We start from the raw sequence: 144,179 nt of genomic DNA, 5'->3' as shown, positions 1-144,179 counted from the left end.
GAAGCGAATATAAGCATTTGAAATGTGGATATGGAGAAGAAGAGAACGTATGAAGTGGACAGACAAGAGTAAGAATGAAGCTGTGTTGGGAAGAGTGCGTGAAGAAAGAATGATGCTGAAACTGATCAGGAAGAGGAAAAGGAATTGACTGGGTCACTGGCTGAGAAGAAACTGCCTACTGAAGGATGCACTAGAAGGAATGGTGAACGGGAGAAAAGTACCGAGTAGAAGAAGATATCAGATTATAGGAGACATGAAGATATATGGACTATATGAGGGAACAAAGAGGAAGGCATAAAATAGGAAATATTGGAGGAAGCTTGGTTTGCAGTGGGCAAAACACTAAATGAATGAATTAATGAAGTCTAAACAACAGCTTCTTGAGTACTTTCCGGGAGACAGTCAAAACAATACGACAGTTACAAATTAATACTAAATCCATTTTTAGACAGTTGCGTTTAAGTGGCTGAAGTTAAAAGAAAAAAATTAAATGTGTACGTACCTACTGATGAAATGTTGAAATAAGGCTTTGTCGCAGGGTGTGGACCAGTTTTTAATCAAATGTGTGCATGAACATATCGAGCCTGCAAAAGAAGCTCATAAATATTTGACAACATTAACTTTCAACCCCATAGTTAGGCCTATGCAAAATAAGATTCTCGTCTGTACCCGAGTTATTTACCATCGAAAGAAAGACAACCAATCTCATTGAACTTGAAAGTGATAACACGTATTTGTTTATCGAATAAAGAGTTCAGATTTGAGAACTACTTTCTGAACAGCAGGCAAGTTTGTCTGTAGTAATGTCACGAGAGGGCTGAAATTTATCTGGGAAATCTCAGACCTCGAGTGACATTTATTAGGACTATTTCGTGAATAAAGTAAAAATGTAAGCTATATATCCCTAAAATTCGATCACAAAATGTTAATAATTGAATATTTGCGAATACGTAACCAATTCAGACATTGTGAAGTTGAAATAAATGAATATCGATTACTGCAATAAAGAAATTCAATGTTATTATTCAGAAATGCCTATAGCGAAAAACGAAATACAGGTTTAACAATGTTAATTACATGTACTGCACTTTTCTCTTACTATTATAATATAAATACATTTTCATTATCTGCTGAAATCATAATTTAATTCAAAATCTTATAATATAATTACCCTTCAGTAACCTGATTAATACATTAATTAAATGAAGAATTGTTGAAAACGCAGTTATCAAATCTGAATGAAGGAATGTATTTTTTTCAGATAGGCTACAATGGACATGGAATTAGAAGATGCAAATGTAGATGTGGAAGTATAATTTCGCACTTTGTTTAGTACTTCATCGTTTCATTACACACTACACCGAGAACTAAGACATAATATGTGTGGGGACAGCTATACAGCAATGCTTATGTATTCAAAGCGAGACATGTTGCTTGCCACACAGTGAAGCCATCTCTGTATAGATAATTAAAACACGAATTTTATTACGCCATACGGAAGGCAGTTTGATTAAAGACTTTGACTATACAAGGTCTTTGGGTTTGATATGCGATGATGTTACATAAATTTGAACATCTGACTTTCTATTAATTGTTTAATTTCATTCAAAAAATACAAATTTTATAGGCTACAATTATAGATTCAGTTACCTGTGGGAGCAGGACCAAATATCAGCTGTGCCTTACTCAGTGCTACAGGAAAGCATTTTGTAATAGCTCGGCAAACGCATTCTCGATGTAGTGTGTAACGGAACTAAAGCTGCATCTACACAATTCAATATTCCAATCGCGTATGCGTGCAATCTGGGAAGAATATTGAAAGAATCGAGTTTAAAAGGCACGTTCAATTAAGATGCATGAAGATTTTATGTCTATATGGTGCGCCGTTTTGAACGTCGTCTTCCTTGCGTAAATATATCAATTAATATTAAATATCAATCTTGCTTTCATTGCTTTAAAGTTGAAAGAAAAGTTTAACCGTGTAGTTGCATCTTAATATATTCATGATCATCAATTTACGGGAAAACAGTTGGCGACTAAACAAAAGAACGACATTGCGATAAATTTATAGCGATAAATCTACGTGCAAAAATTATCGCAAAGTGTGACTGTGATTGGTTGGAATTCAAAATTTCATTACACTTCATTGGTCGAAAATGGAATGAAGTAATATAAACGAAATAGTGGCATTAATACATTTATTTTTTACTTCAGTGTGTAACTACTGAAGGTTTTTTTTTTTATTTTTATGTTAAATGTTGTTTATGTTTCTGAACACATAGTAAATGGTGCAGTAATAATGCGTTTATGTTTGGTAATGACTGCTCTACAGGATACGAGATGTTGATGATCCATGGTATCTTCTTGATGTCATAACAGGCAGTTTGGAGAGTTGACAATACGTAGTCAATGTAAATGCTCCGCTTGGGAATCGCGTCTCATCAGCAGTCTGAAAGTGGCCTTCGCAGATTTTCTTGGATTTTCTGGTATGAGTTTTCTATTATTCCTTATTATTTGTTGTTTTGTGCTTGTAAATATTGATAAAAATGAAAATGTATTCGTCTCTTTATGATAGATTTGAATGCATACTGAGTATCGCAAATTCTGCCATTGCCATAATGGTTGCTTTGGATTAGGAAATAACTGCTTTTTAAACGTTTCAGTTCTAAAGATAAGGTTTTGCAGAACATTCCGTATTGCTAAGATTTCACAATCAAACTTATTTGTTTCAGACCTTGCCGAACAGTAAAATAAGAACAAAGAACATGTTGCGCCAGTCCCTGAACCTGTTTCTATGTCTGTGGGCGATTCGTCTGTATAAATTGAAGCTACTCTTCTTGTGGGTAGTTTTGGCGAACGGTATTTAACGCTATAGTTCTGAGTACAATGAGATTTTCACCGTTTTTTTTTCTGTGTTCACGTTAAGCTGGAGGATATAGGGCAAGATCACTAGTCCTGCATCGGGCACTAGTTGAGGACCTGCCTGTACTCTCAGGGCCTGTACTACGATCGCCTGTTAAAGCTCCAGATTCGTATACTCCAGTTTAGCAATCTGGAAGTTAAATATTTTGTTCTGCACTACCAGCGGATTTTAACTGCAGGATTGTTATCCGGAAGATATAGTAACATTTTTATTATTTTGGCAATGAAGTTACTGAAAATGTAGTGAAATTTATTGCGTTGGTATACATTTCCCCGCGTATTTCATGTTTATGTTCCGTGTTTATATGGTACTATTTATTTTGAGGTGTTATTGTAAGCATTATTGTTATTATTTATTATAATACTGAAACTCCAGCCAAGAAAATAACAGAGTGAAGAACAGAAAATTACACATATTGTATGAAGAAACTTTACATGGAAGCAAAAGGTAAGATTGTAAAGGTTATGTTTCTTTTCGAATAGTAATAATTCCTACCATATGATAGTACACTCAGGGACAAAAAAAACCGGACACTTCTATATTTGCTTGTATTTTGTTGCCAATTATTTCAAAATGAAACAAAACCCATTTAAACAAAATAATGTTCCATTTAGCACCTTATACGACAACATTTGAAAAAATAAGTCTCTAATGAGAAAATTAAAAAAAAAATTACAAACGGCGTATAACTATGGCATCGTTTGGTCTGTTTTTTTTCATTTTATGGTGCCTTAAACATTAAAAACTCTTTTTAGTAACGGGTATTACCCCCTCTGGCTTGAATAACTGCATCCATACGTCTTGGCATGCTCTCTTGAGGAATAAGTTCCCATTCTTCGCCAAGTGCTCGCCTCAACTCTTGTAAAGATTCTGGTCTCGGTCGTCTATTCTTAACACACCGTCCCAGCATGTCCCACACTTGTTCAATTGGATTCATGTCTGGACTCCTTGCTGGCCATGGAAGAACATGGATTCCCACTTCTTGGAGATAATCTCCGACCGCATGGGCAATATGCGGCCGTGCATTATCATGCATTAAAACAAAATTATCGCCTACAAATTGGCCAAATGGCACAACATGATCAGCCAAACATTCATTTATATACCAATCAGCTGTTAGTCTTCCATTTTCAACAAAAACGAACTCTGTACGAGCATCCGTACACACTTCTGCCTAAACCATCACTCCACCACCTCCATACGGCACATTTTCGGAAATGCAACACTGTGAAAATCGTTCTCCCCTCCTTCTCCAAACTCTTTCACGTCTATCAGGTGAGCACAGATTGAAACGGGACTCATCGGTGAACAGAACACGGCTCCACTGTCCATTTCTCCAATCCCTGTGATCATTTGCAAAACGCAGTCGTTCAACTCGATGCATCCTGGAAGTCTGGGACCAGTTGCAGCTCTACTTGATATCAGTCCACTTGCTTTCAACCTCCTTCTAACTGTTTTGGCCGAAATTGGGCGTCCATGCATGTTAACAAATTGCTGGGCTACACTAGTAGCTGGCAGGTTGCTCTCCCTAAGAACTCTCAACACCATATACCTGTCTTCATTTGGATTTGTAGCTCTTGGACGACCCGAACCTGGTCTTCTGGTATATTCTAGGGTCTCTTTATACCGTTTTATGGCATCATGGGTTGTGCTTCTAGCCATATTCATATCATTTGCAATGTAACGTACACTGCGTTCATCATCGTAAAGGCCTACAGCTCGAGCCACATCTTCAGGTCGCATCTTGTTTTAAGACAAATGTTACAACCCCACTTAAACTCAGAAAATATAAAAATAAAGAAATAACGAATGATAACGATAATGAAGCACAAAATGATTGAGACAAAATTGTTATAGCTGAGACTCCGAAAGCAAAATTGGAATATTTGGTTGTAATGGCTTGTTTATAAAACAAAAAAACAATCAACAATGTATACACGTCTCCATAACAACAGATGGCTACCATAATATTGTATGAGAAGATAATGTTTTGCAAAATACCAGCAAATATTAAAGTGTCCGGTTTTTTTTTGTCCCTGAGTGTATTTTGGTTTTAATTAGTAGGCCTAAACAGGACGGGTGCGGGTTCCAGCAAAAGTGCGTTTTTCTCCATAATCATTGTTTTATTCATGTGTAACTGCACAAGAAGTGTAGGTGGCAATTATTTTTGTATTGTAATTAAAATTAAGTGTGTTTTCAGTTTGTTGTATAGCCTACATTATTAGTGAATAGGGTATATTTCGGTAATTTTTTAGAAATAGTGTACTTCACGGCTTCAAATCATGGGTCGAAGGCACAATAACTCGTTAAAGAAAAGAAAAGTTCACTGATACTGATAATAATGAATGATGTCTTTGACTTGGGATTTCTAACCAACATTAGTACAGCAAGGTACACTGTTCCTAGCAAATTACCAATATTTCAGTATGTTAGGCCTACGTATTTTACTGTTAATAAATGGGCGGATATTTTGTATTAGGCCTATAATACTATTCGATCACAGATAACATTATTTTCTAAAAGAACAGCATGAGGTGGAGAGACGTTTCCACTAAAATGCAATATCTGTTGCTGCTACCAGTTCCACTATAATCACTCACTGTAATGCACATTCAACACCTCGTAAAATAACACAGAAACAGCAGATATTTTTTTTCCAGAGTTTTTATGTACAGTATAGTCATGTACATTAAAAGCTTTTGCTTATTTATATATAGAAACTTAGATAAGGGAAAAAGAGAAATACAGTATATTTTCTAATGTTGTAGCTTGCATATGGAATTAACCTAGTTTTACTTCCTTTTTAGTAATATAGAATGAAGCATGGGAAGAATATAGTAACATCAGCACAAATACAAGGACTGAAAATAACTGAGAAGCAAATTTGAATTCTTGGAAAAGAACACAAAGAAAATTGCTGCTGCAGAGAGACAATGCAGGCTACAAACAATTGGAGCCCCTCCAACTGAAGCAAAATCAAATCCAAACTTAGCCAAGGTAAGTGATTTAATTCTCCTATCAATTGAGTGACTTCTCAGTGATTTTGATTCATATTCAATGCATAAGTTCACTTATATGTTAAGTTATACAGTTATTAAATAATAAGCAGAGGAAATTGTATAACACTAGTTTGAATTCTTTATTATTTATTTATTTATTCATTCACTCATTTATTTATTTACTTACTTTTGTTACAGCCGAAGTAGTAACTAAACCAAGTTCCACTGATACCAGTGCAGCTAATAACACGAATGAGGTTAGTGTGTAAGGAATTAAGAGTCAGAAGAAGAGATGATGAGCTTTAGAGATAAAAAAAATATTAGATTCTTCAAAATTGTTATACAAATTTAATTTAATGTCGGTATTACATTATAATACTATTATTTTTTTTATTTACAGTACCATTCAGGTTCACAGTGCAATTCTTTAGTTTTTGAAGTGAAACAGGACATCCCAACAATATCTCCAGGTAATTTGATTTATACTACAAAACATTCTTTCACATTCTACATATGATGCTTACTTTTCCAATCTGAAATAGCTATAACATGCAAACACATTTTCAGCCAACATGTTGAAAATAAAACTAACACACATACTATATGAAATCTGCAGCAAGCAGTAGATAAATTAGATGCAAAAAAAAATAAAAAATAAAAAATAAAATATAAATTGTACATAATGATGAAATGGTCACAAGAAATGGATGTCATAAAAACTAAACATCATTGTATTACAATATTATGTGGGATTTGAGTGGGAATTTGAAATTTATAACTGTAGGCCTAAAAATAGAAAGTACACTAAACTGAAGAATTTATTTTGAGATTTCTCTGTAATGGGTTTGTAATCAGATTAGGCCACATTACGTTAAGTTTTATTTCAATTTTACTGTGGGGATTCTCACTTTGAAACTTGTGAATGATTTCTTGTGTACAGAAAAACTGAAAAATATATTTTCATCAGATAAAACAGAAACTGACTACACTCTATTTACAATAGAACTATTTGCTTGGTTTTTTCTCTCTCTTTATTGCAGCTTCACTTTCTTATTGTTAAAAATGAGTTTGGATTAATAGCACATTAGAAAATACTGTTACAGCTGCTGACTTTGAAGTGTCCACACATTTATGATAAAACATCATCTTTCTCCACAATTAAATATCTTAAGAATTAATTCCACTCTTACAGAGTCAGCTGGTGCAGCAGATGAAGGTCTTCCACTGTACGGGTGTCTACACAGTGTAATGAAAGTAAGTTTTAAGTGAAATTACTGGTTTATTCAGTGTAGGTAGTGTAGGCTAAACCCAGAAAGGTCTGAATATAAGCACGTATCCCTCTCTTAAATATTTCAGCTGATAATGGGATAATAGCTGATCGAGTTACATCGAGTTTTGCTTAAAAAAAAAAAAGAAAGAAAAAGCAAGCATTAGCCACATTGAAAAATCTTTCTCATCTGTGAACTGTAAGTTTAATGTTGACTTAATTATACTTGAGATGTTAGAAATGCATGAACTTCAGTACTATTACAGTGATTTCTTTAAAAAATACATTAATTGAAAGTTGGATGCTAACATTATAACAAAGAATGATTTGAAATAAAAGTAAGTCATATCCTCATGTTTGGAAAGAGATGTGGTTTGGAATATCAAAAGTAACATTTGCAGTTTTTACATTACTTTTTCCTCCTCTTTAATGGGTGGTCCATCTACAAGGACATCTTCAATTAGTGGCAGAAAGTAAATGCTACAATAATCACCCATTCTTTATGAATAATCACCCATTCTTTATGTTTTAACAAAAAATATGTTTAATTTTGTTGACCAGATTTGTTTGACCTGGATGACTGGGAGATTACTTCTTCTCATCCTTCTAATGGAGTGATAATCTCTTGCAGCTGTTCTTGATCCCTGTGGTCTCTGGCCTCTGCTTTATCTGCTAGTCTTCAGGATTAGGTTCGAGTCAAGTGATAATTATAAGCTAATCTAAGGTTTCTGGTTGAGTTCGGGTCTGGTTCAGATCAGGCCGAGATGGGCTGGGCCTAAGAATTATGGCCCGTGCAGATCTCTAACAAATGGGGCTTATAGCTGAAGTTGGCTATGCCACAGTTTTCTAGGCCTATAATAAAATTATGTTCCAAGTTTTGTGTATTTGCATATGTATTTGTGTTGTGTTTAATTACAGTTACTATGTACTTTTATGTATTAGCCTGTATATTATTAATTTGTAAATATGACATGTACCATAACATATATAATGAGACAGTGGATGTAATAAACGATTATGCTTATTGTGTTTCCTGAAAAATGTTGTGTTACTATATTTTGTTTACACAAAATAAATAAATAAATTTTAAATTTAATTGCAGCTATAGCGCATCTCTATCGTTTTAAGTACACATTCAGAGTACCTGAATACAATTGAAGCGTCGGCTGGAACAACGTTGTAAGTTACAAAATTTTCATTCGGCGTGTTTCCATGTAATAATGTTGTATGTCATGTTACCTTGCTATACTCCTTGGCTTGCAACTGTCCATCAATGCAGTACGTGAAATTTGTCCACTCAAAAGTTTGCTATCCTCATAAGAACAATGTTGTATGCATACACATTTTTGCAGATCCTGTAAATTTTACCAAATGTAACTTATAACGTTGTTCCAGCTGACGCTTCAATTAATGTGCCTCTTGAAAAATGTTGTTTTACCATATTTTGCTTATGTAAAATAAATTTGAATTGCAGATGCTGTGCATTTTTATTGTTTTAAATAGCCTACACATACAGAGTACCTGGTCATAATTTTTTAAATTTATTTATCAAACCTTTGTGTTTGAATCATCTTAGCCTGTTAAGGATCACTGTGAGGGATCCAAGCAATAAAATATATTTAAAAAGTAACGATATGAATATGTTTGCATACATGAATCACTAGGCCTAGCGTGAATGAAAGAGCTCCCTTGCAAAACATAAATGCCAATTCCAAAACTTTCAGGAAATGAAGAAAAACTGTCACGTCTAAAATTCAATAAGCTGTTACAGTTTGTTAAATAATAATATATAGCAAGCATATCTTAAGTCTGATTAGTGAAATATGTTAGGCCTACTCCTACTGGTGAGCGATATATGCAAGGAAGGAGAAGGGAACTTGCCACCCTACCACATTATCTCCTGACAGTTGCCTCATGAGTGATGCCTTATTGGTATTCCAATCTATCTTCGGAGAGTTGACTAAACAACTAGCAGACACGAAATGAAACAGTTCTAGGAAAACTTTAATCAAGACCTATAATATGTACATAAAACCTGTATTAAAATACTATTCAGAAGTATTCGTAACAGCATCAAAAAGAGAGACAGAATCCCTTGAAAAAAAAAAAAAACAACAAGCCTTGCACTTAATTACTGGTGCAAATAAAACTACTCCCAATGAAGCATTAAAAGTCATCACTTCAATTAAACCAAGCAGCAAGTGCAGCACTAGCTCGATTGACAACAGTTCCTGCTGTAACTTCGTGGACTCCACAAAAATCTCCTAATGTTGTCAATGTTCTCCCAGTGGCACAGAATCTCAATACCATAGTAGTTGGTCCATTGGAGGTAAGGCATTATTTCTGGAAAAATGTACAAACAATGAGATTTGGTTACACCTTTACCGGTAAATCTTTACAATAGCGTTACCAAAAGAAAGCAAGGACTCCCTACAGGATAGCCTGGAAGAGAGAGGTTTGGATGTAGTATTGACTTTTTTTTTTTTAAGACAATTGTAAATAAATGCAAATCATACTAACCTAATCTGTCACTAACTCGATCTAACGAAAACTTGTCTTTTCCCTTTAATTAGTAAGGAAACACAGTAATGAAATGAATGTGCTGCCCTTCCCTGCCACCTACCCCTTCTATCTCGACAGAGCGATCCCGCCTACCCGTACCTCTCCACCGTTAGATATATTTTGTGTAACAATAGGGTCAGCGGTAGCCCAAACCCTTTAACCAGTATACGCCTCTGCTTTATGGTATTAATTAGAAGAATTAATTTAGTTTTGAAGAATTTACAAATATGCTGAAATAATGTATGACACCTCTTATACAGTAACTGTGTACTTTAATTTTAATTACTATGGTAAAACTAATAATACAAAATTATTACATTAAGTTATATTATAAACTTTTTCTTTTGTAATTTCCTTGGGCTACCGCCGGTAGCCCGCAAAATACGCCCCTGCCATAAAGTAATGAAATAATATAGCCTAGGCCTATATGTGATTTTATACTACCGGTATTGATGTTGATATTGGTAAATTAATCCAATTTCACAGTGTTGTCTTTTGTATTGTGGTTCATAACAATTATAACAGTATGTACGTGGAAATGTTTTTAAAATAATAAATTCTAGCTCATGTTTTTAAGTGGTCGTTTCAATGGGAGGTTATATTGGAAAGATGATCACAAATGGATAATTTACTGCAAGATACAAGAACTGAATATAAGTGAGTGTTCCGTTGAAAGTGAAAGTGAAAATTTCGTTTTACAAGAGTTAAGTAGGCGTAATATTTATTTTAGAAATTATTTGAAAGCTACAGAATATGAAGAATAGACCTGTAACCATAGAAATCAACTGCGAATGGTGAGTGGCCAGGTTTCATTAATAATTGAAAGGAAGTAAAAATTAATTTCTTCTTATCATCCTGTTTCCAATATTTAAATTTAAGCACCTTTCTCTTCCTTGTTATTTCGTGAGAGATTACTTCATACTATCACATAAGCTAAATTTTTTCTGTATAGATAATAAAAATTACATATATAAGTAGGCTACTTGAATACTGACGATACAAACTTCATACACATACCTCATCAGGTATATTCAAGAAGACATCTAATGTACTGTAACCAGCACATGATTAAAATACTGATCAGATGTCCAACAGTTTCTTACTGTACTATTCACTTCAAAAGTTTGGCACATAGTTAATAAAATCTTGATCAGGAAATCATTCATAAAAAAGTTAAATGTACACGTTTAAAACTTTCCTATAACATAGGGCATCCTCATTGTTACTTTTAAGTTTTAGGAATGTACGCTTATAACTGTATCACAATCTGAAATAATCATAATATTTATAACACGAGGGTCCTTGTAGATAGTCAGTTCCAGTGTTCTATATGTAATTAAGAAATGGCCCAGTTTATTGCACTTTCAGCACTTTTCTATTTAGGGGCTTCTGATTAAGTTTTCTAATCACTTCGTATTTACTGGAAATATCTTTGGCAATATTGCCAAGTAGTGGCTTCACAAGTTTTCCCAAAAGAAAGAGAGACATTTCCTCATCTTTACACGTGTCGCACTTCAGTTCTTGCGAAAATCTTGGCTTCAGAAAAGAATATTACAGCGTTTACTATTACTATGCTCAATAGATTAATCAGTAGGCCTATAGAAATGTTTTCACCACTGCAAGAAAAAATCGCGTAATAATTATACTTCTCAATTATTGTGACGTTCGTATTTTTTTTTAAAGAGAGGGAAAAGTTACGCCTTCTTGCAAATGCTTAATTATGAATTCAAGGAAATTAAAGATAATGCAGTACCTTAATTAGTTGCAATATCTTATTTAATAACAATATTAATAATATTAGGTGAAAAGGGTAGGCTATAGTGCGTACATGTAAGATGTCAAGTTAATTTATTTCCGGAAATGTTTGGTGTATGGACTGAAGTACAGAGCAGACAGTCCCTCAGTTTATATGTAATATGTTTTAATATCAAGAATGACAGCCTTTTATTGTAATATAATTGAGGAGTAGAAGTTTGCAAATTACGTCTATTGTCCATAAAATATTGTACGAAGCATTTAATAAGCAATGGTGAGTCCTTTAAATGTCTCAAATGTCAATGTCTTTTAAGTGTTCTGCTATGAATATATAGGGCAGAACAGCGCTCCGAGCGGCGGAATTGGCATTTCGAGGGAACCACTTCAGACTCGTTTTTCAAGCTCTATGCGCCAGCTTGTGTAATCTCGTAAGCAACGGTCGTAGTACAGGCCCTCAGTTTCTCAAGTTAGCAGCAGGCGTCTCTTGTACGTTTGGTAGCCATGGCAGCGCGGTTCCTTGGAAGTTTGGAATGAGAGAAGCCATACGTTATGACGTAGAAGTGTTTTTCCAATTACTAGCAGAAATTTGAAGAGAAAAATGAGATAAACAAATTTGAAAATCTGTAATTATTTATGTATATAATTCAGTGCCTCCAAATTTTCTCAAAAGATGGTCATAGGTACATACAGTATTTTGCAGAGAAAAATAAGGACTTCATTTGAAGCTTTCAGTTTTACCTTGGTGGTAAGTTTGTTATACCTTTCCAACGAGATACTTAGCAGACTAGGGTGCGCGCCAAATTTAAATGCACTTCTACTTTGTCAAATAAAGCTTGACCAAAAGAGTTTCTATATGTCAAATCTTTCATGGGCGATCTTAAGATTACAAGTCAATTTTTGGCGAAATTGAGATATGTACAGTTTTGTCATCATCAGCTCGATATCTATGTCTGGTAAAAAGAGTATAAGTCAAAACCTGCTGTAGAACGCCGCATTCTCTGATGCACATAACAGTATCTTCAAAATCATGTACGATGTTAAACAGTTTTTTTGCTCTCCTGTAAAATAAGGTTTTTTGACTTGTACTCTTATGTTCGCCCATCAAAGAAATGTAAACAGTAGTGAACAATGAACTGCACAGTTTAGTTACGTCACTCTAATTTTTATGTAAATTGGTTCAAACATGTACGTAATTTTGCTCTGTAAAAAGCAAAATGCGTTAATAATTTGAAGATGTACCAACATGTAAATAATATCCAGAATTTTGATCCTCAATTAGTTCCGGTAAATATTTGCGGATCACATTCCTTATCTCATCTGTGGAGTGTTATGTCATGCGCCTTACATTTATATGATCCTTGTGTTGTTCTGTATTAAAATATAAAAGAAAAATGTTTTTCGTTAACTGATCCTCAACTGGTGCGAAGTGTTTAGTTGTGGATCAAATGCTACTTTTTACTTTTTGAAGAAAAATATGTACTGAATTGAAATTGTTGTAAATGTAAACGACCTTGAAATATTGTAGAGAGGGCAATTAATAAGTTGTAGGTAAACTGGTTACTCTCTGTCATTTCCATCTCCGCAATTGGTCTGAATGCTTAGGTAGATCCAGAACTAGTATTCATACCCTAATTAATTTGATTTTTATCTGTTGGATTTTCTTTAAAAAAATAAATTTTCTATACTGGTAGGTAGACTGCGTATGTTTCAATTCCTTAACTTTTCCAGGAAACTTAACTGTGTGTCCAGATTTTTTGTGGGCACTTCTTTATATTTCCATACGTCTGTTGGTATTATCAATTCTGTTTCATTAGGCTATGTGTTACAGCTTGTTCTTCAAGTTCGAGTGCTATGCGGTAATTGAATGTTAATAGGCACATTTCATCTATAGGTGTGGATTTAACAGCACCTGTAATTAATCAAAGTGCTTGCTTGTGTACAAAATTTAATTTAGCTCAATTTTGGGAAGATGTTATTAGTGCTTCATCGTAGTATGTTAATGAATGTTCTATGAATATGTTATATGGCGTGTTTAGTGTTTGCCTGCAACTTCTCTACTGGAATCATCATCATCACCATAACAACACTTAGATCCATGAATATACTGAATCAGTGAGACGTTCTGATTACGCCGTGAGTATGACACAAGACCACCGCTTTCACACAACAAGAAATGGAGCACATTCATTTGTTATGAAAGAAAGATTTATTTACACTCTCCTACCGTGAAGGGAGCCAGAGCCCAGAGGAATTTTAGTGACGTGTAGCAATCTTATCCAGCGACCTGGCTGCGTGATACAAGACTTCTTGCCTTGAAGTAGCGGTACGAACTGAGCGCTAGTCCGAATCCTCATCTTTAAAATTCCTGTCACTGGATACAACTGAGCATTGTCTACATGTAATAGTAACAGTAATTTATTTTCCATTATAAGATTAAAATCTGTGGGCATTATATTTATACAAGTTTTCTAATACAATCAACAATATTTTTTACAGTTCAGTTGGCTATTTACAGAACATTACATTACACAATATTTCAGACAGTAAAGTTCATAGTGAGAGTATACAAAAATACACAGTAGTGGAAATGGTAGAATATGTATTTATTACAAATATTTAAGTAACATATCATTAATAGGAGCATTTCCTTAACAATGGCTTTACATTAAACTATTACATGAAACAATAAAATAAATAAAAGTTTATAATGGTTTTCCCTTAATTAACGTATTGAATTAAAAACACATGGAATAACTGTATTAAGGAAGTGAAAACTTGTTGCAAAGCAATAGTCTCTCAACAAGAAACTGTATTTTGTTTTCAGAGGAAATAAAAGAAGTAGTATTAATACGCTATTTATTATATTTTATAAAAATAGGAATAAACAAATATTGCCAAAGGAAATCTACCGGACCTCAATACCAGTAAACAACAATAATGTGTTGTAACAGGAATATCAATACTTTGTCATTAGTTTGTACATATTTTCTCAGCTTATAAAAGCAATAATTTATTTATTAGGTAGTGTCTTAGTGTTTTCCTAAAGGAAAATTTTTATTTTTGGTTACGAATGTTTGCTGGAATTTAAAATTTTGGAACACAGATAAAGAGGAGATGACTAAAAAATTAAGTAGAGTAGCGGTTGGTGACGTAGGAATATGCGCACAATTTTAAAGACTTTGCAATATTAGGAAACGGTAGAGTTTGATCTACTATTTCATACTGATCGGTTTACATCAACTAGATGAGCGGAGATATTCTTCCTTTCATGATAACTGGGTATGGTGCTTTTTCACAGCATCATCAGAATGTTTCAGAGTTTCAACATACGAATATTCGGCCAGAATCACGATGAACTTGGAGACCTAGATTGTGAGCGAATCCGGCTTCATAAGCAAACTATTATGACTGTTCGTAAACCAACTAATAACGGTTATTCGTAAGCTAACTATAACTGCTAGGGAATCATAGTACTGACAACATGATACTTTCGTATTAGTTGAATGCTCATTCACCCCTGCTGAGACATCTGAACGTGAGCTCAGCAGTCAGCCTCGATATTTTATGTTTGGTCACACTAAGGATTATTATCATTGCATTATTATTATTATTATTATTATTATTATTATTATTATTATTATTATTTTTATCATTATTATCATTATTATCATTATTATCATTATTATTATTATTATTATTATTATTATTGGGCTAAAGCAAACAAGATGCACTATCATCTTTGCTTTTTAACTTCGTTCTAGAATATGCCATTAGGAAAGTTCAGGATAACAGAGAGGGTTTGGAATTGAACGGGTTACATCAGCTTCTTGTATATGCGGATGACGTGAATATGTTAGGAGAAAATCCACAAACGATTAAGGAAAAAACGGAAATTCTGCTTGAAGTACGTAAAGCGATAGGTTTGGAAGTAAACCCCGAAATGACTAAGTAAATGTTCATTTGTCGTGACCAGAATATTGTACGAAATGGAAATATAAAAATTGGAAATTTATCCTTCGAAAATGTAGAAAAATTTCAATATCTTGGAGCAACAGCAACAATTGTAAATGATACTCGGGAGGAAATTAAACGCAGAATAAATATGGGAAATGCCTGTTATTATTCAATTGAGAAGCTTTTGTCATCTAGTCTGCTGTCAAAATATCTTAAAGTTAGAATTTATAAAAAAAAAAAGTTATATTACTGGTTGTTTTGTATGGTTGTGAAACTTGGACTCTCACTTTGAGAGAGTAACAGAGATTAAGGGCGTTTGAGAATAAGGTGCTTAGGAATATATTTGGGGCTAAGAGGGATGAAGTTACGGAGAAAGTTACGCAACGCAGAACTGCACGTATTGTATTCTTCACCTCACATAATTAGGAATATTAAATCCAAACATTTGAGAATGGGCAGGGCATGTCGCACATATGGACGAATCCAGACATGCATATAAAGTGTTAGTTGGGTAGGCGGAGGGAAAAAGACTTTTGGGGAGGCCAAGACATAGGTGGAAAGATAATATTAAAATGTATTTGAGGGATGTGGAATATGACGGTAGAGACTGGATTAATGTTGTACAAGATAGGTACCGATTACGGAATTGTATGATGCCGACAATAAACCTCAGGGTTCCTTAAAAGTCATAATTAAATAAGTATAATAATAATAATAATAATAATAATAATAATAATAATAATAGTAATAATAATATTTTTATTATTATTACTGTTATTAGTATTATTTTCATTATTATTTTCAATACTAATTATATAAGAGTAACTTACAGCTGATGCATTTTGCCAAGACACTCCCCCACTCTACTCTCCCCGCTGTGCACGAGATCGGATGAGTCTACTTACGAATTATAGGAGAATGGCTTATTTTTTGCCTTGAACTCTGTAGACGCACGCCCGACCTTCTCTTATACACCTACCCCCTTCACAGAAACGTTCTTCCCGTACTGCACATCGCGAGTGTCTTGACAAAATGCATGAGCTGTACCTCGTAGGAAAATAGCAATTCGTAAAATATAAAATTCCATACGATTATATCTTTCTAATAATATGTCTGTTGCATATAAATTGAGTTTCACTTCCAATAGCGAAAATAAATAGGCCTAGATTAAAATTAATATTTTAATAATGTAATATACAATACTACCAAGAGGTGATGTACAGGTTTGAGCACAAATTAATACAAATAAGGACATTTTAATATTTTTTTTCTCTGCAACTAATGACTCTTTCACCTTGCAATTTGGCCTGCTCACTATTCACTGCTTCTGCAATTATAGATTATTTTCAGATTTATTAAGAGTTATTATTGAATCAACGTACCTTCCCAATGTTAGCTTACATTTGAAAATAATAATTTTAATGACTGATAACACAAATGTTTATTTTTATTTTTTTATTTCTTTCGTATGTTGTGTATTTTGGCAACCCTTACTGAAGGGCAGCTATCCTTTTGGGGTTAATATATATTATGAGTAATTATCATTGACAAAAAATGGCCGTTTTTTTGTGCACTGATGTGCCGTTTTTATGATATTGTCCTCAAATATTAATATATCTGAGCCTGTATTTTGCTATTAATTTCTGAATGTCAAATGAACAATATGAACTACAATCTTCGAAACTTCTACAACAAAAGTATTTTTTTATTTCCCATGAGAAGATAAATTTTTAATGTTTTTAGGTAATATTTTAAAATAAACTATAAATATTACATCAATAATTAATTGTAGTTCATCTTGTTCACAAATATGACAGTTGCATGCAAAATGTTACTGTGGTATCTTAAAATCTTATAGATTTATCACAAAAATGTTTTTTAAGAATACAAGTTACGGGAAATGAGCGTTAAATGTACATGATGTGTGGAGTCTTAAATAAGCGCACAGTCACAGTCACATGTTTTGTATATATCGTAAAAATTCCTTCCCTGACTTAAAGATAAATATCCAAACTGTATATAAAAATAATAAATTGAAAAGTTACTCTTTTGGCTCTCAAACCTATATATTCCCCCTTAAATTTAAATTGAATGAATATAATATGACAAATATGACAATAATCAATTCTACATCCGGAATGAAATCCTAATAGAAATATTAGGTGAGGGGAAATAAAATAACAATAACTAGAGACACAATGTAATTAGTGTAAATTTCACAGGAATGGTATTGTGATAAAATAAGTATTTATTTATTTTCCAAAATATTTGGTATTTGTAGGTTCAGTATTTGGCTTAATGTTGCCATTATGATTTTATTGTTGAGTATCATTATTTGCGTCGATACGGACTTTGACGTGCAAATGGCCAAACTTTGAAACACATGTCAGATGATCTTCGAGAAATGTTTCACAATTCGCCACCGAGTGACACATTTATGATGCAAGTTGTTATCACGACCATAAAACACTCGCTTTGCTCTATAATTGCCCGTGGAATACATTTTCCTTGTCCATCGCATTCGCTAGAACATACTGTACACCACCCGATGTCTATGGACTATGTTAATAGTCTATATTTATGGAGAATCCACCGATATTAATTGCGAAATTATGTAAAAAGATATTGGAATTTTTATCAACCTTCGCAAACTCTGTTTGCTAACAGAGTATTTAAGGAACTACTTAATAGTTAAGAGATTTGTATAGCAATTAATGGAAAATATTTTGAGAACATGTTTTGTAAAAGTGACTGAATTTTTATTACAGATATATGTTTATATTACCAAAAGCAATGGTTCCCAAAGTATGGGTCGCGACACCGTGGAGTGTCATGTAAAGAGCTAAGTGCGGTTGCAAATATTTTGAGAACATGTTTTGTAAACGTGATTGAATTTTTATTACAAATATATGTTTACATTACCAAAAGCAATGGTTTCCAAAGTATAGGTCGCGACACCGTGGAGTGTCATGTAAAGAGCTAAGTGCGGTAGCAAGTTGATTGACAATCTAAATAAAAACGCCATGTTATCATAGTGTATTTCTTTTGTATTTAGAAACATAAAAACCGTCGATCATAGAAATAAAAATATATATTATATCAGTACTTGTAAAGTGAAAATAATTAATGCGATGAATTTGTCTGGTTCTCCTCCCCCTCCCAGAAAGTAGCTTCTTTCAAATCTCGACTCTGCACTCTATAGACCCACAGTCGTATCATTTTCATGTTGAAGGAGATTTCTCGCTTTTGTTTTGAGGATAATTATAGACAAGAAAGTTACGTCGCATAAACACGAGGTTAAAAATGTTAAGTTATGGGACAGTTTAAGAGTTACCTTTTGAAGCTCGAAGTATATTCGCATTCTTTTGATCTAAAGTATTCTAGCTTTACGAAAATAGTCTAGTTTCGCCATTCCATTAGTAGGTACATATTTCGATTAGTATTTATTTTTCAATATTGGTTTTGGAATTCCAACAGTTGAATGCATCTTTACTATTAAGTCTGTCATTTCTTCGGAAATTGATACTGCTGAAGTCACTTTGGAAAAATGTCAACGGTCTTGTTCGAAATCTTGTCGCCAATTTCATTTCGGTTTTAGCGAATTCTCCACGTAAATCTCTATTACTCCAGAAGATTTCGTTACCATACTGTTTAAAATCGAATTTGTCAGCTAAAGAAATTGTCAGGAAGATGACCGATGCCCTTATAAACGAATATCCTCCTAGATTTAAATATTTTGTAATATTACAAGGTACTCGTCCCACATATCTCAGAAAGTTGTTTTTCACACTTACTTTTTTGCACATTTAGAATGTTAAGTCCTCCATTGTGAAAGATCGACTAATAACATATTAATACTCACAGCTGAACCAATATCTTCAATATCATCAATACTCTTATTAACATACTCCTCCCGCAGACAAGATCCAACAGTTCCGATAGTAATAACTTTAATCATGGAATGTTTCGTTTGGAACTTGAACAAGAAAATTCGGTTATGTTTTCTCTCGAAAATACTTTCGATAGTTCAGGACGATTCTCCACTGTTTTCATTTAAGGGGTTAGGTACAGCTTACAGCAGTAAAATTTTCGAAATATTCAACATGTTTTCCTCTATTACTGTATCTTGTACAATGATGAAAATTAGTAGGCCTATGTATAAAATACTGTTCTGCTATATGAAAAAAATATTTTTATGCTTAAAAAAATTAAATACATTTTTTTTTTCAAAATTCAGATCATTCTGCAGTGATCAAGCGTTTCCTACTTAAATCAAAACTATCCAACATTCAGTGATTAATTTTTTTGTGTATGTTTATGCATGTCATATCTACAATATGATGTAAGATCACTTCTCTGTCTTTGATATATTGTCTGATAAAAATTTATCTATTTAAAAATGGTCAAATATCAGTATTTTCTTCTAACACAAATTAAAAAAAAATTATTATTTATAATCAATCTAGTTAAAAGAGCATGACATTTTAAACATGAGTTTCAGCAGTTAAATAAAAGAGAGAGAACATGAGAAAGTTTACAAGTTTATGAGTTCTAAGGGAAACGCTCCATCACTGCACAGTAAACTGCCACCATTTTCAATTTTTGGAAAAAATATATGAATATATATTTTTTATCCGTAAAAATATTTTTTTCATATAGCAGAAGGACAGTGTTTTAAACATACCAATTTTCATTATTGTACAGGTTACAGTAATGGAGGAAAAAAATGTTGAACATTGCCAGAAGTTTTACTGCTGTAAACTGTACCTAACTCCTTAACAAAAGGCACTAATTTGTTAAATCCAACAATATTAGTACCATTATTTAAATTAATCATGTTTCTTAACATTGAAAATTCTGTCTATAGATTTCCTCTAAACTTCCGTGTTCCATAGTACAAATATATATATATATATATATATATATATATATATATATATATATATATATATATATAGGTTCAATAATAAGACTTTATCAAACGTTATCTGAACTTGGAAATTAAATTACACAATATTAAAGCTAACATCTGGTTTAATCAACAATGTTTGAAAGAGAAATTAATACCTAATTACGCAAAAAAGAGATATGTCTTATGATTGAACCTATATATATATATATATATATATATATATATATATATATATATATATTTACTATATTACTAGATATATCTGAACATAAAAATGAACTGCAAAAAATTCCGTGTTCCACTTTAGAAAAGGAAGAACAACAAAAGGAACAGAACTTTTCTCAATTATTCTCTCTTTCTTTTTATTTAACCATTCCATAAATATATTATATACAGCTTCGTATTTTCTTTCCGATTTCATGTACTAATTTCAAACAGTTTTATCGTTTTAGTAAGTTCCGAAGAAGTTGAGGAGTTAGATGTTAGCCTAATATCGTGTGGGAAAATTTCAGAGATAATACCAAAAATGCAGCAGAGCTGAATATAGACTACTATGAAACTAACGAAAATAAACCATGCTTTGATGAAGAGAGCTGCATAGAAAGAAAGAAAACTGGCAAAATTGACATTCTTAGAGGATCCAGTCCAGGCGAAAAGAGATAATTATTTCAATGAAATACGGGAAGCAAGTCGTACACTTAGGAATACTAAAGGAGATTAACTGAAGAAAAAACTGAATGAGGTGGAAACAAATAGTAAGAATAAAATCATTAGAGATTTATATAAGGGCATAAAGGAATTTAAGAAAGAACATATGGCAAGGGAAAACGTGATCAAGGATGAGAACGGTGACTTGCTTGCAGATTCTCATTACATCCTGAGCAGATGGAAAAACTATTTTGAGAAACTACATAGGCCAAATAAAAATGATCGGGGGAAAATTCAAATACAAACAGCTGAGACATTTATACCCGAACTCACACTATCTGAAGTTGAAATTGCGATAGAAAAGCCGAAAAAAGTATAAATTTCTAGGTATCGAAAAAATTATAACACAATTAATACAAGAGGGTGGAAACGCATTATCTAGTGAAATTTATAAGCTCGTACTTGGTATTTGAGAAAAGAAAATTGTACTAAAACAATGGAAGAAGCCCCTAATTGTAGCGAACTTTAAGACATGGAAAAAGACTACCATAATAATTTTGGAGAAATATCATATTTATTGACGTCGTACAAAATGTTGTCCAATATTATTCTGAGAAGATTAACTGCATATGTAGATCAAATTGCTTATGAGATTTGGTACTTGGAACATAACTAGACCTTATAAAACAGGAGGGGTAACATTAGTATCAAAATAACTAGCTAGATATAGAATAGACTTCATGGGAGTACAAGAGGTTAGGTTAGATGGGAATGGCATATCACAAATAGTAGAACATTTGTTGTATTATGGGGAATGAAATAGTAATCACCAACTAGGAACAGGATTCTTTGCTGATAAAAGAATAAAATTAGCAGTAAGAAAGGTCGAATTTATATGACAGATTATCGTATTTAGTACTTAAAGGTAGATGGTGCGATATCGTAGTTGTAAATGCTCACTCCTCTACAGAAGAGAAAAACCACATAAAGGATAGCTATGAGGAATTGGAACACACTTTTGATCAATTATCTAGATATCAAATGAAAATTTTATTGGGGGATTTCAACGCTAAAATAGGACAGGAGGATAGTTTTAAATCAACTATTGGAAAAGAGAGCCTACACGCAACTAGTAATGACAATGGAGTTAGTATAGTCAACTTTGCTACATCAACAAATTTAATTGTCAAAAGTATAACATTCCCCACAAGAAATTGCCTAATTTGGAAACACAAAAATTCGAAATTTATCCTTCGAAGAGGTCGAAAAATTCAAATGTCTTGGAGCAGCAATAACAAATATAAATGACACTCGGGAGAAAATTGTTACTCTATTGTGTATCGGTATGTATTGGGCAGAATACCTTCGGTAATGACATTCATGTTCAGTCGAAATGTATACAAATAATTAGATCAATATCAATCTGAGAAACATGGTAGTTTACGCATTAAAATTAAAATTATAACAAATAATTAATTTTGAATATACATTTTGTTCAGTAGTTGACTATATAATTTTGCTCTTTATATCGTTTACCTCCTCTATGTATCAAAATATTGCTATAGTGTAACTTATTTGCCGCAAAAGGTAAACCAAACTACAAACTAACATTATTTATAACGATATAAACCCTCAGACACATAACCGAAACCCACTTAAAACTTTTGAGAAACTAACTTACAAGTCTATTATTTTGCATTGCAAATATGACTGTAATTTAAAATTTCAGTAAATAAATGCGTCCAAAAATCACTATTGTTCAAGAAATTGTACAAAACACGTTTTTTAATTACTATGAGAATCTCGAAAATATATTAAACCTCGCTTTGATCCGTTTATTTTAACTTTTACTCGATTCTGTTATATTACAGTTACTTACACTTATATCGTATTAATAACAATTACATATTGGAAAATGAAACTGTTTTCCAATATTTCTTTGTTTTCTGACGAAAGCTACAGACCTAAACTGCACCTATATCCCAGTTCGAAAATGGATCATACACCACTGAAAAATATCTCGTAAAGGGAAAATATTACATAATATGTTCCATGTAATATATTGTTTGTTTGTAAAATTATTTTCATTTGAAGTGAGTCATTCATGAACGTGTTAATTCCTAATCTGAAGTAATTCAATGTAGAAATTTAGGACACATAAATACACCGGCGGACCGGCAGGTAAACAGATGGACAGGTACAACAGTAACATGACAACAATCCAGTTTTTCGGCACCTATCCTGATAGAGCAATAAAAGGCATTGAAATTATATTGAATCACTTCTAATTCATAAAGCAAGCATCCATAATATCTTAAGTAACTTAACAAAGTACACTGGAAAAGTAGTTTCTCTGTTCTATGGACTTGTTTCCTTGTACTTATGAATCCACAACTTCATGTCAATAATTTGAGTTACAATAAGCTACAAGCAACTTTTCAAGATTAACACACAAACTTCTGTCACGTTTATTGAACAAAATCAGTTTATATGCTAAAAAAAAATCTCTCAAGGTATACTGATGTGACTGGAGCATACTTAAACATTGCCATCCTGGCTACATAATCGTTCCATTACTAGTGAAAGCAGGAAATTCTGCTACCCACTGACAATATAAAGAAACTTTCGATGTTTTCAATTTTGGCATTTTTCACCATACAACAGTACCCTCACAAAGACAATCCTACACTGACTGCGTACTTCGTGTTCTCAAGACAGTGCTGGAGTCAGAAGGACAAGGTCGATTCCGGAGTAAGCAAAACAACAATGCTGCATTGCAACATTGTGTCCCACATCTATGGCTACTATAAGAACGGCAATTTACTTAGTTTACAGCGCAGAAATAAATGCAGTATTGTTGAGTGAGTAATCATATAAAGAAAAAAGGCAAGAAAGTACATATAAAAGCAAAGAAAGGACAGAAAAAAGTACATATTAAAGCAAAAAAGGCGTTAACGGCAAAAAAGGCAAGATCAAACTTCATCCGAATGCTCCATTTCTCATGATTCGTGCACATTTACTAAAGGCCTTTAAATATTAACATTAAAAATAGCCATATTCCTAAATCTCCGTTGTCTAGGTATAACTTACTCATTTCAAGTGTAATCAAGAAACCGATTTTCACGCATCATCAGACTAAATTCTCGTATTCCAAGTAGACGGAAAGAGAGACAAGAAGTGATGAAGAATGTGTTACGAAATTGAAAGAGAAAGAAATGAAGGACACGTGAAGGAAGGAATGTAGAAAGGAACAAAAACAAAATGGAACTGTAAAGAAAAACAAAACAGCAGAAATGATGAAAGAAAAAAAGAAATAAGAGAAGGAACGACGAAGAGTTGTGAACTTTGGAATCCAAGAAATTTAATCTGAAAGTAATTTGGGTTATTTGTTCTACTCAGGAAGTTCGGTAGTCTGAATTGAGTTTCTGCAAATACTACTTATGTTGGATGAAGGTCAAACCTACTAGAAACTTTAATTAGGAGAACCGAGGTATATTCCGTGAGACATTCGGCCAAAAGAAGTTGCAACCAGTATTTCTTCATTTCTACAATTATCTTCTAATCTGTGTCAGTTGGTCTGCTCTCATTTGCTGAGGTAGAATCCTATTAAGAAGCCCTAAGCCTCTTTACCGCCGACGCGTCCCTACTCAGACACAGGATACATAATTGCACCTTTTGTTAAGAGGTATTTGCTCCACGATTTATATCTGCGAGCGCTAACCTCATCTTACCCTGAACAAATTAATACCACTTCTGTTCAGACCACACAGCCTCTTGTTCTCGAGCACAATCAGACACTAAAAGCAAACAAAACGCAAATGCTATATGTTCATATTTTGCTATCAGATTTATCTAGCGAGTGTTAAAAATAGTGAGTCAAGCCAGGACCTGATTTACAGTTTTAGAGGCCCAGAGCATAATTTTCTTCTTGAGGCCCCTTCTTTCGACACACAACAACTAAGCCTATTTTATCTTATTTAAACGTAACTAATAAGCTGAGAGAACGAAGTCACACTACCACCATCACCGCCACCTCCACTGCCAATGTCACTGCCACTGCCACCACTGTAATGCTAAAATAGGCCTATTTTGACTTTTTGTCTTCCTCAATTATAAGATGCAAGACTTTTTTCCCCATGAGATCAACTAATTCACGAACACTGAAGAAAGACAAATAACTAGCGTGACAACTACCAGGTTGGCATATTTAGAAATATGCTCTGGTAAGTATGAGTCAAATGAACTGATAATTTCGATAATACCTAAAAAGTTCCATTGTGACTGATTTTTAATTTTATTTTATCCAGGAAAAAAAAATTCTCGTTCTGTTATAACTTAATTACAGCCACAACACTTTTTAAAACAGTCCTCCAATATTTACATTCTTTATCATATTCTGCAACCATAGCACAATCAATACAATTATTTTTTCCTTATCTAGCAACAGCAGAGAAAACAGCCTGTGCATGAGAAAAATTAGTTAATTCTCTTTTAGTCCGATAATAGCATGATTCCAATCTGAAACGTCATTTTTACTTAGGCCTAAGTCTACACACAATTGGACGAAGTTACGCAATAATAGACCAATCGACAATTTGAAAAAAAATGAGATATTTGCACAAAGCTGTTGATGACAGACTAATTTAACTCAGAAAAAGTTAAGAATGCGAAATCTGAATTTTCCTGTTATTTATAAGCAAAAATTCGTTTATTGCATAAAATTCATTTATTTATTTTGCTTTGAAATATTAATTCAATGCTGGACTCTTTTTTTTTTAAATCGGTTAGTCTTTTTTGTATTATTTATGCTATTTTTTTGTAATAGTATGAATGTTATAATACTTATTGCATAAAATGTTTTACATATATATAACAAAAATTATTTCAATGGCCAATATCTCGAAACAAGTTTTTGGCGCTTGGTCTCTTATTGCGTAACTCCATCCAATTATTAGTGAAGGATTTCCAAGTGTAACAATAGGCTTACATGCTAGTCAACTTTATAAGTGAAACACATCAAGCTCTGCAATCAACTCATCACCCTAAACGTAACACAGTTAAATGATTTTTGACGCTATTTCTAACATAATAATACGCAATTACCTATTAATCCTCAATTATATATTCAGCTGGAAAAGTTATTATCTATTTCAATGATCATAAATCACTTGGAAAAAAGGTTTTTCTTGAATTTTGAGGTCCCCAGAATCTTGAAGCCCTGAGCAGAGGCACCTTAGTCTCTTGCCTATATAAGCCCTGAGTCAAATGTTGGCACTATTATCACTGATTACCATTATTTACTTAGCTCACTGTTTAATTCTCTGTTGTAGCAGTTATTCCCAAATTTTAAGTGTCTGCACAATCCTTTCACAATTTGAATAACACTGAAATATTACCCATCCTGTAGTACCTCGTAAAGAACTGTACTATTATGAAACATATTATTTTCAATAAACGCTTTGGAATTTGATATTGGTAAATTATAGTCTCATTATTTTAATATACACTTATGTGTGTACGAGTGCACGCAAGATGCCATGGGCATTATGCCTTCAAGCAGTCGCGTCTAACTTTGTAACATTAAGAATCGATCGCGAGGGGTATTGCTGACACCCCAAATATGAGTTCTTATGGGCAATTTTTTTAGCGAACAATTAAAATGCCGCTCTTTTTTATTTGTACAACTGTATGAAATACTTTAATATCTATCACAATGTTATTAATGTACAGTAATGGTAATATTTCAGTATTGGTATTGTATTGTAATGTTCACTCCTAATCATAATTTACTTCTTATCTTCCTTTCCAGAACACGCTCATAGTTTTTCTGTACGTACTGTCATTACTTACCATCCATTGTTGTTATTTGTTACACAAGTATGGTCAGTTTAGTCATTGTAACTATTTACAATAGGACAATTATTGTAACACTTCGTCACCTCACACCACTTAAACCAATTATTATCTGGAATATGCGAAATCCGATTTCAAAAATGTTTATGGTTATTGTTGCCTTACCAATTCAAAGAAAGGTACTGAAAGTTTCAGAAGTACAGACTTACTCAATATGTAGTTAACGGCTTAGTATATGTGTTGACAAGATTCTGCGCGACTACTTAAGGGTTAATTTGACACTCAATACCCGTTTAAGGTAGATTCTTAAAGATTCCTTTCGCAGTGTCAGTGCTAGAGGCTGATGCATTGTTATGAGAACATCGGATTAGAACTAACGCCCAGGAGCTCAATGCAGTTCCCCCTAAAATTTCATGTTTTTAACTCACATAAGCAGTCATCGAAATGCAATACTTAGGAATATAATAATAATAATAATAATAATAATAATAATAATAATAATAATAATAATAATAATAATAATAATAGCCTAATGTGTCCCTTGAAGGGCAAAGGCCTCCTGCTAGAGGGTAGCTCTGTTTCACTAACGCGGTGAGCTACTCCGCGTTAGGTTGTGTCTAGTGTTTCTTTGTCTGGTTGGAGTTGATTTCGCTGTTACTTTGATTAGTTTGATTTCACTAACACTTTGATTATATTGAATGCACTATCTCTGAGTCAACTTGGAATGTTGTTTGTGGCTGGCACTGTCTTCAATTGTAGTCGACTTCCAATTGTTCTCCATGTTCCCCTGCTTCTTGCTATTCTGGACCATTGCTGACTTGCTTGTGTTGTGTAGAAGTCTGCCCACCTCTTCCTTGGTCTGCCTCTGTGCCGGTCTCCTGTGCGCGGGTCCCACATGGTGGCTCTGTATGTCCATCTTTCGTCTTTCATCCGCGCGATGTGGCCTCCCCACTTCCACTTCAATTTGTTTGCTCTTTGTGTGACGTTTGTTGTTGATGCCATTTGGGACAGCGACTCATTGGAAATTCTGTCTCTCATAGTTATTCCCAATATATTTCGTTCCATTTTCCTTTGGCATATTTCTAGCGCATTCATCTGTCTGTTTGTTGTCGATCATGTTTGGCATCCATAAAGTAGTGTTGGGTAGACGCAGGTTTGTAGTGCTTCGAATTTGAGTCTTCTGTTGATTGTCTTGTCCAGGTGTATGAACTGGAGGGACCAGAAGGATTTCCAAGCTAAGGATATTCTTCTTCTTATTTCTTTTCCAGTCTTGTCTTTAAAATAAATTAGTTGGCCTAGGTATGTGTATTCCGTTGCATATGGTAGTGTTGTTCCGTCAATTGAGATGGGGATTTCTTGTCTGTTTGTCATCAGCTATGTTTTTGTCATGTTCATTGATAGAATTGCGGTTTTGCTTTTTTGTGTACAGAGTTGTTGGAGCATTGACTGTAGTTCTTCTGGTGTTTTTGCGAACAGGACTATGTCGTCCGCGAATCTTAGGTCTGTTAGGTGTCTTCCGTTTATGTTTATTCCCTGTTGCTTGTTCCAATTCATTTTTCTGAATACATTTTCCAAAACGCTCGTAAAGAGTTTGGGAGAGATTGGGTCACCTTGTCGTACTCCGCGTTCTAGACGAAATGATTGGCCTTCTATTTCTGTTCTTACCTTAGGAAAGTTTTGTCTATAAATATTGCTCAATAGACGCTTTGAATAATTCTCGTAATTCATGTAGTAGCACGAGTGGAGATCGTCATGGAAACGAAAAGAAAAGGAAAATTTAGAATTATTTTCACGTGACGAAATGCATCCAGGGATCCCCTATGAAGCCTTCAATGTCCACATCAATAAAGGGAGCTTCGAGAAAGCTACAATAATATTTCATTCAATAATGAATTATTATTAGGATATTGATTTGTTGAACAGGAAGTTCACGAAATAACTACGAAATTAACATTAATTTTCGTGTCTGAGAAATGGACCACAATAATTTAAGATCTCAGCAGATAAAACTCATCACATCATTAATTATGTCCGTAATCCGTGGCGCGACACCCAAGACATATCTGTCGGCTGCTGGACTCTCATACACATGCCACAGCACAGGTAGAAGAACACCCAAGCAGTATGTTTATGTAGGTATCGCGTGGTATAAACAATAATTCACCAGCCATTATTTTCACCCAACATAATTAGGAACATTAAATCTAGAGGTGTGAGATGGATAGGACATGTAGCACTTACGAGCGAATCCAGAAATGCATATAGATTGTTAGTTGGAAAATCTGAAGGAGAAAGACTTTTGGGCAGGGCGTGACGTAGATGGGAGGATAATATTAAAATGTATTCGAGAGAGGTGGGATATGATGCTAGGGACTGGATTAATCTTGCTCAGGATAGGGACCAATGGCGGGCTTATGTGAGGGCGGCAATGAACCTCCGGGTTCTCTAAAAGTCATTTGTTGTAAGTAAGTTTAGAAATCAGACTTAGCTATCTACTGTAGCTATGCAAATTCATCATGATACTGGGTAGATACCGATCCCATACACTGGCCAAAAAGTTACGAAAACTTTCCTTACGTCAAGAACTCCAACCAGCGTTCATTCCTTACTGATATGTTGCTACCTAGCCTCTTAGTCTGCTGGTAGCTGGTACAATGGATACCCTCATTTTTTCAAGCTACAGTATTATACCAGCGACCTAAATGCTTTTACTGCGCATGCATCCTGAGGGTCCGTACACACTACCCCACATGCTAAACGCCTACTGCTATTCATTGCGACGCGTATAATGGATTGATGAAGATTAATTTAAAATATTTACAATGTTTGGAATCAGGCTCATCCGGACCACCAAAACCTATATCTTATTGTGAAATTGTAAGATGTAGTGGGAGTCGAAATGGATTCCAGGTAATTAGTTCAAGCGGAAATTGAACCACACCCGATCGCAGCTCGGATCATTAGGCAAACACGTCTGCTATATGAGCTACATATGTGGCTGAAGATTTTCTAAAATATATCATAATGACATGTGGATTTATCTTTTCAGTAAATTGACAAAATATAAAACTTCGTCATATGGTAATGCAGAATTCCTGCACGGAAATATCATACGTACATCAGTACATCACAATAATATAAAACTTACAGCTATTTCAAGAAAGCAGAGAACGGACAGTGGAAAAGTTCCTTTTCTCAACTGTACTATGAGGAACTGGAATGCTCTACCTGCAAACTTACACAAGTCTTTATCAAACAAATGTTTTAAAATAGGCTTAAGGACTACAAAAATAGGCGGTAGTACAATATACCCGAAATTTCTAGGATTTATAGTAAAAGCGAGTAAGCAGGGCAAAATATTGAAAGTACAGTAAGTGATAGTATGTGTGCAGTGAATTATAGAGCCAACTCATTAAATTTTAGTAACCGAATAATCAGGGCAGTTAATGTGTAGTGATTAGAGAATGTATAGGAAATATTGAAAATGTTAGCAGTGGTCCATCGACATGCAATGGAAGCACACAAGACAGAAGATAAAAAGAAAAAGGCGGAGACAGAAAATTAAAAGGAAGACAGACTGACAGTGAAAGAGTACTTTTAACAGCTGTGTAATAAATTATTGTGAGAAAAAATTGTTTTGTGGACGTGGAAACAATAGCAGACATAGAATACTACCCTGTTCGAAATTTTCTAAAGGAAAGCTTTAAATTTTAACATGGTTCAAAATGCCCTGTCCAGATGTTGTGAAAGTTGGAAAAAAAAAGTTATTTGGATATCCTACCAATTATTCTAAAAGCGTTTCTTCACCTTTCCTTAGCCTTTGAAAGTATAAATAGCTGGATAATATTAATAGAATGATTGCAGGTATCGAGCCCTTTTACTTGACTGGAACAGCAAAAGCAGAATTTACAATACTTCGAAAGGAGCACACATATGAGAATACACTTTTAAAGATGAAGGTTGAGGAACCGGCCCATTTCTTAACATCCGGACATCCAGCTTATTTTTACGACTTCGTCAAATATACCAGTTGCATGAGCAACCACAAAGTACAGATCTTTACACATAGATGAAAAACATCAAAAGACGGTGTTATTGATCAGGTCGGATGCGATTTTGTTGTATATTGCAACGGCGAAGAAGTGTACACACAGAGGAATAAACTTTCATCTGAATGCTCCATTGTGCAAGCTGAACTATTAGCTATTAAGGAAGCACTGATATGGACTAAAATTCATAATTATAATTGCTGTATCTACATTTATTCTTAAACAACCCTCAAATTTACAGATAATAAGTATAACTTAAATCCTCTGACTGTGGAAATCAGAAGAAATTTAATACCTTGCGACAAAAACATTTGCTTCTCATGGGTGCGAGGACATAGTGGAACAGCAGGAAATGAAATAGCTGATGAACTGGCAAAAAGTGCTGCAGTTTCGAATTTCAAATTGAGCTATATAGTCTGTGCCCTTAATCATATGTGTAAAGGAAAATAAATGAGCACATAATGAATAGGTGACACAATCAGTGGCTATGCAGTACAAAGGGTTCAGTTACGAGAGAAATATTTTTCCTAGGGTCGACAACCGCTTGAATAGCAACAAAATTACAGTATACAAGATTCTATACTAACGCTATTTTTATCGGGTCATGGGAAATTTGGGTCTTATTTAGAACGATTTAAATTACATAAGGAAAATGGCTACTTACGCATCTGTGGGGAACAGCAAACTGTGGATCACCTTTTGTTTCATTGTCCAGTATTCGAAAACAAAAGATTTATTTCGGTCGGACATTTACATTTTTGTAATGTAATAATATGACAAACCATTATTCAATGTGTTCAGAAAACATGCTGTTATAAACAGTATTGCAATTTTAAATGTAATATATTTAAGAATTTGTAATTAATTCAAATTAATGTAGTAGATATGTACTAATTTCAAGTAGCAAGACTGGGTTACCCGCGTGAAATGAATTCTCCTTGTAATAATATAAACTAGGCCTATCAGTTTAGAACTAAAACCCTAATGTACTTTCGGGTGAAATAGGGTTCAAGGAAATGTATATTAAAATAAATAAATAAATAAATAAATAAATAAATAATATTACTAGAACATTATTTTCTTCTAAATTCAGTATTGCAATGTGGTAAAACTGAATGCAGCTTAAGTGAGTTCATAACTGTGTGTCTCATTGTCGACCTTAATGCAAATGATTATGCAACTTTCTGCGATCCATTATTAACTTCAAATTCATTCATTCATTCATTCATTCATTCATTCATAGTTTTCTGCCCAGGGGCAGGTTTTTCACTGCAAACCCATCATTCTCCAACCGTTCCAATTATCTGCCTTCCTCTTAATCTCCGCATATCATCCATTTACCTTAATGTCGTCTATCATCTGTTATCTTCTTCTGCTCGAACTCTTCTCCAGTTCACCATTTCTTTCAGTGCATCCTTCAGTAGGCAGTTTCTTCTCAGTCAGTAACCCAACGAATTACCTGTTATCTTCATGATCAATTTCATCACCATTCTTTATTCATCCACTCTTTCCAACACAGCTTCGTTTCTCATTCTGTTCGTCCATTTCACACGCTCCATTCTTGTTCATATCCACATTTAAAACGATTTTAGTCGCTTCTCTTCACTTCTAGTAATGTCCATGTTTCTGGCGCATAAACTTCCATACTTCACAAAAAGAACTTCACTAGTCTCTTCCTTAGTTCTTTTACAAGAAATCCGCAGATGATGCTATTTTTCCTATTAAAAGCATTCTTTGCCATTCCTATCCACTTTTGACTTTCTGTCAGCCTCTCATCATCTCATGCTACTGCTTACAGTAGGCCTACATCCCAAGAATTTGAAGCTTGCTGTAATGCCTCCCATGTAAGGGATTTAATATGGATTATTGTTGTCGTTAAAATGGTATAGGAATTACGCAGTTGCAATTTAACTTAACTTCAGTTCCTTTATTTTAAAACTAAAATTTCTCACATTTATTATTTTTTCTTACTTTCTAGTACATACAGTATACTCTTTCAGGGGCGAGCTAAAGTTTTTCTGTTTATATTATGTTTTATGTTACAATTATTAGCTATATAAATAAATAAAATAAATAAATAAATAGTCGACTTTCTTCCTCCATATAAAATTAATTACAGCTTTAAGATTTGTATAGATAGGCAAATAAATACCTGTATCGAGTATAATATTAGCGTTTAATCCCCTTCTACAGTATATGTGATCTGAAAGACAACATGCGATGGGCTTTGTTGATATGAAATTTAGTTTGAATTGTCACTGGAAGAGTTCCTTTGTATTGTTTATGAATAACAGCAATAAATAGAATAACAGAAAGCTTGCAATAGCTCGTTTTAAATGAACGTTGGTTTCTATTATTCATGTTGAAAGGAACTCTCAAAATCAGCTGAGCACATTAACTTTGATTGGCTAAATGAATACTCGAAATGGAGCCAACAGTATCCGAACTCTGTACTCTTGTCATATTTATCATTTAAACCATGGAAGTTCGAAAACATCAATTTTGAATAGCATGCATGGAATGGAGTAGTCTATTTATAACATTTATTTATGTATGTATGTTGTAACAGATGGTCACATTATTAAATACTACACGAGGTTTAATTGGAATATACAGCGCTGCGATAACCACGCATGTTCTTGTTAAAATTTTTTCTATTTAATATTGCCTAAATTTATTTAAACCATATTTAAATAACAGAACCCAGGTAACTAAAATTCATCATCAATTTTCATGCAAAAATACAGTACAAATAAATCCTATGAAACCTTCACGCCAATTACCACAATAATGCGACCTGTCACAAAGATCAGCATTCAGAGGAATAAGAATGCTACGCTTTTTTCTTTATAGATTGGCAGTAGCTAATTGATTATTACAAAGGGATTCAGACACTCGCGTAAATTTTTATGATTGGATGTTGTATTTATGACAGTACTGTTGATCCACCTCAATTAATAATGACGGACGAAGCTTGTTTCCACTAAAGAGGTTACGTCCACTATTAAATTGCAAAGCCCTGAGAGACTTAAAATCTTCATTTAATGACTGAAGTTACTTTTCACGATTAGAAAGTGGATGTGAAGTATGACATTACAGCCCCATTTTCTTTTATGATACAACGTTATGTGGGAGACATTCTGTGATTTTTTTCTTTTTGCTATGTTGACTTAAGATGAAAAACAATATGCTTAATTCCAGCAGGATAAATCCATTGTACATACAGCCGCTTTATCATTAGAAGAAGGCCTTGATGACCGCAAAATAATTCGAGGCCGTTCGCCAGCTCATTCCACGGATTTAAGTATTTGTGAATTTATCTGAGACAGAATTTAGAACGGAAATTGTACAATGTGAACACCGACAGACTCTTTAAAAGCTGGACAATGAAATCAGGTGAATGTTCAGTGAAGTTACAAATAGAGAATTCCAGAATGTGTTTCAGAACTTTCTACACCGATGTGATTCCTTCATCGAGAAAGGTCGACATTATTTTCAACATACCTACGGTATGAGAAAAGGTAAAACTAATATAACGTTTTCTTATTACCTCTTACCGATGCATTATTTGTACGAGACCGCCATTCAGCCTTTCTCTTTGTCTTCGCATACGATCCATGTACGAGTATCTTAATGTTGTCTATATCTGATATCTTCTTTTGCTCCGAACTTTTCTCCTGTTTACCATTCCTTCCAGTGCATCATTCAGTAGGCACTTCCTTCTCAATCCGTGACCCAGCCAATTCCTTTTTCTATTACTCAATATCATCTGCTCTTCTGCTATGAACGTCATATCATCAGCAAATCTTATGCACTTTATTCTTCCTCCCACTACCACCCATCTCATGTTCTGAATAGAGTATTTCATTGGATCCCCCAAAGTGGATGTAGAACTGGTAGGTGAAAAAGGATATCCTCGTACCCCTCTACCTCTTCTACATTCCTCTGATATATATTCTCCTATCCTGACTTTGATTCGTTAAAAAAAAAAAATGCAATGTCTTCTCAATCCATATCAATTTTCTTCAGGATTTCAATAAGTGTTTATTCAAACCTACTCTATCAAAGTATTTTTCAGGTCCACTAATACTACATGCACTTCTTTATTTTTCTCTAGGTATCTATCTCCGATTATTCACAACAGTAACCAAATTGCTTTTCTGTCCCTCTCTTTCCATCTTAGAATAAATAATGTATTTGCAGAAGAATGTTGGTCGTATGCAATATCAGGCTGATAGTCATGAACTCATTACATACCTTGGCATTATTTTTCCTCGGTATTGTCTGCGTGATATCTTCAGACTAATCACCCTTTTCATATATTTCGTTGCAAAATGATTAAATTTCCAAGTATTACACTATTTTAATAGAGTTTTCATCAATTCCTCAATTCCTGTTGCTTTCCCATTCTCAATATTTTTAAAGTCATTTCAAATTCTAGTCTTCGAATAGACGATTTTTTTTTTTCATCTTCTGAAACTGCCGCTGTATCTTCTATTGCTAAGTTATCTGGACGATTCCATATCTCATAAATCTTCCACATATGTTGTCCATCTGTTCAGTATTCCCTGTCTGTCTGTAATATCATTACCGATTTCGTCTTCTATCAACTACTTGAATTTCCAGTTCTTATATCACTTGTACTATCTTGCCATTACTTGTGTGAGAGACATTAAATCCAACTTTTTTCAATCCAAATTTATGAGTAAAATATGACACTGGATTTTTTAAGTACTTAGTAAAATTCATTTGCGAATGAAGTTTAATCGGTCTCATAAACTTATAAGCTCATCCGAATAAAAAAAATCTGCTTCAAGAGCTATATGATACAAGCCGTAAATTTCATAGTTTACCATGAAAATGCGCAAGTTCATAAAATTAAAACCTTTGGAAGATATAGAAGATTAAAATGTCATACCAAAATAAAACAAAATTCACTTGAACTATGTAAAAGGAGAAGAAAAATGGAGTCTGTTTGCAGGGAAGCAGCCTCAGCTTGGATCCTGTCGTCGCCTACGAAATCCTTTTTTTGGTTGCATTGATTTCGGGGTGAAAGGAGAATAATTATCACTTTTCAAAAAACACTAACTTACAGATGTAAAACCCTCGATAAAACTGTATTCATGTTAGCAATATATTGTTTGAAATGGCCAGCTAGAATTTCAAGAATTGACAGAATGAAGAATAGCAGGATTAGAGAAATAATTAAAGTAGAATAAACAGTATTAAATTATATAGATGTCGAAATGGGCAAAATAGCCACATGGTTTTAGAAAAATAACTTTACACAGATTGATAAAAAAGATAGAAAAATGACACGCTCAAAACTACTCTTCGGTATCAGACTTTGTGGAACGGTGCATTCCCGCGAGAATACAGAAATCGACATTTTGGAGATTGACAATAGACACATTCTCTGTATCTACTTTATACCTTAAGTTTAAAGGAAGAGAAGGAATAAATGAAGACAAAAGAAAGAAAGAAAGAAAGAAAGAAAGGAAGGAAGGAAGAGAAGAGGGAAAGAAAAGTGAGAGAAGGGAGAAAGGAAGGAAGAAAAAAAGAAAGAGAAAAGAAAAAGAGAAGGAAAGAAGAAACAAAGATAGGAAGATAAAAAGACAAGAAAGAAGTAAAGAAAGAAAAGGAAGAGAAGGAAAGAAAAGTGGCAGAAGAAAGAGAAAAAGAAAGAAAACGAAAGAAAGGAAGGAAGAAAAAGAAAGAAAAATGAAAGAAAGAGAAAGAAAGGGAAAGAGAAAGAAAGAAAGAAGGAAAGAAAGAAAGAAAGAAAGGAAGAATAAAAGAAAAGAGAAGAGGGAAAGAAATACGGGAGAAGAAAGGGAGAAAGAAAGAAGAAAGAAAAATAAAGAAAGAAAAAAGAAAGAAAAATGAAAGAGAAAGAAGGAAAAGAGAATGAAAGGAAGGAAGAAATAAATAAATAAAGGAAGAAAAAAGGAAGGAAGAGAAAGAAAGAAAGAGAAACAAGGAGGGAAAGAAAATAAGAAAAAAAGAAAAAGACAGAAAGAAAGAAAGAAACAAAAAACACAGAAAGAAACGGAAAATAAGAAAGAAATAAACAAAATGAAACAAAGAAATACGAAGAAAAAAAGAAAGTAAGAGAAATACAGAAAGAAAGGAAAAGAAATAAAGGAATACAAAAAAGAAAGGGAAAGAAAAAGGGAAGCAAAAGGAAAAAAAGAAAAAAGAAAAGAAGAAAAAGAAAGAAAGATTAAAAGAAAGAATAAGAAAGAAAGAGGAGGAAAGAAGAAGAAAGAATGAAAGAAAAATAAAAGAAATACAGAAAGAAAGATTGAAATAAAATAAGGAAATGAATGAGGAAGGAAGAAAAATACAGATAGAAAGAAAGAAAGAACGAAAGAAAGAAAGAAAGAAAGAGAGAGAGAAAGAAAGAATGAATGAATGAAACAGCAAGAAAGAAAGAAATAAAGATAGATAGATAGAAAAAGAAACAAAGAAAGAAAGAAATAAAGATAGATAGATAGAAAAAGAAACAAAGAAAGAAAGGAAGAAAGAAAGAAAAGGTAGGGAAGAGGGAAAAGAAAAGGAGTAGAAAGAAATGAAGAAAGAAAATGAAAATGAAAAGATGTTAGAGTTGAAAAAATGACAGAACGAAGGATGAATACAAAAGTGATATAAATACGAAGACATTTGATATCGCATAGAATAACTTTACCTGTTAAATAGATACATGTAAAAATTAAAAATTATACCAAGCAATTACATTTATTGTAATAATTTGTAACATATTCCTTACTTCCGAAAATCAGCGGGGTCATTCCATATCAAATCAACAAGGCGCTCAACCCGACCGACTCAGATTTCATTCAAAATTTGAGGGTTTGTTTTACCTGCAGCGCTAACTAAAACTGCCGAGTTTCATTTGTCCTGTGCTTTTCGTTTTCTGTCAGTGGCGTTTCAAACATGAAGAAAAATCATATTTTTGTAAGCACGCCGCTTCAATTAAAATTATATATCTCAACAACGTCTCGAGATAAATTTACAAAAATTAAGTGATACATTCTTAATATGTGAGAGTTTTTATTGCTTATATTGTTTTCTGCATATATTCAATTACTCTAAAAAAACATGGTGAAACAATTTTCATATATTCATATTTAAAAATGCGGGGGTTCTATTTTAGGCAAAAAAATATATAGTACGCCTCAATTAGTGATATAATGAACTGATAAGTTTCAACTTGGAATCATCATAGGTTACAAAGATAAAAATTGTTATGTCACTGCAAGCGTAAGCTAACCGTATAAGTCGCGATAATTATGTCCCACACATTCGTTGTATTTAATTATATTTGATCATATTCTTGAATGTCGCTATGTAATTTAACATGCAGTACATAATTCGAATTTTTTTAATTATTACCTCAAATAAATTGTCACATGGATTTAGTTAAACCTGAAGTTCTGTAAGAAATGCTTGCCTTTCATTTCTGAGATGAAATAGCCTGATCATCTTTCCAGACAGGATGCTCCGTTGTTTCAGCTGCATTTTGAAACTGCTTAGCAAGTAAAATACCCATCCTAAGCAGCAGGACTGTATGAAACTTGTGTTCCAGGCACTGGGGTGGATTTTGCAAATCAAAGAGCAAGCATTTTTTCCTCTTCAGTATAGCTTTTTTCAGTCACATAAACGGTATTAATGTTTAGGAGATGATCCCTTGTCCAGTCGTACAATTTCCTAGGTGTAATTATTTGTTTATCGGATGGTCTCTGCAAACTAGCACGAGCCGAAAACCTTTTAAGTGTCCCACCTACAACGTCGCATGCTCTTTTGCAATGCGATAGCTATGCAAAAAATGCAATTCTGCTGGAAATCCAAAATCTTCTTCCTGTAATGTGAGGTTCAGGAATTTTTTTTTCTATTTTTATACTGAGCAGAGAATCCATAAGAGAAATACATAATTTATGTGGTGAATTACAGTTGTTTGTTTTAATGACTCCATTAGATATTTTTGAAACAGATCTACAGTTGTAGTTTCATGTGTCGGGCAGTGTGAAATTATTACCAGATTTTTAATAGAGACTGTATCGGATGACGATTCGTTATAATAGCCTATATTACGAAAGCATGAATGGTTGTCTGCACATTAGACCTGTGGTATGACTGAATTTCATCTTGGATTTCGAAATAATAGTTTTCAGCGAAGTCGCATAACACAACAAGCTGGCATGGCTGCAGAAATGATATCATATAACGCAGAAACTTATTTTGTTCAGATGATATAAATGAGTAAGTCAGTAAATCACCAAGTTTCTCCAAGAGACAGTCGAAAAATTTGTCTTTAGGTTTCACTGTGGTCTGAAGCGTTGATCAGTCAGTCGTCATCCACTGCTTGTAGGTCACTGATTCAATGAAGTTTTATTCGAAACATTTCTCTAAACCCTCCCTTATTTTGAATGGTTCAGGACATTCTGTACATTTCCTGAACAAGCAATTTATATGAGGAGGATTGCACATCATAGTAGCCAAGAAATGTTGATAAGTTGGAAAGTATAAAGAAAAATTTTCTAGAAATCCACGTAGACCTGAAACTTTAATAAATTGCTTCCGGCATGAGTTTTACATTCTAATGAAGACACAAACACAGACAGTATAGTCCCACTAACTCCAGCTGGAATACAATTTCTTGGTCTAAGAGCTGAAAATTTGGAGAATATTACCTTCATTTCAGGGTTAGAATTTTTAAACGCTCCATATAATTAATTTCTGCTCATGTGATTTACTCCCTGATTCTTTAATCATAACAAATATTTCTTACCAGGCATCATTCTGCTAATCTCATCAGAACAACAGAATTCTTTAACTTTACCGGCAACAGCCGCGGGCAAGGGTTTTCCAGGTTTCGGATTTGGTGAACACAAAATTCTCTTTTCCTTTGCCAGAACTTTGGCTTTCCGAATTACGTATTCGGAAGCTGAAAGAAACTTTTTTTATATATATATTATTTACGCTTCAGATTTTAGGTAGTAGTGTTGAAATGGTGATTTTCTCACTTTTACCTGAATGTTGAAAATTTTCCTGTAACTGAGACAAAATTTCAGAATCAGGACTTTACCATTACATCGCACAAAAGTACCACATACAAAAACTAACGACACTGCACTTGAAATAGATCGCACGTTTTGTATAAATTGAAGACCGTATAAACTATAACTCATGACGGCCTGACAGATCGACGACGCAGATAATGAGACAAGTACGAACTCGCACGCATGCAGTGTTGGTGTAAGATGGGTTTAAGTGCTACAAACCAAGACATTGATATATTTTTTTACTCGTATTCCTGAAACGTTACCAAAATGAAACTTACACCAAGGGGAGAATGCTGTTACCTCTATAACATATATTTTTCGCGAAATAATTTGTGCCCCGCATTTTTAGATATTCAATGTTAAAATGTGATTCACGTGACCATTCAATAAAGAATTCGATATTTCGATACAAACCTATTTTTATTGAAAAGTATGATTCGTTAGCTTTAAAATAAGCCCAAGTTTAAGATTCTACCTCAATTAGAAGAGAAGTTATGAATTATTTTTGTTGACATAGTATGCAACATTTTTATATTTTTTCTCATATTGACAGAATTGCTGTATGGATATCGTGCATTATTGGGGGCTAAAATTTTACATAATTAATTAACTTAAGGTTCTTTACCAACCCACCAAATTTAATGAAAATTTGAGATGGTCGGGTTGAAAAGTCCACTTTTTTGTGTTGATTTGACATGGAATGGCGCAGCGTATATAACTGACACGAATGCTAAATGTAAAAGTCGTTTTAGGTCAGTATCGTGTTTTAAAAGGATATATGAAAAAGCATCCTAAGAATATCATATAGAGGAACTCTTCATTATGGGCTATGGCTCTCTCGTTTAGTGCGGAACTATTGGACTTGGGATAGTCCCACTGAAAAGGAGAAATGAATCTGCGTGTAATAATTTCTTCGAAAAATAAAATGCAATGAAATGCTTTTTATATATCTCTTCATATCATGCTAGAAAGATAAATTTAAAATACTTGAGTAATTATTTGGTTCAATTTAGGTTTTATAAACTTTCTGTTTTCAATTTCAAATAAGGAACTTCTAAAGCTATCTAACATTTTGTTACTGGAGTTCAGATTTTTACGTAATTATATATTTTTTTCTTTTCTACGTGTGTTAAAATTTATAATGTTGACTGAAACCATGATATTAAATTAAAAAAAAATTGTTTGACATATTTCGCATAATACTACATACTTTGAAGCCAATTTGATATTAAATATTCATGCTTAAATGTTTCATTTACATTAAGCGCTTTTAAAGTGGACTGCGAAATAATAAAATTATTTAAAATATGAGACTCGAAGAAGTTCATTTAATCGTAGAATCTAATATGAATAGCAAGTTCAGTCTACTATTAAACATTAGTTGCAGAGGGAATAGAATTATATTCGTACCGGGATGACTCCACTTTGACGTCATTTCGTTGCAAAATTAGTTTCATGGGTAACTGTGGACGATGCTTTTGTCAATGCTGGTAAAGAGGTGCCGTGCCAAGTTTTTTCATAAAAGGCGAACCGTATAGTCGGTGACATGCCTTAACATATTCACTTTATCCTCTTGTCTTGCCAAGAAACCAGTCTGGGCAGAATTGTAGGCCTAATCCTTGAAGCCACGAACTGAGGGTTACAAGTGTACAGAGCTGCAGCGTTTTATCCCGGACAGCATGTACATGTCTAATACTAATTATAATAATTACTTTAGTATGTCATTTGTCGTTTTATAGACATTCATGACGACCATTTAAACATAAAGCAGGCAATGCACATATATGTGAACAGAAATAGAAATAAAAATAACTAAACCACTACTACCTTATGGTAGCAATTCAACAAAAAATTCAACAATATAGGCCTACTTTTTGAGCTGCAATAGTTGTTGAGATCGATAGGAAAAAAAATGTTTGTATTATAAACTGCTACATAATTTGCATTAACGGTCAATGTTAACACTTCTTTATGATATATAGGGTATAAGTACCATTAATTTAATTGATGATTGTTCATGTCATAAGGAAGAAAAAATGTCCTCACAATTTTTTTCTACTTGCAATATTTAACTAATTCCACACAAAAAAAAATTGAATGTTTCCTGCACTTCATGAGTCAATTCTTACTAATTTTGGGTTGAGAAAAACGAATACGACAATGAAAAATTTTTCCTAGCTCTAGTTTCTGTGATACACAATCGGTGGAAGTATTTCAGTTTAACGGATTAAGAGAAAACGAGACATTTTAATTACATATGCCAACAACATTGAATGTGCATTTGAATTTTTTTTAACTGGCAGTTACATTCTAAGAGTTCTAAATTGATGGAAGAATACCTGGCAGATGGTTGGGTCTGAAGAGAATCATGTGGTGGCTTCACGAGATCGTCGTCTTTCAGCTTGCCTCTTGTGAGTTCCGGAGCAACCCTACACAAAGACCAGCAGTAATCCGCAAGCATTGTTTCATTCCAACGGCCCTGATATCTTTGTTCCATAACAGAAATATCCTGATGAAATCTTTCTCCCTGTTCATCACTGACAGCTCCAGAACTAGGAGGGAAAAAGTCTAGGTGGGAGTGGAGAAAATGGATTTCAAGGGACATGTTGCATCCGAGTTCTCGGTATTTTTGCAGGAGCATTGAGTGTAGTTTTCATCTCTTTTGTTGGCTAAAAATCCATTAATAATTCCCTTGTAGGCTTCCCAAGTTTCCTTTTCTTTCCCCTCCAGAACTTGGTCAAATGCAGGATCCTTTACAAGTTCTCGAATATGTGGCCCGACAAAAATACCTTCCTTAACTTTGGTATCACTTAATTTCGGAAATGTCTCTCTTACGTACTTAAAGGTCTGTCCTTGGTTCATACCTGCGACAAAATTTTTTCATCAAACCCAGCTTAATATGCAGGGGTGGAAGAAGAACATCTTTTGGGTCCACCAGAGGCACTGCAACGATATTTTTCTCGCTAGGGTTAAGACTTCTTGCAGGCGTGTCTTCTTGAATATAATGTGATTTCCTATCCTTGCTGTCTCACATACATAAAATGCAGCAATATTTTGTGTACCCCAGTTGCATTCCTAAGAGTAAAGCAATGACTTTTAGATCACCACAGATTTTCCACTTGTGTTCATTATATTTGATTGAGTCGAAGAGGGCTGTCACATTTGCATAAGTCTCCTTCATGTGAACTGCATGACCAACAGGAATAGAAGGAAGACTGTTGTCATTGTGAAGTAATACAGATTTCAAACTAAGCTTGGAGGAATATGAATAGCCTCCATTCAGTTGGATCATGGTTGAAATTCAAACATTTCGTCAAGCCATTAATGTCGCAGCAAACAATAAGATTGTTTTTCTTCTAAAATATGGAAAACAGATCCCTGTGACGTTGTCTGTACTGTGAGGCCCTGACATCAAGTTCGAGAAGATTCCATTGCTATAGTCTAGACCCTAGAATTCCTGCCTTCTCCTATGACAGGTCAATGAGATCACGCAATTCCGCTTGACTCAGTCTGTGCGGTTTATCATCTTTTTCCTCAAAATCAGGGTAATGGGATGTGGAAGGCTTATTGGGTTCTTCTTTTTGTTCCACACTGTTTTCATTTTCTACTTCAAACACACAGTTTTCGGGTGGAGTAGGAACTGGTAAACTATCTGAATGCGGAATATGTCGAATAGCAGACCGAAGAATTTTTTCCCTCGAAATTATTCAAATTAACTTTACAGGGAGTTATACCAGAAAGCTTGATTTGCAGCAGATCGAAGATTCGGGTTTTGAACTGTCATTTTCTTCATAGACAATCCTGCCTTTATAGGTGGAGTGAAGCAGAAATAGCAGTCATGGTTTCTAGGCTCCCGCCAAACCATAGGCACAGCAAAAGCCATAGATCGTTTCTTATTTTTCAGCCATTCTCGCAGTGTAACTGAACAAAAGTTGCAACATATATGTGGAGCCAGCCCATGACTTATCCTGGTCCCCTACCTTCATACCGAAATAATGCCGATAGGCAGTCTTCATAAGAGGCGTTTGATTGCGTTTCTGTGACGAAAATGTTATTTCACCACAAATGTAATAAAAATTATTCACTATATTTACACATTTCCGTGGCATTTTTACAAATTTTACACTTTAAAAGCACTTTCAAACCAGAAATTCTGCATTAATTACAGCAGAAACAATATGAACTTCACAATCACAGCAACAATATCTATGTTTATAACTTACAAACAGGTGAAGAATATTTCTGTTTTGTTATTTGACAGGTGTACCAACTCCCAAAACAAAATTTCCCCAAAATTTTCCCTAAACTGAAAATGTTGACTCTAAGAAATGAAATTCACTTATTATCCAAAGCAAGAGCTAATCTGTCATTTGTATGGTGATTTTTGAATTCAGCAGGTGGAAATACATAACAATTGGCTATTTTTGAGCCCGAAACGTTTTCATTGTTGGGCAATGATTATTGAAGTTTACAATATTATGCGTTTGGCAACGTTGCTGGATGGGGAGGAGAGAGTTTACAAGTACACAGTAGAGCTCAAGCGGATACAGACATACCGGTACAAAACAGATGCTCTGTTCTAATGCTGGGCGTACCAATTTTCAATCTAATTAATAGAACTTGAGAGTAAATTTCCAGTTTATTTAAAAATATTGGTATGTAGGTCCGTTTTTTTATTGTACGTCTAAAAATTAAACAATAATGATTTACTGCTCAAAATCACACGAACTTTTTTTTAAATGTTAACATTTTAATCTCTCCCGCGTCCATAAAGCACTGGTACAAAAGTGTGCCCATTAGGTAATCTTCATATCGGAAAACATTGACGGTACATCTTCTTGCCTCACTTGAATTACGACGTCTTTCTCCACAAATAAATTAATAACACATGATATTCCTAAACTGTGAATGACATTGCAAGTTGTTTATCGAATACCTGGTACTGAACTGTCATCCGCTAGGCAGTAGACCTGTGGACAGGGAGCTTGAACTCAGCTGATATAAAATGCGTGCGTCTGTGCAGAGTACTGCCTGCTCAACATGTTGCTACATCTCTCACAACAGAATATTAACAAATTTAAGCATTCAATTTTATTTAATTTCACGGAAACGTAATAGAATACACAAATATGTATTTAAACTAATATTAACTCTTTGCTAGATATACCTACAGATGTAGTTGTTTTCGTAATTTTGCTAACTATATAAGCAGTATAACGCGAATAAAATGAGAGAAGAAATATTTTTTTTTTCTGGGAAAACTATCAAGTTTTGATCCTATGTTTATGGACATTTTTTGATCCAGTAGACCGTTCCCGACGACTGTGAAAAGCACGACACTTATACCCCTTAGATACTTCTCACCTTTCAATCATGTTCGCAAATTATTCTAACACGTTGCACTGTCTCGAATATTTGTTTCCGCAGTTTTGTCATTCTACCAATAACAATTTCTTTCTTGTTGGTCAGGTCTCTTTGAGACGTAGAAACAAGATGTGAACCATCCTTTTCACCACAATGTTAACAAAATGTATTACCACTTAAATACGGCCGAAAGGAAAGAAAGAAATTATATCAGAAATCAGCAGTATATAGCATTCGTAAAATAACTGAGGAACTCAGAGCAACAACTGAGAAAATATATTAAAGTGGAAAGAAATAATTATTATCATGCAGCGTGGCCTTAAAAACACCATTTTATTAGCCGGTTGACTGTAAGGACTGTGAACCTAGTATTTTTCTTCTAATGAGTGCTATGCCGTAAACAAATTCTTTTCAGTGTCATGATGGGTATGATAGGATTAGGGAGGGACTGGGAGAGTATTTAAGACTTCTTAAGAAAAATATATTAAGACATGTTCCCGACTACACAATGAAATCAAAATTAGAAGAAGGATGAACAGCTGCGCTCTTTTAGAAAGCAGACCACGTTAAAGAAGATGTATCAAGATTCAGATCGAAATGCATTTTATAAAGGCATGTGTGAAGCCATGATCACAGAAAACACTCCATTGAACAAAATGCAGGTGTCAAAACGCCATTATTTCCTCTTTGGTCGTCAAGTGTTATGTACTAGGTATCCAAGGCACATTTTGGCTCTTCTTATACTCGGATCTACTGGATAAAACTGTCGACGTGCTTGTGTACTGTATGGACCAGGCATGCTCACAAGCAAACGGTAGGGGAAGTACCTGGTGCCACCAACCCCTCTTATACGTAGCAAAGCAACCGCTTACTACTTGAACGAGACGACATAGCTATCAGTGGCGTAACTTTGGCTATAGGTTTAACATGCACAATTTTCCTTTTAAGGAACATAAGTATAAATAACTTTTAGACAACAAATAATAGTTCTAATCTTTCAAACTCAAACAGATGGTAGATAACAAGGTAAGACTATACAACGAAAATGATTTTTTTTTATCTCTCGTAATGAACTGTTTGAAATTGTTTAAGTTAAATCTGTTTACAAAATAAATTAATCTTCCTGACACTCACTGGAACATAGACGCCATTTTTTCATATTTAAAAGTTCGTTGATAAGGAAAGACGGAGAAGACAAACAAAGTGACAATGTTTTCAATTTATTTTGTAGTTGGTTTTCAATATCGCCCTCCCCCCCATTTCTTCTGTTCTCCTTGTGTCAGTACATCGAGAGAGAGGGAAATGACAAATGACTTTACTTTTGGGGGGCAAATTTCTTTCGCTGCAACACGAGACACTTCTTTATAAACTCGTCCTCAGACAACGGTTTCATATGTTTGGCAATTAGCACCGATATACGATAACTAGCTCTGGCAATGTTTTCTATCGGTACTGTTTCAGAACAGATGTCAGCATTCTCAGATTTCAAATCTTCTAGCTTCGCTGTCCTCGCTTCTCCCATAGAAAATTATTATTATTATTATTATTATTATTATTATCGTATTATAAGTACATTTATAGCGATTATTATCACCACTAAGTTATCAGTGTTCGATTTACGATGTAACATTAACAATAGCAGTAGCAAAAAAAACAGTATTCCAGATTATACTAATTATCATAGTAAACTGATTAATTACAGTAATATTATCAAAGTTCAGAGATAATAAATTACTACGGATAATATGACTATACTTACCAGACAAAACGTAACTTCCATAATCACGATAATGCAGTCTAAAATGCCTTTTAATGTTGACACTGGAGAACGCCTTACATATTAGGCATCTGATCCCATACACTCCTTCCTGTACACAAAAATATTGCACCTCTCATTCATTATGGAAATTGTGCCGAGATCGACTTGCTACATGAATCCGGCACTGAATGTTTATAATGTTCTTCTACTGTTCGCTGCAAACAACTGCACTGGCTGCGCTGCGAATGGGTAGGAGAAAAGAAGGGGTGGTGTTTGTGACTCAATCGAGTCAACAGTGAGCATCCCTGCTTATACTATAGACCAGCGTTGTCAGACACAGCCTAAACGGAGCGGAGCGCTCCACTATAACTCGTTGCGAGCTCCGGTGCTTCCACAGACATAAGCAAGTTCACTCTCCGACTGGACGTCTCTAGCACCACAACCGGTTTCGGAGCTTACAACTCTGACATTACTGCTATTGACAACTGGGTGGTGAGTGAGTCAGTACAACGTCTCGAAGTCATATCGGAAATCTAGCAGGATTTCAGAATGCACAATTACTTAAAAAAAATACCGGTTTGTTAATGATGGACTCAAAGTGTTGTGATTGGAAACATAAACGAAAAAAAAAAATAGTTTCATTAAATATATTGATACAGAATCTTTTATTTTGAAAGCTGTAACTGTACTCAAAAAGTGTTTTATCTCCCCTTCCACACTTCACCTAGTTCACCAATGAACTTCAGCATGTTGCAGAAGAGGTTCGAAGCAAATTTTCACCAAAGAAATGATTTTGAAAGTGCCCTTGTGTGCATAGGCTTATCGGGAGCAACTGATACATGTGCCAGGTCCTCCGACTCAGCATTAACTCCATCGGACACTCGAGTAAAGGAAAATCAAAATGTATATGCTCATGCTGTGAACACTAATAATGCCGGTACACCGTTTGTATAACGTGTCTTTCAGAATCCAAAATTGCATGTGATGTGTCGTATATCGAAAGCATTACAAAGCTGGAAACTGTCGACACTCTCTCTCTCACATGGAGTCAATGGATAGGCCTATCGCGTGTGATGCGAAAAACAAACTCATTACTGTCCGTAAAATTGTAGATTAGCAAACCGAAACAGAATTAGAAGCAGATATTCAAAGAAACACGGGTAATGTCAAGTTATCTATTGTTAGTCGGATTTTCACCGGCGAAACATATTAACCTTCTAAAAATACTTTTGCTAACCTCGTTACCTGCTTAAGTATGCACCAATAACTTACTGCGATGTCGAGATGGAATTAGTTGTAGAAGTATCCACTTTAAAATCGTCGACGAAACATAGCCACACATATAATTAACAAAAAAATATACTTGACACTTTGCAATTTATAAATTTAATTCGTTACTTAACGACGCTGCATCAACTACTAAGTTGCTTCGCGTCGATGGAATTGGTGATATCGAAATGGTAATTGGCGAGATGAGGTCGAGGATTCGCCGTACAAAATTTGTTCAATATTCTTTTGAGAAGATTAACTCCATATGTTGGCCTACATGGAATTATTGGGGATAATATACGTGATTTTAGTAGTAATATATCGATTATTGGTCCGATTTTATGTATTCGACAGATATTGGAGAAAAATGAGAGCACAAACGCATAGTATATCAATTATTCATAGGTTTCTAAAAGGCGTATGATTCGGCTAAGAGTGAAATTTTATATAATATTCTTATTGAATATGGTATTCCCAAGAAACCAATTCGATTAATTAAACTGTATCTCAGTGAAACATAAAGCAGAGTCAGTATAGGCCAGTTTCTGTCTGATGTTTTTTCCAATTCACTGCAGGCTAAAGCAAGGAGATGCACTGTCACCTTTACTTTTTTTAACTTTCCTCTAGGATACGCCATTGGGAAAGTCCAAAATAGCAGAGAGTGTTTGGAAGAATGGGTTACATTAACTGCTTGTCTATGCGGATGACATGAATATGTTAAGAAAAAATCCACAAACCAATAATAATAATAATAATAATAATAATAATAATAATAACAATAACAACAATTACAATAATAATGCTTTATTTTTTTCTGGCAGAGTTAATGTCGTGACGCCTTCTCTTCCACTTAAGATTAATCCAGTCCCAATTAACATATCCCATCGCGCAGGGCATGCAGTACTCAACCAAACCTTTAGGGAAAACACGGGAATTTCACTTGAAGCAAGTAAGGAAATTGGTTTGGAAGTAAATCCTGAAAAGAAAAAATATATGATCATGACTCGTGACCAGAACATAGTACGAAATGGAAGTATAAAAATTGAAATTTTGTCCATTGAAAATGTGGAAAAATTCAGATACTTTGAAGCAATAGTAACAAATATAAATGGCACCCGAGAGGAAATTAAATGCAGAAAGAGTATGGGAAATGCCTGTTATTAGCCATATTCGGTTGAGAAGTTTATATCATCCAATTTGCTCTCAAACAAGCTGAAAGTTACAATTTATAAAACAGTTAAATTACCAGTTGTTAAGTATGGTTGTGAAACTTGGACTCTGACTTTGAGAGAGGAACAGAGGTTAAGGGTGTTTAATAATAAGGTGCTTAAGTAAATATTTTAGGCTAAGATGAAGTTACAGAAGAATGAAGAAAGTTACACAACGCAGTACTGCAAGCATTGTATTCTTCACCTAACATAATTAGGAACATTAAATCCAGACGTTTGAGTTGGGCAGGACATGTAGCACGTATGAACGAATCCGAAAATGCATATAGAGTGTTAGTTGGGAGGCCGGAGGGATAAAGATTTTTGGGGATGCCTATGCGTAGATGGTAGAATAATATTAAAATGGATTTGAGGGAGATGGGATATGATGGCAGCGACTGGATTAATCTTGTTCAGAATAGGAACTAATGCCATAGCGGGCTTATGTGAGGGTGGCAATGAACCTGCGGGTTTTCTAAAGCCATTTGTGTTTGTATATATTGGCGACGGTGTAAGAGTGTGGAAAGATAAATTAAGTGATTATGGAGGACAAAAATAATGTCTAAACTGAATGCTGGTAATAAAACAATTGTAACCAATGATAATTCGTTACAGAAAGCGACATACGAAATACAAATGGTGAGGGAAACGTGCAGTCTCAAACTATCAATATCGAAAACAAAAGTAATGGTTTTCAAAGGAACATATCCTGTAAGATAGTTATTAATAAGATAATAACAATACTACTGAACAGGTTCATAGCTTCACCTTTTGGGATGCAAAATAATCTCATCATGGGGAAATTGACATCAATGAAATAATCTCCAGATTTAACCAAATTAATGGTACACTTAGAAGAAATCTGTCAAGAACAGGAAGGAAAGAAACTGTAATGAAGCTATGTAAGTTGATGGAGGTGCGAACCTGCATGTGTGGAAGTGAAACGTCAACCATGACAAAAAGAAGTTTATCCAGATTGCAAGTTGCAGAAGTGAGATTACTGAGAACAACGGTAATGTATAGGTATGTACTGATGGATAGGAAGAGGAACGCATACATAAGGAAAGAACTTGGTGTTGATTGATAAGATAGAAGAATAGGCCTATATAAATTGTTGGATAAGACATGTGCAGAATATGAATGACGATCACATTTTGAAACAAATAATGAATTATAGAAGAGAATGGCGAAGTTTGGGCCGTCCAAGGAAACGTTGAAGAGACCAGGTATGTGAGGCGTAACAGGCGTAAACCTAAATACTTGAAGATAAGAAGAAGAAGAAGAAGAAGAAGAAGAACAACAACAACAACAAGAAGTGGAGGTATTTATTTCAAACAATCTTGTAATGTTGCATATTATGGTTAACTAAGTGTATATTTAGGATTAATGGCTTTCTCCTTTCTTTGGTTGATCTAGTTATTTTGCAATAATGGAATGTTTATTGGTTAGCAGATATAGGAATCAATACTGAAATGTCCATATTACGAAAATGTACACAATATGGTAACGTCCATTTATGTAAAATGTCCAAGTTCAAAAAATGTCCAGTTACATAAAATCCAAAATTAAAATGTCAAAACTGGTCATGGACCAGATCTGAAAAGGTACAATCCTTAATTGAATATGATCCAATGCCTAAAATGTTCACTAGGAAAGAAGTTGTGTAAAATATCCAGATTTACTAAAAATATATTACCAATGAATAGTGATTTAAAAAGTGTTACGGTAAATGTATTTAAATTAGTTCAGTTAATTTATTAAGAATTGTTATAACAAGGCACTGAAAAAATACATTGAGGTTCACCTTGATGATCATCATCTTCAGGTTGTGAATCAGAAAGCAATTTTAGGCGGAAAGAAATTGCTCTTATGTAGTGAGAAATATCATTCTCATCTCTGAATTACTGATACAGTATCTGGTTACAAGATTTCCCACTTGTTGATTGTGAAGGTATTTTTTGGTCTGTGGATGTTTAATACTTTCATGCCCACTTAATGATTGTGTCACCAATACTTCCGTTTCATTCTGCTGTTATTTTAAATGTTCTATAAATCGCCATATATTTACATGGTGAGATATAACTAATCTTTGAAACTGAGAGTGAAATCCCTCCATGACGCTGTTCGTTCGTTGGCAACCATTTAACACTAATTCATAAACATTCCACAGTTCAGGTGGGAACTTAGTGAGAACAGCCCTCCTGCTTCCTCTTGCTGGCCTGTATTAATGTATTTAGTATCTACATATAGGACGAACTCCATAATTTATTCTTCAAAATTATCATTGAGATTTACTACAAAGTACTAAGAATTTTCGAAGTCTCTCATTTCCATAACAAAAACATTGCTTTCGTGAGTTAATCACTTGTGTGTCACCTTGAAAACATTCCTGTCTAGAGTTTTTTTTCTCGTGGTATTGTTTTCATACGTTTGCTCCCTTTTTAAATACATATTTTTGTATAATGGTCCATTTTGCCTTTTGGACTTTTTGTATACTTTGGACTTTTTTGTCTACTAGACATTTAAATTTGGACATTTATACTTTTGGATTTTTTGTTTATGGACTAAATATCATGGACGAATATGTATCTGGACTTTCCTGTATAGACCTTTTATATATTTGGATCTTTTCGTTTGGACCTCGTCTCTGGGAATGTGTTTATTGGGTGTTAAACTTACAAATATAATATTTTTTTTTTTATTATATGAATCTCTTATATAGCTAAAATTTCCTGGGGTGCGCTGGAAATAACTTTATAAGATTTACTACTACTTACATGTATACTTTTCTATATCTAGAGTGTATTACTCTAGCAATAAATTATTATTATTATTATTATTATTATTATTATTATTATTATTATTATTATTATTATTATTATGGACGGTGCCTGACTACAAAATTCGCAGGCTCAAGATGGTTATCTGAATAGTTTTTTTTTTCTGGGCTTTATTCCTAAATTCCATTAAATGCTGTATAAATCACGGCGTTTTGTCCTCGTCTCATTTCGTAGGCATTATTATCATCAGACATGAAAAGCAACGATAACCTACCGTGTCTAACATCAATTTTCCTAATACGGTCTGGTAGCTGTCGTATCGCCAATAAGATCATTAAGGTCAGCTACATAAAGAAGAAGAATGTCTATATAATGTAAGACAGTGCTAATTATTTGCATTGTGAATTTAAAGAAGGCATATTACAACAAATTTTGACCATTAATAACAAAGATAAGAAAAGAAAACATAAAGATTATTAACATGATTTCCGTCAGTAGATTATCTATTTAAGAAAGCTTTATTAAACTTTACAGCATATGTGGACGAACGTTTTTGCTAGAGAATAAGCAATTATACCTTATCTCTTAACATATATAATATCTTCATATCTGATCAAATAAAATTAATTTCTATTACACAATGATACCACTTTGCAAGATGCCCCTCAAGTCAGAACATTCACAACAACTGTGATGGTTTTTCTTTTTGTCTTTCAGTAAGGGATATTCAGCAATATCAGCAACATCATAAAACTACTATGTAACATTTTTAAAGGTTTTAATATATTCAAAACTTGATTTTAATTGTTCATATGAGACATATTTTCTTTAACACTGATCAAAATAATGTATATATAGGCCTATTAGTAAATTTTCACTACGAATGTAACTTGAAAGTATAAGCATACAAAAAACAAATATTTTAAAATATTTTAGCTTTTGATTATATAATTGTATGTTTCTACATTTAATGCTTTTAGACATAAATGTTATATAATGTACTTTTTAACTCATCTTCCCAATTATGGTTAAATTCTCATACAAATTATGCTCACTGTATAAGTGCAAATATTCGTGTTATACAGGGTGTTTCCGGATTGGTATTACTAACATTCAGGCATGATGGAGAAGGGCACATGTATCAATTTGAGGTAAGGAAACCTGGTCCGGAAGTGACTTACAAGCAAGCATTCTGATGCGGGCAGATAGAAAGGTTTTTTTTCCTTCCACCATGTTAATATTGTCAAAAGAATTGCTTATACAAATTTTGGCCACTCGACCGTAATTACGAGGCTGTCCAGAAAGAGATTTGCTCTGGGGACGTTTACAGAAAAAACACAATTGCTTGGAAAGAGTTATTGAAACAGATACAGCAATTATTGCGCTATTTGTCAACATATCCGCCACTGAAATTGAGACATTTGTCATAACATGGGATCAATTTTTGTATCTCTGTGTTGTAGAAGTCAATGCTTGGGATCGAAACCAGCATTTGACAGTCGTCTACATCTCTTTGTCGATCCCATGTTGTGACAAATGTCTCAATTTCGGTGCGAAATATTGTTGAAAAATAGCTCAATAATATTGCTGTCTCTATTCCAACAAATTTTTCCAATGAATTTTTTTTTCTGTTAGCGGCCCATGGCGAAATTATTTTTTAAGGCCCTCGTAATTACGATTGAATAGCCAAAATTTATATAAGCACTTCTTTTGGCATTATTAACATGGTGGAAGAAAAAAATTTAACTATTTTATCTGCCCCCATCAGAATGTTTGCTTGTGAGTCGAAAGTTATGAGCAAAAATAGTTGTGTGGAAATGAAATTGTAATTTGCCACCATGTGTCCTCCTTCCTTTAATCTTTGAAACAGTCGTGGAAAGATGGTAGGCCTATGGGCCGGATATCTCCTACGTGGGTACTAGGCTCGATACAATCTGTGAGCTTGTCTACTGTTCCCATTGGCTCATCCGTATTCGAAAATCATGTCTGAATATTCCTCTCTCGTGTACTCCTCCATTTCACTAGGATTGATCGACTGGACACTGTAACTTGTACACATACACTGCTGTCTACAGACGTGCATATCAGGACCGACCATGTCCGTTACACATTACGCCATTTCCATTCTTTAGTGTAGTTTCCTGTTCCCACCCCTCAGACAGCGCACTGAACGGAATACTGTAGGTAGACAACGTAAACAACGTCAGATGAATACAGTACGTGTAAGATGTACAGATAAATACACCATAAATGAGTAATTAAATGTCAAATCGAACACCTATGAAACATGACAACTTAATATTTGCTCCAATTTTTTTATATATTCTATTGATGAAATTAAATAACCAGGTGTAATTTTTTCGGACTGACACAATTATTTAGTCATTTATTAAATGTTACTTTTTCCATAAGTTAGGATGAAACGTATTATGAAAATGGTTATACTGAAGATTCTATAAATGGTATAAATTTCGTATTTATTTAAAGTGAAATAATTGCAGTATTATATACTAATTTTTAGTGTTCAATCAAAATATAAAATGGGCCCCTTTTAGGGGGTTATATTTTTAAAATACGTTTTTTATATATCAGGGGCGTATTTCTAAAAAGGGGGAAAAAAATATCATTATATTCTTTGAAATGTTTTACGTAGAACTGCATTGGTTTTAGAAGGCTATTCGAATAAGAAATCGCTGTTCAAATGATTTACTGATGGTGTGTTCGGGTCGGAAGGCTCGGATTGAGTGAGACCGCGCGCCGGAACATGCAGCTGCGATAGCCGCAGCGAGAGTGAGTAATACATTATCAGCGGTGCGGTGTTACTTTACGTAAATAAACAGATAACCTCTAGTTCTAAAAGCACGTAATGTCCCTTCAACACATAGCAGTTTCCCTTTAATTTATCTAACAATAATTCTAAGTCTTTCGGAGTAAGTATCGTGTTGTGTTGTGTGCTTGTCAAATCAGACACCTGTATACGAAACGTGACCGTTTAGTATTTGCTTAAATCTTATAAAATATGTTGTACAGATCAAAATAAGAGGTCTGTAATTTTTTCTGGGATCATACTTTAATATTTTACTATTTATACTCTTTTAATTACATGACAAATTCATGCACGACGCAATATGAAAATGCTCATTGTTAAGATTCTATGCATCATAGACGTTGAGTGTTGGTGTCATTTGAAATGGTAACAAATGGAATATTATATTAATTGATTTCTTGATGGGGTTGTTTTAGAGGGTTATTTTTTAAACAATTATTTTTATGACAGCTTATCGGTACTTTAAAAATGCAAAAAGAAAGTATAATCTATTATATTTTACATAGAACTACGCTGATTTCAGGTTGCTTTCGAATATATTGAAGATGTGTGAGAGCTTAGTGATGATTGAGAATGGCCAATAAAGAAGACAAAATTATCTTAAAAAAATATCCAAAACAAAAATTGCAGAAAGTTACAGATACACTTAAACATAAAATCTTTCATATCACAGAAGACACAACTTCAGTTGAAAATTCAAATAATTCCGATATAATACAGAAATTGATAAACTAATATCATGAAACAGACGACAGAAATCTCAAAATACATACATTAACAATTTTTGAAAGTTGGTCCTACAGTAAAATTCAACAACATTTTAATATTACCACTCACATGATATGAATTTCTAAACAAGTAGGAGCAGAAAAGGGGATTTTGGTTACTCCTAATCCTAAATCGGGAAAAAGTTTGGGAACATTTGTAGCTGAGAAGGCTGTTCAACTTTATACTTCTGATGATATGAGGAGGGTTATGGCTGGCAAAAATAATTGTGTTTCAGTTGAAGAAGATGGAAAGAGAGTTCACAAAGAGAAAAGATTAATACTATGTAATCTTAAGAAAACACACCAGTGTTTCAAAGAGCAATATCCGTATATCAAAATAGGATTTAAAAAAATTTTCAAACTCAGACAAAAGGAATGTGTACCCCTGGAACAAGTGGCACGCACTCAGTTTGTGTCTAAGTTCATCATGAAAATGTTAAATTAATGCTTGATGGAATTAATAATATCATTTATAATATTCCTTTTAAATTTTTACCATTAGCGAATACAAATAACTTAGCTATATTTTCTACTCAAGGTACCAACAAGCAAAAGTGGTACGAGGTATCTTACAACTTCATTTTTTTGTTCCACTGACACATTCTCAGGCCATAATAAATAACTATTCACTTCAAAGTGAGAGTAAAGTGGTGGACATTAAATAGAATTGGTTATAGGTGATTAGTTTTCAAAGTGCAGTGTTGTGTAAACTGTAGTTATCATTCTTACAAGTGTATATTTTACAAAAAACAATATTTAAATACAGTACTATATTACATAAATTACGCGAAAGAGTGATATTCTAACCGTAGAATAGTGTAAAGTAGTCATACGACTCTCATCCAGAGCTGCACTTGCACATCATCTTGCAACAGTACTTATGTAGCCCGCGCACTCAAGACGCGGAGCTTGGTGAATCATTTAACTATGCTTCAACGGTTGAGAGTAGCGTTCTGATATTTTTAAGGGTGGTTAAAATAATGTCAAGATATTTAAGGATTTATTTTTTGTAATTTTAAAGAAACCTGCAGCCATTAAAACATATTCTTAGGTGTTTAAATATTTTTTTTAAAACAAAGTTAACAAACTTATATTTTTATATTATTATGCGAAGAACAGAGTATGTACCATCACCTTCAAATTGAGACAAAGAGCAAATCTCTGTGATGATTATTAATGATGCGCGAACTATTTCAGAATCTTTGATAACACATATCTACTACAATAATCGATATAGACAACAATAATAAAACAACGCATAGAATGTGCAAAATTTGTTTTATCTAAATCAGAGACATGAAAGTCAATTCGAGGTTAAATTTGTGCCATTTGACGTGGAATGACTCAAATAAGGTGTACGGAGGAATTATATTATTTCATTTCCTCACAACTATTTTTGCTTGTAACTTTCGACTCAGTCATTTCCGGACCAGGGTTACTTATCTCTAGACTTCGTGGAATTGCCACGAGAATCGTAAGGTTTACTACGCACGCGGTATAGACTGTATGAGAAGGGGACTTGCGACGGACGGAGTATGCCTCTCATGTAAACACTGAGCAGTATACTGCGATTACAATAAAACTTGTATTCTGCATTCAAGAAATATAATGAATGATCATTGAAGTAGGAAATGTCTAAACATGTAATACACAATTATTTTGTAGTGAGATATATTAACTCTTAAAATTTAATGTAATATACTCACATCATCCTTGAATATGTGCAGTGAACAGTTACGTACATTTTGAACGACTGCCAAAGTGAACCTCCTCCGATGGTCACTCAAACAGTTTTTATATCGGCAAAATGTACGTTCAACATCACACGATGTAATAGGAGCATATTTGAAGAACGGAAAGTCACTACTTTTTAGTACACCAAATTCAGACGTCTTGTCGTGACCTGATAGTACATCATTTATAATACGAAGATGTAAATAGGCAGAATTTTTAGCAATAATGTTTCTAAACTTACATTTCACTTTTTCTGAAATTAGTGAATTGTTATTTTGGATAACGGTTTGTGATAATTTGTACACTATATTAAGGGCTTCTGAGAGTTGTAGTTTAGACGATTCTAACAGGGTGATGCTTTGGACACGATTTTAAAATTAGAATCAATGAACAGAATATCTTCCAATAGCTGTTCAGAAGGCAATGATTTTACAGCTGCAACAGCGGAACTGTCTGCGCTATCCAATGCATCAATTATCTCCATTATTTTGCCGTAATGATCTGCATAATAATTAACAACATCCAACCACGTTTTCCAACGGGTCAAGACTGGCTGCGGGGGTAAGGGTATTCCAGGAGAAAATATTATTTGGAACAGCAACACACTCATTGTGGCATGTTTGATTGAATTTTTGTCTGCACTGAACAAATGTTAAGCTTTGACTGTTTCAACCATAGTAATGCAAAAACAAGTGCTTACATAGATATACATTAGATGTAGCTGCTCTATCTATTTGGACCGGTCACAACTCTTTAAAATGAACTGCTTATACTACGAGACGGGCGGTCGCTCACCTCTTCTATACTACCGTACATCGGCAACCTGATTGCATGCTGCGTGTGGCAATTCAACGAAGTCTACTTATCTCTAATTGATACATGTGCCCTTCCCCATCATCCCTGAAAGTTAGTAACACCAGCTCGGAAACATCCTGTATGTACATTTAAATTGTTATCTACTAACATTATTATAAGCTGTAGGACCTGGATATGATGGCTGGACACACTAGCAAAAACGTTCCTCCATATATAAAGTTTAATACGACTTTCTTAAAATAGAGTAAACTATTGACGGAACTTTCACTTATAAGTTATGCTAATATCTCTAAAATTATACGTGTTGTTGATAACTATGTTCGGTACCTGTAGAATTCATTCCACCTACAAAAGTGACTCTTTTTGTCTTTACTTGTGTACATAACTCAATAATCATTGAACGTGGCATTTTTATTGCCTTTCCTCTATCTCAAATTGAATTACTGAGTACTATACGAAGGCTATAGAATGTTAGTAGGCTTACATTTCAAACTTTTTCAACATTCCACTTTCACATTAGAGAATATGTTGCGAGACAGGTAAAACCGATTTAGACAGATTTTTACGGAAATAACCTGCATATTTCTAACATTATCGATATCCTCCTTCTTGTCTAATATATAGGGTATTTCAAAAGTCAGTTCAAACATTAAACCGCTATAAATATAATAATATTTGAGATAGGGGAAAAACAAAAACATCACAGTGTTGGGCAAACAACGGGAAGATGTCCGCTGTTCTCTTGTTCAACGTACAGCATTCTGTCTGCGACACCATGCACAACATTTTGCACATAATGTCTTGGAATATTGGAAATTTCTTGCGAGATGGCATCTTACAATTGCAGTAGGATTGTTGGATGTGTTAGGAAAACTCGTTCTTAAAGTAACCCCACAACCAAAAGTCGGCCGGATTGAAATCTGGAGATCGCGGAGGCCACATTGTTGGAGAGTGCCTACTGATGACAAGATCGCCAAACAGTTACATAATTAATTGTTCTGCAGGCATAAAGATGTGGTGCGGAGCGCCATCTTGGATGAAGATATGTTTTCCATATCGTGATTCCTCAGTTTAAGGATGACGAAGTTCTGCAACATGCTGTAGTAGCGCTCCCCGTTTACTGTAACAGTCCGTCTTATTCCATTATTGTCCACAACTGTAGAGTAACGGTTAGCGCGTCTGGCCGGGAAACCAGGTGGTCTGGGTACGGTATCCGGTTGAGGTTTTTCCATGGTTTTCCCTCAACCCAGCAAATGCTGGGCAACTTTCGGTCCTGGAATCCGCACTCATGTGACCGGCGTTATTACCTTCATCTCATTCAGATAGTAAATAACCTAAGATGTTGTTGAAGCGTCGTAAAATAATCTACTAAAAAGGATTAATGGTGGAGTTAATACGCACAATTGAGGTTCTTTTCCCACCAAAGTCATCAGTAGGCACTTTCCAACAATGTGTCCTCCGCTATCTCTAGTTTTCAATCCGGCCGACTTTTGATTGTGGAGTTACCTTAAAGAACGAGTTTTCCTGACACATCCAACAACCCTGCTGCAAATTAAAGATGTCATCTCGCAAGAAATTGCCAATATTCCAAGACATTATCTGCAAAATTCTCTGCATGGTGTCGCAGACAGAATGCTGTACGTTGAATAAGAGAACGGCGGACATCTTACCAATATTATGTAAACCCGTTGTTTGCCCAACATTGTGATGTTTTTATTTCTCCCCATCTCAAATATTAAGCTTATAATATTTATAGCGGTTCAATATTTGAACTAACTTTTGGAATACTCTATATTTCTTATAAAATACTGGTAATATTTTAATCATATTATGTATGTATAGGAGTCATTATCTCCAGGAATGCTGCAACCCACCCCATGGGCTATAACTTGACGTATTCAATGAATCAGACGACGATACCGGAGAATACTAGTTTTGCTAACTTCTCGGTTGGTAAGAGGCGAGGAGAACAAACTGAGCATAGTCTGCAACCAGGGAAGCGGCGTTTCTTCCCAGATGGACAGCCTGCTTCTTTGATGATGATGACAACGGCTCCGAAGGCAAGAGGATTGATTTCTCAACGGCTAAGGAGACGAGGAGACATGTCACAAGTAAATTACCGACAACGGACAGCTGGGGTATGTTAGTCCTGTAAGACAACCTATCTAGGAGAGAAAACTCCGAAATTATGCCGGGAATAAGACTCTCGCTAGTCGGTGAGAAGACAAGCGTCTAAGGGAAAACTCTGGTCCTCCAGATTAGGGTTTGAGCTAAAGGCTGGTAACCTATTACTATAAAAAATAATTATTCAGAATGCTAAACAAAGACAAGAGATCTGGGAAGACATCGAAGACGCTGGAACGACCAACATAGCTAACAAATAGGTTTTTAAAATACACATTAACATCGGAACGGGTAATTGGCCTAAAGCTTGGAATGGAAGAAGAAGACGAAGAATAAGAAGAAGAAGAAGACGAAAAAGATGATGCGCAAGAAACGATACAATTCATTATGAAAACATAATGTATTTCTTCATTTGTAATCAGAAACTAACAAAGGCGCTGGAATACCATAGCAATTACACAAATTCCTTTGTAATTTTTATAATTAGAGAGCGGAATTTAGGCAAAAATCTATTTTTTTCCTCGATACATACAGGCTTGAGATTTAATATTTAAATTTTTCATGGAAATATAGGTATAAGTAAAGAGGTTTTATAATGCCTAAAATGCCTATTTCGACGTTAGTATCTATTTTCAAGTTTTTTTTTTTTAATTTTTGCATCATTTTTCGTAACTGTTTACTGTTTTTCTTAACATCCTGTACCGTTTACATTCCAAGACGGATAACAACAATTCCTTCCTAGCAGTAAACAACACAATATAAAAGTACCTCCGGGCCACCCATTCTCATTCTTACAATCTTGCAATGCTAAAATTCTAACTTTCAATCGGCCTGGGTAGCGTAGTCGGCATAGTGCTGTATCTCTGTGCTCCAGGTTGCGGGTTCGATCCCGGCTCAGTTCAATGGCATTTAAGTGTGCTTAAATGCGACAGGCTCTTGTCAGTAGGTTTACTGGCATGTAAAAGAACTCCTGCGGAACAAATAATAATAATAATAATAATTATTATTATTATCATTATTATTATTATTATTATTATTATTATTATTATTATTATATTTTATCTTCTTCTGTGTGTTAGCAATTTAACACAAACTCGCTGGGTTGTACCCGAATAAACATTCTCTTACATTCCAAGACAGATAACAACTCCTTTTTTCTTACCATTTGTAAGTACAGCAGTGAGCGACACAATAGCCACAATAGGTACTGATCATCTACTGTGGAGCAAACTATGGAAATGTGATTGGTGAATGTAAAACACCAACTTAAAGATAGAATGTCTTCATTTTGTGTACCCTTGCAAAATGTGAAATGTGTGGAAGTTTCTTTTAATGCTGTGTATGTGTAAGTAGGTTATTTTGCGACGCTTTATTAACAGCTTAGGTTATTTAGCGTCTGAATGAGATGAAGGTGATAATGCCGGTGAAATGAGTCCAGGGTCCAACACCGAAAGTTACCCGGCATTTGCTCATATTGGGTTGAGGGAAAACCCTGGAAAAAACCTGAACCAGGTAACTTGCCCCGACCGATAATCGAACCCGAGCCACCTGGTTTCGCGGCTAGACGCGCTAACCGTTACTCCACAGTTGTGGACTCTTTTAATGCTAGAATTTCGCATTAAATAAATGTTGAATCTTGTATTAGTGACATTCTTTTAAAAAAAAAAAAAATTTATACAGCCTAAATAAAAGCGCTTATTCCGTCGGATCCCGGCCAACTAGTCACTCATAACGAGTGCACCTCAGCACATGTGTGGACTTCGGTCCTACGTTCATAGACATCTATGACGTAGTGCAGAGGACGGCCACTAGAGGGAACCCAAGAGTTGGAGCTTAATCTGAGACGATTCTGTCCGACGCCGGGGTGGTATCCGGTGTGGTGTGGTTTAGGGGATAAAGCATCAGCACGTAGAGCTGAAAATCCTGGTTCAAATCCCGGCGCCGGAGAGAATTTTTCTCCGTTCTATTACTCTTTGATCGTATCGATCGAACTAAATAAAGGAGTTTAAGTGCCTATTTTAGGCGCCTAAAATGCCACTTTTAGGGCCTAAGATTCCGCTCTCTATTTATAATATACAGAATAGCGTCACAAATAAAACTGGTCACCGAGTATCGAGAAAATGTTGTCCGAGACAAAGTATTTATTATACGCAGAACTATTTCAACCTTTTCATTTCGAAATATTTTAAATCCCAAAGTTGGCCTCGTATGGAAGACGTGGATAGTGAGATGATGAAGGTATTTTCCGTTCATTTATGACAAACAGACTCCAAACAATAGTCTACGTGACAAAAGATCTGCAGTTCATAAAGAAAGGCCATTCAAATACTGGGCCGATGTCTTTTGTGGGAATTTTTGGTTATTATTATTATTATTATTATTATTATTATTATTATTATTATTATTATTATTATTATTATTATTATTATTATTATTAATGAAGTTACAGGAGAATGGAGAAAGTTACACAACGCAGAACTGCACGCATTGTATTCTTCATCTGACATAATTAGGAACTTAAAATCCAGACGTTTGAGATGGGCAGGGCATGTAGCACGTATGGGCGAATCCAGAAATGCATATAGAGTGTTAGTTGGGAGACCGGAGGGAAAAAGACCTTTGGGGAGGCCGAGACGTAGATGGGAGGATAATATTAAAATGGATTTGAGGGAGGTGGGATATGATGGTAGGGACTGGATTAATCTTGCACAGGATAGGGACTGATGGCGGGCTTGTGTGAGGGCGGCAATGAACCTTCGGGTTCCTTAAAAGTCATTTTGTAGTGTGTATTATTATTATTATTATTATTATTACTACTACTATTAAAATGTTTCTTACACGTGAACTGATGAATTAAGATGCTAATGGCGGTTCCCAAATTGTGGGGCGCAACCCCAAGGGAGGTCGTGTAAGGGGTTGTGAGGGACCACGAGATGATTTAAAAAGAAAGTAGAAAGTTTCTTATTAACATTTATTTTTGTATTTAGAAACATAAACAATATTGAACATGAGACTAAAAAACTGTTTCAATAGTCATAAAGTAAAAGATACTTAAATAATTAGTACAATTACTGTACCTTTTTTTTTTTTTTCAGAAAGTAGCTTCTCAAATATGGACTCAGCATTCCATGCACACAGTGACATCACTTTAAAGTTAAAGGAAATTTCTTGGTTTTGTTTTAATGGTGAATATAGACGAGAAACTCATTTTGCAGAAATACAAGGTTGAAAATATTCAAAAATTTAAGAATTGCGTATTTTCTTAAGCTCGAGGTATTCTTGCATTCTTTTCATCCAAAATTGCTCAACGTTCTGCGAAAAAAAATAATTTAAACATTTCATTTCTAGGTACATAGTTATTTAAATTAGATTTTCCTTCATAGTTTTTAGAATGTCAACAAGTTGAACGCAACTGCCCAAAAACGGATTCATCATATTTGTGATAGTCGTAAATGTTTTGAGTTTCTTTTGGAATGTACTCAAAAAATAATTTTTAAAATTGTGGAAACTTGGTTGCATGTCCACAAAAACACATTACTTGTCTATGAAACTCATGTATTTATTTTATTTTATTTATTCTGGTAGAGTTAAGGCCATGAGGCCGCCTCTTCCACACTACCAGAAGTAAAATACATAATGAAACAATAACAAAAATAGGAAAGTCATACTTAGATATAAAAATATGTATAGCGAATTTTTCATGAACTTTTTAATACACTGGAATGAATCAAATATATTTTTGTCAAATGATAATGACCAGAAATCAAGTTTCTTTGTAAACCCTTTAATTTTATCTCTGGCTGTTATATTGTTAACATCTTGGCCTTGCAAACTGTAATTCAAAACGCGTTCAGTGCATTTTTATGAAAGAACTGCGCTAATAGTTTTTTTTTATTTACCGGTCTACGGACTGAGCTTGTTTTCAAGTGATATACACAATAACACACACTTTTAGGCAAGGATTGGCGTTGTTTTAGAAGGAAAGAAGCTTAAAATATAATGATAGAAATCTATTAAAAATCATATTGTAATATATGTTCAAATAATGAAAATGGTCAAATGGCCTGAGTGAGTTTTTGGCATCACATTCTACAATTGAGGACCGTTTTCACAAAACTCAACAAACGCCACTTTAAAAATTTTACAGGAAAAGTTTTTTTAGTTAATTCTCAGATCTTTGATATTGTAATTCTAAAAAAAAATAGACATTGTGCCTCTTTCAGAGATGCATTAATTGATATAAGGTGCAACTGTTATTGTTATCTCATTTATTTGGAAAAAATATGCCAAAAGTTAAGAATTTCACAAAACTCAACATACCCAGTTTTTAAAATGCACATACCAAAATTTTTTAATTATTTTTCATTCGCAGCTGGTAAAATCCTCATCAAAATCATCAATACGTGTTTTAAAATAACACTTTTTAAAATAAGTACTTCTGAATTAAAAATAGTTAATTGAACACACTGAAACCTAATTTCAAGCTTTTTTTCTCCCGAAAATTTGTTATTGGCTTACAGAAACTCTTTCTTTGCATGAATTAAATATTTTTATTTGTGCAATACATTACACAAATGACCGAAAATCAAAATCGTACAGCATAATCTCATTGTAATGGTTCATCATAATCCATTCTATTGACAGAATATTTGGCACATCCCTTTAAAACTTTGTCATAAAATATTTGCCCTCTTCCGAATTATCATTATGGAAGTAACTTATTAACTTCCTCACATTATTAGCTTTGCTTTTGCTGATGAGATGGAAGGTCAGGTGCTTTAGACATTTCAGAAGCACTTGTCTTTCTTGGTTTAAACACTTGAACTTCCATTGGTGCATAAAAATATGTTTTGTATATAACACTTTACACGATTCTTACAAGTTTTTTGGTAAATAAGTACCCTCATCTCTGACATTTTAAATGATAATTTGGCTTTTACAATATTTTTTGCCATCGATTTTAAATCATATGTATGCCAGTCTTTGCCCAAAACTTTTACGTCCCCAGACGTTGCCACAATTTCATAATATTCTGATGGCAATATGATCTATTTATGTGTTCTCAGCTCTTCCTCTATGAATCGAAACACATGGTCCGGAGGCATATCTTTCAAGGATAGGAAAGGAATGTTTAATTTCTTTAAAAACTTCAAAGCTCTCCAGAGAACCAACAAGCATAGCAGTCATTACGCAATTTTTACTCTGAGACCCACAAGAATCTGAAAACAATCTAAGAGTTAAATTTCTGGATTTTTCTGTGAGTAAACATTTTTTCTAAATTACCTATATAATCCTTCAATGTCGTGATAACATACTGTACCTGTCACATAGCCTACTGGGAAATCTTCTCCATTTTCACCTCTTACGAAATATGAAATAGACACAAATCTTTCTAGCTCTTTGAAGTCCTTCTACGGCGTTTAGGTAGATCAACTTTCATATGCCTTAGCAAAAAATTCCCCTGTTCAACTTCTGTACTACTTATTTCTGTAAAAATTGTCTCCAAAATTAATTAGATAATTTAATCAGAAAGAACTTGCAGCACGTTTTATTTTTTCCCAGTTCTCAATGATTACATTCTTGTTTGGATGAATGTCGTTATTTTTAGGTGCTACTGTATATTTCTTACTCTTATATTAACATATTTTGCTCCTACTCTTCCTGCCCCTTTCAGTAGCTTGAACGGATTTTGAATATTCAGGGTCCTTAGCCATTTTTCATCACTACTTACAGAATACATGCACTTACAACAGCGGCCAGATTTATACTGAATTAACGCGGGAAACAACAAAATATTATATAATATTCGAGCTCAGAAAATATGTGTCACTGTTGTCAAAATACAAAAAATTTATTACATTGTTATAAAATATTGTAGCTTGTGAAACAGGATAAAAGTGTGAATTGTTTAGTTGGAGGATAAAATTTAAGAACTGGAGATGTTGAGTTTTGTGAAAACTCTTTACATTGAGACACTCTTTTGAACGAAAAATGTTGAGTTTTGTGATATTATGAGCACTGCATCATTTTCCTCTCATTACAATTGACCATAATCCGCCAAAACCCCCATTAAAAAAGGGGGTTTGTTGAGTTTTGTTAAAAAGGGTTTCTTGGAAAATATGTTTGCATATATTCCACTTTCTCGTCATGTATATTAAAAGTCAGGTATATTAAAAGTTCTGTTCTTGACAACTGTAAAACTCTTTTCAACACGTTAGGCCATCTTTTGAGTGAAACAGTATTTTCTTATAACTTACCCATATCTTCACAAATTTTGTTGAAAATACGATTTTACAACTCCCTTCCTTTGATTGAATTTACAATTTTGTATTAAACTATTACCGCAGCGCCACGGTGGTAATGGTCTGAAGTATCAGAAATGATGTTTACCTAATATTTAGTATAATTTTTGCATCATATATAATTCAATTTCATCATACTTTGGGTAGTATCCATTGCTTTTGAGTAAAATCAATATTAGTTTCGATTTTACAAGGATTTATATTTTTCGAATGAAGTTTAGTACAAGTACGGGGGGAAGGGGTTTGCAAAAGAAAGTATCGCCCAAAAGTGGGTCACACCTTCAGAAAGTTTGGAAACCATTGCTTTAGGATATAGATAATTTTTTTTTTTTTTTTGGATCTTTGAAAAATCACTATTGCATTTACCGAAATTCGTAAATTGAAAGTAATACTTAAAAGTATTAAAATGCAATTGCAACATTATCAAGTACTACATTTCTGAAATAAAATATTATAAAATATTCCCTGCACAAATTCGTGAAGTTAATTTTCTCCATATCCAAGATAAATGGAAGCATTTCACGTTTAACGAAATACAAGGAATTAATTTCCTTATTTGGATGCATAGCAAATAATTTCATATATATATATATATATATATATATATATAGCATAGAAATTAAACATTAAGTAGTAAAATCGTTTGTAACGTGATAACAGAACTGAATTGTTGCAAAAAATTAAAAACACTAATGATGAAATATGTAACTTATCATCTCTATGAAAGTTCTTATTTCTCATTTAATTTCCTGCTGCATAATTATAGGACGTCACTCTCATATTGGAAAAACTTATTTCGATATTTCGGAAAAAAAACATATTTCCGACATTCTTGACACCGATAAAATAGTTCTGAGCGTGCTTCTTATTTCGCCTGTTAATCTATCGGCTATTTCTCCTAATTTATTCACTGCAATTTCCATACTTTACCCGGAACTTTGTATATGAACTATTTAGCGAAAAGTTAATTGGATTGTATTTGAAAGAAAACCCGTAATAGCAATTTTTCTGGAATCGATTTTAATGAGTTTATTGCCTTTTTTTTTTTTTTTTTTTTCACATAGAGTGATGTGATAAATTAAAGTTTTGTACTCAGTCAGTCCTCACAAAGTTTAGTGTTTAATAGACTTTTGTATATATTATAGGCCTATTGTCACGAGTCTATCAATTTTCCAGTTTAGTCTTAAAATATTTAACCGACTTGCTTTGCAACACTAGCATAACTCTATCCGTTGCGGAATTAGAACGACGAAATACTGTCTTCTTTTAAATTAATTTCCCTTCCAATTGAGAACCTTTTAAGAAATGCTTTTAACATATGGAGTTAGTTATTTATAGCTAGCCCTTACGAAAACAGAGCAAGGGAAAGAAGGTTTGTCTTACATAAAAGCAGACCTATTATTAGGTACGGTACATTTTCCGAGATCCCTTAAAGTTCAAGAATCACAATATTCAGCCATTTTAACGTGGCCCGTTTCTCATCACAGTATAAATGTCACTGAAGATTCGCTCATTGCAATGAAAATTTAACAGCTTTTTCTGAGTGGCCTAGACCGGCGGGCATTCACACAGGCAGTTCGGGTTCCAATCCCGTTTAGACTTGTGAGTTTTGATAGTGATCCTTATGGCGGACAAGGTCGCATTTGGGGTTTTTCTCAAGGTTTCTCTCGCTTGCTTAATATTGGAGGCTTGGGAGTAGAGTTTTGCAGTATTATTTGTATAGGTTGTATAGGAAAGTGACAATTAACATGGAATATGTCGACAACTCAACAACAATAACAAGAGCAATAATAATAATAATAATAATAATAATAATAATAATAATAATAATAATAATAATAGGTTTGAAATTGGACGGGTTACATCAGCTTCTTGTCTATGCGGATAACGTGAATATGTTAGGACAAAATTCACAAACGATTAGAGAAAACACTGAAATTTTACTTGAAGCATGTAAAGCGATTGGTTTGGAAGTAAATTCCGAAAAGGCAAAGTATATGATTATGTCTCGTGACTAGAATATTGTACGAAATGGAAACATAAAAATTGGAGACTTCTCTTTCGAAGAGATGGAAAAATTAAAATATCTTGGAGCAACAGTAATAGATATAAATGAAAGTCGGGAAGAAATTAAAGGCAGAAAAAATATGGAAATGCCTGTTATTATTCGGTTGAGAAGCTTTTGTCAATTACTCTGCTGTCAAAAAATCTGAAAGTTAGAATTTATAAAACAGTTACATTACCGGTTGTTCTGTATGGTTGTAAAACTTGGACTCTCACTTTGAGAGAGGAACAGATGTTAAGGATGTTGGAGAATAAGGTTCTTAGGAAAATATTTGGGGCTAAGAGGGGTGAAGTTACAGGAGAATAGAGAAAGTTACACAACGCACCTGGCATAATTGGGAATATTAAAACCAGGCGTTTGAGATGGGCAGGGCATGTAGCACGTATTGGCTATTCCAGAAATGCATATAGAGTGTTAGTTGGGAAACCGGAGGGAAAAATAACTTTGGAGAGGCCGAGACGTAGATGGGAGGTTAATATTAAAATTTATTTGAGGGAGGTGGGATATGATGACAGAGAGAGGATTTAACGTGCATAGGATAGTACCGATGGCGGGCTCATGTGAGAGCGGCAATGAACCTGCCGCCATTTGTAAGTAAATATTAATAATAGTACATTCAATGAGCTCTTTTACACAACATTTAGAATAATATAATTTAATAATGTGTGATAAGTATTTGTGACGATAGTTTTTTATGTTAAATTCAGCTAGATTAGGCATCTGTAACTATTAATAGATGCATGTCAATGAATAACACACACCCTAAGAGCCATAGCAGGTCAAGTTTGGGGTAGAGATTTGGAAGTTATTATCAAAACTTACCGAGCCGTCAACTCATCTAAGGTGGATTATGGTTCCATAGCGTATACCTCAACCAAACATTCAACTTTGAAAATGCTAGACACATTTCAGTCTACGAGCCTAATGACGGGGCTTAGCGTAATCCGCATTGTCCAATAAGTAGCGTGCAAATTGAGGACGATGTACCTACCCTTGCCATTAACAGAGAAATACTCTTTCACCATTTCCTATATAATTAAAATTTCATCTATACTAGGATTCAGGATTGATAATTATGTATATCTAGTAACAAATTCATTACAATGACCGACATATGTGAACTGCGGTATACCGTTCCACATTACAGTTAAATACACGCTACAAAATAGAAACTATACCATCATTCCAATTATAGCAATTACCTTCTCTTGTAACCGTCCACGCAACTACCAGATATACACTTAATTATGATTTAACTGATTATACGAAATGTAACACAACAAAAAATAGCTACAAAATGTTTTCAAAGAACTGAGAGAGTGTTAAAAAAAAATATTCAATATTTTAGGAGGTGATAGTATGCATCAAAACAAAAAAAAAGGCTAATAAACATGGGTCCTACAACACATACTTTCTGATATCTGAACACTTGTTCATAGGAGGTGCTCAATGTGACGTCCATTTATGGCAATGCATTTTTCTGCCCTACAATACAGCAGGCTACCAGATTATCATACCGTAGTTGACATCCCTGGCATGGAATAATGATAAATCGCAAGGAATTCTTAAAATAAAAGTTTCGTTACGGATATGAGCAGGGTTCAGCAGAGATGGTGTTGTGAATTTTCCTAATCAGCATGTGTGGACTGATGAAAATTCTTATGCAGTTGAAGAAATAAGACATCAGCACCGATTCTCAATCAACTTATGGTTAGGTGTTCTTGATGATAGATTAAGGGTCATACGTGATACCACAGAAATTAACTGGAGCTCGTTATCAGAACTTTCTTATTAACATATTGCCTACCTTGCTGGAGTATGTGCCATGTCAGCAAAGACTACAGATGTGGTGCATGCATGATGGCACACCAGCACATTTTTTCCGCAATGAGCATGAACACCTGATGCTAACATTTCAGGAGTGCTGGATTGATTGAGGACGCTCCACACTTTGGCCTGTTCGTTCCAAAAACCTAAATCCCCTGCACTTTTGGTTGTCAAGAACAACCAAGTCAATTTAAAAGAGTGCGTGATTCCTTATGCCGTAGGGCAGAGGAATGCATTGCCATGAATGGACGTCACATTGAGGACCTCCTATGAACAATTGTACAGATCTCAGAAAGTATGTGTTGTAGGACCCATGTTTATTAGACATTATTTTCTTGTTTTGATGCATATTAGCACCTCCTAAAATATTGGATACTTTTTAACACCCTGTATAATTACCCAGGACATGAACAGAACTAGGCCGATGAATCAAAGACAGAAAATAGTTTTGAATTCGCAGTTGCAATAATTTCTCATCGTAAAATCCTCCACAAACTACAATATTCATACTCAGTATTCACCTGCGAAGCCTTTCTCTTAGTCTTCGTATAAAATGCAAATGTATTTTAACGTTGTTATCATCTGATATCTTCTTCTGTCCCGAACTTCTCTCCCGTTTATTATTTCTTTCAGCACACAGTGGGCCAAAAGGCGAATCTAGCGGGACAAAATTAACTTTGGTCACCCTAGTGAAAGTGAATTATATTGATGACATATTGTTATAAACATACTGAACCTTCATAATCTGTAATCAAAACTACAATAAACAGCGGTATTGTCTTGGAGACCCCATTGCATAAGTTTAATTTCTAAACTAAATAGAATTTATCAAATCAGAATTTTGAGGACGATAATAAATCACGATATATTAATGTCTTATTTCGCACACGTCGAGTCAAGGCTTTCATATGGTATTTGTTTTTGGGGATCTGGAACCATGCTCAATGATATATTTATTGCTCAAAAGCGTATTGTCAGATGCATAGCGGGCGTTGACAGTAGGACCTCTTGTAGGGAACATTTTTTACAATATAATATTCTTACTGTTTATGGTTTATATATTTTTAATGTTTTACAACTAATTTATAAAAATCTGTCTGATTTTCACCAAAATTGTGACTTCCATACCTACGATACTCGTAACAAAAATAGTTTAACTATTCCAGCACACCATCTTACAAACACTAGTAGAACATATATGGTCTTTGGTATCAAAATCTACAATAGTTTGCCTGATGACATCAAATATACAAAACATTTTCTCAAATTTAGGAATTATATTAAAACTAAATTAATAAAATTGTGTCCCTACAATCTTGAGGATGCACGCATGGGCCCTCAAAATGAATAATGTTCCATCCATCCATCCATCCATCCATCCATCCATCCATCCATCCATCCATCCATCCATCCATCCATCCATCCATCCATCCATCCATCCATCCATCCATCCATCCATCCATCCATCCATCCATCCATCCATCCATCCATCTATCTATCTATCTATCTATCTATCTATCTATCTATCTATCTATCTATCTATCTATCTATGTTGCCATGAAGTTGGACCTGCAGACAGCTGGCCTTGCATGTAGTGCGAGACAGTTATTCAGTGTGAAAGAAAGAACTAAACGTTACCTTTCTATTGCAAGTTTGGCTTCAGGTATGTAGCATGTTTCAACATGATATTGGATGTAAACAGAAATTGTTCTGTGCATGCTGATGACTGACAATCACTGAAGAAAAAATAATAATTTTGTGTTCATTATGAATATTGATATAGACTTTTAAAAAGAACAGATCGGAACGGTTGAACGAAACCTTTATTATATCTTATAACAACCCCTTAACTTCAAAAGGCTTTGGGTCCTAGGTGTGGTAACCGGCGGGTTTTTTTAAGATATACGCCATTCTTTACAAGATTGCCAATAGTTGCAAACCTTGCTAGTGAGATATAATTGAAGTAAACATACTGTAATGATGATAATAATAATAATAATAATAATAATAATAATAATAATATTAATAATAATAATATTAATAATAATAATAATAATAATAATACTAAATTCCATAGATCTATGACATGTTACGTTCGTTCTCACAATTTATTCATTTGTGCTTACAATTTATTCATATAATATCAATATATTACATGTAATATATTCAAGCAAGATAGTATAGCGTGGAGGGAAAAGTGATTTATTTTTGCAATACGCATGACATTATTTGAAGAACTGCGGAACAAAAAGTGACATTTGAAATGAACTATATGATTATGTACAGAGAAAAAAATTAAATTACAGGTGTGCAGTGGTGCTAGTTATAAAGTTACCAAGATGGGCTACAAAGAACTAAAACTGTTTTCCGGAAGGTCTGAAAACATTTGAATAGGAACTACCACACTTTTTTACTGAAACATACTGTTAAATTGTGTAGTACAATTTCCTATTAGTATCACAAAATTATAGAAACCACTTTATGTCACTGAGACTATTCTTCAAATGTAGGAAGATTGCTTAAATCTTTTCATGAAGGTAGTGTCAATATTCAGAGCAAACTGATAAAATCCCTTGTCAGAGAAACTTTGAAAGAAGAATTGTTTTTTGCAAGTCAGATGGCTTTTAAAAATATATATGCTACCTTTAACTACTCTTCAAAGTTTCATGAAAATCTGACAGATATAAGTCGTTAATTTTATCTAAATACACTCCTCATAAAGGCGTTGTTGTTCTTATACAAACGTAATCAAGAGTTTGTACACAAAAAAGATATGCTACCAGCGACTTAAAAAAAGCTGTTAGATAAGAGACATGTTATTAATTTTGTTCAAATGCATCCCTATAAAGTGGTAGTTCTTCTTATACAATCGTAATCAAAGTTCTTACTCAAAAATTTATTTTATCTGTAAATTATGCTCAGAGTTTTATAAAAATCTGTTGGATACGAGGAAAGTTATTAATTGTGTATACATGTATACCCAGTAAAGGAATATTTTCTCTTATACAAACGTAGCCAGAGATCATGCTCTCTGTAATTTCTGTACAATGGTTCATAAAAATCTGTTGGATAAGAGAGAATTTATTAATTTTGTCCAAATAAAGGGGGTAGTGTTTATCGTACACATATAACTAGAGTTTTCACACACAAAAAATATGTTACTTCTAACTTCTGTACAAAGTTTCATAAAAATGTGTTTGTTATGAGAAAAGTTATTAATTTTGGATAAATGCACCACTGCAAAGGGGTAGTTCCTCCGGCACAAATATAATCAGACTTTGCACACAGAAAACATACGCTACCTGTAATAGAGACGAGACTTTCATGCACTATAAAATCCCAAAATATGCATGCATTCATGCGCTATGAAATTATGAAATATGCACGATCAAGCGAAAAATACATTAAAATATGCACTTTCATTTTCGTTCCAAAAGTGTTATTTCGCTTTTTTTTTTTTTGCACAGTTAATAACCTGACATTCTGAATTGGTTTCTATGAGGTTCCTGCACTTGTCAGTCAATACGTTTTCGTAGTCAGAGAATGACCTCTATATCGAAAGAAGTTATGGGTGCAAACTTGAACGAACATACTCGTATTTGTCTCTATGTCAAGTCAAATTCTTCATTCACGTTTTCGCCTCAAATAACCTTCTTCACTGAAGAAAAAAATCCGTAGTCTGAGTTCGCATTTATGACTCTGTCCTGTTTGCTTTTCGCCGCTACACCCACTTTCCCACAGCATAACTGAGGTATCTATGGAATTCTTTGCAGATTCTTTCCTTTTTTGCATTCTTGCAATAAGTGAAGCAGATACGACATAGTGATCGATTTCAAATTGTTTGGTACATTTTATCCGAATGTTAGAACCACATTAACACACGCAAACAGAATAAACAAACACATTAACCACTTACGAGGTTCACAAATGCAAAGACAGTTTAGCGAATGATTCCAATTTTATAACAATCTAAATTGCTACCAGTACTGGGAAAGGGAGAGAATTTATAACCTCCCTGAAAGAGGACGCTCTTGATCTAAATTATTTGTCGGCAGTTTCTTTGAATCCGCTATATTTCCTCTCTGCTATTCTTAAAATATTCAATGTAATAAATCCATTTATTTTATGACACACAGTCTGTAGAGGATCGTCGGTAAAGTGTCGTAAAAGTGAACTCCCGTCCAGGGAAAGGTCCTCTAACATCTTATTGTGAAAATCTTAACATTTTATTTCATTTTTCTGTTATTTCGTTTTTTCTTTTCCTTCTTCAATTCTGAATCCTGAAGATAAAATAAGGGACATAAAAATCGAGAAACTGAGGTGTCCAGTCGAAACTATTAAAACATACATTTAAACTGAATATAATGTATATTATATGCATTATTAAAAGCTAAAAATTGCTTAAATATGTATTATGCATGTTTTTATCCCCAAAAAGGCCAAAATATGCAAATATGCACGGAAAAATTACACATATTTGGAACCGGAAAGTAATTCAATGGATAAGTACTAAGTTTGAGCTATGTCCTACGTTCATATAAAAACATGCATTTGCATGGAATTCACGTCTCTAATTATTATTATAAAAAGTTTCATAAATGTGTGTTGGATACGAGAGAACTTATTCATTTTGTCTCCCTAGATTTGCGTTCTGGCCCGCTCTGCAGCGGATCTACAGTAGCCAGTATCTACCCAGTGACCAAGCCAATTTCTTTTTATCTCAATGATAAGTTACAGCATTATAGTTCTTTCTAGTACAGATTCATTCCTATTCTGTCTGTTCATTTCACACGTACCATTCTTCTCCATTTAACTGCTTCTAGTCGTTTCTCTTCACTTCACCATAATGTCAATGTTTTTCCCCTATACAATTCCACACTCCACACAAAGCACTTCACTGGGGTCCCTTCGTTAGAAAGACAATATGAGAGGGAAATTATTTTTCCGTGTTTTGGTGAACTGTGAGTACTATCATTCTTTGCCATTTTAAGTGAGTCTTCTCTCTTGAGAAAAAGTGCGCCTTAACTGCTGATCATTATTCCGTCTTTAATGTTGTTCGTTATGCGCTGCTCGAACTCATGTCCATTACAGTGGGATGACGATAATTGTGAGGGTTAATGGAGAAGTATTGGAATTCTGGCGGCGGAAGCAGTAATCACCTTCAACACCTGCCTTTCAAACATGTTCATTCGCTATAAATTTCACTTGAACCCGACAGCTGATATTTCAACCCTTGTATCCGGCGTGAGAACCTGAAGCTGTATTGGTTCGGCTTACGGCAAGTGTGGTTTTTCCACTTTACAATAAAGAAAAACGTTGATATGAAAGACGGACATCGAGCGAGCATTCGACAAGGTTTGGCATGAGGGACTCCTCGTTAAGTTACTAGGCATGGGAGTCCCAGATGGAATGATACGCCTCATTTCTAACTACCTCCGAGGCCGTACATTCAAAACCCGTGTAGGCACTAGTTTCTCCACCCCCCGTGAAATTCACGCAGGAGTCCCACGGGGTTCCATTATCGGGCCCATACTTTCCAAAATATATTCATTAATGACCTCCCGTTTCGCTATATCCACGGCAGAAGTAGTCATCTGTATATCTATGCAGACGACACTGCCCTCTTGGCGATGGCCAAAGCCTACAGATTAGCGTCCCGTAGATTGCAGTCTATCTTAGATCACCTCCAACCTTGGTTCCACGACTGGAGAATCAAGGTCAATGTAGAGAAATGTCAGGCCATACTCTTTTCACTAAGAGCGAGGCTCGAAGACATACCACCACCACCCACACTTTTCGGACGAGAAATGCCGTGGATGAACCAAATTAAATATTTAGGGATCATTATGGACTCTCATCTCACTCTCCGGGATCACATACAATCCCTTCTTCGTAAGGCCAACGGGCTGATAGACACTATCCCATTCTGGCGGCCTTAACTCCTGACAACCTGGGGGTAGGACTTACCATGTATAAGGCCCTCATTCGCTCTGTCATTACCTATGCCGCACCCGCATGGGGGTTTGCGGCAGTGTCCCATCTCCGTAAACTCCAAGTTATCCAAAACCAGGTGATTCGACTCATTACCCATCTCCCCCGAGTCGCCTCGAGAAGAAAGTTCCATGATGAACTAGAGTTGCCAACCATAGACGAGTTCATTGCTCGACTGGCTAGGAACCTGTATGCGGAAGCTCGTGTTAACCCTAACACTCTCATATCTGGCCTCGGCCAGTATGATCCTCGGTTACGGCGTAAACACCAGACAGGTCCATTAGCTATACTCTTGAGACAGGAGGACAGGGAGGCTGGCGTTACTCCCAGGTTTTGGTAGCCACGACTCTACTCCATGAGACTCCTTGGATAGTGCAACCGCTTTAAAATGACCTTGCCTTAACTGGGCTAAACAAAATCCCTCCCTAACAATATCTACTTTTGTTGATCGATGGAACTATCATAGAGCCAATGGGCTAGTATATATCCATCGATTCATAGAGTCATTCTACCTAAGAGCCAACTGGCTAGTCTCTGATATTGAGACAACTCATCCTGCCTAAGGTTTTTTCGTGGTTTTCCTAAGGCGCTAAGACAAATGTCGGGATGAGCCCTAACAGAAATGGGCCGCGGACCTGCACTCATATCCCAATGAATCTCCCTAATTACTCTAAATTAATTAATAATTACATCTCTCCAATCTCTTCGTAATTGAGCCACTATTAAGCCAAATGGCTGGTCTCTAAATTGAGACGATTCAACAAGGCTCATGACAACAATCACCTCCTACATAATAGCCAAATCGGCTAGTCTCTTATATGAGACAACTCATCCTGCCTAAGGTATTCCGTGGTTTTCCTAAGGCGTAAGACAAATGTCGGGATGAGTCCTATAAGAAATGGGCCACGGACCTATATGCCCTTCCCCATATATATATATATATATATATATATATATATATATATATTCCCCTTTTCTTGTAAACGACGTATGCCCTAGTTCAGAACCTATAAATTTTCTATTAAATGTACGAGGTCACTCAATTAGTCGTAATTTGAAAGGACAGGGACCTCTCAAACTGCATATTTAGATTTCACGGCTCTTCTTCCGACGGCCTTCACATGCCTTGTCATCGAACAACAGATGACAGCGTCTTGCCATCCTAACCGCAAACACCAGATATCTCCTCCTCACCCCGTCCCGTGATCATTTGATCAAATCTCAGTCCCCCTCGCGTATGTGGTCCCTAAGAGGTTACGTCCAATTTCGGCTTCCCCTTCAAAATTTTCTAGAGCTCCTTCAGTGGAGCAGCGTAACCCGGAGTGAGACTAGTGGCCAACAGACTTGGAGCTCACATATTTAGTTTTGTACAGCCCCCAACCCCTTGCAAGGACGCGTTTTGCGTACCTTTTAAATTTGTCCTCCCAAATCTCTTTCGATTTTTCGATTTTTTTTTCGACTATTTCCTTATCCAACAACTGCTCTGAAGATGGCCACAACACAGCGGTCGAAACGTCAGCCAATAACACCAAGACAACGCGGTAGAAGCCCTGAAGCTTATCCACACACCATGTACACCAGCCGCGGAAGCCTACGCGAACACTTAACTTATCTCTACGGGGAGAAAGTCATGAAGGACACCAGACGATTCACCTCATTAAGGATAAAGAAACAACGACAACTCAACTATTTAGCCTTCCTACTGCGCTGCAGACACACCAGCATTCCCCCGCAGCGCGTCCGGGTCAAGCATCACATCAATACACCGAAAGCCCAGCGGATTATAGATCGGACAAACCTAGCTCTATTAAGGGAGAGAGTTGAAGCCACGAGAAGAGAACTCGCACGGTGTGAAGCAGAACTATACAATCTTCATCTACAACTCACCCGGACCCTCACATCTGCTGATTGGCAAAACCTGGATGACATATCTTACCAACGCATGTATTGGGAACACACCGACACCAGAAGGAAACATATGGAGAAATACAACAAGTTAGCAGCCAAATTCCAAAAAGAAGAACTCGACGGTCATTAACCTGTCGTCGAAATAACTGGACGCAGCCACCGTCTCCCTACTAGCCAAAGGCCTCAACTTCGCTATCACACCACAGAAGAAACCTATACCTGTCATTGTAGCCGGAGTGGAAACTGCGATTCAACATCTACCTAGGGAAAAGGCGGATAATATCAGATATGAAACAAGCAGAATCCTCAAGACAACCAAACTGCCTCCGTTCAACTTGGACAAGGACCAACGCTCCGCCCTACGCAGCCTGAACAAAGATAATGATATTGTGATCCTACCAGCAGACAAGGGCAACTCCACGGTCCTCATGGATGCTCCAGAATATAATAACAAAATAACCAATCTCCTCAATAGCAACTCCTACAAGAAACTGGCGACCAATCCTCTCAACAAGACACAGAAAGAGACTACAAAACTCATCAAACAAGCCACTTCCATTCATGATAACACAAAGAAGAAATTACGAGTGGGTACGCCACACCGAGAATATATGGTCTTCCCAAAATCCACAAAGAAGGCGCCCCCCTCCGACCGATAGTGAGTGTCATCAATTCACCTACTCAGGCCCTAGTTGGTTTTCTGGCTACGAAGCTCCAACCCCTCACTGAAGAGATCAAATCCAACATCAAGGATTCAGGCCATTTCATCGAGATTATAGACAAAATTAAGCTACAGGACGGAGATCTACTAGTCAGTTTTGCATAACTTCACTGTTCACCAATGTTCCTGTCAACGAAGCCACCTACATCATACACCAGAAACTCATAGCTCAAGATCTGCCGACAGAATGGGCAACACTAGCGGAGTTTTGTCTACAATCAACCTTTTTCCAGTTCCAAAACAACTTCTATGCTCAGAATGAAGGTCTGGCGATGGGCTCCCCATTATCACCTATAGCAGCCAACATTTTCATGGAAGCCTTCGAAATTGAAGTTTTAGCCAACATACAACCATCACCCTCACATTGGTACAGATACGTTGACGACACGTTTGTGATATGGCCACATGGTGAAGACACCTTGCACACGTTCCTGACCAACCTCAGCGCACAGCATCCCAGCATACAATTCACCATGGAATTAGAACAAGAAGATCAACTCCCGTTCCTGGACGTACTGGTTAAGAAGAGAAGTGATGGCTCTCTCGGCCACTCGGTTTTCAGGAAGTCTACCCACACCAATAGATACTTACACGCCTCGTCACACCACCACCCAGGAGTCAAGAAATCGGTCATCAAAAGAGCGCGCTCATAGAATTTGTGACTCTGACAACCTACGAGCAGAACTTCAATTCCTACACAAAACCTTAAAAAACAACGGATATGACAACAACATTATAAGGTGGTCCACATACAAGAACTCCAGACCGGAAGCACATGAACAAGATCCTGAACTTATGAACATGAAGCAGAAGGCCTTTCTCCCATACATAGAAGGAACCACAGATAGAATTGGGAAATTACTGAGGAAATTCAATATCAAGACGGTATACAACGCCCCATACAAGATTTCCCACTCATTAGTCAAAGTCAAAGATAAACTTCCATACCTCCAATCAGCCGGAATATACATGATCCCTTGCTCCTACGGTTCAAAATACATAGGGCAAACTGGACGTACGGTGGAAAATAGAAGGAAGGAACACATCCGACTCTACAAATACGGACCATACGAAAAATCAGCAATAGCCTTACACTCAGCAGATTCAGGCCACGCCGTCGATTTCGACAATATCAAGATAATAGATAAAGAAGACAACTTATACAGGAGACTGGTTAAAGAAGCCTTCCACATCAAACAACATCCCAACAACATCAACAAGGACGAGGAGTTACAACTCAGCAACTCATGGGGAAGCCTATTCCAAGATCATACTTAGGAACGAGAAGCCAGGTCTCCACATGTACGCGGCGACGCCCTTCATCCGGACATCGGGCACGGTATCAAGGTCACTTTTTCGGACGTTATGAGGACCAGTATTTAATATGAATACTCCCCTTCACACAGACTCCAACCGGATTGGTATCGAGGTCACTCTTTCGGACCTTATGAGGGCCAGTATTTAATATGAATACCCCCCTTCACACAGCCTCCAACCCGATTGGACCACGTAGGACCAAGCAGATGCCAGAAGAAGAACCTATAACTTATACTTAGGAACGAGAAACCAGGTCTCCACATGTACGCGGCGCCCCCCTCTTCATCCGGACAACGGACACGGTATCAAGGTCACTCTTTCGGACCTTATGAGGGCCAGTATTGAATATGAATACTCCCCTTCATACAGACCTCAACCGGATTGGACCACGTAGGATCAATCAGATGCCAGAAGGAGAACCTACGACCTATCACAGCAAGTACTCCCCCCCCCCTTTTTTTACCTTGGGGATTTAGTGAAGTGAATTTTAATGGCAGGCAGAGTAACTATCTCATGCCCCCATGTTTTAGATTGCTACCAGTGCAGTTCATTAGAACCAGGTACCCAGCTTCGAAGCCGCAAGTACTCCTCCCATCGAGACTACTATATATATAAGTACTGGCAGACTATTTCCTTATCCAACAACTGCTCTGAAGATGGCCACAGCGCAGCGGTCGAAACGTCAGCCAATAACACCAAGACAACGCGGTAGAAGCCCTGAAGCTTATCCACACACCATGTACACCAGCCGCGGAAGCCTAAGCGAACAAATAATAATATTATTATTATTCATGCCTCCTGTGATATTCATAACAGTTAATTTTGTTTCCTGAATTTGTTTGTCAGTCCATTTGTTGTCACATTCCTGTAATATCTGTGGTGTGAAACGAAGAACACTGAGTGACAATTTAGTACACATGTCCTGTAATATCTGTGTCAATTATTCGCTTTTTTTATAACCTGACAATATTGTAGTAATTTTAGACCTACATGTAATATCACAGCAGCAAAACAACTAACATATGCAATGAATTGTTAACTGATGGTTTAGTGAGATAACAGTGTGATCAAGAGAAATAAGAAATGCTAAGGCGACAAAAAAAACTATATTTGTACCGTCTAATATATATAATAGTTAATTTTACTTCTTGGAAATACCTATTACTGGAGAAAAATTCGTTCCGGCAACGGGAATCGAATCCACAACCCTCAGTTTCGCGCGCTTAGTGGTTTTTTTCATCTGAGCTATGCCGAGATCCGATTCACAGTGTAAGCCGAAATCTCCTCTCGAGTCTCGGCATAGCTCAGATGAGTAGAGCACCCAGCGCGCCAGGTTGAGGATCCTGGGTTAGATTACCGGCTTCAGAACGAATTTTTCTCCAATAATAAATATCTACATGTATGGCTACATATAGTCATTGATTATTCAATGATAAAGGCGAGGTCCTCATATAAGAATAATATACTGAATATGTATTGAAAATATGTAAGTAAATAAATAAAATAAGAAAATAAAAGACTAAAAAATATAACAAAAATAATAAGAAACGACGTATTTTTATATTTCATCTATTATTTTTTGGATGCATGATGTTAATAAAAATGCATAATTATTTTTGGCCCATAAACGATCTTAAACAAGCTTTACGTAACTTTTGAGGAAACAGAATACAAGGATCAATAGTTTCTTTAAATTTAATTTATTTTAAAGGGAAGCTAAGTTGATAGAATAATAGGCTACAGAGTGGAAGAATCCGGATTCACTTCCAGATGATTCTCGGAATTTTCTCGTTGCCAAAACTTTCAGATCTGCCCCGACGTTTAATCAGCCTCCTATTCAGTTCAGTAGCGGATCTTTTCAGGCGGTAGAAAGGCTGTCAAAATGTGGTGCCCACGACTACATCACTTCATTCAAGTGCTGACGTCATGAAAGTAATTAGTTCTAACTTCATGTCCCCCAACGCCTTCCTGGTGTGTAAAAGAAATAGCCTATATTCATTTGTAATGATTTTACACACTTGAAATGTATGATAGCAAGAAAAATAATGATGAGATATATTTTACTATTCGGAGATAGCATTCAGGGCCTCATTTACAGTTTCAGAGGCTCGGAGCATAATTTTCTTCATGAGGCTCTTTCCTTTCACATGTGACGACCATGCCTATATAATTTTCTTTAAATATAACTGTCGGCCTGGGTAGCGCAATCGGTATAGCGCTGGCCTTCTGTGCTCCAGGTTGCGGGTTCGATTCCAGCCCAGGTCGATAGCATTTAAGTGTGATTAAATGCGACAGGCTCATGTTAGTAGATTTACTGACATGTAAAAGAATCCCTGCGGGACAAAATTCCGGCACACCGGCGGCGCTGATATAACCTCGGCACTTACGAGTGTCGTTAAATAAACCATAATTTAATTTTAACCTAATTTCATTTTAAATATAACTAATGACCTTGAGAGATTGAACTGATTGAAGTAACACTACTACACTACTACTACTTAATCACAGCCATAACACGTTTTAAAACGTCCTTCCAATATTTACATTCGTTATCATTAGGGATAAGAATTGTATGCCGTTACATTGCAATTCATGCGCCTCTGACTTTAGGTACCAGTACGTAATTGTGTTGGGGTGGGGGATTTCAGTGTGTTTCGTTCAGCAATGAACTTTAGTTGATAAGTTACATTACGACCGAATACTGCCATTCCTAACAGACAACATTCAACGTCCTGTAAAGAAGAATAATAGCAAGATGCCGAGGACGAAATTTGTGACTAAATTTCAAATCATGAAATTTTGTAATAATGATACAGATTTTGAGATAAATAGTGCTTGTGTAAAATATTTAAAATATTCCCCCATTGTTTCTGCAGAAGTGGAACGAAGTTTCTCTAGATATAAGGCTGTGTTTTCTAGCAACTGGCAATCATTCTCCTTTGAAAATCTGAAAATATGGTTTGTTATTCACTGCAAAAATATATGAAATGAAAGAACGTAATACATCATCATATTAACATAGTGAAATAATAAGGCTGATACTTGTCAATGTCATATTAGGTGTATTTTCTACAGACATAAAATAGCATGTAGTCAATGATATTGTGACGAACCGAATAGTTGGAACATGAAATAGAAAAAATGTAGCAAATAAGATGAAAAGAATACTGGATAAACATTGTGGATATTTAGTTCTATGTAAAATTTGTCAAAATTTGAAAGGAGGAAATTTATAATAATGATACAGATTTTAAGATAGATAATGCTTGTGTAAAATATTTCAAATATGTCATTGTTCCTGCAGAAGTGGAACGACGTTTTTCTAGATGTAAGGCTGCGGTTTCTAGCAACAGGTAACCATTCTCCTTTCGAAAATGTGGTTTGTTATTCACTGTAACAATATATGAAATGAAAAATTATGTGAAACAAAAACGTAATACACCATCATACTAACATAGTGAAATAATAAGGCTGATACTTGTCAATGTTATATTTGGTGTATTTTCTACAGACATAAAATAAAATGTCTTTAAAATATTTTTCTTTACCAAAGAAAATGAGGTCTTTAAATTTTGCTTTAGCAGAAAGTTCTTTCAAAGTCAAAGGAGTGGCTTTCAACTACTCAAATGCTGAGGACTAACATACCGTGATGATAAACATGAGTTCAAATGAACGAAAGACACTGCGTTAACTCACCCCAACTCTGAGACGTACTCAAAGTTAGAGGCGCACTGGTAGTATAATGGCATATATTTCTCAGGCCTAGTTATCATAGTCTGAAATCATAGCACATACAATACAATTTTTTTTTCTGATCTAGCAGGAGAAGAGAAAACAGACTGTGTATGAAAAGAAGAACTTATATGCTTCTGTGGTCTTATAATAGCATGATTTCAATTTGAAAAACCTTTTTTACTTAAGATTACACCCTTATTACTGAAGAGATTGCAAATGTAACAGCATACACTCAAGACTGCCATTTTATGGGAATAAATGAGCCAGTTTTCAGGTTACATCGCATTATTTCTCTACACTAAGATATAAGAATCATTCTATCACTTATCTCCTTTCACTATGTATTTATTTCCCCGAGATTTTTTTTATAAATTCTCGATTTTGAGGAGAAGGATTAAAAATAAAGTGTTATAAGGTATCAGTCATTATGTGTGGCCACAAGATAGCATCAAAGATGATTGCATTAGTTGTAATACTAACACTTATTTTCTTTAGTGCAATTCACAAATTAGACAAGAATTTACATTTTCCCTAAATTCAGAGCTTTGGTTCCACAGTTCAGTAGCTGTGGTGGATTGCAGTCCTTTTATGGCAAAGTTTTCTTCATTAGTCTATATTAAAATATTGTTAACTTTTGTAACTGGAAATCTCTGTGGGTAAAGAACATTACTACTAGTAGATAGATGGATTTATTGAGTAATATTATACATACAAATTTTATATTATAATAATTTTGTCTAATCCAATGCACGGGTCTTCTGACCGTACGTGCTTTGTACCCGAAACAAGTTCTCCCCCCCCCCACCTATGATTACATCCAACTACTCTCTACAAGAACACGCATATTAAAACGGAAATTACTGCTAGTAACACCTATAAGAACATACATGCTCAATGATCAACGTTGTTTTCCCTGTTATATTTCAGTAGCTTTCCGTTTTCTCTTTGGCTCCTGATTCAAATTTGCTTGGGAATTCAATTTTTAGTTATGGACATTTCTTTAAATACACTTTTACGCTACCACTATACACGATAATAGTCCCATTCCAACATAAATATGAACACCTGCACTAGGCATTTGGTTTAACACTCATTACAAAGAGAACATACAATGTTGACTTTGACTCCTGCGTTTATGATTAATTATTTGAATAGGCCTATTGTTACACTGTTACAAGTTGAACACATTAACTCTACAGTCAACTTATTATCACTCTAAACTTAAAACAATAAGGTATTGGCACTGATTCTAAGATAATAGTCTAATTCATTTTGTAATTACACGTTAATAATTACTTATTTCCTAAATTCTGATTTTCAGTTGGCAGAGTTTGTTATCTATTTCAATTTTTATAAATCATTAAAAAAAAGCTTGTTCCTGAATTTTGAGGTTCCAATAATGTTGAGGTCCTGCGCAGACGCACCGTAGGCTCCTGCCTAAATCGGGCCCTGATAGTATTACGAAAATATATTAATAGTATTGGAAGAACAGTTTTTATTTACATGGGTTCAGAAGTAAATGGCCTTTGAGCTTTAGTATTTTTCACATCAACAAAATAACACTGGCCTCAAAGGGCGTATCTTCTACGTTGTAATTCCCCTTATATGGGATTGTTCTGTTGGCAGAAGAGAGCCAGTTTATGTGAGAATATACTGTAATTACAAGTTTTAAAATTACAATAGTATCCGCCTATGCCCGTATGATGAAAATGACTCCATTCTACCACTGTCCTTTTCTAGACACGAAAGCTCTATTGTAAACAGAGTGTAGTTAATTAGTAATACATTAATTACCTCGAATATTTTATCATTATCATCATCTTCACCAATACTACTTAAATACAGGTTTGGAAACTGTTACGACTCCAATATAGGCCTAGTTTAGGTTGTAGTTGGTCAGCTAATTTAAAAAAAAAATCTTCCTTGCCTTCTAACCTCTAATTTCGTATAGAATTATCATGGTTTATAGAGTGTCATTCTATCTTTTTCTATTAAATTAATATAATCGTACCTCTCTGCCATATAATCCGTCTTTTTCCTACCAGTTAAACATTATAAGACATAGGCCTAGTGTGGCTGGAGAGCATTGCTCATCACTTCACCAAAACAATAAGGTTTACATTTCTTCTGTTAGTCTAAATTTCCACTCATTCATTCATTCATTCATTCATTCATTCATTCATTCATAGTTTTTGTCCAAAAGCAAATCCTTCGCTGCAAACCCAGCATTATCCAATCTTCTCTCTTTTCCGCCTTTCTCCGCGTACGATCCATATAATGTCTCAAATCTTCTTCTGCTACGAACTATTCTCCCGTTCAACATTCCGTTCAATGCATCCTTCAGTAGGCAGTTTCTTCTTAGCCAGTGATCCAGAGAATTTATTTTTCTCTTTCTCATGTTTCAGCATTATTCTTTCTTCACACACTTTTTCCAGCACAGCTTCATTTCTTATTCTATCTGTCCATTTCACACAATCTATTCTTCTTCATATCCACATTTCAAATTTATCTAGTATTTTCTTTTCACTTCGTCGTAATGACCATTTTCTGCTCCATGTAGTGCCACACGAAATACTTCACTAGTCTCTTCCTTAGTTCTTTTTCCAGAGGTCCGCGGAAGATGCACCTTTTTCTATGAAAAGTTTCGTTTTTCATTACTATCTTTCTGTTGTCTTTCCGGCAGCAACTTATGTTACTACTTAGATTACACTCTAAGTATTTGAAGTTGTCCACATATTTTACTGTGTCATTTCGAATTCGCACTTTTACGTTATTTATGTTTTTTCGATAACCGTGGTCATCGACTTTAATGCCTTAATCTCTTCTTCCTCTTACCATCACCTCACCCATGATATGAAAATATTTCTTCACTAAATCCTCAGTAATTCAACAGGTAATCATTATCGTACTTTTCTCCTTATTCGACTCCCCTCTGACATTTTTTCACCTATTCTATTTTTGTCTCGTTTTTTCATGTAAAGATTATTTAAATCTCCTCTCTTTCCAATCCACAACAATTTTCTTCAGGATCTCTATAAGTTTATTCCAATCCATTCTGTCAAATGTTTTCTTTATTCGTCTCCAGACATATTTCGCCGACTGTTTCCAGCAGTCCAATTTCTTCTCTCTTATTATTTTTTCTTTCTGAAGCCGAATAGTTTTCTTCCGACTCTCCTCCAATTTTAGAATATAAACGTTGATTCAATATTCGCAGGATAATTTTAGCCGAGTGCTATAGCAGACTAATCATCCTGAACTCATTACATATCTTGGCATCATTTTTCTCCGGTGTTGGCAACATCACTGTCTCCGTTAAATCTTCAGGTCATTTGCAACAATTTCGTTGCAAATGATAGAATTTCCTTCTTCTCTTCAATCAAGTATTTCACTAATTGGGTGGGGATTCCATCTACCTTGGTGCTTTCCCAATCTTCACTTGCCTAAGCGCCAGCTCAACTTCTCCCTTTGCAATAGAAAGAATAGGATTTGTTATCTCTTAAAACAATCCTTTGCAAAGAGTTACTCAGTCTCTATCGAGCAACAGTACTTCAACATTAATTTCGCTCTGGGCGAGTCCATGTGAAATCGGACATAATATTAGGAAAATATAACTAACAATTTTAATTTTCGTTATATATTTATACATTTAGGATAAAGAGAGATGGATGTTTTTGCGAAATATGATATCCTTTGGTTTTATAGTTTTCTAACAAAAATTCGCCAGATTTGCCGTATATGAATGCAATATTTGTTATGCAGTCATAGCTGCCGAACTGTTTAAATCAAAATTTCTTAAAATTTCTTATTTTCCATGAACATACTGATTTGTAAATATATTAATTGTTGTGTAAGATAAGAACACAGTCTATTTAATTCGTATTTGAATTATTTCTCTACAAATAAAACTAAAAATAAAAATGTGAAAATATTGAAAACTTTTACGACTAATTAATGCAGCTTTCAGATTTTTTAACCAAGACATACAAGCAGAGATATAAAATATGCCATACCCGGAAATTGTTCCTTATATTTGTCTTGCACGCCATTAGCACACAAGTGAAAAATTGTGTAGGCCGGTGTAGCTGATATGAATGACCTCGTTCATTCTTTCCGGCTTGCAGTGCAAGTCTCAATTAATTGGTTGCAGAGTGACGTTGGAGGGGTGATTATGGGAGGTCTGTGGATCAAATGTCAGCGGTGACTTTTTAAATTATTATGGATGACTTGTATTAGTTTTTTGTAACTTTATTGAAGTACTCGTGCTTTTTAATTTACACAAATGCGTTTGGTTTGAGTTTTGATTTCTAACTAGCCGTAACTCGGAAACCAGTAAAGATTTTGAACAGTGATAACTTTTAAATTCTTTCTTAACGTTTCTGTAGCTTTGACCCCAATTAAATTGAAAAACAAAAACGTTACCACGTTTTGAAGGTGTAAATGTCTGTGTTGAACAGATTACTTCGAAGTTAGCATTTCTTTGTCGCTTTGAAAAGAAAATTTATATTCCGAATTTTTTTCTATATTTCTATATGAATAAAAAAATAAGCTCGATTCATTAACTATCATAGGAACTACATGTTCGTACCTTCTAGACTCTAGAGTACCTGTACTCTAGACAAACTAATCTGCCGTGCAGCTAGCAGTGCAGAAAAATTCTTGCTTGCGTCACACGTACAGAAGCGAAGTGTGCGCACTCCAACATCCGACTCGGGACTACGGCGTAGCTAATAGGCCTATAATAACACGAAATTATTTTGTTAGAGGATCAGTTCTTAATGGATCGCCGAAATTGAAATTGGTACAATTTGTTCAGAGAGAGAGAGAGAGGGATCAGATGATATTTTAATTTTTACTTTTTTCCTTGGAAAAGTCTATGAAGTATCGATATATCTACGTCTGCCCCTGTTGAAAATTAATATTAAATACGGTGCATGCATAGTTATGAAAATCTTACTCTCAACTAATATATGAAATTTTGTTCGAATGTCTGTCATAAGTTGTTTTATGCCCTTTGGTACTGGTGACTTTTACGGAAATACGATAATTTTAACGTATTAAAACAAGAAAACTAAAAGACTTAAAAACGGGAATAGACTTCACATATTGAAGTATCTCCTATCCCTCAATAAATATAATTTTTTTTTGGAGAATTATACATTTGTGAGATTCTTCGATGTCCGATATGACATTGAATGTCCAGCATATCTTTATTTTTGTCCATATGTACAAAATTCTGATCCACATACAGTAGAAGAGAAGAAAGACCCAAAATTTAACTTCATTATGGTATTATTTTTCTTTTCCAAACAGCACTCTCTTAACTGTGCTATACATGCATTGAAATTTAACTTATCTTCTATATCTTTGCTTTTACTGGATACCATATATACATCGAAATACTTCAGTATTCTTACTTGGTCAATTTTCTCGTAATTTATAATTAATTTTGCATATGTATTATTGGACCGCTTCAACAAAATGCTATAATTTTTATTTATAGATTTTACCAAAAGTTTTACACTCCTCCGTAAGAGATGTTTCACTCCTGTCCTTATACTTATTTAAAACTCCCCGATGTTTATAAAGGGACCAAATGCCCATGAAACGTCAAGATTTTACTGCAAACCCAATCTGTTTTATCTTACAAACTGTGGATTAGATAACAATTTTTCTGTTATGAAACTTATTGAAAAATGACATATTGTGTAGGATGGGAATTAATTACTATAGAATGGGTTCACTTAGATCAATGAATTTTGGAATGGAGATTGATATCATCTCCAGTCATTCTTCCACATTCTAATAATTTGCGACTTCATGTCCACACTTATTGAATTTCTACCTATTTTCATTTTTTTTTTTTAGAGGAAGAAATCCAATCTTTCTTCACTTATAACAAACTCCACAGCTGATTACTAAAAATGGAGGAAATATGCTGATTCATCAATGTTACCAGTTTCCAATATAATGTTGCAAATAGCAGTGGCGGATTTTAAGCTCAAGAGAATTTTAGAAAATGGAAATTTTTCCTGAAAAAAAAAACAATCTGGATTACAATGCCTGCACGAACTGGCACAAATTCTTTTAAACAGAAAACAATACTTGCATAATAAGTCTTTCAGATTTGCCTAAGTCCATTACAAAATTCACTGATCTAAGTTAATACATTCTGAAGCATTAATTTTTTTCTACACAATATGTATTTTTACAATGAGTTTCATAACAGACAAATATTGTTATAAACTAAAGGTTGGAAGATAGACAGATCGGATTTGCAGTGAAAATTTCACTTTTCACAGGCATTAGGTCCCTGTATAAATATCAAGAAATTTCATATAAGGATAGGAGTGAAACATCACTTATGGAGGATGTCCTTAAACTTTTGGTGAAACCTGTATGCTGGTGAAATGCAATACCGTAGCTGCTTCAATTTGTAAATAGCTTCATGTAAAATCAGCGCTTCTTCTTAAAATTATTAGATTACAGGTAAAGTGGAGGTCATTTAATAAACACTTTTATGAATATTAAGGTTCTATATTAAAATAAATTATCATTCTTCTATTACATCACTAATTCATTTACTTACAACCCATAAATGCCTTTCAAGGAACTCCCAGGTTCATTGCCGCCCTTACATAAGCCCGCCATCGGTCCCTATCCTATAGATGATTAATCCAGTCTCTGTCATCATATCCCACCTCCCTCAAATCCATTTTAATATTATCCTTCCATCTACGTCTCGGCCTCCCCAACGATCTTTTTCCCTCCGGCCTCCCAACTAACACTCTATATGCATTTCTGGATTCGCCCATACGTGCTACATGCCCTGTCCATCTCAAAGGTCTGGATTTAATCCTCCTAATTATGTAAGATAAAGAATATAATGCATGCAGTTCTGCGTTGTGTAACTTTCTCTATTCTCCTGTAACTTTATCCCTTTTAGCCCGAAATATTTTCCTAAGCACTTTATTCTCTAACACCCTTAATCTCTGTTCCTCTCTCAAAGTGAGAGTCCAAGTTTCACAACCTTACAGAATAACCAATAATATTACTGCTTTATAAATTATAACTTTCAGGTTTTTTGACAGTAAACTAGATGACAAAAGCTTCTCAACCGAATAAAAACAGGCATTTCCCACATTTATTCTGCATTTAATTTCCTCCCGAGTGTAATTTATATTTGTTACCGTTGCTTCAAGATTTTTGAATTTATCCACATCTTCGAAAGATAAATCTCCAATTTTTATATTTCCATTTCGTACAATATTCTGGTCACGAGACAATCATAGACCTTGCCTTTTCGGGATTTACTTCCAAACCTATCGCTTTACTTGCTTGAAGTAAAATTTCCGTGTTTTCCCTAATAATTTGCGATTTTCTCCTAACATATTCATGTTAACCACATAGACAAGAAGCTGATGCAACCCGTTTAATTCCAAACCCTGTCTGTTATTTTCCTGAACTTTCCTAATGGCATATTCTAGAGCGAAGTTAAAAAGTAAAGATGATATATGCTTTAGCCCGTAGTGAAATGGAAAAGCATCAGACAGAAGATGGCCTATACGGACACTGCCGTAAATTTCATTGAGACACATTTTTATTAATCGATCTAGTTTCTAGGGAATACTAAATTCAATAAGAATGTTATATAAAATTTCTCTCTTTACCAAGTCATAAGCCTTTTTGAAATATAATTCTCTATAAATATTAAATATTATTAAATTTCATTTCTAGATTGCTCCCTCTATTTTTATTTAAATTATGTCTGAGTAAACTTTGGATTCCTATTTTTTTTTTATTTTTTGTATAGCCTATTATTTTACGACGCTGTATCGACATCTTAGGTTATTTAGCGTCTGAATGAGATGAAGGTGATAATGCCGGTGAAATGAGTCCGGGGTCTAGCACCGACAGCTACCCAGAATTTGCTCCTATTGGGTGAGGAAAAACCCCGAACCTCAAACAGGTAACTTGACCCAACCGGGATTCGAACCCGAGCTACCTGGTTTCGCGGCCAGACGCGCTAACCATTACTCCACAGACTTTGGCTGCTTACTGTTACTGTAACAGTAATCCATATACAGCCATTATATACCAAAAGTTGATTGGCTCGAATTTATGAAAGGATTTGTTACAAGTTTATGTGGATTTAGCATGTTCCCTTGCTCTTCGTAATGCAGTTGTTAGTAACACTGAAAAATTAACAGAGTTAGCCTATACTATACCTCATCAATTGGTATAACATCCTAATTAATTTGTATTTAGTGACAAAGTCTTATTTAACTTCGAACCGCACAAGAATTCTACTACCCATAGGCCGGCTTTACGGCAATGATTAGAGTTTGTTGCAGCCGTTTGCAGCTACGTGCCGCGATTAGTGCGTGCATTACAATCAGATATGACCGCACGTGACGGCACTGCTACAGCACGTGACACAAAAATATCGCGTTTAAAGGAAATTACTTTGTTTTCGAGTCAGTAATTTCTCTTTATGATATTACCCATTCTTCGAGAATTGCCTCGTTCTGTATTGTCATCCTTACGTTTTTTATCGGAGTATTTCTTCCTTCTTCAATTCGTGCTCGTAGCCCGCGAGTAAACGTTTACTATTTGCCATCTCAACAGTCAATTAACAAAGCGCTCAGAAAATGTTGAGACTCCGTGTAACAAGAAATTCTCCAAAATTAATTTCAATAATGGCACTAACTTTTCTAAATGGTTGAAAAAAATGTACTTTAGGGGTTTTGTTAGAATCTATATCTTCAGAATTGAAATCGAGGTAATAAAAATTGGTTTCACATTCTCAGTTCATGAGAGAGAAAAGTTTTTTAATGTAATATAGTTGATCCAAAATTTTTAAAGGAATATGTATTAGGTGGAGTGAATCTATACATGAAATTACTTTTTGTCTGTTTTCTAAATGTAATAGTTGCAAAAATCTGTATTTTCACTTAACATAGGAATGTGAAACAGTTATATTACCGGTTATTCTGTATGGTTGTGAAACTTGGACTCTCACTTTGAGAGAGGAACAGAGATTAAGGGTGTTTGAGAATAAGGTTCTTAGGAAAATATTTAGGGCTAAGAGGGATGAAGTTACAGGAGAATGGAGAAAGTTACACAACACAGAGCTGCACGCATTGTATTCTTCACCTGACATAATTAGGAACATAAAATCCAGACGTTTGAGATGGGCAGGACATGTAGCACGTATGGGCGAATCCAGAAATGCATATAGAGTGTTAGTTGGGAGGCCGAAGGGAAAAAGACCTTTGGGGAGGCCGAGACGTAGGTGGGAAGATAATATTAAAATGGATTTGAGGGAGTTGGTATATGATGGTATAGACTGAATTAATCTTGCTCAGGATAGGGACTAATGGCGGGCTTTTGTGAGGGCGGCAATGAACCTCCGAGTTCCTTAAAAGTCAGTAAGTAAGTATAGGAATGTGAAAAATATGGAGTTTCTATATTTAATTGTTCAGGTGCCCCAAGGACTTTGAAGTTTCTTAAAATTTTTTTTTTTTTTGCCTGTTTGTATAATTGTTCTATTATTTTGCTTTTCATTATATAGCTAATGAAATGCTGTAAAATCGCATATTTAAATTTCATTTGGAAGGCTCTAAATTGGGGTTGCATTATACAGTATTTTTGAGAGGATCCAAAGGGACAAAAATATATAGTATTTTGCATAATATATGACAAAATTCCATTTCAACCCATTTATTTTTTTAGTTATAATTTATTCCTGTTTTATTTTTCTTTTCTTTCTGAGTGGTAACTAAATCAACAGGTCCAATTATCATCCTTCTTTCTGTTCTTTGCTCCAGTAAAACATTATTTATTGTTTTGGAACACGGCGTCTTTATCACAATTATGTCTACAGTATTAATTATTTTGCATTTGCAACTGCATATATAGTTTGTTTGCTTCGTCTTTGAATTTTGCAATGTTGTCATTTTAGTTCCGTCACTATGTCGTTTCTTATAAAGTTTCATTAAGTTTGTGTATTGATCATGGTAAGCACGATCAGTTGTAACATTCTTGTATGCCTTTACCTGGATTTCCTTAGTTTTGATAGAAACTATTTCTGAAATCTCTCCAACAGCAGATTCTTTTGATTTGAAGTCAGATTTTAATTCATTTTTGACCCATAGATAATATTTCATTACGTCATGATAGATAGGTAATTGTGGTGGGTTCAGCCCCTTTCGCATTGTAAATACAGGGTTTAAGGTCAAATTTATTGTATTAATATTAGAGATATTTATTTTAAACCCCTTCAACATAAGAAGAATTCCATTAATTTTATTATATTAGTTATATTATACATAAGAGTTTTGTGATCATTCTCAATTTTCTTATAAATTGAAGTTTCTGTGACACTTCAAAATGAAACAACAGGGACCAAAAATATGCAGAGTCTTTTAACATGTATTTTTTTAATATGTTCCTGCATTGTCTTTTATGACATCACCCCACAAATTTTCCCTGGTATTACATTTTGATTCCATAAACTTTGTATTTTATCTCCACCCTAATATATATTTACAAGATGCATAATAAAGAAAATTGTAATGTCCGTCCATTTTTATATGTGCAAAGATGCTATGACTGAAGTTGTTAGAGAGTCGTTAGTTTTACACTCTATATCGACTGTAAATTTATCTGAAAAATATGCACAAGAAGTTCTGTAATTACTTGACAAAGAAAAGGGATTATGATAAGCACTTATACCAAATATAAACTTTACTGATAACAGAATATTATAAATATTACGCAAAAACTACTAAACAATCACATGCAGGTTATTAACCGGCAATATTATTCAAAATGAAAAGGAAAGCGTTAAGTTGTAGAACGCTGCACTTTTCGACGATATTGTATTGTACATGCTGTAGAAGGGATTGAAGTCCTCATCTTCCTGACAAGTTTTGGACCATAACACTTGTTACAATTCTACATAAAATTTTCATGCAAGCGTTTAGTAGTTGTGTCTTTGAATATTTTTTTCTTCTTGGTGTACAGGGACAAACAGCTTTGGGGACCCTCTGTGAATTCATCCAATGAAGGTGGGATTTCCAATTTTGTTTGTACTCTTAACTCCCCACTTCACCTTTACCGGCTGAGACGAGTACACAAGAGGTAAGTATTGCTCAATGACAAAATGCATAAGGCTTTTACGAACTTTCGGTTCGCCAGAAATCCATCACTGAAGCTCAGTGCCTACTGTGCGTTTGTTTATAAGACAGTGTAAGCGAAAAGTACATGGGCGGGGGTTCCTGAGATTCGCTTCATTCCCCGTTGCGTCCAGGATTATTGTAAACGAATAATAATACTGTAATTCTTTACAAGCCACAATGTCTTAATCAAAGACGTTGTAGTTATATATCTAGACACATAATTGGCGCTGGTGTCTTGTACAAATTTGAAATCTCTCGCGCAGGTTCGCGCGACGCCAGGTTTGGGGAGCACGAATTATTGTTTGTATAAGCATTCGGAGTTTGGAAAATACCATTGGGTATATAGGCTTTTTTTTTTAGCGGACATCCCCCTTCACCGTAATATAACTAAACTTATTTAAGTATTTTCTAACGTATAATATAGAATACAGAAGTAAATCTATATATTGTAACTAAGCATTGCTTTAAATATAAACGCCTTATATTGCTCATAAATAGACTTATTAGTTTATTTCTATTTCCTATGACCGAATACATGGAATATTTCTACTTATGTTATTTTATATATTTTAGAAAGTACGTAAATAATTTATTTAAATTATATTACAAAGAGAGGGATGTTCGCTAAAAATTGCCTATATACCCAATGGTATTTTCCAAACACCTAATGCACTGCAATAATAATCCTCAGTGTTTTGACCACGTTTTGACAATCAGAGGCGATATGACTCTTTAGAACTTCTACAGTAATTGCAGACATTGATTGCAATTCCCTCATTCTTACATCATTTTCAATGACTGAATATTGTGAAAATACAATTGCATGCATTGCTGGCTTAGATGTTAAATGTTTAATTAAATATGGTGTAATAAATCTAAAGACTCAATTTATGGTACGTACCAACAGTAAACAAAATCTCTTTTTTTTTTAACGAAAGAATAATGGAAGTTTTGTCATACCATCATCTGACATTATAGAAATACGCCGCTTAACTGAAAGAACGATTATACAGATGTTGACACTTCAATAGCATATTACCACCCACTCTTACATCGTGTGAAAACAATGTGATCTAACAATAGAACACTTGTACAATCTTTCTACACTTATAGCAACATATTTTAGAAAATGGATCTCGGATTCCTTCCGAGAATCATATTTTAAACTTGTTAAACTGACATAGAAGTACATAAAGAGCTACTGGCATAGCTCAGTGGGCTAAGGCCTGCTGATCACGAGTCGCGCTCGGGCGCGGGTTCGATTCACGCTTGGGCTGATTACCTGGTTGGGTTTTCTTTTCCGATATCTCAAACCGTAAGGCGAATGTCAGGGTAATCTATGGCAAATCCTTGGCCTCGTGTCGCCAAATACCATCTCGCTATCATCAATACCATCGATGCTAAATAATCTAGTAGTTGATACAGCGTCGTTAAATAATCACCTAAAAGAAAGTACTATATAAAGAGCAGATGTCAGCACACAACTTAAAGTTACCAGTGCAACACGACTTTACATAAAAATGTTGTAAGACAATATTTAACGGAGTCAATAATAATAAAAATAATAATAATAATAATAATAATAATAATAATAATAATAATAATAATGAATCAATAGGCAAGGTGTTATGTACATTAGGCCTGAGTTCTATTATATGACTAATTTCTGCATGTGACGTTTATTTCATACTATATTTATTATAATAAGCTAATGCATGGTAGCCCTACTTATATTTCAAACTAAAACATTAGGTATATGTTTTTATTTTACAGGTGTATATTATGTGATATAGAAGCGGATAAATAATAATTGTTCGTTTCTCGTCTACATCAAAGCAAACGTGTGTTTACTATATGGACCTAATGTAATGCCTTACGCAGCTGGCAGTATTTTGTTAATAATAGTTAATACTAATAATTTTCTTTTCATCTGAACTATTACGACAATATGCATTTGTATTAAATTTCTGTTCGTTCTATATATTGTCAAATAACTACACAACGTCTTTGGTTACGGTATAAAATTGTTCCAGTCTTCTTTTATTTCATGCCAAACTAACGGTAACTAAGCTTGATTATGTCCATAACGTGGTCGCTTTAAATGTTAATATGATTTTTTTTTCATTTATCCATTCAGATTGATTTACAAGAGACATCAAACATATATTAAACATTCAACATTGCATAGTACAGCCGTCTGCTAGCCGGTGCTTCTCCCAAAGCATGACGGCGGACGCAAGCTTCAATTTTTCCCTACTCTGAACTTCTGCGCAGCCTCGGCTGTAGAGGCTCGGTCTTAATTCAGCTCGAGTGCAGTGTGATGCCTACCATACTAATCTTTTGTTCAAACACAACCCGATTAACCCTTTCAGTCACGAATTATGTTTTTTTGTTTACAAAAGTCTAATTATTTGTTCTTGGCTCCTTTCAAGTTTTTGTGAATTGCCCACAGTCTCACTTTTACAGCATGATGCCTGGATTTCCAGATATGACTGTCCACTTGAGAGGACAAAGTGACTAAAAGGACCTCATTCATTTATTTAGCTACATTTATTATTGAAGAGACTACAGCAGAAAAATGTTATAAAGAGCAATCATTTTGAATGTTTTTCACTGAAATTATGTGGTTTTAACAGAATCCATTTTGGAAGATGTCATGAAGAGCAAACATTTTTAATTATTTCACTTGATTTTATAATATTTATTTGAAATCAAGCAGTAGATTATTTTATTTTATGTGAAATGATTGAAAACAGTTGTTTTTTCTTGTTATACAACAAATTTATTTGACTTTTTTTTTGTGCAAATTATGTAGATTTTTGCTAGGAGCCAAGATTTTTGCATTTTACTTCTTCTTTCAAATCTTGAAAGACCGGCAAATGATTCAGTACATCATATCGCACATCCGCTATTGAACTCAGTTACATCTCTCTCTTTGATTTTTTATGGTTGCGCAGTGGGTTCTCCCGTGGACTGCTGCTTGGTCGACCTCTTTTCTTTCCTGGTGTTTTCTCTGCCAGGATGAGACCCTCTGCCACATGTAGGCGTAAATGGATCAGATCCAGAGTTTTGTTGCTTGGTAGTCCATTTCTTTGACATTATAAAAATACAGTAAATGGATACCAAGAACACAAATTTGACAACGCCTCTCATTCCTTCGTTATAGTGTTCTGCCACATCTGGCCTTAGTACTTGGACAAACTTCTTTTTCTTTTTGTTCCAACTCTGACACGATGATGTCCTTTTAGTCACCTTGTACTCTCAAGTGGATAGTTCATTTCTGGACATCCAGCCATCATGTTGTAAAAATGAGACTGTGGGCAATTTGCAAAATCTTAAAAGGAGTCAAGAACAAACAATTAGATTTTTCTAAAAAAAAAAAAATCATAATTCATGACTGAAAGGGTTTTATGCTCGTCAAAATGACCATGAACTGTTTCGGTTACGTTTGAAAAATCGTGCGAGTTTGAAACTATTCGATGGTGACATTTTCTGTAAAGTCAGAGAAATATGTCTCTGGAGAGGACAGCGTGAATGTGGCTCGCTCTCAACAACTCATTGTCCATTAAAGTTGCTGTCCTCTGTAGAGGACGCAGCGAATGAAAGGGTTAACTAAATTGTACAATTTAGTCTATATTATCAATTTCAGTAGCACAGAAAGGAAACAGTCTTCTCCCTTGGGACATCACCTTCATTTCATAATCTCTTTCTGAGAAAAAAAAGGTTATTCTCGACTTCTGTAAGTTGTCCTTTGAACTCATCCCTGCAGTATACACGCTATCAGAAACCACCCTTCATCCTATGTCGTGTCTCTCGGCGACTCCTCCTCCTACGCATTGAATACGCAATGGCGGCTGCTTCCGTATAGATTGGCATGGTTACATTAACTTTCTTGAAATAAAAAATGTTCCGGTATTTCATTCCGTTTATGAATCTTAAATCAAAAAGAAAAAAATAGAACTCCCAGAATTCCAGAGTTGACAACTTTGTCAATAAAACAATGCGTAAGAGGTTAGCAGTTTCAGTGTTACTGGAGAATTAAAATCATGTTGTAAGACAAAGTTAATAATATACCTTACTTTTACTTCATGGAGAAGTGTGAGAGACCTGGAGGCCTTTTACCACCTTGAAAACCCCATACTCACTTTAAATCCTAGGCCGTTCTGGCAACGAAGAATTTCGGCGGCTGTGTGGATTTGAACCCATAAAGTTCAAATTCATAGTCAGTTACTCTACCAACTGAGCTACCCTGTCGTCAAGCTGCAGAAGTTGATATTATCGATGGTGTATATACAAAATACTTCACAATTTTGGCTATGGTTCCGTCTTATGAATGTAAAGAATTTGATTTGCAATCCGGTTCTTTCTTTACGCAGACCATTGTTTCTGTCCGGCATAGCAACTCATTTCTTCTTGTGAGAAATGAAAGTAATCAGATGATTAGAAAACATGCAATAATCTAAATACAAATTTTCGCTCTATTACATGACGTAAAATAGCTTTTAAGTTATCTTGTTTCAAATGTTGATGTTTTCGGGAGAGAACACACAAATCAGTTAAATTACAACACCCATTTAAGGGGTTAGGTACAGCTTACAGCAGTAAACTTTTTGGAAATATTGAACATTTCCTCCTCTACTGTATCTTGTGCAATAATGAAAATTTGCATGTGTAAAACACTGTCCTTCTGCTATATGAAAAAAAATTTACGATTAAAAAAATTATTTATAAATATTTTTCCAAAATTCAAAACGGTGGCAGTTCACTTTGAAGTGATGAAGTATTTCCCTCATAACTCATAAACTTGTTAATATTTTCATGTTCTCTTTTATTTTATTGCTGTAACTCTTGTTTACTATATCATGTTCTTTCAACTATATTCTTTAATAAATAATTTTTTTTGTATTAGAAGAAAATACTGATATTTGACCATTTTTAAATGAATTTATTTTTTATCAGACAATCTATCAAAGGCAGAGAAGTTATTTTGCATCATACTGTAGATATGACATGCATAAATACACACAAAAAATTTCATCACAGAATTTTGAATAGTTTTTGAGTTATGAGGGAAACGCTTCATCACTGCATTGTGAACCCCCACCATTTTGAATTTTGAAAAAGAAAAACATTTTTTTAATCGCAAAAATATTTGATCATATATAGCAGAAGGACAGTGTTTTACACATATTAATTTTCATTATTCTATAAGATACACTAGTAGTAGTATTTATTCCATATTTATAAACCCTATTTTACATATAGTATATTAGGGTTATATTTTAAACTAATCATAACAAATTGAAACTTACAGACTACCATACAATAAATATACACTTGTAAGAGTATAACATATATAAATTAATTAGATTAAGGCCTTGAAATTACAATCGAAAAACATAGAGAATTTAACATGAATAGACATGTTGCACTTATAGATAATATTATGACACTTCGCTAATATACACACATACATACATACATACATACATACATACATACATACATACATACATACATACATACATACATACATACATACATACATACATACATACGTATGTAGAGATATAACATATAGATTCATACGGTGGATAAACATTAATTTGATTGAAGGCTTGAAATTATAATCGAAATACCTAGAGAATTTAACATGAATAAGTATGTTGAACTTGTAGATCATATTAAGACATTTCGCTAAAATATGTACATTTGTAGACATAATATAATAACATGTAGACATATATTTATAAACATACACATGCATACATACATACATACATACATACATATATACATACACTCACACACACAGATACATATATATATATATATATATATATATATATATATATATATATATTATATATACACACATATATACACAGCAAGATGTACGTCAGTAACAGATAATTGGAAAGGATGAACAATATTAAATACCTTGGACATTCATTATCATTTACACATGATTTTTGATATATAAAATAAATTTACCAAATTTATAAAAACATAATGCATAATAAATACAATTTTAAAACCATCATTTATTTAGAGTTATACACGAATCGCAATTTTAAAAACTCTTACCCGACAGTTTTAATCGCTGCCGAGACGGACTTCATGAGACACAAAATGGAACTACGAAAGAAATAATGATATCCTGAAATAACTCAAAGTTGAATCAATATTACAATATGTTAATCATTTCAAAAGGATGGATAGAACACTCATACCGAAACAAATCCTGCAGTGCGCTCCTCGTGAAAGAAAATTCGTTGGTCGCCCTGCTAAGAGTTGGACTGATGTGAGACAACAGACCATCTAGTCTAATACATGTTTTGGATTATCATGATGATAAAGATGAAATTATAACCTTGAATATATAAGATGTATGAATTTGACGAAACGTTTGTAGCAACAGTGCTTTTGAAAAACAGTGCATATTGGTTGCTCATAGGTTATTTTACAGTTTAGAGCATGGACAGTAAGGTATTGTCTTTGCATGTAAGATACACTAATGGAGAAAAAAATGTTGAATATTTCCAAAATTATACTGCTGTAAGTTGTGCCTAACCCCTTAAGGAAATTTTTCGAACTGTAGATACAATATAAAATATTTTCTTTTCTTTTTGCACACTGCTAGGGTATGTACAGAGGGAGAAAGAAATAAAGCAACGCCTACCTGACGGAGTCATCGCTACATGTAGCGTCTCTTTGACAAGGGGATAATTGAAAGGCAATGAACTTTGCCACGAGCTTTAAACCTAACTTTTTCCACACTGTCGTTTGCCTTGTACCGCGTGAGTCAATGGGAAAGATACTTTATCATGATCTACAACAGTCAAATAAACCATCGTTTCATTATTCATCTTCATGTAGGCTGTCGTCTCCAGAGGAGCACACTAGTACAGTTGCGACAAATTTACATTTGAACAATAGTTGTTCTGTTTATCTTCGAAGATACGTTCATTGCAGCAAAATCTCTCTCAAAATTACCATTACTCATTGAGCTATAATTAAAAGGTTGAGAGCCATAGAGTGCCAAGCGCCATATATTAAAAGCGGAGAAAACAAGAGTTAAATTCAAGTGAATACCATAATTTAATTAAACATGTAGCAACTAATATGAAGTATCCACATTAAAACTAAATGATATGTCAAACTTCAATAAACTATAGTATTCAGAGCCATAGTGAGTCAAGCGCCATATATTAGAAACGTAGAAAAAAGGGTTAAAATGAAGTTAATACCATAATTTAACGAAACATATAGCAAGTAATATTAAGTATGCACATTAAAGCTAAATGATATGTCAATCTTCAATAAACTATAATATTCGCTTAACTTTAATCCTTGCTTTCTCCGTTTTTAATAAATGGCGCTTGGCCCACTATGGCTCTGAACCCTTCAATTTTATAACACTTATACAGAGTGTTTCAAAAATACGGGGCATAATTTCAGGTATGTATTTCCCACATGTAGACAATCAAAATAGTTCATTACAACATGTGTTCGGAAATGCTTTATTTCCGAGTTATGGCCTTCACAACATTGAAATTCACCGGAACGTTTTTCTTTCCGCAGGTCGTTGCCGTCAAAGGAGACATTAAGAGGGCACTGTGACAGTTCATTCCGAGGCGAAGGTTACATTCAGTGTTGTGTAGGCGTTAGACTGTGCGACATGTATTCAAATCAAGAGCTGGCAGAGATACACTTCATGTACGGTAAGGCGGACGGCAATGCTGCGCTGGCTCGTCGTTTGTACCAGGAGAGGTACCCACAGCGACAATGTTCAGATCGGAAGACATTTGTACGTCTCCATTACCGTCTGTGCGAGCGAGTATGGAAAATTTAACTCTCCTGGTTTGGGAAGGGACGACCAAGATCTACAACTCCAGAAGTACAGGAGGAGATTCTGGAGGCTGTGAACATGACTCCTTCTATCAGCACACGAAGGGTAACGTTGCAAGTCAATGTTCCTCATACGACTGTCTGGAGACTGTTGAAAGAATATCAATTGTATCCTTATCATTTGCAACGTGTACAGGCCCTGTCACCAGCAGATTACCCTGCACGAGTTAGGTTCTGTCAGTGGTTCTTGCAGCAGTGTGGTGTAAATCCGAACTTTCCTGCCTTAGTATTATTTACAGATAAAGCACAGTTCACACGAGATGGCATAACAAATTTCCACAATCAGTATGTATGGGCGTATGAAAACCCACGTGCAACTGTTCCATCTCATCACCAAGTGCGGTTCTCCCTCAAAATGTGGGCCGGTATCATTAGTGATCGATTAGTTGGACCCCATGTACTTGTAAACAGACTTACGTACACGAACTTCCTGGAAAACACCATACCTCATGTTTTAGAATACTCAATCATCAACACATTCACTTCTTGCATGATGGCGCTCCTGCACACTTCAGTCGTACGGCTCGCCGGTACTTGGATCGAAGGTTTCCTGATCGATGGATAGGTAGAGGTGGCCCAATTGCTTGGCCTCCACGCTCACCTGATGTGAACTCTCTCGATTTCTACTTGTGGGGCCATTTAAAATCATTGGTTTATTCGTCTCCGGTGCCTGATTTGGAATCCCTTCGGAATCGAATTGTGGCATGTTCTGAGGATATACGCAATACTCCTGGAGTTTGGGATCGTGTTCGCAGGTCAATTTGACATCTATGTGAGGTCTGTATTCAAGCAGGAGGTGAACATTTTGAACATCTTCTGTAATGACAACGACCTGCGGAAAGAAAAACGTTTCGGTGAATTTCAATGTTGTGAAGGCCATAACTCGGAAATGAAGCATTTCCGGACACATGTTGTAATGAACTATTTTGATTGTCTGCATGTGGGAAATACATACCTGAAATTATGCCCCGTATTTTTAAACACCCTGTACACGTGAATTAAGAACAAAATAGTGACTAAATTAGAGGATTGACAGTCATGTACGCGACGCCAAAGACTTACGTCCCTCACCCACTATTCCTTTCGTGCCCTTCGCACTGTCAGAGACTGCTAGTCCCAAACCAGATGTCCCTCCAGTAGCGAATGAAAGACTGCTTAACAGTTGCGACGAAAACCGGTTAAATAAAGTTCCTAGGACTTATTTAAAATAGCTGCTTTATCTGGGTTGTTAGTTAAGGCAAAATGAAAGACACTCCAACGTAAAGAATAAGAAATGTAGTGGTGCAGATTTTGTCCAGCAGGAAATGAAAACTACCGTAATTAAAGACAAAATAATATTTCGAAACACAACAAAAATATTAACTGTGAAAAGAGAAACATCGGTGGTATAAAATTAACTCCCAATACTGAAAATGGTCTATACTTTTAATATTCTATATTTCTTTTGCTTTTGAATTGGTATTTTAAAGCCACATCAATGCAATACAAAGAGGACAGATTTGTAATGTATTTTTACGAATAGGCTACGTAGATCTGCCTTATTACCTGTACAGTAAATAATGCTTAAAGGTATACATGTTTGAAGGCTTAGCGCACACAGATGGTCACATTTCAATAGGTCATGGAGTGAAATGAGAAAGTGTATGAACAATATAGTGGAAATACCGAGATTGCTTGCTAAATCACAATCCTCAATGGTCAGAAGTCAAATCGAAATGTCAAACAAACATGTTTCACTTGCTGGTATCTAACCGATGGGGAACAAGGCTTTGAGCGACGTCTTTTGTTCAAATTACTACAATGCGACAATCTCCACGACATAATGGATTAAGTTGGTTGCTGGGAAACTAAATGCTTGACAAAAGACTTACATCAGAAGTTCCGGCTTCAAATGAGTTGAAGTTACATCGTAGCTTACCTGCAAAACAAAAGATTACAGTAATTAGCTGTGTTGGATAAGAAACTTAAATTATATTTGAGCTATACACAATATAAAGACGTATTTATTTCACTTCATAGTAGGATTAAATTATCTTCTGTTCAATTTATACGAGTATATGACACACATTGTAAAACTATTTAATGATGAGTACACCAAGTAAGTCAAATTTAAAAGAAGAAAGCATTATAAAGTAATAATAAATCATCATATCCTGTTTAATGGTGAAGGTCAATTTTTTTCCGATTTTGAAGCACTATTTTATATCATCCAACACAAATATGTCTTGTTTATCATACGACGTAACGATGAAGTTCTCATTTGGAAATATTGGGTCTCTAAAGTAGCCTATATCACCTTCCTTTTATCTTTTATTTTATTTTATTTCTTTTTATTAAATTTCCCTTGATATGTATTTACTTATTTTTTAATTACTCAGCACATAATTGACTTCTGCCTATACAAAATTTCCCCATTTGTATTAAACTGTTTGTTTCGTTATAATTATTCTGAAAAATAAATATACGCCTATGAAATGTCATTTCCTTCTGTTTCATCAGTATTTCCCTAGTTAAAACCAATTATAGGTTTTTGATTCTACATTTTTTGTAATTATTAGAATTTTCAATGTATCATCATCATCATCATCATCATCAACGTCATCATTCTCATCGTCATAATCATAATAACGAAAACTTTAAATATATCTGATTCAAAACTTTTATTTATTTATTCATTTATTCATTCCATTCATTCATTCATTCATTCCATTCGATTCATTCATTCCATTCGATTCATTCATTCCATTCCATTCCATTCAATTCATTCCATTCCATTCAATTCAATTCATTCCATTCCATTCATTCCATTCCATTCAATTCATTCCATTCCATTCCATTCAATTCATTCCATTCATTCATTCCATTCATTCATTCCATTCATTTATTTATTTATTTTTCAATGTGGCAGAGAAGTCCATCGTGCCTTCTCTTCCCCTCTACCACTTTTACTTCTACGAAAGTTAATATAAGTGTAATTCTCTGGTTACAGATAAAAAAAAACACCAGTCCTGTATACAAGTGGGAAGAAAATTTTTCTGGGAACATTAAACAAATGTTCAATAGCAAGACTCAAGTTACAGAGAGAAGTGAATTCGGTTAATTCCGTGCCTAGAAGATTGCAATAAATAATTTGCGAGTTCTAAATCTAAGGGATGGATTTCCAAAATTAACAATATTACGAAAACTGTTCCTGTTTTAAGATATAGCAATTTGAAATCGCAAATCTGAAAACAAAGTTTAAAAGATACGAGTAGTAATGAGTAATGAAATAGTAAGGAAACTCGTTACCAATTAGTTATTTAAATGAAAATATGACAAATGCAAATGAAGAGTACAGGGGAAATGCAATCAAAGTCACAATTCTCTTAAAGGTGATATCTTCTAATTCAGTATATTACTGTAAAATTTATTGCTGTTCCTAATAAAAAAAATAGGAAAGGATGACAGTATCCTTGAGAGTGATTTTTCTTCCTTTTTAGGAGGGAGGGAACATCCCACGCACTACGACCTGAGGTCTATTGTAAAACCTCTATGTGGGATAAGTTGCGTGCCCACCGACCCTCTACGCGCACCGACCTAACCACTTGACCCCCTTAACGACGGTCCCTACAGCCAACAGAGTCCATGTACCACTCCTGATTCGGCAACCCCACTAGGCTCCCTTAACGGTCCGAGGCGGAAGTCCTCCCCCGAGAAAGTCTGCCCCGGGTTTCGTTGCAGAAGCTATCCATCATCACTTGAATACAATCCACGGAGGCCGGTCGAGAGAGCCAGCAGCTTCGGAGGGCCATCTGTAGAGCGATCTGAAAACCAGAAGAAGCAACGGGATGATGAATGAAGGGGGAAAGGAAGTGGCGAAGATGAGTGGGGTTCCAATTGCCTGGTAAAGTTACTATAGGAGTGAGGGAAAACCCCCGAAAAACTCACCCAGGCAACTCGTCCCGACCGGGAATCGAACCCGAACCCGCTGGGTTCGGAGTTAGACTCGCTAACCCCTCAGCCACAATCCTTCCATATCAGTTTTGGTACGAAAGAAAACTAAAGTTTCCACTAAATTAGATGATGACATCACTCTTGTGAGAATTGTGACTTTGATTGTTTTTCCCCTGTACTCTTCAAATATATGAAATGCTTCAGCACTTCTAATTCGTCAAATGGGAGCCGAATTCTTTCATGCAGACGAACAGGTGTAGGTTTCAATACGCATATAATATTACTCAAGCATAGCTCAACGCCTCAAGCTTCCTTCTTTAAATAAAAATATTAGTCCGGAAGAAAATAGAATACTGGTCTATTTAAATTAAGCAAGTATAAAATCCTCCACTATTACTAAAATGACTATAAATCGACCGTTAAAAGATAAGATTACAGGCGGGATATTGGAAACATGTCTCTCCTCCAGGGTGTGTATCCCTGGTATTGTGCTTGACCCACATGTTGTCTGAAGCGATGACTTCGCGTCATGCCAACCACACTACCAGGAGTTTTGTTATTTGTGAATGTCTACTTTCTTTTACAGGTCTAAGTGAGGATGGAAAAGATTTAAAACTAAAAAATTCTGGCAACGGTTCTTGTAAACAAATAACTTATTAGAAGAAAAAGATGTGAAATGAACTCCAATCTGATGTCAGGAACATTAAAGTGTACTTGTCTAACAACCGAGCACAGTGATCCCTATTTGACACCGGACATAGAAGTTGTCTTTCTTACTGAGTCATATCAAAATTAATCCTTGAATAAATCTGTTCCTTTTTAAATAAGTTATAAATAATATTTGAAATAAATGTTTCCTCTTCATCGTCCGCATTATCATCCTACTCCTCTTCTTTCTTCCTCTTCTGCTTTCCTCCTCTTCTTCGTCCTCATATTCATCATTTATCAAGAGAAAACAAAACATAACACTGACTGGACTTCTCTGTCCTGTTCAGTTTTCATTACTCGAATATTTTTTAGAAATATTACCCTCGTCTTTGAGCGATTGTTCCATTGCACTTCTACCTCCTGTCTGAAGTAGTAGTGATGAACACTACCATGGAATGTAAATAAATACAATACAATACAATAAGCGAGCCATGCCTAGCCGCGAGACCAGGTGGCCCGGGTTCGATTCCCGGTCGGGGCAAGTTACCTGGTTGAGGTTTTTTCTGGGGTTTTCCCTCAACCCAATATGAGCAAATTCTGGGCAACTTTCGGTGTTGGACCCCGGACTCATTTCACCGGCATTATCACCTTCATCTCATTCAGACGCTAAATAACCTGAGCTGTTGATAAAGCGTCGTAAAATAACCTACTAAAATAAAAATAAGCGAGCCATCGGCGTAGCTCAGTCGGCTGAGGCGTATACCTGCCGATCCGGAGTTGTGTTCTGGCGTGGGTTCGATTCCCTCATCAGCTCAATATCTATCTGGTTGGATTTTTCCGAGGTTTTACCATCTGTGAAGCGAATCCTCGGCCTCATCTCGCCAAATACCAACTCGCTATCACCAATCCCATCAATGCTGAATAACCGAATATTTGATACAGCGACGCTTACTAAAGAACTAAAAATATGCAATAAACGAGGTAGTTAATATCCTGTTGTAGTCAGTGTGAAAGTTGGTTTAATTCTATTATCATTATTATTATTATTATTATTATTATTATTATTATTATTATTATTAATTTATTTCGCCTTTAATAAATTATGCTCTTATTTCGCTTAGTCTACTTTTTAATTTATTTTGTGGTTGAATGAAATCAATACAGACTCGTTTCACCGACCTTCTCAGAATTCTACTAAATGTTTAGATAGTATCTTCACTAACTACAATATATTATATCAGAGTACTGTTCATAATACCGATGAACTGTTAGGACTGTATTCATAGACATTCTTAGCGCGGGCTTGCGGTGGATGATAAGCGAATTAACGTTTCATAAACCAGTGTTAGCGATATGATATGACATGAATCCTGTACAAGTAACCAGTAGATAGCCGGGGCTAGTTTAGCACGCTCTAGCGAGGGCTAGCAAAATGTCTATGAATAGCAACCAATGATTATGGGTGGACTTAATGTTCAAATCATGTGTTTTTATAACATACTGCAACCTAAATAATTGAATTTGAGGACTAGTTTTAAAACTTCAATGTCAGAAGTGATTTTAACTAAAATACTCTAAACTTTTAATATCCTGTGTATTTTAAAGTCACATCACTGCAACACAAAGAGGAAAGATTTGTAATGTATTTTCACCTATACGTAGACATACCTTATTACCTGTACAGAAAATAGTGTTTAAAGGTATATATGTTTAAAGAAATATTTCATCTATACCTTATCAATACAACCAGTCCACGTATTGAAGTCAGTACTCTGTTGAAACATGATAATATTTTGGGAATCATGCCACTCGCGACTGAACACTCACGGATGAACGTCTATTTGAAATAACTGTACACAAACGTACTGTACATTTCGTAAAGCTTACTTTTAATTGATTTTCATTTTATTTTAGGTCAATATGACTTCAAGATGCGACTTAAATTTGGTAATAGTGCGAATAAATTTTGTTTTGTTTGTAGCGAAGTGAATTTTGCATTTCAGAAACGAGAACTTAACTTCATTAATAAAAACAGCGTACATTATTATTTCGACTGCATGGTAGAGAACAGGGTAATCTCTAGTCATAATTATTTCGTAACACATCTGCTGTAATTCGTGTACAGTAAATCTCCATTGTTGGTTAAATAATAAAGTACGGTCAATACCTTTCGTTGTTGCCATGAAATTGCGAGAAACTGCTAATCAGTAGCGTTTGTTATTTATAAACTGAATCCTGCCCCTTTTCAACATGAAATGTAGAGAAAGAAAACGTATAGCATCATCTGTTCAAATGTACCATCAACTACACCATCAGTACCACACGGAGATGATCTGCGAGATGAAGTTAAAAAGGGATAGTTGCAAAGAGCAGCCTGAGTCTTTAGAGCAAGATAGTGAATTTACTTCAGAATCAACCTCGTCCAGTAAGTCACAGAAATTTTTCAAAATGAACTGAGTAATTTGAATTGTAATACGAAGTTATATACAGAGTATCCCATTTATCTTGTTCACCTCAAATAACTTTTATGTTTGCACTCGAATTGAAAATATTTTCTTTCAGTTATTTTACAATAAGGAGCTAATATAAGTATGGAGATTTTGTCCGTGTAACTGCATTCTTGTACAAAATACAAGCGACGTCATTTCTTTTTCACATAGCACCACATACTTTAATCATGTCCAATTAATTACGCTCTTTAAGAGGAGTTAAAAAATGTATCACAAAGCTACATTCGAAACAATAACAACAACACAACGAAACCAATGATTGTGTCCCATTTACTTCGTGCATCTCAAATAACTTTTATATTTGGACTTATATTTAAAATACTTTTAGAAGTTATTTTACAAGGGGCTACAATAAAAGCATGAAGATTTTTTCATGTAATTACTTTTGTTGCATAGGACACAATTGACGTAATTATTTTTTTCAAATAGCACGGCACAATTTTTTATGTCACATTAATTACACTCTTTCAGATGAATTTAAAAAATGTAGCTTTAGATCTTTCTGTATCAAGAAATAACGTACTTTCAAAGTGATAATTCTAAATGAGCAGTATATCTTGTACACAGGACACTGTACATGAAAAAAATTTAAAAACAGTGTTGTTATTTCGGATGGTATCATTATGATACATATTTGAACTCGTCTTAAAGACATGGACATTGGACATAGTTGAATTATATGGTGTTATTTGAAAACGTGATGACATCACTTGTATCTTGTATAAAAATGCAGTTACATGAACAAAATCTCCATACTATGTTAATCAGTCATTGTAAAATAAGTTCCAACATTTTTTTTTTCAATTCCAGTCCAAACATAAAAGTTATTTGAGATGGACAAGATAAATGGAACACAATATATACCGGGTGATTCGAGGATTTACCGTCCTTTACGGAACTTATTTTCGAAAACATTCTGAGCAAAAAATGTCATATAAACATGGGTCCTATTCTCAATATTTACAGAGTTGCGTTTCGTTATCCGAACGCATTGTTGTGAACGCTTGATCTTGGTCAGCGTGCAGTCAGCAGTCAGCGTGAGCGCTACAGAAATCAAAGATAGCCGTATGCAGTTACGTAGCGCGACGATGCCGTTCACAAGCGTGCGGCCAAGTGTACTCAAGCGAACGGCGACATTTTTTAGAATGTGTTGTAAACTCTCCAAGACTGTAAATTAGGATGCAAAATTGAACTGCAAATAATTAAGTTGGTGCAAGTGGTGTGATTTGTAATAATTGTTGTGTTAAGTGCTTAAGAATAATGTAATTTTCTAGTTAAAAATAGAAAAAAGATGTCTGTACAAAGCAACCAAGGAGTTCACAGCACACAGATTTTTAGCTTCCTAGTACTTGCTAATAGAAGAAATGATATTTCTGAATGGTTCATTCTCTATTTGTATTATTCTTTTACCTTCAAACTAAAGAAAAAGCGTATTTGACAAACAAATTTAAATTAGTGTAACTCTGAAAATATTGGGAATAGGAACTATGTTTATATGACATTTTTGCTCAAAATGTCTTCAGAAATAAGCCCCCTAAAGGACGGTAAATCCTCGTGAATCAACCTGTATATAAAAAAGCATAAGTTGCAGCATCCAGGTTTGAGTAATATAATCTTCTGTAAGAAAAAGAGAGAATATCTGCGTTTCAAAATTAATGTTACTGAAGAATTTCGTAAACAGAGTGTACTAAAACAAACATTTGTTTGTCTATTCAGTCTCTCACCTATACGGAGCTACAGTTGTTTTAATGGTGAATAGACAATCATTGGCGAACAGGTCAAAGACAACATGTAGTATTGTGCATTATAGAAACGATCCAAAATGACGCTCCTCTTGTTCTAAACAATACTAGCATCGCCGAACCATTAATTCCCCACACTCGTTGAAGGATGTCATGATGGGTTATCGTGATTGCATCCCATAGCCTGCACGCCACACTATATTAAATTGCTTCTTGGATAAACATTATGAAGATCATAAACGGGCAATACGCAGAGACCTGAAGGTTAGTACCATCTTACTCGGAATGCAATCAGGATATACCAAGTATTGCTACATTCTCTGTGATTGGGACAATCGAAATAGGTTTTCACACTACAAGGAAAATTGGCCTGAAAAAAATGATGGAACCTGGAAAAAGAAATATCAATTACACTCCCTTAGTGGCCCCTGAAGAAATCATACTGTCACATTTACATATTGAACTCAGGCTAATGAATAATAATTATTCTCTGAATGCATGAAATGGGGAAAGATAAACTTTCGAGTACTTAAAGAGAAAGTTCCCACATCTGAGTGATGCTAAGATGAAGGAGAAAATCTTTGCTCGCACCGAGATTCGTGAATTATTTAAGACGAAACCTTCAATAAGGCTATTCAAGGAAATGAGAAAGCATTCTGAAAAGCCTTCAGATATGTTATTGATAAATCCTTCAGTAATCTCGGAGCTGAAAACGACAATGTAGCTGTTAATGTACTTGTCAGCATACCAAAAATTTGATTGTATTGTCACTCAAAATACACTTTCTTCATTCTAATTTCGACTTTTTTCCAAACATGTGGTGCGAAGAGTTCAACATTACGATGTAGCTATTAATCAAGTTCTAACAACATACCGAGCATTATGTTGTTCATTCTAATCTTGAATTCTTCCCAAGCATTAATAGACAGTATAGAAACTAGTCTAATAATAATTCCTAAAGTAAATCGATCTTTCTTTAGATTTTACAAGTTTTCATTAAGAAAACAACTGTTCGGAAATATATTGTACAACCAAACATAGCAGCTATGAAATAGGGTAGCGCGAGGCGACCTAAAATAGGACTTTAGATATTTTTAAATGGAGAGCATTTTAAATAAATCCAAGATAGTCTGGTGTGTTATACAATGAACACATTTTACGTCTCACTTATTTCCAGCTCTCTTAATAACACGTTAGTCCACCTAGTAGAGTCATATTTCGAGTCCCGTCTGTTACTACTGATAAAAGTTGCTTTATTTTCAATAATTTTTCTCCTGTTGTATTTGTTTTAAGTGGAATGATATCGAGCAAACATTCTTATACAAAGAGATGCTTCGTAACTTCGCGGGTGACCATCACTAATTCTACTCTATCATTATCTGTGTTTCTACCTAAAGCGAGGGATTATACCGCTGTTTGATGTAACTTTTATTTTATTTCTCGTTCAGCTAGTGTTTCAATATACCTCCTCCTACTTTGTATTGTCTTTATAGCTATTTTTACACTGTTAAAATCGTCAGATTATTCGGGACAAATAATGTTACCAACTTTATTCAGATATGTTTTAATGAACTCTCCTTCATTATACCACTTCAATGATTTTCCGATTTCCGAAGCAATAGCTTAACTTGCATGGAGTTCCCTTTGACTCATATCTTTTTTTTGTCATATTTTAGTACCGAAACTATTATTTGAATGTATTTTATTGTGTGTTTTAATTGCTCCGCTCCGATCAGCCCTACGAAAAGAAAATTATTTTATCCTCATTTTCAACTGGTTCCGATTATAATTATATTGAATATGTTCAAGTTAACATATAATTTCGTGATAATCATAACATGAGTCGTAATGTCGCTCGATGTTTGATTTATAAGTGCCTATTAGAATTTTAGAACACAAGAGGCGTCTACATTATCACCAAATGCACAACAAATACTGTACCCCCATTCTTCTTTAAACACACTTTTCCGAACAGATGTTGAAGGTTTTGAGAAACAAGCAATCTAAATCTCAGCAGGTAACATGCCACTGATAGATGCTTGTGTACTGGATTTGCCGCAGAGTTGGATGGAAGGGAGGGATTCAAGCAAAGACAGTTTACTGCGCTGCGAAGTCACTATTCCTAACGATCACGATTACATTTTTGCCGATCCCTGGCGTAAGTAATGCTTAATGTGTGTAATAAACTTTGTTTAGGCGTCATTGTGTATCTACACTTAAGGTTAAAATATTTTGTTTGTAAGTTGGTTATATTTAATGTAGGCCTACGTTATATTGCAGGTTTCCTTTCAAAGACCAGCTAAATTGAAGAAATGCAAAAAATTCCATATATAGAGATATATTCAAAGAATTTTAGTGAACATTGTACTACTCGGCTCAAACATTTCCGGAATATATGATTTTCCGCCGAAATGAATAATGATATGTGGTATATTTCTGTTTCTGGTGTTTGCATCATTCATGACGTCATTTCCGTAGAAGTTTAATACTCATAGTCATTGTTGTTTTGTGGCAACTCGCTCTTGTTAGTGTGATATTCGTTCGTCGCATTTCAGAATGAAGGCCGTATAATTATCAAAGACGACCAGCGCTCCGGTCAACCTTCAGAATAATTATTTTTATTGCTACTTCATCATAGAGACCCAAGTTGAAATCGTATACGCAAATCTGAAACGTGTGGTTAATGGACATCCTCAACCTAGTCCTTCACAAATCGTGAGAGAAATTTAATTACGACACACGAATTTCCTTCAGATATCATTTCACTGTTACCGGAACTTGTAAATTTGAAGAAAACGTAAGAAAGGATCAATGGAAAGATTTATTAGGTAATCTAAGATCGCTGATAAAATTTCAGAAGATTCCAGGAATATTAAAAAAAATACTTCACAGGGAGAGAACTTCCTTCTGTTTCATAGTTTCCATGAAGTTGGAAGGACTTAAAATTAGACAATCGTGTTCGGAACTGGTCATAATTTAGAATTATGTCGTAAGTGTCATATCTGTTTCCTCGATGGAACCTTCAAAGTGGTCCCAATCAATTTTGCACAGTTATTTTCAAATATAGGCATGGTATATCCCACAATTTTTAATCTCTCATTTCTCGGCTATTAATTTATGCTATACAACCTATTAGATATCAGGAATTTTATACATAATTCTCCGGAAAACTATGAACGCAGACCGCATGCTCAATATTAACATCGTGTACCTAGGATCGTGTGGTTCGTGATTTTGAAAGGAGTACTGTATAAGTAGTTCTTCACTGTTGCTGAATATGGCAAGAATAGCCTATATTTCTTGCTTTTCCCATTTATCGTAATCACTGTATAGGGGAGAGCAGGCAGAACAATACAATGATCCGGGTGATGGAGAGCTTAAAATATGTTTACATACGGTATATGCTTCTAACCTTCTCTTGTGTCAATCAGCGACGTGCTTCATTGTTTTGAAGAACGTAAGGAATATTCACCACACTTCCTTTTTGCAGTTCTAGATTTTTTAACATCCATTACATTTCTGGTCGATGGGAAAGAGGCAGACGACGTGCCATGCCTTCCCTTTATCCTCCCACTTTAGAGAATTAGTGAGAAACTATATTAAAATGGTTGTTGTACAAATACCATTATTGAGGACTGGTACAAGATCCAACTACTGGTCGCTAAAAATCTTCCAAGAGTATTTGCAGAACTGAAAGAACTGCAGGAGGAAAAAAATCGACATAAAAGCTATGGCAGGAGACACGAATGACAAAACTGTACGGGCAGAATTGAAGAAGCGGTGGCTATCAATTTATTCAAAACCGAATTCGGACAATCATTATGGATACAATCAGAGCCATCTACATACAAAGCCGGAGCGTTATGTCGGCAACACTGTAAATAACTGTCAAGCGGACGTCTATGATACAAAAGCACGTGTCTGTGTTAATGTCGACTTCCAGTGTAAATGAATGTTGTTAAAATATAAGCAGAGCGTGTAGAAGAGAAAGTGACGTTACTTCCTCTAGTCCAGTGGTTCGTCGCCGAGTGGCGCTAGCCCTGTTTTCCGTGCCCAGTTTCAGGATCGCTATTCAGGTGAATGCAAAAGGATTTAAAAAATAACCCATTAGATAAGAATGTATTGTAGAGTATTTAGTTACAATAATATTGTAACTAAGTACTCTACAATACATTCTTATCTAATTAATATATTTTACTTTTTATTTTAATATAAAATATTATTTTACTTATTTAAAAATGTAATATTACTACAGTAACAAATTGTGAGTTATATAACACAACCCTGAATAGTAAATATAATAATATTAATAATTAACCGAGAAATGGAACACTGTGCCGGCTTCAGCCAGAAATACGCAAAAAAAAAAAGTACAGCGTCGCAAAACTGAACATTTTTATGGCATTACAAAGTACGCATTGACATGAAATTATAGTTTTTATACACAATAAAGAATGTAATATAATAAAGAGACACTTTATTTTCACCAATAGTTTTTATCTACTATTTAGTCATTAGTTGCAGTTATATCTGATTTATACGTAATTCAGGGGAACAAAAAATATTACGTGCAACTTATTTAGACTCATAAATTAAGCTTCGATATTACGAGTATATCTATGCTACCATAAGTTTTGATCTTTTGAAATACCTAAGTTATTTTGTGTTTTGTGAAATTAAAACAATTTGTTAGCACTATATTAAGTAGTTGTATGCTACTTATTGGAGAATATCAAATGAACGACTTTTCCATGAGATCTGTTACTTTCTCATATGCTCGATTAGATATCTCTTATGATGTGGAAACGTAATAAACAAATGTGATAAAATTTTAAACCACATTAAGTTCTAGCCTAGATGCAAAGTAGATTTATATTGTAATTTTGTTACCGAAATAACTTTTACGTTAATTACGACTAAAGTGCTATTATTAAAAATTAAATAATTAATAATTAAACATGCAGCCTATATTTAATGAAGTAAAAGCTATGTGCTTGGATTCAATTAGCAGTTCACAATTAGCACTTTAATACAGCACACTTTTAACCCGTACATAGATTGAAAAGTGTTCAGATGTAGAAAGTCTATGGTAAACATCACAAGATAATCATTTTCTAATTCCAAAATGTCGCTCTAGAGGATCCTGGTTAAATTTCTTATGTCAATATATTTAAATCTGCTATCCCACAATAAATAATACATTTTGCTAGTGCTCTGAATTGTCACTCTAAATAATTCAAGGGTTCTTTCTTAGGCAAATGTGTTCTTTGTATTGTCAATTACGTGTAATATATTTTCTAAAATCGTGTAATGCTAGAATCCTTTGTACAGGGCAGACGAGGGAGTCTTTGAGTTCAGCGTATCTGCACGGTCGTTCATTCACCTTTGAATTCTTTTGTATTTTCACTTTCCTCGAAGCCATCATAGTTTATGAGTCTAATAAATGTATCGATTTTGAAAAAACTCACACTAAACAACTGAAATGCTGGTCTGAAGTTCATTCACTGGAACGAATTACGGTCAATGTAACTAGACATAATTTTGGGCATTCAGGTGGAGTAATGGCACATAAATGCATACGAGCGCATGATTAGCTAAGATGTTTTTCTCATTTTCGGGTGTCACATCCAATTATTTTTTACTCGGATATTTAACGATGCTCTATCAACTACTGGGTTATTTAGCGTCAATGGAATTGGTCATAGCCAGATGGAATTTGGCAAGGGTTCATTGTTATGAGAAAGGATTGATATAATCTTCGTTGGATATTTTCTCTTCTTTTCTTTTTTTAAGATATCGAGGCAAGTTTGGGAAAATATGTGTTATGGCATACGGTTTTGGTCGCCAGTTCTTGCATGGAAGTCCCACCTCCTTACCGGCAATAATAAATTTATCGGCTCTTACAATCAAAAGTCGCCCTCGGTAGCGCAGTTGGTATAGCGCTGACCTTCTATACTCGAGGTTGCGGGTTCGATCCCGGCCGAGATGGCATTTAAGTGTGTTTAAATGCGACAGGCTCATGTCAGTAGATTTACTGGCATGTAAAAAAAATCCTGTGGGGAAAAAATTCCGACACACCGGCGAAGCTGATATAATTTCTGCAGTTGCGAACGTCGTTAAATGAATCATAATTTTAAGAAATTACAATCAAAACCGCAGAAAAGTGGATATCAGAGATATAAGAACGAGCATACAGTTTTCTGTGTTCGTGGAATTGCTCTACACCACTTCTGAAAAATAGTCTAGTCTTTGGGTGGATAAAAGAAACGTCTCTTCCTTACAGATTATACAGTATAATTGGATTTACATCAAGAACAAAACAATTAGGCTTATTACTACTCGCTCATATAAATGGCACAATAAAAATCACCCAAATACCACAAGAAATATCTTCTTAATTCCATAGCAGAACGAGTTCTGCCTGCTCTGTCCACAGTAGTAAGAGGAAAACTGAAGGCTTAGAACGATCGCCATGCCAATGTTTCGCTCAGTTACCGTGGCGACACTAGGGGGTTTAAAAGTCCCATTAGACCCTTCCCGAGTTACCACACTTTCTATTCTAAACGCTCTGATATAAGTGTGTGTCGATGAAATATGTTCGCGGTTGTGGTCGTACCAAACGTTCATTCTATATGTATTATAGGCTAAGTGCGTATTGGCGATAAAAGCAAGACAATAAATGAAAATAAAATGGCTGCAATTTTTGGAAATTTTTACGGTTAATGCTGACAAAGTGATTGACAATTCTTCGAGATATTAAATATTTTATAAGGTACAATTTTATAGTCTCACTTGTGGTTTGCAGTGTAGTAGAAATGTTGTTCCAGCCAAATTATGAGGGTCTCGCTTCCTATGTAATATCAATAAAGTCCATTATAAACAGCTATTTTGTGATCCCACAAATGTATCAGTTTTGTTGAAGATTCGGAAGCCTGCTATACGTCATATCATCTCTATAAATTGCAGATGCACACACTTGGTTTTCAAGGCTTGTTTTTTTTTAACTATTTATAAACAAATTTATTTCACTTCGTATTTAAAGGATATAAAGTTCACTGAGTTTATGCTAATTGGCACACAATTGATAATGATGTGTTTTGTTACGTGTCATGTTAAAGATATGTCTCTACATTTTTTCATAGATTTTCATACTTGGCCTAACTGTATTTACACCTTCATATTTTATTATAATTTGTCCATAGTTTCCTTTTCTTGTATTTTTCTTTTTTGAACAGTTTACATTATTAACTTGTTTTCTGTAGTTATATGTATTTAAAATTATATTTGAAAAGTTTATAACAAATAATTCAGGATAATAGTATTGTCTTGGTGACTGGCCAGGTTCAAAATAAAAGTGGCTTCCTAGGCATCTGAAATATTTATAGAAAAACACGACAGATAGGTAGTCACATGAGATTAAACTATAATGTCCTAGACCTTTCACGTCAGAGGTAAAACACCTTAAAGCGGCAAAACATTGTGAATTTAGTAGCTACATATTAGTTAATTGATTGGAATAATTGCGAAAGTACATCATTATTTTATTTATTTTTGGTACAAGTAGTATTTCTTCAAGTATTTATTTATTTGAACTTGTACCATCAATTAAAAAACACATATGCTATTAATTTTTTTAAGTTATTTTCAGTGGCATAGTCTTTGTATTTAAATACTTACCGGTATTCTAAAACTTAAAAAAGATACCATTATGTATTCCGTAATATATTACGTACCGGTACATCAATACTCTGATTCCTGTTCATATCCACTTACTTTTGTATACATTAATGCCGAAAACGTACAGTAGTGGCAAAAAAAACCGGACCGACCCTTGTAGCTCTTTTCAAAGCTTTGTTCACTCCAGAGCACGATAGACTGGTAACTCAGACTTCCGTTGTTCGAATTCTGCCCGGGAAGGAAACTTTTCTTGTTCCTTATTCAAATTTATTCCCAATACTTTTCGATTGCAGCGATATTTTACTACTTAATTAACATATTATTCCCAGCACATGAATTGTACCAGCAATCAAGTTATTTATATTCTGTAAATGTACTTTCGCGATATAAATAATCTGTATTTTATGTAAGTAATTATTATAATGATCATTTTTCTTTGTGAAATAGGCTATTTTATTCCAATAATTAATTATATTATATAATATCTTATATTAATTAAACAAACCGATATTTATCATTTATATTCTCTTATCGTTCTTTAGTGATACTGTATAAATAATATTCAAATTATAATTTATATTCAGTTATCGTTCTTTAGAGATATAAATATCATAAATTTAATATTAGGTTTGGAACAATACAGTTGCATAATACTGGCGTTAGTTTTTCTTTATATCTTATTACATTATACTGTCGACCTGGTTGGCAAGTTGGTATAGCGCTGGCCTTCTATGCCCAAGGTTGCGGGTTCGATCTCGGGCCAGGTCGATGGCATTTAAGTGTGCTTAAATGCGACAGGCTCATGTCAGTAGAATGTAAAAGAACTCCTGCGGGACAAAATTCCGGCACATCCGGCGACGCTGATATAACCTCTGCAGTTGTGAGCGTCGTTAAATAAACCATAACATTAACATTACATTATACTATCTTGAAACACAATAAAATGAAGAGGGATGACGGGGAATTGAACCTGAGACGCTGACATCTAAATTCCGACGTTCTTCCGAATGAGCTACGAGGGCAGGAGTATAGAAACATTTGCGGAAAAATTTACCCAAACCTCCTCCAAGATTTTCTGATGATTTGTAGAAGCTAGTCCAGGATGCGGGGAACAAAGGCTAATTGGGATTTTTCGGACTCTGATCACATCAAAAATCCTGATAGAACTAATATTTAACCCTTGCGGTGAATTTCGGTGAAGTCCGGAGGACCCAATTACTCAAATCCACTCTCCTCATCTCCAAGCTTGGGCCCCTTGAGATCTAATAAGATGCGAAAGAGACAGTCGTGTGCGGAAAGCAACGGGAAGTTACCACATTCATCCTTCCCAAGAAAAACTGCAAACTTGAGCAAAGTAAGCTTTTAATAGAAAATGGGGCATCTTCTGCGGACCTCAGGAAGAAGAATTAAGGAAGAGGCTAATGAAGTGCTTTGTGTGGAGTGTGCCATTGTATGGGGAAGAAACATGGACATTACGACGAAATTAAGAGAAACGAACAGAAGCATTTGAAATGTGTATGTGGAGAAGAATGGAGCGTGTGAAGTGGACAGACAGAATAAGAAATAAAGCTGTGTTAGAAAAAGTGGATGAAGAAAGAATGATGCTGAAACTGATTAGAAAGAGAAAAAGGAATTGGTTTGGTCGGTGGTTGAGAAGAATAATAGACGACATTAAGATCTGTGGATCATATGGGGAAACTAAGAGGAAGACAGAAAATAGGAAAGATTGGAGAATGCTGGGTTTGCAATGAAAGACCTGCCCATGGGCAGAACACTTGTGTATGTCCGGGATGCCTGGAATATCGTGTCTGTGAACAGTCGCTATTTGCAAAGACTAATCGATTCCATGCCCACTCGACTGGAAGATGTGATCGAGAAATGGGAAAGATAGACTAAATATTGAATCGTGGCCCTTTATTTTGATTTTTGAAAGCTTAATTATTGTTTGTATGTTCTAAGGCAGACGCCAGTAAGTTTGTTTTGTTTATGCCACAAAATATATTTTTGTTGAGAACAAAATATTTTGTTTTCTTTCCATTTGCAGCCATAATATAATAATAAATAATGATAAAGTCATGGCATAATACATTCATGAACCTGATGTTAATTACTAAAATAAAATAACCATAGAGGAGACAGGAGCAAATTTGTATATTTCTCTCTCTCTCTCTCTCTCTTAAAAACAAAACAAAAAGAGACAAATAGCACGAGGTTGTATTCGAACGCAGGACCTCACGAATACCAGGCCGGAACGCTACCATCATGCTATAAAGCAAGACACAGAATGCTTTAATTATAACTATAGATATCAGGCAACGTGGTCCAACAACATGCAACATCGTCTGTCTTCGAATTGTAGTAAAAATACCCGAAGGGAACTTTCTTTCTAGAGATCGGCCACTTTTTCTTTTGACAAATGTACATCGATCAAACCACATTCGTACGGAGAGCTAGTTGCCAGTCAACAGATCACGCTTCAGTAACACAGGGAATTGTCCCTCATGCACCGTACTGTGTGTCTACATCTATTTATTCGTGTACCTGTGTGTGTGTGTGTGTGTGTGTGTGTGTGTGTCGGTAAACAACAGGAATACAACTGGATTTAATTACAATTACTCAGAAATATATGGAATGGAGGGGAATAGGAACTGGCCATCCTACTCCATTATCTCCTAGTGTAGTTGCCTCATCTGTGATGCCTTGTTGGTATCACTTATGGGTCCATACCTGTCTTCGGACAAACGACTTAACAATTAGAACAGAGTATATATATAAAGGAAGCCTATATGCAATAAAATATAATTTTTAACAGGGATAGACGAAATTAAAAAAAATAGGCAGTGAGTATCGGATGATTATCCTACTGGAAGAAAAGTGTTCTTTCTGGATATCGTTTTCGGGCGGAAGGGATCACTACATTTGTCAAAATGTGTTCGTAGACTTCTGCCGTAAACCGCCTGTGGATGCGTTCCAGAAGTCCTGCTCCATCGTATGACATCCACCCCAACACGCGACCCTCACGCAACACGACTTGTTAATAATTCATCGTATCGGTGGCCATTCATACAATAAATTAGGACAGTACTATCGTTGCAATTGGAGACAATTACCTCGTCGGAGAAAATGACATTTCTCCAATCGAAGTCCTGTCGGAGAGTAGCATACGCAGAATAACCTATGAGACCCAGGGCATGAGTTATTGTTTCTGTGCCATCTTCAAGCGTAATGATGAGACAGAATGTTGTATTAATAGATAGCAGTATTGCTTGAAAGAGAGAGGGAGGTTTATTATGTATTATAGTTTGGGCATATTCTAAGAGATATCGCCACATAATTATAGCTTTGCGAGACACATATGATGGCAAATTTGTAATTAAAAAAAAGATTAGGGGAGATTCGAACCTTGAGCTACTACTATCAACTTATTTAATAAACCAATACCGTAAAGACTTCCGCTACTGTGATTGTTAATAATAGTTTGGCATAATACGTAGTTTTCCTGTTCATATTCGCTCCGGTTGATTTTGTATTTATGAATTTTATTATTAGTTTACTCAACGTCTACTGTAAGGAGAAGCGTTGCTGGATCAAACGATGAGGTTGATGCAGGTGACGAACATTGGCTCAGAGGTAAAATGTCACATAAGAACTTTAATAGAAATAGAAATGAACAATCTAATTCAAATAAGGATATAGTTACTGAACGAATTTACTCGCTAAGAGGTAGGCAGCAAGAACGAATAAACTTTCCTGCTATTAGAAAAATTAATAATTAACTAAGTAAGAATATTTCAAAAATAAGATTTATTTGCGTCGAAGTTTTAATAAATAAAATTGAAAATAATACCTTTATGAATTTATTAAGTAATAACGGCGTAATTATAATAGCTGAATAATAACTCACTGGAAAAGTTTTTTTTGCGAATAGCTTTACTGATTTGTAAGTGATCAAAAGATTAAGATATTATAAATTGGTAAATACTATACTTTAAATTAGACAGGATTGTACTAAGTTATAAATTTATTAGAAACATAATAGCAATGAATGTAAATGAGTGCATGCGATTGAATTGATTAAAGTGGAATTAATGTTATCATGTAATTAGATTGACAAATAAGATGTTTAAACAAGTAAGCTGACAGCTGTATTGAGGTTACGTCGAGGATTTTGCTGACAAGCGAATGCACGAGGTTAGACACTGCCCTACATATACACATAGAATGTACTGATTCAGCTATTCAGTTTGTTCACGTATTGTCGGCATCTCCTAACCTCAATGTGACATTTATTACATGAAATAGTTAAGTATTATGTAAACGAGGAACTGAAATTTAAATATAAATATGACTGTTGTAAAAGATAATTAGATGATTATAGCAGCAGGGACGATTTATATACACTTGTTTATTATATAGTTTAAAAAAGGGGAATTTCAAACTTAGCAAGTAAAATAAATGCGATAGGGTGAAAACTTGCACTAAAACCAGAAGTAAGTGTAAGTTAAACCAACATAAGTTGAATAGTTATATGATAGAAAATTTGTTATTAAATTGTGTAAATATTGTGTATTATCACTGTGCATTGCATCAGTTTTAAGATTAAGTTTATGTACTTTTGAACTATTAATAAATAATAATACTATATTAGTTCACTCTTCAAGGGCCCTGATATATCTAGAATCAACCCGCCATTAGATTTTATTACATATTTTAGACTCTTAAACAAGATACAGAAAATTTAAATGGTTTAATTAAGTGTTACCTGGTGAACTATGGCTTTGACGAGACGAGCATGCGCAATGTTATGTCTCTGGAACTTAGAATTTGTCGGCCGGCCCATTCTTTTTGCCGCTAAGTGTACTTATTAAGAGAAGTAGTCAATTGTTATGCCAGTCAAAGAGAAAAACATTCATTCTTGGTTTCGCAGTAGCTGTCAAATTACATTTTTGCAATGCAAAAGGCTAATTCACTTGCGCTGACCATTCGTTCAAGTACAGTGCATTAGGATTTACGACGAAAATTTAGCCAAGATCACATCAAAATTTAGTTTGAAAGAATATGAAGGCGATTTGGTTAAGTGCAATTCAAATATGAAGTAGTTTAATTAAAATCACGCAAACATTTAAACTCTTTTTTTTCCCTATATTTTTAAAGAATTTTTCTACATTCATATACATAACAAAGTTTTATTGTAATTTTAAACGCTGGCAATTTTTTAATAAAAAATAAAATTTGTGCTTTCACACTACACATTTGAATATGAATCGGCTTAAATTAGTTCTCCTACTTAAATGGCAATATTAAAAAATGTGAGAATATAACAACTTTGTAAAGAGGAAACAAAATGTATAATTACTGCCAAATGGCTTTAAGGAACCGGCAGGTTCATTGTCGCCCTCAAATAAGCCGCCATCGGTCCCTATCCTGTGCAAGATTAAGCCAGTTTTTATCATCATATCGCACCTCAAATTCATTTTAATATTACCCTCCCATCTACGTCTTTGCCTACCCAAAGGTCTTTTTCCCTCCGGCCGCCCAACTAACACTCTATATGCATTTCTGGATACGCCCATACGTGCTACATGTCCTGTCCACCTCAAACGTCTGGATTTAATGTTCCTAATTATGTCAGGAGAAGAATACAGTGCAGTTCTGCATAGTGTAACTTTCTCCATTCTCCTGTAACTTCATCCCTCTTCAGCCCCAAATATTTTCATAAGAACCTTAACCTCGAATACATTTAATCTCTATTCCTCTCTCAAATTGAGTCCAAGTTTTACAACCATATAGAACAACTGGTAATATAATTGTTTTATAAATTCTAACTTTCAGATTTTTTTGACATCAGACTAGATGACAAAAGCTTCTCAACCGAATAATAAAATGAATTTCCCATATTTATTCTGCATTTAATTTTCTCCCGAGTGTCATTTATATATTTGTCACTGTTGCTTCAAGATATTTCAATTCTTCCACCTCTTCTAAGGTTAAATCTCCAATTTTTATGTTTCCATTTCGTACAATATTCTGGTCACGAGACATAATCATATAATTTGTCTTTTCGGGATTTACTTCCAAACATATCTCTTTACTTGCTTCAAGTAAAATTTCCGTGTTTTCCCTAATCGATGTGAATTTTCTCCCAACATATTCACATCATCCGCATAGACAAGAAGCTGATGTAACCCGTTCAATTCCAAACCCTTTCCTAATGGCATATCCTAGAGCGAAGTTAAAAAGTAAAGATGATAATGCATCTCTTTGCTTTATCCCGCAGTGAATTGGAAAAGCATCAGATAAAAACTGGCCTATAGGAACTCTGCTGTAATTTTCACTGAGGTACATTTTAATTAATCGGAATAGTCTCTTGGGAATACCAAATTCAATAAGAATATCATATAAAACTTCTCTCTTAACCGAGGTATATACCTTTTTTAAATCTATGAATGACTGATGTACTGTACCCTTATACTCCAATTTTTCTCCCATATCTTTCGAATACAAAAAGAAACTGATCAATAGTCGATCTATTACGCCTAAAACTGAACTGATGATTCCCAATAATTTCATCTACGTACGGAGTTAATCTTCTCAAAAGAATGCTGGACAAAATTTTGTAAGACATCAACAAAAGTGATATTCCTCGAAAGTTACTACAGTTAATCTTGTCCCCCTTCTTAAAAATAGGTACAATTTTGGACTCCTTTCATTGTTCTGATACAATTTCCTGGTCCCAAATACAAGTACAACTTTATAAAATTCGCTAGATAATGCACTTCCACCCTCTTGTATTAATTCTACTGGAATTTGATCGATACCTGGAAACTTGTACTTTTTCAGATTTTCTATCGCAATTTCGACTTCAGAAAGTGTGGGTTCGGGTATAAATGACTCAGCAGTTTGTATTTCAATTTCGTCCCCATCAGTCCTATTTGTCCTATGTACATTTAGTAGTTGCCCAAAATAGTTTTTCCATCTGTTCAGGATTGAATGAGAGTCTGCAAGTAAGTTACCTTTCTCATCCTTGATCATCTTTACCCTTGCCTTATATCAGTTCTTTAATTCCTTTTTTGTCTTATATAAATCTTTAATGCTTTTATTCGTACTATTTGTTTCTACCTCATTCAGTTTTTCCTTCCAGTAATCTCTCTTTTTATTCCTAAGTGTACGACTTACTTGCTGGCTTTCATTGAAATAATTATCTCTATTCTCCTTAACTGGATCCTGTAAGAATTTCAATTTTGATTGTTTCCTTCTTTCTACTACCATGCAACAATCTTCATCAAACCACGGTTTCTTTTTCTTAGTTTCATAATAACCTATGCTCTGCTCAGCTGCAATTTTGATACTATCTCTGATATTTTCCCACAAGGTATTAACATCTAACTCTATCTCAACTTCGTCGGAACAAATTTAAATAACTCTTAAAGTACTCAACATAAAAACTTTAAATCTGAAAATGTCATAATTGCTTTCAATAAGAGTATGTGTATAAAAATAAAGTCTCTGACTTAAAGAATATATAAAATATAAATTTTACCCATCGCCACCCTTAATAGGAAACGCTATAATTTCAGATAGAAGGAAATATAATATATGTCTACTTGGAATTAGAGGTGTGATACTTCAAAATTTTAAACAAAAATTATTAGCAACAGTAGAAACAAAATGCGTATAAAACTGGTTTTGAGTTTATACCGTTCTTTCTTTTAATCAAAGTCAAAGTCAATTAATCTCGATTATTTTTGTTTTAGCTTCATTAATTTCTTCCGTCAATAAAAGAAAGAAAAAGTTATTTGGAATGTTGTACTGATTACGAAATGTTGCGCGGAGTGAAAATCAGTCACAGAAATTACCAACTTCTAAATAAGATTGAAGTATTGCTTTCGTGCTGTTCTTCTCTTGTTTCTGAACATTGTATATATACTGCTGGTGGTCATATGTAAAAGGGTGCAATGCATCATAAGAAATCTACAACACTGCTGTCACTCGGCTATGAACAAAGTTGTACGAGAGGTAATGATGAAGTGTGTGTTTTTTTTTTTTTTTTTTTTTTTGACAGCTTCTCTTACGAACTTGACTTTTGGGTACGATTCATGAATACTGATCATCAGATTGTGTGCTTCTCCTTCATCGCAAAACTGTGCTTGTTGAGACCAAATATTTTTAAACGCCAACAAATTATGACAAAGAACTAAAATAATACTATATGGTATACTATCGTATCCTTTTCAAGTTATTCAAGCGCTTCAAACTTCACAGAATGAGTACAATTATTATATGTTTCCTTCTGTGTTCGCAATAAGCCTCTTCTTTATCATGAAAAGTTTTCTGCGGATTAACTGTAGTCCAAATACGGCAATAGTTCGCAAAGGCATATTTTAGCAGAAGAAGGTATTTGGTTCGATGTAGAATGGATAAGTCCACACATGTGGAGTAACGGTTAGCGCGTCTGGCCGCGAAACCAGGTAGACCCGGTTCGATTCCCGATTGGGGTAAATTACCTGGTTGAGGTTTCTCCGGGGTTTTCCCTTAACAAAATATGAGCAAATGCTGGGTAACTATCGGTGTTGGACACCGGACTCATTTAACTTGGATTATCACTTCAGACTCTAAATAATCTAAGATCACAGTCTAGTATATATAGTCACGAAGCTCAATACATAGTAAATATGCATCCATAGATGCTAACCACTAGGATCGGTAATATCGCCTCATTACAGATAATGCGAAATAGTACCGGCACAGTCTATTGTTCCTAGCACACTCACAACTCAAGCATCGTGACTGTATATACTAGACTGTGCTAAGATGTTGATAAAACGTCGTAAAATAACCTACCAACCTAACCTAGACTGAATGAAAAGTAATCTTTCTTGGATCAGAATTCTTTCGCATGGCCTGAAACACGATATCTCAGGCTCTACTTTCCTTATGAGAAATCTACGTTAAAATTTCCTGAAATCCCTTAAAGTTAATCACGTTCTCCTTTTTGTAAACCTACAAACTTCGGACGGAAAACGAGCATAATAAAACTGGGCAACTATAAAATATGGTAGATATTATAAATGTGTCGAATTAAATTTTTTCTTGTATTAAAACTCTCTCAGACATTTATTTTAGCAATTATTTTTATTTAATTGGTAGGAAGGAAAAATAAATCGAGATAACAAATTTTACGCAGAATATCGTATCAACAGTAAAGAAATAAAGCCTGATCGGTTTGGAAAAACATGAAATATACTGGTAATGACCATAAAATTCACAGCAAGATTGATACGCTGACACTAAAATAATTTTATCTTAAAAACGGGCGGTATATATCATTGTATTATGAACAAATTAAGTCAGAATGTCTCTCTGAATCAGCCGAATAATCAAAACGTCCTTTACTGCAAGACAACGAATGATGTGTGTGTTAGGTTTCACAAGATTAACATTAGATTATCGTCGTTTAATCATGAGTATGATGTTCGGAGAGCTCCGATAAAGTTATGGTATCGGAAGAAAGTGGATCTGTTAACATCCTGAAACTGGTGACCTCAGGAGTGTTCTCTAAACCTAAAACGAAGATGCTCTTAGTGCTGGTATGAAAATAAGTCCCAAGAAGAGTCTTAGACGACTGTCCACAGAGACTGGCACACAATTTGTCAAGGTTATATTAGGAAATTATTTTACCTGTACCGCATGCAACGTGTTCCGGTATTACGCGATGTGTACCACCAGAAGCGGATCACAGCCACAGACGTAACAGCGAAACAACATGTACTCTACTCGCCGAACTTAAACGACCCCTATCTCAGAGGAAAGAAATCACATCAACTTGCTCTCGATATATAGCCTATACTTACAGTATATGTTATGCAGTTGGCCGCGCCCGATTACTGAATAGCTTTATAACAGCGTTGACATATCTCGTGTATATTTGTAGTAGCAAGTGGGTCGTAGAACTCCAGTTGTCTCAGTTTTATATTACCTCTCACAGAATTAACTTCTTTCAGTGGTGTTATCAGTGAGGTAAAATAAAATGTATAATATGAGACGTTACGTAAGAGAAGGGTGAGCCCGCCAACGGTCGAATTATGTGTTCTTTACTCCGAATGTTTAAGACACATATCTGCAAATTAGGCCTGGCAGACGTTGGCAGACTCTCCCTTACTACAATGAAATTATCTGTTTGTAAGGTTGGAAAAACTGCGTAGTCTGTGACAGGTTCATAATATTCATATTACCACAGTCTAGTATATACAGTCGCTAAGCTCAATACGTAGTAAATATGCAAACATTAGGTAGTTGCTCACCACTAGGATCGCTAATATCGCCTCATTACAGGCAATGCAAAATAGTATGGTCACAGTATATTGTTTCTAGCACCCTCAAAACTCTAGCTTCGTGACTGTATATAGTAGACTGTGATATTACTCCGTACGAGAAGGGCGAATACGCCACTCCGTCTGAAGGCGCGCGACATTCATTGTCTCAGTGTTATTGTAACCACACAGACGAGCACAGCCGTAGTGAGGAATTACGTGTATTTATGGACATTGTAATACGAGCTTAGTATGAGTAATAGTGACAGTGATAATCAACTAGGCATATCTGGTTATTGTAGGAAACTTCAGAGGCATGTCGAAAAATGGCAAAACGTATAAGCAAAGATTAAAAGGAACAAAGGTGAATCTACATTAGTACGAAAACGTCTCGACATGTGCAAGCTCGCGGTATAGGCCCGCCATGTACTTGTGGGTGCTTCAACGCAATAGGTATGGAGAAAATACAGCCTGTATTTAGTAATTTCTGGAAGTTGGGTGATTATGACCTCCAGAATGTCTATATTTCTCGTAATCTATATTGATGTGAACATATGTCGCATTCAGAATAGGCCGACCTCTCTCAGCTGGTTTTGCCAAAGAGATATGTCACGACAATAAAGCTTAAAGCTTACTTCTGATAAAGTAAAGGATGTGATCAGCAAACAAAACTTGCAGCTGGCAGTAACAGACTCAGAGGAACATCTTCATGAAGATGATGTAATGGATTATCCTCTGTTCCCAGCACAAGTGAGATCACTTTTGATAGCAAGGGTAATAACATGACAGGCATCTACTTACTTTTGATCATTAATAATTTCGACACTTTGTAAAGGTTTTTCAGTGTACAAAGTAATTATCATTACTTCGCCCTTATCTCGTTTACAGGTAAAATACTTTGAACATCGATATCTCCACAGGTACATTTGGCGGGTTCGTCCTTCTCTTACGGAACGCCTCATATGTTTAAGTCTTGGTTAGATAGTGAGTGCCCGAGTGATGCAGTGGAGGATGGTTGTAAAACAAGTACCTCTCATTTCAAAACGCCGCCAAATAAAAGGACAAAACCCGTGTTAGGGAGAGGATCAAAGATGCGAAAACAGACATTAGACATAGTACAAAATTGAATTTTGTTTCTTACTCGCTTATTAGGTGGAAATGGGGACGGGTTTTACCAACAAGAAATATAAATGAACTCGTTAAATTTCTATACACGAGTTAGATTAACGAATGTGAATAAAATTTCTAACATTAAAGACACTAAAAAATATAAAACGCCAAACTAGAAAGATAAAAAAATCGAAACAAGTATTCGATAAAATATACGATTTTTCAAGGGATTTACTGCGACGAACAATTTTTTAATTTTATTAAAAAGGATAGGCGCCCACGAACGACAAACTCATTCAAGTTATGCGTGACAAAACAAGTGAGAGATTATGAATTCCGTACAGTAGTAGAACTTTATACAGACTTTTGCACAGCGTAGGTTTTTCTTACAAAGTTTTACAGAGGAAAAATGCTAGATCGTAGTCACAAGAAATTATTTCGTGGCGATACCACTATCTATCACAGATTAAGAAATTTAGACTTTAATATTGTTACTTGGAAACAACACCCACTGACACTGAGTAAATGGTCAGTTGCAATAATTTGTTTCCTTGTTTTATGTATTGTATTCTGTATGTACATACTTGTAGTGAACACACTGTTAAATATTCAGAATTTCGTCTCTGCAGTTTCGTTACGTGGATCAAACTTCATAAATATAATTTAATATAACTACTTATCGGCTTCAACATGGTTTTTAAATTCATAAATATTATTTTTAAATAATTCAATTACCCCATTATTCGCTTAGTAAGACGTGAACAACGCAGCGTTACAAATAAGCACGCGACGCACCATAAATCACCAGCACTGAGTTGAGTTATGAGAACTGGTTTTAAGAAGTGTTGTGAGGGAGGTCGTCTAAGTTTGGCGAGTACAGTACGTAGTATTTCAGCAGGAAAGGGGAAAAATTTTATGAATAACATTTGACATCAACTGTCAGGTCGTCGTGGCCAATTGCATGCGTCTAAATTCACCACACTGACATCACCCCGATATCTTTGTTTGAGATTTTGTGAATACTTAGTCTATGCACAGTACAGTAACCCAGGAACATATCCAATGCTATGGAATAATAGATAGCACGTCTCCCCTTGAAACGAGCGGATTCGGGTTCAAAATCTGGTTGGGAAAAGTTTGGCTATTTGGTTCAAGTTTTTCCGGGTTTCTCCCTCAACCAATTGATGCATAATTGCAGAATTGAGCCTCGGATTTATTTCGCCATCATAATTTCACTTTTCATCATCATTTGCGCTTCTTATCTAGGTTTCGAGCTTGCTCCGATGTAGAGTCGGGAGTGCGCCGCCACCGAACTTGTACCCCGTGGATATGTGGTCATTCACTGCTCTTGGTAGCGCTATGCACCGTGAGCTCTCCACTGGGTTCGTGGTGACTCGTAGGACCGTGGGTGAGAGATCGCGGTGAGGTTCACGCGATAAGGTAAGGGGATAGTGTAAGCTGTAGAGGACTTCGAAGGCGACGCGCAGGGGAACCTATAGCTTTGGTGGCCTAAGGGCAGCTGTGGCTAAAATGACTCGCGAGCACATTGTGGCTCGCAATGATATCTATGCATTTCTCTTGCTTCCTATCTCCTCCAACCCCCTCCCTCTCAATCACTGGAGTCAAACTCCGTTCCATTTGTATTTGTCTCTGATCTGCGAGTGGCGTATCGCCGCGATGTCTCTCTCGAAACCATGTTCCTCTACAAAAATGAAAGTTTCAAGTAGGATGGGAGGACGCATTTTTTTGCTGCCAATATGATGAGAATATTAAATGTATGACTTGCTCACAAGTATTACGAGAAAAACTGTGTATAACATAAATCGCCTTTATGCTACATGTTACTCATGAAACATTAAAAGGTTAAATGTTAATAATAATAATAATAATAATAATAATAATAATAATAATAATAATAATAATAATAATATTACTATTACTATTATTATCATTATCACCGTCTCTGTAGGTCGAACCTTTTTCAGTAGATGTAGGAATAATGCGGTTAGATCCTCAATTTAAATTCTCAGATTTACAATGTGATGTTAAATGAAAGCTAAATGTAAGGACTTGACAAATGTTGAAATTTTCAAATGTTTGCCAAAAAATAAATATCCGAATCTTCGGTCTTTCGTTTGCTCTGTTGAAGCCATTTTCGCTATAACTTACGTTTGTGAAAAATTATTTTCAACATTGAAAATAGTAAAAACCAAATTTAGATCACGACTGACAAACAAATACCTTCGTGATTAACTACGACTGGCAGTAAGTGACATAATTGCTGATTTTGAAACTCTGTCGTAGAGACATTCTGAAGACAGTTAATTTTAGGTTGTGATAATGTAGTTTTATTCATTTCTTTCTTCGTTATACGTAATATACATTAGTTTGTAGCCTTGTACTATATAAAATTATATTTAAGTGCTTGACGTAAGGAAAATGAAAATCCGTTAATAAGTCAGACAGTTGCTTCACTTCCCCTTCGGGTGTCCGCCTCCTTCCATAGGTGCCAAGCACGTTGCAGGTTACACAGTGGCTCGGCGCACGATCACATTTTCGGCACGGCTGCCTTAGGGCATGCACACCATTTCATCCCGGGTAGTACAATGGGCCCACCAGAACGGCCTGGTTCCGAAGACAATCAAAATCCATACTCACCCCTGAAGAGAAGACTAATAGACAGAACCCAGGAATATTCATGATTTCAAAACGAAGATTGTCTTCGCTTTTGGAAAAACTATTTCTGAGATTTTCTATCTCACATGGAATTGTGGCACGGTGAGGTCTAATGTGGACGAAGTTCCCATTCCTCCAGAATGAACGAGTCTTTAGAGATTACTGAAAAATAAATACCAACAGTTCCTATTTTACGGCATTTTTATTTTATGACTCCCAAAACGAATCACTCTATATTGAAATATTTCAAAGGCATATGCATAGCATAATCCAAGAACAAAGACTGCGTGATTCAGGAGGCGTTACCGCCAATCACGGAGCTTATTTCCGAAGACATTTTGAGCAGACAATGTCGTATGAACATGGGTCCTACTCTCAATATTTTCAGAGTTACACTAATTTGAAATTGTTTGTACACTACCTTTCTTCTCTAGCTTTAAGGATAAAAGAATATTAAAAATAGAGAACGAACTATTCAGGAGTATGATTTGTTTAATTGGCTAGTATTCTGAAGCTAAAAATGTGTTGTGAATACCTTAGTTGCTTCGTTCTGATTTTTTTTTTTTCAATTTTAACTATAAAATTACATTATTCTTACGCACTTTTCACAACAATGTTACAAATCACGCCACTTCTAACGACTTGATTCTTTAGAGTTCAATTTTGCATCCTAATGTACAGTCTTAAAGAGTTTACAAGAGTGGTGTGATTAGTAACAATTGCTGTGCTAAGTGCATAAGAATATCACAATTTTGTAGTTGATAATTAAAAAATAATCCTTCTGAATACTTTGTTCACTATACTGTATGAATGATAGCCAATATCATCATTATCATCATTTTTTTCTTCCCCGTTACATAAGACTGAGAAGTTTAGTACGTGTCCAAAATATTTTGATTTGTCTCAAACTTTATTGGTTGTACTTGCAGTATGTTCCATTCGACATTGGGATTGTAACTTAGTACTTGCTCGTGATTAGGGTTATGATTGATTAAACTTATTTATTTCAATGTTATAACTTATAACTAGACTTGAAATTCAGGTCCCGATGCAGGAGATACAGGTTGACTGATAGCCGAGTGTTGGACGAAGAAGGGGGAACAGGCTAGAGCTTGTTTACTTTTTCCGGTCTGGTTGAAGGTTTCGTACGTACTAGCACGAAGCTGGGACAGTTGGCACTATGTCAAGTCATTGCGATGTCGAGAACGAAATATAATTGGAAAAGATTTTTAAATATGAATGATTAAACTCTTCTTCTATCCCTCAGTTTAACCTCTCCCTTTAGGTTCTTATTACACGTCCCACGCCACTCGGGCCTTACAGGGCCGCGACCATTATTAAACTCGTTTAAAAAAAAATACTGTAGAAATAAGTAATTTTATCTGAAATGGCAAAATGCGTCACATGATTTTGAAGTACCGGTCTATATATTTCTAAATTACACCGTATAAATCCAAATTAGAAATAGGAGATATTTAGATTAAATAATTTAAATTAGTATTCATATACTATATCATACTTAATATACTGTACATTTAAAATAAGTATCTTGTTAATCTGTAAAACCGATACTTCATTCTACTGCATTTGATTCTTAATTTATTTCCTCTAATTTGTTACTAAGTTAACCAACAAAACTTTCATTTTGACTTCTTAAAAAAAATCCATGGCGCTACAGCCCTTTGATGTGCCTAGACCGACCAGCCGGCTGTTGGCCTCACATCCACATGCCGAAACAGAGGTGGGCGATCATCCAACCAGAATGGAGGTATAATGTGGTTAGCATGATGATCCTCCCAGCCGTTACAGCTGGTTTGCGAAACTGGATTTTCGCTACCTATCGTAGCTCTCCAAGTGCACCACGATGCTGGGTGGGTACCGGTCCCATACACTGGGCGAAATTTCATGAGAACATTTCTTCCCCCATGAGGACTCGAACCAGCGAGCATTTCGTAACGCGAGTCCTAGGCAGGATGCCTTAGACCACGACATCACGGCGCGGGATATTTTTACTTCTTACTAAAATTAAATTCTTACTGAATAGAATACTTCATTTATACTTATTTTAAGTGTAATATTATTTTCGTTTTTTTTAATGTGTTTTACTGATACGGGAGTTAAGTTTATATTAAATAGAACATATTTATTTCTATTACCTATGTTTTATAACTACTATGTATATGTCGCTTCTTTTCCTTGTTTTGTAATTTATGTAGGCCTATAGTCACAAATGGTATGTGTTCTGGTATACTACTACTACTACTACTACTACTACTACTACTACCGCCACCGCCACCGCCACCGCCACCACTACTACTACTTTGTAAATAATATTACACAGTATAACTGTTTATAGGCCTCTGAATAATATTACGTTACTACAACCTAGAGACGATAATGCGATGTATTCCAACTAAGAGAATATTTACGTTTGCCCTTCAGGCGAACATTTAATTTTTTCCTTGCTTGGCCTATACAGTATTGCTCCATCAAACTAACATGAAGTGTGTATGAGGGGACGGACTACATTTGTCAGCTGCTTTGTAAACACTGTATTATTCTGTGTGTACTTAACTTCAAACTTCGAACTCTGGTTATAACATTATTTATCATCTCGTTGAAAATGTTCAGTAACTTATACGTTCTTTTTGCACGTTGTGGGTGCTGCGCAGAATAAGGATGTTCTTTAGGGTTGTTATTTCCTGATGTAGGGTACTTTATTGGAGAGGTGGTCCGTCTCTTCGCGACTATGTTTATATATAGTTACTATGCCGATTTTATAGGATGCCAGTAAGTCTTCATGTTGAGTGTTTCTCGTTACATCAAGAAACATAAGGACACTGACAGAATTTCATCTCGATTCATGTGTGTATCACAGCAACCTGGATGCACCTATAGGTATAATCCTCAAGCACTGAGTTACTTACTTACAAATTGATTTTAAGGAAACCGCAGGTTCATTGCCGCCCTCACATAAGCCCGCCATGGTCCCCAATTTCTGCAAAATTAATCCAGTCTCTATAATCATATCCCACCTCCCTCAAAACCATTTTAATATTATCCTCCCCTCTACGTCTCGGCCTCCCCAAAGGTTTTTTTTTTTCCTCCGGCTTCCCCCAACTAACACTATATGCATTTCTGGATACGCCCATACGTGCTACATGCCCTGCCCATCTCAAACGTCTAGATTTAATGTTCCTAATTATGTCAAGTGAAGAATACAAAGTGTGCAGTTCTGTGTTGTGTAGCTTTCTCCATTCTCCTGTAACTTCATCCCTCTTAGCCCCAAATATTTTCCTAAGAACCTTATTCTCAAACACTCTTAATCTCTGTTCCTCTCTCAAAGCGAGAGTCCAAGTTTCACAACCATATAGAACAACCGGTGATATAACTGTTTTATAATTCTAACTTTCAGATTTTTCGGCAGCATACTAGATGAGAAAAGCTTCTCAACCGAGTAGTAACAGGCATTTCAATTATTTATTCTGCGTTTAATTTCTTCCCGAGTGTCATTTATATTTATGACTGTTGCTCCAAAATATTTGAATTTTCCCACAACTTCGAAGGATAAATCTCCAATTTTTATATTTTCATTTCGTAGAATATTCTGATCACGAGACGTAATCATATACTTCGTCTTTTCGAATTTTACATCCAAACCTATCGCTTTACTTGCTTCAAGTAAAATTACAAGCATTCAGTTACGATATATAAATTATATCAACCCCAGCTGCCGTGGATCCGATGAAGAATCATCTTTAATTCCATTGTGTGGTTGGTTACGCAACTGTCTTCTATTTTCTCCTTTTTCTATTTACCTTTTCCCTTCTTTATTGTTTTCTTATTTTTCCTAGGTTGGTTATATTCAGGTTTCATTAGTAATTCAAATTTTTGTCATATGAGTTCAGCATCATCCTAAAGGTTCTGTAGTTTTCTATAAGATAGCGCTAGCTTGGTAGCCTAGTTTAACGAGATTTTATTAAATTTCTTCTGTTTATTCGGGTTTGAGGTTACCATTGTAATTTATTGTATTTAAATGTTAACAGCTTTTTCCCTCTTCATCCGCCCTTGACTGGTGGGTGCATGGAATGCGATCGCCATAATCTGTACATCCCCTATCACCAAGTTCGGCGTTATGTCGGCAATCTACGATGATTCTGAAGGGTGTAACCTCGTCACTGCGTATTATTATGACTCAGACTCAGTGTTTCTCGCCCTGGTCCGGCAGTATTGCCGTCAAGACACGGTGGACTGCAAGAAGTATGCCAAAGAATGTTTGACTGAGTGGTTGGGTGAGTGGATTGAGTAATGTAACTCCAGTATGCTCACGTTAGCTAAAGATTGTTTTCAATTTATCATAATTGGATTCTTTCTTAAATTATTTCAATTTTGATTGTTAAAATTGTTATGCTCCATTATTTTAATTTAAATATTTACATACGAATATATATTAATTGTCATTAAATTCTTTCACGGATAGTGAGTGATTATGCTGTATTATTATGAGGCAACCATAACCTTGTCACTTTTAGATCATTTGGTCCTTTAATGTTTATAATGATCTACCCAGCACATAATTACATTGATAGAGGACACGATAAGTATAAAAATAATAAAATGATGCGAAAGAGAAGGGAAATTTCACAAGAAAATCTGTACGATACATTTCAATTAGGCTACAACCAGGCACGCCAAAACTCTGCACATTGTGCAGTAGTCTCTGTGCGATGTGCACTTTCCATTTCCCTACCTGCAGGGAGTGACTCGTCTTGGAGGGGAACGCGACAGGGCTATACAGACCTGCTACAGAATATCAGCTTTTCCTTCAGTAACGCAGTTTCAGTACGAGTGCTGATTTGGCGGTGTCTGTCAATGAGTCATGATAAATAAAGTGAGGAGTTCACAGATAACGAAGAAGAGAAATTACGAATCATATAACTTAATTGTTATAATGTTTTCCTCTGCCAACAATAATTATTTTAAAATGAAAGGCTTTCATCAGCCCATGTCGAGGTAATAGTCTTGTGACAGTTTAGATCAGATTAGCAAAATTCTTAAAATATGATATTGCCAGCGCTTTTTTCTTAATCAGTACTCTCACGGCAAAACGAACTTGGCAATGGCGTTGTTTTGGAGTCTGTACTAATACAGCCATCAAAGATTAGACGGCTTACGACTTTCATTTCATAAGCTGGTAAGTGATGAGAATATAGTGAGGAATACATGTGAGGCTCTTGAGGTTTTAAGGAGCGAAGAAAGCAACTATTTGCAAGGCTGAAAAATTTTCTGGAAAAATATGTAATGGCAAATTTTCCATCTCACGTCACTATATTATGCTAATACACTTACATTAATAAACCCTTAAACCTGACAAATGGAATATCGTCGCTTCACAGCTTGTGAACTACACTTTTAATTTCTTTCAGTAACGTTTTCAACTTGTCGATACTTGTTCTCAACGTTTTCCAAATATACTATATGTGAATTTAAATTCTAAGCTTAATTTATATTATTTATTAATGTTAATGTTAATTAATATTGACATGCAGTAAGGAAATTATTTCAGTTTAAAAACTTCACAATGTCCTACTTCTTGTAATTAATTGGGAGTAAAATATTTTCTTCAACATTTGTACCAATGATCCCAATAAATAATAATGCTCGACGAACAATGAAAGAGTAGGATTTATTGCTTTAAAATAATTAGTACCTACTACGAAAAGAAATACTTATTCGTTTTTTGTTGTTTCGAAATTACTGCAATGTTTTTTTTTTCTTCAAATACTATATCAAAATCATATTAATAAATTATTATGCTTTACAAACCACTACTTTGTGAAGTATAACTGAGTAAGCGTAAAGTTTCTTGTATTGCAATTGTCCTTCTGCTAAGTGTGTTTATAATGTCTAAATGTCTATTTAATCCAACGCTAGAAGCGCAGAATAGATTATTGTACACCCCTCCAGTTAAGATCTGGTAAGAGCAACGCACGAATGAATGCAGTCTGCACAGACCGGCGATCAGCGCACAAAACTGCACATTTAGAGTCTGATTTCTGGCATGCCTGAGCTACACTCTCGATATATAAATTCTAGTCTCTTATATGAACAAATGAGAATAAAGTAGTGGGCTTTTATAAATGATTATTTGGATTTCGAAAGACTATTTTCCAAAGTATTTCACCTATAACAAAGGTTGATATATAAAAAGAGCAGGAAACTCCCCAAGTTTTCTTCGCATATGTCAAATATTTCATGAGTGCTCCTAGGTCACACGATACGTCCAATCGGTAGTCGAGTTTGGACCACACATTTTGTAACATTCTCTGGTTAGTGATTATCTTAGCAGCGGTTATGCGTTCCCTGAGCCCTAATAGTGTTGTTGGCAGTGAGAGTACGTAAACATGGTTCTTAACGTACCCCCAAAGAAAGAAGTCATACGGCATTAGATTAGGAGATCTGGATGGCCAAGCGAACAAAAATAAGTTTCCCTCAGCGACACGCCTAATCAAACAATTTGGAAGTTCACCTTTTAGTAGGCGCCGAACATCAATGTTCCAATAGGGAAGTGCCCCGACTTGTTGGAAAATGAAATTTCTGGCGTCAGCATTCAATTTTGGAAACAGCCACAAATGCAACATATCCAGATAAACTCCTTGTATATTCTAAAACACATACAAAAAAAAACTTTTTTCTTGCACTGTCGCCATCTTTTTAACTGTTGTCACTTGGTGTGTCAGGATGGAAACTTTTAATGTTTTCGGTTCTTTTCTTATATCAACCATTATCATGATTGTATTTTCCAAAGTATTACACAAACACATGTAATACTTGTAAAATACAGTCTTTTTTAATTCTATGAATCATTAATAGGAGTCGATGGCATTTAAGTGTGTTTAAATGGGACAGGCTCATGTCAGTAGATCTACTGGCATGTAAAAGAACTCCTGCGGGACAAAATTCCGGTACACCGGCGACTCTGATCTAACCTGTGCAGTTGCGAGCGTCGTTAAATAAACCATTATTTAAAAAAATATATTAGGAGCCCTGTTATTAATTGTATGTAAACAACCCATATTCTAGTACATTTCTCTGTATGCTCCCATGCATATCTTGATATTGGATTTTGCAAACTTATGTAAAACTAGTAATACGTTTGAAGTTTTTGTCTACAAGATTAAAATATTTTAGAATGATGTACATTCATTGTACCTAGTTGGTTAATACAAAGCAATAACAATTACATTTGGAGTGAAAATAAATTGAAAATAACAACGTATTTCACAGATTTGCCATTAATTAATTGCAAAGGACGGTTTTATTAGTATAATTATATGTTACTCACTTCATTAGTCCACCATGAGTCATTACTGGGATAGACAGCATATATACGTGAAATTTGTGAGGCATATTTCAGTTCATTAATAAATAGTACCAATATGCAAATCCGAACTTTTGTGCCACTCCTGCTTTAGTTTGTGGAGGGGATATGTAATTGAGGAAATCAGCGTGGCAAAAGGAATTAATTTGTATAGCACGAACAAAAAAATAGACGATTCCGTGGAAATTAAGCATTTTGTCATTGTGCATTCCGACCCAGTTACTGATAAAATTGCCATTTAATCGTATGTTATCTGCGTAAAATATTTTAAAGGATAATAGGTACAAAGATCAACAACGTTTTCTAAACTTATAACAGCCTCTTTCAGAGACAATAAACGATATTACCAGACTGTATATTACTTACCGAATTGTAATGTATTTATTTACATAATATTTATACAGAGTTCACTTACATAGGTCTAACGTAATGATGAATTAATCAGTTTTTAAATTTCAAAATGCTGTATTCCAGGGTATAACTACCCTGTATCACTTCCTTTATTGGTCTATGATCCGAGTTCATCTTAGGAAACATTTTCGAAATAATGTAACACGTTATAAAAGTGTCGGAATGGTAATTCGATCAAACGATATAAGAGATGTAAATCTAGTCTACAAATGGCTTTGAAAGTTGGGTTTATTTCCGAAGTGTCGCTATTGCTCCTCTTTTTTATTCCCAATCTGTCTTATTTCCACTTGCCAATAGGAGCGCTGCTTCCTGTCACGTGAACCGCGTCACATTAATGCCTGCTTTCGGTAGTTGAGTGCATGCTGTATGTGGAATCCAGTGTTTGTATCGCTAAATATTGAGAGTTATGGCAACTTTTGATGAAGCTATAACGCAACAGCTAGGTTGTTATGCGAGGAAAAGGAAAATTAAAAACTAGGAGAAGTGGTCTTCCATGAATGTGGTTGAATCACAGTCTCGTATATACAGTCACGAAGCTTGAGTTATTGAGGGTACTAGGAATAATAGACTGTGCCGACACTATTTCGCATTGCCTGTGATGAGGCGATAGTAGCGATCCTAGTGGTTAGCAACTATCCATGGATGCATATTCCTACTTATTGAGCTTCGTGACTTTATATACTAGACAATGGTTGAATTGTCATTGGGTAACAAGCTGAAAACGGAAAAAATGAATGATGTTCTAAGACTCCCTTCCAAACCAGGTGTAGGACCAGATCGCCTCGCTATGTCTTTCTATGAAAAGATATTCAGTTTGGAAGGTGCTGATGACAACATAAAATCAGATTATTATTTTGATTTTTTTTTTTTGTTTTTTTTGCAATTGCTTTGAGTCGTGTCACTATGTAGATTACATTTAGAAATAAAGCAGTACATAAATTTGCAAATTTTTATTTCTGTGATTATTATTACATTAGTTTGATGTAGGGACATTTTGGCACATTTAGAAAATCGTAGTTCTCAATTTACGAAACAGTTCTCGATAACATTAGGAGCGTGTACTGGTATTTGTTATGCATAGAAGTATATTTTATTTATGTATGCCAAATTGTAATGATTGGTTTTTGTTATTCATAGAACCATATTGTATTTACGTATTTTATTTAATTACCTTTGAAAGCGTTATGAAGTTTACTGTGTTAAATTCCAGTGCAAATGTTGCTAAGTAATGAAAAATATTAGTACACATGAAAACTTTGTTTCATTTACCTACTTAGAAGATTTTTTATCCGACTGTACCTGTAAACACGCGAGCACTTCTTTTGAATGGGATCGTAAAGGTATTCTCTTTCTCTTTCTTTTCTCTACGAATATAGTCGCTGCATCGTTTACAGCACCGCGCTGGTTAAAGGAATCTCAGCACTGATAATAAGTATTTTACAATAAATTTACACACTATTTTCCATCATTTAAATTAGAGAAAATATTACATATACGTAATTATTTTAGTGTCAAATTGTCCTAACTCCCAAGATGTTTGTAACACAGTTGCCACCATTCACAAGCAGACCATAAAGTCGTATGCTTAACTTCACACTCTTCAATTCCAACAAGAGAACAGTATAGGAAATAAAGAAATATTGGCAATTTAGTATAAAATCCATGGCGCTACAGCCCTTTGCAGGGCCTAGACCGACCAGCCGGCTGCTGGCCTCACGTCCACATGCCGAAGCAGAGGTGGACGATCATCCAACCAGAATGGACATATTGTGTGGTTAGCACGATGATCCCTCCAGCCGTTATAGCTGGCTTGCGAAACCGGATTTTCGCTACATATCGTAGATCCCCAAGTGCATCACGATGCTGGGTGACTACCGGTCCCATACACTGGGCGAAATTTCATGAGAAAATTTCTTCCCCCATGAGGACTCGAACCAGCGCGCATTCCGTAACGCGAGTTCTAGGCAGGATGCCTTAGACCGCGATGCCACGGCATGGGACGGTAATTGAGTATAGCAGCATTTATTTCCCAATAATAATGCGTATTCGGGTATTGAGAGGAATATTAGACATAGTTATAAAACTTTGATTAGACCAGTGTTTATCTATGGCTCAGAAACTTGGACCCTTAATAAACAAGATATAGATAGCTTAAATATCTTTGACAGGAAAATACTGAGAACAATTTT

The 144,179-nt window shown here is 35.0% G+C and overlaps 1 long non-coding RNA gene across 2 annotated transcripts; it reads left to right on the top strand.

Moving 5' to 3' along the window:
* The first annotated feature begins 5,743 nt into the window (after window positions 1–5,743).
* LOC138709207 (uncharacterized) lies at window positions 5,744–8,687 on the top strand. 2 transcript variants are annotated; one of them, XR_011334876.1, is made up of 5 exons: window positions 5,744–5,920; window positions 6,121–6,179; window positions 6,323–6,392; window positions 7,115–7,176; window positions 7,751–8,687. It is a non-coding gene; the product is annotated as an uncharacterized lncRNA (long non-coding RNA). The 2 variants fall into 2 exon arrangements; XR_011334875.1 differs by lacking the exon at window positions 7,751–8,687 and adding an exon at window positions 7,279–7,311.
* Window positions 8,688–144,179: the final 135,492 nt, after the last annotated feature.

This window comes from Periplaneta americana, chromosome 11 (assembly GCF_040183065.1).
Source record: "Periplaneta americana isolate PAMFEO1 chromosome 11, P.americana_PAMFEO1_priV1, whole genome shotgun sequence".
NCBI classification, from domain to species: Eukaryota; Metazoa; Arthropoda; class Insecta; order Blattodea; family Blattidae; genus Periplaneta; species Periplaneta americana.
This window is presented reverse-complemented; position numbering and strand designations above follow the sequence as displayed.